General features: G+C 35.4%; 1 protein-coding gene and 1 pseudogene across 2 annotated transcripts; both read left to right on the top strand.

Annotated features, from left to right (window-relative positions):
* The first annotated feature begins 35759 nt into the window (after positions 1-35759).
* Positions 35760-136520, top strand: GLRB (glycine receptor beta). Of its 2 annotated transcripts, XM_032332694.1 has the most exons (10): positions 35760-36047; positions 37736-37885; positions 74224-74330; positions 76033-76100; positions 94423-94652; positions 94777-94859; positions 96440-96580; positions 101667-101819; positions 115179-115471; positions 134295-136519. In XM_032332694.1, the coding sequence occupies exons 2-10, from the start codon at positions 37764-37766 to the stop codon at positions 134589-134591; spliced, it is 1494 nt and encodes a 497-aa protein (XP_032188585.1). In that variant the 5' UTR covers positions 35760-36047; positions 37736-37763; the 3' UTR covers positions 134592-136519. The 2 variants fall into 2 exon arrangements, with proteins under 2 accessions (XP_032188585.1, XP_032188586.1); XM_032332695.1 differs by lacking the exons at positions 35760-36047; positions 37736-37885; positions 74224-74330; positions 76033-76100 and adding an exon at positions 94261-94264 and having other exon boundaries at positions 134295-136520.
* LOC116584401 lies at positions 83378-85641 on the top strand (annotated as a pseudogene).
* Positions 136521-144179: the final 7659 nt, after the last annotated feature.

Below are 144179 nucleotides of genomic sequence, written 5' to 3'. Positions count from 1 at the left end.
AATATAGAATTAAATTAAACATTTTTTAAAGCTTTTGCTAGTTAGAGCTGTTGTATCCTTTGCATGAAGAATTACAATGGCTAGTATAAATGAATTAGCTAAATGGGCATTAGAACACTGTGAAGATTCAATGGAATGGCTTTGGGTTTAAAGTCTTAGAGATTAGGGAAAATCTTTCACTCTGCCTTGGTGATCTATTCCCTGGAATCATGTCCAAATCTATCCTTGGAAGAGATGATTGTAGTACCAGTTCTTAACCTGTGTTTTGTTTATTCAAAAGGTAGATAGGGGACATCTTTTAGAATAGTCATGCCATGCACTAGTATCATTGAGCACATTCATTCTTTTGCTTATTTTTTCCAATGACAGTCTTTGATGTTGATCATTTTTGTTGGCTCATTAATTCAGTTTTCCTTTGTTCAATAAAATCTCCAAATGCTGATGTTGAATTGCCAGGAATAAAGATACTGATGATAGAAATGGCACCAGAGAAATCATTGCTATTCTTGGCCACAGATATTTCCAGTCTGAACAATAGCTGTTTTCTTCATAGCTTTCACCAATGTCATATTTTAGGCAGGGATTTTGTGAGCTCAACAAATGAATGGAAAAGCCTGCAAAATACATTGCAGAAATATCTCACAGGTAAGCAGGAAATTTGAAATAGATTATCAGAACAGAAAATATATAAAGAGATGTCTATGGCAAAAGACAAAGCAAAATTGCTGAAGTGTGCTTTAAAATGTGGTGTTACTTGGTCAGCAGCTTAACCACTGTTTTCCAAGCTAATTTTGAATCAGTTGTTATACGGAGAATAAAAAGAGGGAGGTCAGAAGATGAGACTATTTGAAGATTTAAAAACTATTAAGAATGTGAGTTTCACAAGAATAGAAGGATCTTAAGGTATTTCAAACTAAGTGTGATTAAGTTCATATCCTTTTTTAATGATGATTACCTAAATCAAAATTTTAAGATTGCAAATATCCAAAGAGAGTGTCACACCTAGAATTGATGGATATAATGATAATTAGGGACGATAGAGATAACATGCTTATATTATAGATTTTTTCCTTTCCTGGCTTTTCCAATCAAAGCATGAATGAGAGGTAACATATACAAAGAAACCTATATCTAATTGCAAAAAAAAAAATGCAGGATAATAAGGAGTTTACTAACAATTACCTAAGATCAAGGGAAATTTCCCAAGTTTATTCAAATCCTTACCTTTTACCTCTCCAGAGACTCTCAAAAGTGATGGCTTCCCCTTCCACAGTCTCTTCCAATCCTTAAAGCCTTCCTTTTGTGATATTGTTTCCTCTTCACTCCTTAGTCATCTCTATATCATTTGAATCAAGATAATCCTTCCTGGGCTCTTTCCTTTGGATCACCATTACTATTCCTAGCAATCAAAAGTACAATTAAAAATCGTCATTATTGGATAATAATAGTGGTGGTTGGTGTGGGGGAAGTAGAAAGACAGACCGTACTTTCTTTTTTGTCTTAATATATAAACAAAAACTTCCTGAACTAACATCTCTATTTCTCAAGGCTCTTAAAAAATAGACCAGATTGAAATATGTCCCTTGTTTTGTCACCTGCCTGAGGGACAAAATAATTAGTGTTCCTCCTCTTCAATTTATTATGACACATTTCCTTACACATGGTAAACATTAAACAAATATGCACTGAAATGAATTTCACACTGAGACAAATATACTAAGGCTGGATATAAAATTTGTGTTTAAAATTCATCTGAATGAAATATCAATGGCATATATGGTATGGGATTCACTGATATAACATATCAGTGAATTATACACTTTTGAAATTATAAAATGTGATCTAAAACTCATGTGTTCTTATGATTTTATACCTTTTTTCTTTGTGCTATGCAAACTAAATCTTCTACTTTGAATGTAACTACTAATAGATTTGATGATACAGAGGATAGTTGGAGTCACTTTTCTACCAAAAACTTTTTGAGAACCAAAGAAATAGAAAATGTAAATATGCTAAGATACATGATATATGACGTAACTGTGTATTTTTATACTGCTGGAGTAAATAAAAATGTTTTTAGTATAAAATATAAAAACCAATTTAATAAATGTATTGATTAGTGAAGGCTCTTCTCTGAATCTTATGTACAGCCTTTTCCTTGGGGAAAACAAAGTCACATAGACCCTACAGATCCTGCAGCATAAATCTATCCTCAACGCATTGCCTCCTTGTCGTAGGCAGTCGTGTGCTGGAGCCCCCCTCTGCCCCCTGCCAAATGTTAAATAGCGTTAGATACTCAGTGAGCCAGTTGTTAAGCATAGACATGAGCAAATATTAATTTATATAAGCTTACAGTTAAATAAATTACATTAAAATTTTAAAGGCAATAAGTAATTGAAAGTCATCACTTTTTAATTACATTACCACTCATCACAATTCCTCTTTCACTCTTCTTTCGAGGTGATTTATGTCTGCTCTGTCTGGTGGAAATACCATAGAATTTGGTGATATTGTACATCTCTTTCCAACTGCATAATTAAGGATGTCATCACATCAGACGCAGAGTGGGAATATTTTATGGGACTCAGCTAATGTTATAAATCAGGGATTGTTTCTTCCCTTACAGAGCTGGTTGTTAAACATTTACTAGCACACCACTCACTCCAGGGCACCATTTCTGTCAGGTGTGTATAAGGACATGACAAAAGTGATCTGTGTAGAATAAATTGCATCCTCCCCAACCCAGAAATTATTCCTTAAGGCCACAGTTAGGAAAATATTATCATTCAGAAGGCTATCTAATTACAATGAAAGAATGGAAATTTCAATGTCCCCTATTGATGATGGCTGGGAGCTTTTGCTCCTTGCCGCAGCACGGCATTGACTTCAAATTCTAGTTCATTGTTATTTTCATGTTGAGGTTTCTGCCACATGAGAATCTTCTCACTGAGAAAACTTGATCTTCCACTGGCAGAGCATGTGAACTTCCTAACAGAAATATACCAAGCCCAAGTCTTGGACAAGTCTCTTGAATATTTAGTACTGATCTTAAATCTTCTCAAATATATCTAAGTGTCAATATCTTAGAACTGACTTTCAGTTGGATCGTTAACAGATTTTGTCATACTTTTTAAATGTCCCCATTAATTGTATACCTTTCTTGTCCCTCTCATCTTTTTGTTTCCTAGAAGGCAAAGTGAGAAATTCTCTGCATATTTTATTAAAGAAATCAAGGCCCACTTAGAGAAAGTACCCTACAAGCATCACATTTATGATACTTTCTAACAGAGAGTGAAATTATATCATTTAGTGAGTGATCTGGAGGCCTGTTAAATTAATTGATTCAAATTCAGGTACGGATTATAATGATATATATTTTAGATGTGTTTCCCAATCTTTTCTACATATTGTCTCTCCAAAGAGAAAAATAAATAAATGTAAGCTCTTCCTAAGAAAAGAAATGAGATACTAAGAAATAATATTTGTCAGGGAAATTTGGACTTTGGGGGCCACTAACCATTGCCATACATAAATGCTATCTTTGCACCCCCATCCTCCCACCCCAGAACCAATTTTCATCCTGTTGGGGGCAATTCTCACCAGGGAGTGAGAATACCCATGTACTTCATTCTGAGAGTGTTCTTCAGAATGTCCATTTGTTTTCAAGTTTAGAATATCTGCCTTTTATTAGAGAAGCCAATTATACAGAAACATCACGTATGTGTTTATCAAATTGGCTTCTCTCAGTTTTCAGATACCAAGTTAGACATCCGGGGATACTATATGAACTCTAAGGCAATCTAGAGGAGCAGCATTCACTGAGAAAGTCATGGACGTATGGGGTAACTTATAGTTAAATTAACTAAAATTAAAAAATTCAGTTTTACTTGTCACATTCTGGGTGCTTACTTGCCTTTTATGTCTTGTGTCTTTTATAACGGCAAGCACAGATGATAGAATATTTTCTTCATTGCAGAAAGTTGTATCGGTAACTCTCCTCTAGAGTTTCCCTCTCAAAGTGTATTGCACGCACCGGGCACTGCTGTCCGGTTTATTAGAAATGCAGATTCTTGGGCTCCATCCCAGACCTACTGAATCACAATTTGCGCCTTTCACAAGACACCCAGGGTTTCATATGAGGACACACCAGTGTCTCCAAGAGGTCAGGTTTTTTGGTCTGCTTTTAAATTTTAAACTTCCTTGCAAATACATCATATTAAAATGTGCTTAATTTTTGAGATGTACACTATTTTTTTAAAATTCAACACCCAAACAACCATTAAGTCATTATAAATTTATTTTATAGATAAAGATAATTATGACATGTTTATAATTTTCCAAGTTGTCTTGTTTAATTAAACAAGTTAATCATTCGTGATAGTTGTTTGAATTCATATATTGTTTAAATTCAGAAACCTTCTTTATTTTACTGAGAACCTCTTTTTTTTTTTTTAAGATTTTATTTGTTTATTTGACAGAGAAAGACACAGCTAGAGGGGAAACACAAGCAGAGGGAGTGGGAGAAGGAAAAGCGGGCTCCCCGCCAAGCAAGGAACCTGATGCAGAGCTTGATCCCAGGACCCCGAGATCATGACCAGAGGCCAAGGCAGATGCTTAATGACTGAGCCACCCAGGCACCTCTATTGGGACTTTCTGGGGAAAAAAAAGAAAAAAAAAAAAAAAAAGGAATGCAACAAAAGAAAATTACAGGCAAAGTGCTGCTCATCATGATGTGTCTCTTTTTCGAATCATGAAAATACTTTGGTCAACATAAGAGGACAAAACCTTAATAAAGGCAGCTCTCCAGGAGTGCAACTAGATATCCACACATTGTAATTGCAGATTGTGATGGGGTTAATCCAATTTTAAAAATAAAGATAAAAATTAATCTGGCCATTACTGTATATGCCAACCCAAAGATATTTAATATTATTATGAAATTTAAAAAAATAGTTTAGTTCTCAAGTTTTCAGAACCACTCACTGTGGCCTCCTATGAAACTGAGAAAAATCTCACTCCATACATATCGTGTATTTCACCACCTTTTACATTAATAGTAAATTGTTTTATGACAGTGAAATGTATTAACATGTCAAATATAAGAATTATCACTGTGAGTCTTAGGTAGATCATTTGAATATAATTATGTTCTACATATTTGTTCTTGAAGATGAGTATTCATTTCTTTACAAAATGCCAAGATTCTAAGATAAACAGTTCTTGTAAAGATGTATAGGGCTTGGTTCAGGCTCTGAAGATAATTAGAAAGTTTCACAAATGGGCTGGTCCTGAATTCCAACTCTTGAGATAAACCAGGGATCCAAATAAAATAAGCTAATCTGGCTCAAGTCTTATAAAATCATGCCAAAATTCCATCTTTAACTGGTTAAAAATACAATATACTTTGTGGTGGCCAAATAAAAAATAATCACATTATTTTGTGATGAAGACTACGGTCCATGTCTTTCTTTGAAGTGAGATTAAATTTATTTTTCTTCTGGCTCAGCTTCCTCAGTTCCAAGATCGCAATTTGTATACCTGAATTATTAAAGAAATCATTTAAAGTGAAAGAAAGAATTTTAAACTTTTAAGCTTGTAGACCTTCAAGGAGACCTTTCCTCTCACTCACTTACTCTCACAGAGATATTTTCCTTGCTATATTTGATACTAGGTTCTAAAGCTGAAAGATAGGATATTAAAAAGCATATGTATATATGATAAGAACTAAATCACCCCCTCCCCACACTGGTTCCCAGTTGGCAAGCTGCATTAACTAAAATTTCACCATTAGAAACCTATGACTTTATCCTAAATCATATCGTCTCCAAACATCAGTTTTTGTGTTGCAAAGTCCTGGGGGGTAGTTTTCATTTACATTCTACCCTATGAATTCGTTTATCAGATGGCTTACCTCCAGCTGTGACAGGTTACTTGAGTTTTAAGGACTGTGACTGGGAATATATGGGACAGAAGGATCATACTAGAGCCTAGAGCTCTATCTGTGAGTGACAGGCTTGGCCAGGGTACAAAGGGGACAATCTGAGCTGCCCGGTACACTGGGGTGATTTCAATGAAGAACAATGTATTAGAAAGAGAAGGTGAGGAAATAGGTTCAAATTTTACTTACGTCCCATTTTACCCAGAACTATATATAAAGAGACTAGTAGCTGAACTAGAGCTTCCTAATTCAGTCAGGAACCCTGCATCTAAAGTCTGTTGCTTGGGGAGCCTAGGTAGCTCGGTCAGTTACGCATCCAAATCTTAGTTTCATTTCAGGTCATGATCTCAGGGTTGTAAGATCAAGCCTGTTGGGATCCCGGCTCAGCAGAGAAGCTGCTTGATATTCTCTGCCTCTCCCTCCTTCTCTGGCCCTCTCCTAACTCATGTGTGTGTGCATGCTCTCCCTTTTTTAAATAAATAAAGAAAAAAAGAAAGAAAAATCTTTAATAAAGAATAAATGAAGTCTGAATCTTGGTGAATTTTAAAGACTAAGCTTATTAATTAAGCAGATGGAGTTTCAATTCAAAGATTATGCCAAGCAAAGTATACAAAACAGCAAAGAGTTTTCAAATACCAATAGAGATGATTCAAATAAACACTCTTTTTTTTTTATTTAAATTTTGGGTATTTGTGAGAAAATATATTTTGGTCTGAACAATCTGCTGGTGTGCTTGCTTTGACAGCACATATACTAAAATTGAACAATCTGCTGGTAATTCTTTCAAATATCCACTTCACTTTCACACAGCTAATGGTCCAAGACAGTAGCTGTATTATGATTCACATACTTCTGGAATACAATAGAATAGTCAATGCTGTCTTACCAGTGAAAGTATCAGAGTAAAACACTTTAATAAAAAAAATAATAAATAAAAGAGAAGAATACATTTTAGTAATTGAAAATTATAAATTTATACTGTTATAATTTTCCAACTTGTTTTGTACAATTAAACAAGTTAGCCATTTGCCGTAATTGTTTATGCTGTTAGGGAAAATAGTTTTTCTAAAATGGTATGAAATAAAATGCATAAATAAGTGCATGGAGAATAACATAATCAAATAAATGTATGGAGAGCAGAAATGACAGTGATATAAATTCTAAGAGAACATAAAATTGCCTATAAAAATTATCAACAAAACTACATTTCCAGGAATCCCAAAAATTCACCTGGATAAAAATGAACTATATTAAAAAAACTAATCATTATACTTAAGATTATATAAAAAGATTCCTACCTGTAAAAACTTGCTTTTAAAAAATCTAACATCCTTTGTATAATCTTTATGATACTATGCATCAGTGCGATGAGAACCACCTTTAGCAAAAAGTTAAAAACAACCGTTTTGAAAACATGAAGATTTTTATAAGTATTTCCAGAGTAATATTATATTCTGTTTATAAATTAACAAAAAATTATAAACATTTATTTTATTCATTCTAGTTACTAAGTCTTCTTAGGAATTCTTAAAAAATACATGTTCTTAAAAAAACAGGAGGTAAATTAAATCATTTTTAATTAGCAGAAGTACTTCTATGCTTATATAAGCGTTTTTTTAAATTTAATTTAATTTTATTTTATTTTTTAAAGATTTTTATTTATTTATTTGACAGAGAGAGATCACAAGTAGGCAGAGAGGCAGGCAGAGAGAGAGGAAGGGAAGCAGGCTCCCTGCTGAGCAGAGAGCCCGACGGGGCTCGGTCCCAGGACCCTGAGATCATGACCTGAGCCGAAGGCAGCGGCTTAACCCACTGAGCCACCCAGGCGCCCCATATAAGCGTTTTTAAATAGTCATATTTATAGACAACTAAAACTTGGCTAGCTAACTTACACTTCTTGAATTCCAAAACTATATTCTAGGAAACATAACAACATTTTAATTTTACATCCCCTCACAATTCCACAAATATCTGACTTAGTTGCACTGCTTTAACATAAACTATAAATATTCAACAGTAAATTTTTAAAAACAAAAGTAGTCATTTATATTTTCCATTGAGTTCTTACAAAAATATACTGTGCATTTTATACACATTTTGTATAAATATTTTAAAGGTAGTACTTTACACAAGGCTATGTGTGATATACTCATGAACCATTAAGGGATTTTCAAGGATATTCTGATTGAACCATATTTCTGTTTTGCACATTGGCTTTAAAGTCTAATTCTGGCACAAGATCTGTTATTTTCCGTTATTAGTTATTTAGGTGACATTTATTTCTTCCAAGGAAGGTAGACATTTAGACATTAAGTCTTCCAATTTTCTCTGTCTCTTACTAACTCTGATAAAATGATAGAGAATTCTGAATTTAAAAGTACAAAATTCCCAATAATACTGATAAACAGATGTCAAGTCTTCTCGATGTGGATAACCTTATGTGTCAGGCGTCAAAAGTTTTCAAACACGAGGATTTAATACAGAGATTTTGCCACTCATGTGTAGTGGGCTTTTAGGAGCAAAGGGAACCAACAAGGGTTAGAGCAGAAAGTAGCTACCACCTTGGGGTTGGGTTGTAAAGGGAAGAGCAGCGAAACTGGAAGCTGGAGGCAGACCCTTGGGCAGCATGTGCTCCCTGATGGCCGCTGAGCCCTCGAAGCCTGAAGAGAGAAGCAGAAGAGGCTGAATGTTGAAACCACCTGCAACTTCCTGGCGTGATGGTGACAGGCACTGAAAACAGTAATGATGAAATCCCTCCTCCCTTCTCCCATCTTCCACAGTTTTCAGAATTGTGTGGTGATATGCTATAGAAGTGACTTCACATAAATTAATGGGGTTATAAAACTATGAAGAAATTATTTGATCCACATATTTGCTTTCAAATACGTAGATGCCTTGGCATATAAAATGAAAAGAAAATATTCTCTTTAGTTATAGCACTTTGTTGAAAGAAGTATAATAGAAATGGGTCTTTGTTTTCTATAAAATTGTTGCATCATTGTTAAAGTTGGAGAGAATGCAATCAGATATGCCCAGAATCAGAAAGACATTGTTAGTTATTGTCTAAATTTTGCTTTTCTTCATAAATGTCATGATACAGGGAGGAGTACAAAGTAGTTACTTTAAAAGTCAATAAATAGAAATTCCTAAATAATCAATCTAGCATACATAAAGGAGCTGAGATGTGGAATAACTTAGCATTTAGAAATCTTGCCATTTTGCTGAAATGTCAAAATAAGAATCAAAGTGACATTAGCAAAAATATTGGTTTCTAAAGCACAATAAAATTCAGTAGAAATTTAAAAAAAAATGGAAAGGACCAACCAGACAAAAATATAAAAGAAAAACCTGGAGTCTTGATGCTGAACCCAAGCTATTATGATTCTGGAATTTATTAAAAGGAATAATTCATGGGACATTTGGAAGTAATCTTTCTGCTATATTATGCATTCATGAGCTCTTTATTAGGATATTGTGGCTACTTTTTGGTCACTGCACTTTTTAAAAGACATGGACAAACTGGAACAGATCAGTGAAGAATGAGGAAAATGAATAAAGGGATAGAAAATAGTAACCTGAGGAAAGGTTTAAAGAATTGTGTCGCTTATAATAGGGAAGAAAAGCCCACAGGGCAGTCTGATTATTGTAATTAGATACGTGAGGTATTTTCACAAGATTATAACTAATTATTTTTTCTTCATGTGAATGTTAGCTAGAACAAAAGAAAGGTATGTCATCAAAGAGCATTTTATTGTATACATATATCCCCCAAATTAAACTTATATTTGTTTGTTTTTCCATTCCTTTGATCTAGTGAGAGAAGTACAAGAAAGTTCCCTCGGTAATCCTTAAGAAGACAAATTTCCTTTGAGATCTGAAAATAGATCCCTCTTTCTTTCTAAGCAAACAGAGTAGCCTCCTTTGTCTAGGAAATGGGCTACCTAGGCATCTTGTGTTTTAGGTGGTGTTGGCCCAGGACATTTAGTCTAACAATTATTAAAAAAGCAGGTAGATAAACTCAGAAGAAAAGGCATCTGGGATCCTTTGAGTTTTGAGAAGTTTAAAGGCAAGGCTCTGGGGATGTTCAAAACTGCAGAAAAATTTCCTGAAAAAAATTTGAAACAGCACTCCCACAGTCTGAGTAATGGCTGAGTATGGCTGAGAAAGATAAGCACAAGTGCCTTGACTATATCAATCAAAACCGTGTAGATCCTTGTTCCATAAAATTCTCAAGAGAATGGAGTAGAATGCTTTGGAGGTTTATGGACTTCATCACCTGGCTGATTGTGGAGGACCAGTTGTCAACGGAGACACCATGTGGCAGGGAGAAGCAATGGCAGTAAAAGAATAATGAAACTCAACATTCCCACTCAAGTGGGAGGCACTGAAGTTCAATGAAGAGAACTGGATTTTCCTTCTAATATGGGTATTTCAGACTGTAATAGAAATATGATTTTGTTTACAGCCCGTCCTGGAGAAGGAGCTATGTAGAAAAGCAGCTGTGTTAAGAGAATATTTTTAAAAGAAAAAATAAATAAATAAAAGATAGAAAGATAGTTGAAAACATTAAATTATTTCAAATATTGTTTCCTCAAGAAAAACTTTTTTAATCTAGCTGGATGAGATTTCCCATTACCAACTCTCATGGCACCATGAAACTCTACTCAGAAGTCATTAAAATTGAAATCCTGTATTTATTACTGTATTATAGACAAAAGTCGATATCCCTTTTTAGAATGTATATATTCTACAAGAGCATATCTCACCTTAGTATCTTCGGCACAGGCTCACTTTAGGCTCACAGAATTTCCACTGTATTGTCAACCTCTGTCACAATGGTGCATAACACATTCTATACATAACTTGACAGATAACATGCATTCAGTAAACAGGGACTGAATATCATTCTTTAAAAGTCTAGAAGTTAAAATTGAATACATTTTTAAAAGAAAAATTCTCGGGCGCCTGGGTGGCTCAGTGGGTTAAGCCGCTGCCTTCGGCTCAGGTCATGATCTCAGGGTCCTGGGATCGAGTCCCACATTGGGCTCTCTGCTCAGCAGGGAGCCTGCTTCCCTTCCTCTCTCTCTCTGCCTGCCTCTCCGTCTACTTGTGATTTCTCTCTGTCAAATAAATAAATAAAATCTTAAAAAAAAAAATTTAAAAAAAAAAGAAAAAAAAAAGAAAAATTCTCCTCACAGTAGAAATCCCAGACCCAGAAAATTTCACTGGTATATCCTTCCATTTATAGAAGTAATGAAAATAATAATGAATACCAGTCAGACATAAATTCTTCCAGGAAGTGGAAAAAGAAAAAAAAGACAGAAGAAGAGGGGAGGAATAATTCCTTATACAAATAGCATCTAACCTTTGATTCAAAACCCTGGCAAAGAAATTACAAGAAAGGAGCATTACAGACCAATTGTAAACGTGAGTGCAAAAATCTTTAACAAGGGGCACCTGGGTGGCTCAGTGGGCTGAACCTCTGCCTTTGGCTCCAGTCATCATCTCCGGTCCTGGGATCAATCCCCACATCGGGTTCTCTGCTCAGCAGGGACCCTGCTCACCCCGCCCCCCACCGCCTGCCTCTCTGCTTACTTGTGATCTCTCGCTGTCAAATAAATAAATAAAATCTTTTAAAAAATCTCTTTTTTAAAAGATTTTATTTATTTATTTGACACAGACAGTGAGAAATCACAAGTAGTCAGAAAGGCAGGCAGAGAGAGAGGGGGAAGCAGGCTCTCCGATGAGCAGAGAGCCCCATGTGGGACTCAATCCCAGGACCCTGAGATCATGACCTGAGCTGAAGGCAGTGGCTTAACCCACTGAGCCACCCAGGCACACTTTAAAAAAATCTTTAACAAAATATTAGCAATTAGAATTTAGTACAGTTGACCGTTGAACAACACAGGTTTGAGCAACACAGATTCACTTATATGCAGATTTTTTTTCAATTACTACAGTATAGTTTACTTTATTGTAAGAGTAGAATATATAATACATATACAAAATATGTGTTAATCAACTATTTATGTTATCTATAAAGCTCCCCATCAACAGTAGGCTATTAGTAGTTAAGTTTTGAGGGAGTCAAAAGTTATATGTAGATTTCTGACAGCAAAGGCCGGAGATAGGGGGTTGGGGGGGATGGTTGGGTAGTGGTGGTGCTGCTTTGCAAAACCACTACATTATTCCTGGGTCAACTGCATATATATGTATATATATATATATATATATATATATATATATATATATATATATCTCCCCCAATACCAAGTGGGTTTTGTCTATTTATAAATTTAGTTTAACATTTGATCAATCTTCTTAATTTACCACACTAAAAAAAAATAAATAGACAAGGAAAGGGAGAAAAATCACACAATTATTTTGATGGAGTTATAAAGATCATTTGACAGAATTTAACACTCATAATAGAAATTCCGAGAATACTAGGAATAGTAGGGAAATCTATAAGTAATCTATAAGTAATAATCTGTAAGTAATCTATAAGAATAAGTGCAAACATCTTATACAGTGCTGAAATATTGAAAAGATTTCCCTTGAAATTAGGAATGAGACAAGGATGTTCACTATCACTATTTCACTCACTGTTGCACTGGGAGTTCAGTCAGTAAATAGGGCAAGAAAAAGGGATATAATAACCTGAAAAGACGAAATGAAATGATCACTATCCATAGACCTAATAATTGTGTACCTAGGAAATATAAAAAGCTTACATTTAGAATTAATGACTGAATTGAGCCAGGGTATTGGATATGTGTCCAATCTATAAAAATTGTGTGAATTCTAGCTACAAGACTACAAGAAACTGAAACAAAAAAAAATGTGTCATTATAATAGCATCCACAAGCATCAAATGTCCAGGAATAAATGTATCAAAAGATATTCAAAGCCTTTACACTAAAAACTAAAATTCTTGGGAGGAGGGGTAGTTTGTTTATCGGAAGCCACAGTATTGTAAAGATATCAATTTTCCCCCAAGTATGTATAGATTCTATGCGATTGCAACCAAAATCCCAGCAGGTTTTTTTTTTTTAAGTCAAAAGTGATAAGCTTATTTTAAAATGTATATGAAAAGAACTAACAATAGCAATATCAAAGGAAAAAAAAAAAGATGCTGGGCGCTACCAACTACCAAGACCTATTTTAAAGCTACTGTAATTATTAAAACATGACATTTGTGCAAGGATGGAAAAGTTGAATAAAGGAATTGAATAGAGAGCATGGGAACAGTCCCTATATATTGTCCTCTTATGGTGATGGGTACTCTGATGTGCAGTTGGTATTTTCTTTAATAAATGAAGGACTTCTTATTTCAGTAGCTGGTAAGGTTGCTGAAAGATTGTTCTGCCCTTTATGGGGTTGTCTTGGCTAAAGGAAACTGTCTCATTGGAGGCTGCATTTATGTCAAGGTTAGCCAGCTTCCAGTGACTGACCAGCACAGAGACACAAAGGTCCAACACCCTTTTCCCATATCAAGACAACTCTGCGAGACCATTCTAGCTCCAGGACTTTCTGTGGAATCGAGAGGCTCTTGTTGGGACAGCATTATGGAACAACTTCTCTCTTTGTCCAGTCTTCTCTCCTTTCTATCTCATTTACATTTCTGGGTTCCCAAGAGCACGCCTTAATACATGTCTGGCAAGCTAATCTTCATCTCAGAGACTGTTTAACAGAGGAGCCAAATTGCAGCACTTAGTGCCAGGAATGTTCAAAAAAGCAGATGCTGATACGCGATTTCAGAGCTGGATCATCTGTTGCCTGACTGGAGGGTGACTGGACTGCCACAGAGTCAACCAGGTAGGAGCCCAAATTGTAGCTGCTGGGCCAGATGTGGTTGTCTTTCTAGCGTGGAATAAGAGGAGCATGGTATGTCGCCGTTGACTTAATGAATGTGTTCTTTCCCATTCTTACCAGAAAAGAGGATTATAAACAGTACTTACTTGGAGGAGAGGAGACATTTATAGACATTTGGAGCTTTGTACCAGGGGTATGTTAACTCTCTTACACTGTACCATGATATAGTCCAAGGGGATCTGTACCTATGAACATCCCACAGAACATCATTGGTCTACTGTATCGATGCCATTATGCTGATTGGATGGAATGAGCCACAAGGGGCTAGTGGATCGAAGGCCTCAAGAAGACCCATGTGGGAAAAATGAAGAAAGACAAAACCAGAGAGGGAGACAAACCATAAGAGACTTTTAATCTCAGGAAACAAACTGAAAGTTGCTGGAGGGGAGGGGGATCGGGGGATGGAATGGCTGGGTGATAGACATTGGGGAGGGTATGTGTTGTGCTGAGTAGTGTGTATTGTGTAAGATTGATGAATCACAGATCTGTATCCCCGAAACAAATAATACATTATATGTTAATAATAAAAATTAAACATATATATATATCCGTGTGTGTGTGTATATATGTATATATATCCATGTATATGTGTGTATATTTGTGTGTGTGTGTGTGTGTGTGTGTGTGTGTACATATCCATGTGTTCCAAAGGGTGGGAAATAAAACCTGCAAAGATTCAGGGACCCATTGCATCAGTAAAAATTTTAGGGGTCCAGTGATCTTTTACTCTCCAAAGTAAAGGGTAGAATACTGTGTTTTGTATCACTAAATAAAAAGGACTGTGTTATGCAGGCTCATTCATGTTATGGAGGCATCATGTGGCATGTCTAGGAATTTTTGCTGATTTCTGTATCAAGTAACACAAGAGTTGGTCACCTTTGAGTAGGGCACTGAGCAGAAAAGGGCTTCAGAGTCTGGTCTCTAGATAAACTCTAGAGTATTAAAACTGACAGACCCTACAGTATTTAATGTATCAGTAATAAAAGATGCCATGAGAAATTTTTGGAAAGTCTCAATGAAAAAATTATAACAGACCCTTAGGGTTTCTAGCAAGACCATGTTCTTTTCAGTGGATAATTACATGCTTTTTGAAAAGAATCCTCCTGGCTGAAATCACTGAATTAAGGTTAAAATGATTAATGAAACAGCATAGAGAGTCCAGAAACAGTTTCATAGATCCAAATTAGCATGGAAAAGATGGACTAAACTTTGAATAATCAACTAAATGTTCAGGTAAAAAAAAAATTTAAGTAAGACTACTTTTTTTCACACTAGCACCAAAGTTAACTCCATATGGATTAAGACCTAACTGTTAAGATAATAACCTTTGGGCCCCCAAACTTCTTGAGGATTTCATTGACTTTACAGATTAATTTGGAAAGTGTCATCATCTTTATAGTATTGAAAAATTCCCATTTAGGAGTATGGTCTGATACTTCATTTATTTTCATCTTTCTTTACATTCTTCAGTAGGGTTTTAAAGTTTTCTTGATGTACAAGTTACTTATTTGTTTTTTGGGGTTTTATTCCTAAGTTTTTTGTTTTTCTTACTACTCTTATAAATTAAATCTTTATAAAATTACATTTTTATAATTTCTTTTTAAAGATTTCACTTATTTATTTGACACAGAGAGAGAGAGAGAGAGAGAGAGAGATCATAAGTAGGCAGAGAGACAGGCAGAGAGAGGGGGAGAAGCAGGGTCCCCACTGAGCAAAGAACCCAATGTGGGCTCAATCCCAGGATGCTGAGATCATGACCTGAGCTGAAAGAAGAGGCTTAACCCACTGAGCCACCCAGGCACCCCTACATTTTTCTCATTTTATATGTACTGAAAATGTTCTGTCTTTTAGAATAGTTTTGTATGCTGTATTTACAATATGTATTATTTGTCACTACAGGTTTAAAAAAAACCTTGTTGGTATCTTGAGTTTCTCTTCCCAAATGTCACCATTCCTCTTTCCCCAGGTTCTACATAAACACAGAAATTAAAGAGATGGGAAATGGAGGCCAAAATGAAAATGCTAAGCCAAAAATCTCTAAGCTAGAGAATGTAACTTGATGGGAGAGCCAAACAGGCTTACCGACTCAATCCCACAATTTGGCCAATGTAACCCACCTAGTTACAAGCCCTGATAAACTGTCTGCAATTGATTCTGAACAATAATGGCTTACTCCTACCCTTCCCTGTTTATATCACATGTAAGTTTCTGTTGTTCGCTGTTTCTGTTGTTTGTGGGCTCTAACCCATGCCAGAAGTAGATTTTGGAAAATATAATCCAGGCTACTCCTCTGAAATATAGAGGGACCTGAAGAAAGAGTAGCAATGATTTGAGTTGACATTAGACAGGGGACCTAGGGGCTATTCCATCCTGCCACATGCTTTTTTCAAACACAGCCACTCACAGGAATTTTCTGTAACTACTTTCATGCTGCAATGGCAGAGTTGAGTATTTGCAACAGAGAGTCTTGCTGGCAAAGTCTCAAAAGTTAATTATTTGGCCCTGTGGAGGAAAAAGTTGGTCAACCTTTGCAATAGAAAATCTGGTATGCTTTTCAGTATATTCTGTGGGTATCGGTCTTTGTGTTTTCTATGTCTTCTTGAGTCAATTTTGGTTACATATCTCCTTGAATACCAGCTATGACATCTACATTTATCCTGTATCTTTTTAATTTCTCATAGTAATATGTAATATGTTTCTAATATCTCTTGTTTTGGGACAAAATAAGACTTTGCCAGAAGTTATTTCACTTAGTTGATATAATCTGTTATTTATTTTAATGAATTTTTGCTTTTGTTTTTATATTTTCTTTTATATTTAAAGGAAGTAAGCTTGTTCTTTTTATATAACTTCTTGGATCGAATGTCTAACTCATTTTTTTCAAGTGTTCTTGTGTTCTAATAAATACACTTACAAATTTTTGTCTTGGTACTGCTTTGGTCTAAACCCATTACTTCTGAAATACAGAGATTCATGATTAATTTTGAAAGATTATATTTTTAGTTTTGATTTTCTCTTTTACTCAAGTTGTATATTGAAATGTGTTTTTAATTTTGGAAATTAAGGGCTTTATGTGTGTGTGTATGTTTCTAGTCATTTATAGTTAATTTCTAGTTTATGGCATTGTAGCTTGAAAATGAAGGCTGTGTAGATTTTTTCCCCTCTGAAATTAGTTGAGTTATTTACTATGGCCTTATAAAGAGTCATTATCTACTATTGCAGATGCAAAGAATTTGGGTTTGCATAAGATTAGATATAAATTTTAAAAATGTGGTTTTTTTCTTTTATTAGTTATAAAATTCTCTCTGTATTAAATCAGTCCTGTGAATTGTGCCATTCAAATTTTATCTTCACATCATGTGGTTCTAAACCAGACAGAGCTGGGAAAGGGGAAGGGAAGGGAAGCGAAAATTGACAGCAGGAAGACGAAATTTAGGGTGGTTTCAGTTACTCTATATTTCAGTCACCACAGACCAATTCAGGTGTAAATAGGATCATGTATCTTATAAATAAAAAAAACAGAAGAAACAAAATACTGAACAAACAAACTCTATATCTTTCAGGTTTTTTTGTCCATATGATCTGACAATTTTTGAAAGAGGTATGTCAAAAATCTTCCATTATGTTTGTAGAATCGTGTACTTCTCCTTTTAGAAAATACTATTATAAAGTGTTTATTTGGGGTCTTAGAATTGCAATTTGAGATCACAGATTCAGGAAACAACCCAAATTGTGTTCTCGTAGGGAATAAAATTTAGGGGTTTTTAAAGACAAAAGGGAATGCCGCATTATGTTGTTTACAAATAATTGTGATTGATGTTGGTGGCAGAAATCTATTCTTGGCTAAACAGAATTGGTTGCTAAGGCTGTCACTGAGTAAAAGTCCATCACTGCAGCAAGTTGCAGGTGTTCCTGCAGAGCCCCGGGAATATTTGTGGTTTGGCCTTGCTCAGAAGGTTATGGTCCGCCTTAAAGACTTAACCAAAAAACTACTAGAACTGATAAATGAATTCAGAAAGGGCTCAGGATACAAGAAATCTGTTGCATTTCTATACACTAATAATGAACCAGCAGAAAGAATAAATAAGAAAAACAGTCCCATTTATAATTGCACCCAAGATGATAAAATACCTAGGAATAAACAAAGAAATGAAAGACCTGTACTCTGAAAACTGTAAAACACTGATGAGGGGCACCTGGGTGGCTCAGTGGGTTGAAGCTCTGCCTTCAGCTCAAGTCATGATTCCAGGGTTCTGGGATCGAGCCCCACATTGGGCTCTCTGCTCAGCAGGGAGCCTGCTTCCCTTCCTCTCTCTCTGCCTGCCTCTCTGCCTACTTGTGATCTCTGTCTGTCAAATAAATTAATTAATTAAAAAAAAAGACGCTGATGAAAGGAATTCAGAACAATGCAAAAAATGAAAAAAAAAGGTATTTCCATGTTTATGGGTTGGAAGAACAAATAGTGTTGAAATGTGTATACTACCTGAAGCAATCTACAGACTTAATGCAATCTCTATTAAAATGCAAGCAGTATTTTTCACAGAACTAGAACAAAGCATCCAATGACCTCAAATTGCCAAAGCAATCTTAACAAAGAAAAACAAACCTGGAGGTATCACAATTCCAGGCTTCAAGCTCTATTACAAAGCTGTAGTGACCAAAACTGGCACAAAAATAGACACAGAGTTCAGTGGAACAGAGCAGAAACCCGACAAATAAACCTGGAATTATATGGTCAGTTAGTCTTCTCTCTCTCTCTTTTTTTTATTAGCATAAATTTTTGTTATAAATGTCTTAACTATAGAATGTGATGAAGGAAAGTTTATGATTGTTCTCATTCTATAGGTAAGTTGTGTCTAGTTTTCTAATGAGGTCCTCAGAAGTGTTCCTCATTTCTGATATACTTATCTTTTTTTACTTTGTTTCATTTTTTTTCTTTTTTTTTGTAGTGTAGTTAATACACAATGTTACATTGGTTTTCGGGAAACAACATAATAATTTGAGGAGTCGGCTTCTTATGCTATGCTCGCCACGCGAGTGGCTACCATCTGTCACCATACAATGCTACTGCAATACCACTGACTGTGTTGCCTACATTGTACCTTTCACCCCTGTGACTTATTCCCTGACTGGAAGCCTGTACCTCCCGCTCTCCTTCACCCATTTTGCCCATCCCCTCAGAGAGAATTTTCATCTGTCTGTCTGCATTACCCCTCTATTCTTGCACGTTACTGCTTTTCCCATTAGAACCCTTACCATATCCATCATAGCTATTTTAAATTCCCTGTTGGATAATTCCAACACCTGTATCCTATCTGAGTCTGGTTTCTGATGCTTACTTTGTCTCGTTTGATTGTTTTGTTCTTGTTTTATATTGTGCTTTGTGGTTTTTTCATGAAGGCTGTACACGTTTTATTGGGTAATAGCAACGGAGGTAAATGGTCTTTAGTATGAAATTTTATGTTAATCTGGTTAACAGTTGGGCTTTACTTACTGTTGACTTAGTAGTTATAGATGCCAAAAACTTCCAAAATTGTTCCTGTGTTCCTATTGTTGTCTCCTTTTCTGACCTTGGGCTTTTAAATGTACTTTTCAGGGAAAGTCTGTTTCTCTCAGCTTTAACACACCATTATCATTCAGGAGACCTTAAAGTGTGACAGGAATGGGGGCGCCTGGGTGGCTCAGTGGGTTAAAGCCTCTGCCTTCGGCTCAGGTCATGATCCCAGGGTCCTGGGATCGAGCTCCACATCGGGCTCTCTGCTCAGTGGGGAGCCTGCTTTCCCCTCTCTCTGTCTCTGCCTGCCTCTCTGCCTACTTGTGATCTCTGTCTGTGAAATAAATAAATAAAATCTTTTAAAAAAAAAAAAGTGTGACGGGAATGGATGAGGGAGAGCATTTTATAATCTCCCAATTAAATCTCAGTCTTCCACTGGGGCCTGTGTATCTGGCCCATGACCTTCACAGGTGTTTCTTCTTGTACAGCTTTCCCCATAGGTGGACAGGAAGGCTGCAGAGAGCAGAACAGCCTCTCCCACTGCTCTAGGACAAGGCTCCCATCAAGCCTTTGTCCCTGGAGAGTAGATCTTTGTTACAGAGAAGGCTCCGGGTGTCCATCACTAGCGTTACTCCTCCTTCCCCACTCTCTCCAGTCTTCACTGTGACAACTTCTGGGGACTCTTCAAGGTAAAATCCATGAAATGTGGAACTCTCTAGGATGTCCGCCCCCAGGAGTATCTCACTCTCATGTTAGTCCACACTCAGCCTCCAGTAATTTCTCAAAATTACCATTAAAGCGTTCTACCAGCATATGTCTCCAGGAGTTTCTGTTCCATGGGAGCAGATTTCCTGTGAGAATCTGGATTTTCCTGTCTCTCCGAACTGCAGGGTGGAGATTAGCAGTACAAACTTAGTTCTCTGAAAGGCCTAAGAAAAATCATTGATTTCCAGTGTATCCAGTTTCCTCTTGTAAGGATAGGATTGGCAACTTCCAAATTCTTTACATCTGAAATTGGAAACCCTTAATCTAGTCTTTAACGTTATAAATATGCTTGTTTGGAGCCTCATTTAATGCTTTTAGCTTTATATCTTACTCTACCTGATTTTTAAAGTATCATTTGTTTAGGACATTCTTAGTCATGTCATTAATGTTAGCCTTTCTATGTAATTTTATTTTGTGCCTCATAAAGAGCACATAGTTGGATTACTTCCTTAATCTAACCTGACATTTATCTATTAATAAGGTAATTCAACGCATTACTCTTGTACTATCATTGCTTTGTGCTGTAAGGATTCTGACATTTGATTTTCCAAATTGATGATTTGTTTTTAACAGTCTATTTTTAAATTTCCTTTATTAACCTTTTTTATACAAAAAAATCACGTTATTGTTTTTAACATTGTAAAGCCTCTTTTTTCTTCCCTTCTAATTTCTTTGAAATGTTTTCTTATATTATCTTAAGGATTCATTTTTATTTCCTTATGCTTTTCTGGGCGAATGTCTTAGCCAGGTGCTAAGAATTTAAAAATGAATTCTGTCACAAGTTGGCTAAGAACCCAGGGACTGGCAAGCAGTCCTACCCAGGTTGAGAGCTTTGGAAGCCTCTAGGTTGCTAAGCTCTTATGGAATGAGAAGCAAGATGCATTTTTCTTCTGACTTCCCATTTCCCTGGCATAGTCCTTTCCTTTAGTGGGATACAATAGGCAAGTGCATTACACTTTTCCCTGTACAGTGATCACCATGCAGTTCCTCTGTGAAAGCCAGGGCATGGGATGGCATCACTCCAATTTCCTCATGCAGGTTCTCCTTTCAGACTACATGGTCTTGCATGATAGAAATTGCTCCTTACAGTCTCCTTATAAAAGAAAACTGTTTTGAGATTGATTCCCATGTTGGGGCACCTGGGTGGCTCAGTCGGTTATGCATCTGCCTTCAGTTCAAGTCATGATCCTTGGATCCTGGGTGGAGTTCTGCATGGGGTCCCTGCTCAGTGGGGAGCCTGCTTCTCTCTCTGCCCTCCCTACTCCGCTTGTGCTTGCTCTCTCTCTCATGCTCCCCCACAAAATAAATAAAGTCTTAAAAAAAATACTGATCCCCATGTGAGGTGGATGGGGAGAGGGTGTAACTGGGTGATGGACATTAAAGAGGGCACTTGATATAATGAGCACTGGGTGTTGTATGCAACTGATGAATCACTAAATTCTATCCCTGAAACTAATAATTCACTATATGTTAACTAAATTGAATTTAAGTTAAAAAAAAAAAAAGAGAGAGAGAGAGAGATTGATCTCTATTGACCCCTATGCTTCTCCTTAAGGTATATCCCATGGCCCAATCCCCCAAGACATTTTCTCAACACACACACGCACACACACACACACACTCACACACTATTACCAAAGAGGTAATTTTTAAAAGAAATTATTTACTAGTACCCTAAGAAGCCCTATTTATAGAATCTCTTTAGTCATTATTAACTCTTTCCATCTTCTTGAATAATAATATTAGATAAATTACCTTTCATATTGGAGTCTGTTTAAATACAACAATGTATGGCTGAGGAAGACTGAAGAGTTTTTATATTTTGTTATTTGTAAAGAAAAGAGAGCCTTACATGTGAACTAGCCAGAGTAAAGAAATATATCTGTATCTATGTAGTTAGAAAAATGCTTCAATTTTTATATGTATCTAGCCAAGCTAAAACCCTCACATCACTCATGCCCTACTTATCCTCAAAATACTACCCTGATAAATAGTGAAAATGAAGAGACCTATTTCTTGAAATGTATTTATGTCTACTTGTCAATGTGGAGATAATAAAGTATATCACTTCAAAAACAATGGAAAAATATTAAATTTACCAAGCTTTATTCACATGTTAACATTCCAGTTTCTTTTGACCTTCTTAAATTTTGGCATACTTCTTCCTTCTCTGCTTTTCTCATCTTCTTCAAGATCAATTCCATTTGGAGCTACAAATTTGTTCAAAGCAACATTTAAGTGTTCGTAATGGGATCAGTGAAACTGCACTAAATGCCATCTATTGTGAATTTTAAAATATATTCTTTCACTAACCTAATAAAATCTCTATTGCTTTTAGCTATTCCATCAGTAACGCTGAACCTGATTTGGCATCTGTTTGAGGTAACTTCTGTCTTGGTTTTCAAAAGGAAGGAATTAGCTCAATCAATTGTTCATAGTTTCCCTAGAAATTATACCAGCTAAAATAGAATGACAATATATGAAGAATTATTTTATATATTCCTATATTTCTTCTGATAACACACTAAAACACAAACAAGAACGACAAAATCCCCAAAATTTTCTAAGAGGCACAGACACAGGTCTCAATTATCATATTTACCTCTTTTATATTTGTTTTCTTAAATATGTCTCATTTTGTTCTATGTTAGACAATATTTGATAAATATTTTATCCTTAGGAAAGTCAATTTTGTGATTCATCTGGGAATTTTCCTTGATCCATGGACAGAGATTTATGTTAAATAAGTAAGAATTCGGAACTCATTTTTTTATAGATTTCTTAAAAAATTAGGCAGATGAAATCTTGGCCTCAAATCTAATGGAAAAGATTTCCTAGGGATGCTCTAAATCCTAAGTCTCAGAATGAATGACTCTCTTCCTCTTCTTTACATATTTCCTGTAAAAGTCTGTCTATTGCATGCAAATATGTAACCTTCCTTTTGTGCATCTGCCTTTTGTTTTGGCCTCAGTTTTTCGTGGCTCAGAGATTCCATAGGTTACTGGCACAGCAGTCAAGGTGGACATTTCTTGAATAACACTGATCTCTGTTAGAGCGGCCGTTCTTGCCAATAAAATTTTTATTTTTAATTTTAAGATAGAAATTGTTTTGTAAATGGCATTGGGATAGAACCAGTTATCAATGAAGAATACAGGTTGACTGACTGACACCAAAGTTTTGTACGTAATTCACTAGTGGAGACATTTACATTCTTAAAAAATTCCATAAATAACCCCGTAAATCAGCTTTCCAGCTATTTAACAAAAATTCCAGAAAGGAATTAATATGCCACAAAAATCGAAACCACAATGTTATGCTATTTTGAAATCACAATGTTACATCAAAGCGGTTTTCTTTCAGTGCAAATTCACCAGATCATTTGCTTAAACTACTTTATTGAAACCCTTTAATATTTGGAAACAATTCAAAATCAACACCTCATATTTCATCTCCTACTTAAGGTTTTAACTCGTTAGCCTCAACGTTCTTCGTTTCCTGATCTGGCTTACCTCTCTAGTTTTATCTCCTTCCACTTCCCTGTTTCAGCCATCCTGTAGTTCTGAGTACCTGTTGGGCTCCCACTCAGTTCCAATGTCCATATACATCCTGCTCTGTATGTTTAGAAAAAAATCTCTGCACCAGAAGGTCTTTCATCCAGCAAACTTCTAATTATTTTACAAGGCTCATTGCAATCACCTCTTTTGGGAAACCTTCAGGATTCCTCCCGTATGAGCTATGTGTTGCCATTATGCTCTGTATTTACCTGTATAACAACTCTTAAGTACACTGTTTGACAAATGTCTGTTTCCCCACTTTGGATCACTTACAGGTACCTATCATTTCTTACCAGTTTTCATATTTAAGTTGCCTATAGATGTTTAGCATATGGTAAATATCCCAAACATGTTTTTATTCAAGTAAAAATGAATTAAAATGAGCTATATAATATTCCTTCAGTGATTATTAGTAATTTTCTTACTTAGAAAGTACTGTTTAGAGTGTCTGGGTGAGTCAGTCAGTTAAGTATCTGCTTTAGGCTGAGGTCATGATTTCAGGGTCCCGGATTTGAGCCTGAGTCAGGTGATTAAATTAAAAGGAGATGGTTTGGAAGAAGCCGTAATCCAATAAGACTAGTGTTCTTAGAGGAAGAGGGAGGGGGGCAAAAGGGCGGGGTGGGGGGGCTTGCCCCACAGATCAGTTGGTAGAGCATGTGACTCTTGATCTCTGTCTGGGCTGTGGGTTTGAGCCCCATGTTTGGTATAGAGACTACTTAAAAATAAAAATCTAAGAAGAGGAAGGAGGAGGAGGAGGAGGAGGAGGAGGAGGAGGAGGAGGGACACCAGGGACATGTGTGCATACATTGGGATGACCATATGACCATATGAAGAGGCAGCAAGTGGGCCAAAAAAAGAAAGTTTAAATGAAACCAACTCTGCTGGCACCTTGATCTTGGACTTCCAGCCCCCAGAACTCCGAGAAAATTAATTTCTGTTGTTATTTTGTTATGATGGTCCTAGAAAAGTAATATGATTTTGAACTTGGGTCAAATACTTTCCAGTCAGTAGGGATTCTAATGTTCTTCCTCTACATAGTAAAGTTGATCATGGAAAGGGAGAGAAAGAAAGTTCTAGCCAAAGAAGAAAGCAAAACTGTAGATGCAGAGCTTCAGAGTCAGAATGCTTTTTACCCACTGCTTTATTTTTATTTGATATTGACATTTATTGTGGATTACTTAGCCTTTCTGAAGAAGGTTTCTGTTTTTAAACATCTGAAGGCCTTGGTAGGTTTAACGATCGAGTTAGTAGAGAAAGGGAAGGTGAAAGTAAAGAGAGAGGAGAATTGATGTGTTATACTTCCTGCATGTCACACAGGTGATGAAATTCGATCGATTCGATTCGAAATTTGATCTTGGCGAGGACAAGAAGCATAGAAGAAGAAATGTTTTATCTAACTGAATGGAAGGGAAAAGAAAAGTTCTTATCCTAAGCAGGTTTGTTGAATAAACCCTGAGGAATATCCATTCTCATGCTTCCAACTTCTCATGGATTGAGAATAGGGAGGAAGTGGGATGCATGGAGGTTTGAGGAAAATGGAAAATGCATGAAATAACTATGGAAAACAAGAGCAAACATAGTAATATTGTTGTGCTTTTAAAGGGCCAATCTAGTATAAATGTCATTTAAGCTATTGTTAAGTAATTAATCTGTTCACTCAGTTTTGGAGAATGCAGGTTGTTGGGTTTACCCAGGATTGGAATTTTATCAAAGGGATACAGCAGAAGAAGAAAGAAGCAGTGTAGCTCAGGATATTAATTAAAACGTTATTCCTGGGCGCCTGGGTGGCTCAGTGGGTTAAGCCGCTGCCTTCGGCTCAGGTCATGATCTCAGGGTCCTGGGATCGAGTCCCGCATCGGGCTCTCTGCTCAGCGGGGAGCCTGCTTCCCTCTCTCTCTCTCTCTGCCTGCCTCTCAGTGTACTTGTGATTTCTCTCTGTCAAATAAATAAATAAAATCTTAAAAAAAAGTTATTCCTTGAAACTGCCTAACAATAATTTATATTCCTGTTTCGTCCACTGAACTGAAATAAAACAAACAAAATACACAAAATAACTACACCATTATTCTTATGTTTTTGGTCAACCACATGTTTGGTTCTGCCATCTTCAACCTGTCGTGTTCCATTATGCATTTCTCAACATCTAATCATCACCTATCTTGGGAATTTTGCTTCATAGGTATCTCTTATAATTTCTGGTTTCTTTTATTTTCCAAGGTTTTCCTTATGTTTGGACCCATATTATCTTGTATGCTCTTACAACCTCCTCAGTGGTCTTCTTGTTCCTTGTTTTGTCTCTTATCATTGTCTCTAAATGGCTTCAAGTAATTATTTTACAAGACAAATCTGATCCTGTAATTCCCTTTTCTTAAGACACTTTGCTGCTAATTAAGGAGGGCACATGATGTGATGAGCACTGGGTGTTATATGCAACTGATAAATTATTGAGAACTACATCTGAAACTAATGATGTACTACATGTTGGCTAATTGAATTTAAATAATAAAAATAGGGGCGCCTGGATGGCTCAGTGGGTTAAAGCCTCTGCCTTCGGCTCAGGTCATGATCCCGGGGTGCCGGGATCAAGCCCCACATTGGGCTCTCCATTCAGCGGGGAGCCTGCTTCCTCCTTTCTCTCTGCCTGCCTCTCTGTCTACTTGTGATCTCTGTCAAATAAATAAATAAAATCTTTAAAAAATAATAAAAATAATGTAAATATAGCCTAGGAAATGAATATCGTTGTATATTTGGACTTCCATAATCTGGCCCATCCTAATTTCTCTAGCTTTGTTTTCTGTCCCTCTCTCTTTTACTCATGTCATTAACTCTTTATATCCCAGCAAAATAAAACTATAGAAATATGGATATATCATGTAATCTACATCTATGTCTCACACATGTTTTTCTACTTGTTTTGAATTCCCTTTTCCCTTTGGTCAGTCCGGCATATTGATTTTATAAAACCAAACTCAGGCATCATGTTCATGAAAAACAGCAATCCTTCCCTTATAGCCTTGAGCCAGTTAATAACTCACTCTCAGGAGGCCATGAATGCCTGGTACATGAGTTTTTTTAATTGTAATGATAATACTCTTAAGTTACACTCTTGGGAAGTGATGCATTTAAAAGAGGGGGTAGTATTGTGTTTGACTCATTTTACTATTGATTGATGGACATGATATTCTTTGGTGTGACCACTGTGGACCTGCACCCCATCTTGTTCATTTTTAGTGAAAACTCTAACTTTCCTTTTCTAAGGCTAAAGTCTTGGAATCATTGTGGAATTTTTCTTCCCTTCTATCTGTTACTAAGTTCTCATTTTTCTCTTTGCTAGCAATGCTGCCCTCTATTCTTGCTCTTGGCAAAGACCCTACACCTGACTGAAGATTTTTTGCTAGTTATTATTGACTATCCACTTCATTTACTATTAGCACCACCAAGGTTTAATGCTAGATGTTGAACTCTCTCATGTTGCTTGTAGTTTTTCAAATCTATGTTTGCTATGGCTCTCACAGAGGGATAACCCATTAAGGAAATTACTATGTTTTATACTTTCTAGAACTATTTGTATAAACTATTGCATAAACTTTCTGAGTTAAGAGTTCTCCATTGTCTCTCCAGAATATCTACAAGATTTCATCATTTCTGCTTACTTTCATGGACTTCATTTCATCTAGTCCTTCACCTGAGGCCATGATCACTCTAAAATCCTTTTAGACAGGCACTGTGCCACTGGTCTCTTATTTTAGCTAATATTCTATTCTGATATAAACACAAAACCCATTATTTTCAACATCCCTCTTCTCTATCAGGAGCCTATTCTTATACTGCTTGTTTTGTATTATTTGTTTTTGTTTTTTATGGAGCAACCTTTTCTGAATACTATTTCTTGGAACACTAGGTCTATAGAAATTTAAACTTGTGGCATTATAAAAAAAGAAAAAAATCTTGGACAAACATGTTAAGAGATATTGGGTTAAATGACATTAATATGTTTCTTTATGACATAGAAAAACATGGAATATGTTAAAAGAATATAAATCTGAGTAGGTACAATAGACAAAAATTTCCAAGTTTGTTTATCCATTGACTATTTCTATTTTCTTATGAAGCATACTGAAGCCTAATGTTGCACAGAATATATTTTAGGAAATGCCAATTGATAGATTTTATCCACTTTATTATTATTATTTTTTAAGATTTTATTTATTATTTATTTGACAGACAGAGATCACAAGTAGGCAGAGAGAGGAAGGGAAACAGGCTCCCCGCAGAGCAGAGAGCCGATGTGGGGCTCGATTCCAGGGCCCTGGGATCATGACCTGAGCCCAAGGCAGAGGCTTTAACTCACTGAGCCACCCAGGTGCCCCATATCCATTTTATTCTGATCCCATTTTCCCTAAGTCAACCCAATGCTTTATTGACTATCCTTTTGGCTTCTCTCTCCCAATCAAGCCAGTCTCAGAACCGGGTCTTTATCCCTAACCCCTTCTGTGGACGCTGCTGCCTAAGAACAAATGTTTTTCTCCTACACCAGTGCTATATATAAATTCTATTGATAAAATAAGTTTTAAACCTTGGGTTAGAGAGACATAAACCTTACAATCCACAGCAAACTTTAGTGAATAATAACGTGAACTTAATTTCCTCGGTGAGCCTGATTTTAATATTTTACTTTAAACCATAATAATTTGATAAATACCATGGTTTTCTTTATATAACTTACCTTTAGTAGTCATAGGATCATTATGCATTTACTTGCTTATTCTTAAAAGAAACCTTCTAAAATAGAATGTTTATTCTTATTCATTTATCTCTTATGCCATATACATAAATTATAAATGGGGTTTACTGGTGTGGTAAATATGAAACATTTGCCACAAAGGTGTAGATTTAGAATCTATGATTTGCATGCTTTTAACTTTCAGTTGCTGTAGCTTGATATTAGAAAAACTAGAGAAATAAATTTTTAATATTAATCATACACAGTACTTCCATATTAATTGTTCAACTATGTCTTTAAAAAAAGAGAGACAATAACAAAAAGTCAAACCTGACATTGTTTCAGGTTTTGAAAAAAGAGATTCTTGGATTGCTTTTTAAACTGATGTGACATATTTGCTTTGGATACTGGAGAAGAGGCTAAGTCGTCATAAATATTTAAGAGTTGAATTCCTGGTTGCTGGAGGAAAGCGTGACCTCTCAGATCTGCAGCAATTCTGATAGGCAGATTCAAAGCTTGTCAAAAGAGGCAACTCTAACTTTTCTCAGACTTGGTTAAAACTGCATCTGACTGGAAGATCTGTGGGTCTCTTAGTAGTCACATTCTTAGTAGTCACATTCTTCTGCCATAATAATTGTTACTATTGCTCCAGAAGAAGGTATGACTTTGAGTAGTCCTGAATGAGCCAACCTATCACATGCTAACTATAAAATAACTTTGGATGACGGTCGTTCCATAGTATCTACCTGGATGCAAAGAGCTTTGGCTAAAATCAATAATTTTGATATAACTGTTATTGGACTAGCCTTAATGACACTAAATAATAGACTTATTTGTTTTTTCCTAAAGCACATTCTTAAAGTACAGGAACAGTATCATGTTATTTCCATAGAGGTCAGTAATTTTTTGCCTTTTTTTCCCTAAGACCAGGGATCATATATCTGATTTATCTAAAAACTATATCATATCATGTAGGCATTTTTGCAGTAAATATTCTGACAGAACATTAAAATCTTGATCTATTTTTAGTCCCTGCACAACCATCTGCGGATTGTTTCTCCTCCATGTGAGTAAGGGCTGATGATGGATTGATAGATGGTACAGGGGACCTTTAATTGTTCAGAACTGTTCCTCAATTAGATGAAATGGTACAATGCTCAAATTCATAAACAGGAAGATCTTACTCATAGTTCTTATTTTATCTTCTCAAAACTACATTACAATTAATGTAGTGTTTTGGTTGCATATAAATGTTATTATAGGTCTCATGGGATATGATTGAATATATAATTTGCAGTCACACACCCACACAAATATTTTAAGGGCCAGTTTCCAGAATTAGACATACTTAATCACATAGTTCTTGCAATCAGTTATTAGCAAAGTTATAGCAAAATCTGTAAGAGCTGTATCATGCCTCTGAATCTCCATCTATAAATTGTAGTAAAAATAGTACTGACCACATAAAGTTGTTGAGAAGATAATGAAGGTAACATGCTTTGTGTATATCTGAGAAATAGCACACCTCAATCAATAATGATAATTAGCATTATTGCCATTATGTCAAACAAACAAAAAAAAAAAAAAAAGGGAAAAGTGATTCTCAAGTTAGTTCATATTTAGGCCTAACCTGGGCCTGGAAGTAAGAGCCTGAATCTATACAACAGTCTCCTTGACTCCAGCTTCCTAGTCTATAGTCAGAGTTCTGTATAAGCCATGTCTATGTCTAAAAACCAAGCTGCTCTAAATCACCTATATGCAATCAGAATCAGTCTTTTAGTTTGCTTGTTTTTTTGGTTTGTTTGTTTTTGTTTTTGTTTCAAAGATTTTATTTATTTATTTGACAGAGAGAGTCAGAGAGAGAAGGAACACAAGCAGGGGGAATGGGAAAGGGAGAAGGAGGCTTCCTGCAGAGCAGGGAGCCCATTGCGGGGCTGGATAGGGGAACCCTGGGATCATGACCTGAGCCAGAGGCAGAAGCTTAAAGACTGAACCACCCAGTTGCCTCTCAGAATCAGTCTTAATATTTTACAGGACGTTAAAGATGGAATAATCCCATCTCCGCACCTTCCAACTCTATTATACTATATAAGTGGATTTATCTTTGAAGCCTTTGGTTTCTCATCAAAAATACAAATATGAAAATAACTTGCCAAGATATCTTGAAGTTTTTAAAGCATAATTCAATGACATTTCTTGCAATTAATCAATAAGAAGTGGCTATCATTTAAAAGTTAGTTTTAAAATAATTAGGAGATTGGAGAACATTTTAAGGATAATACACTATTTAAAAAAACATGGAAGTGATCTTGGGCTATCAAGTACTGTTTTTGTTATTCCAGTATGTTAAAATTGACTGCTCATTGAAATTTCTAATACAAATTTTATTCTCTTCTGAAATCATGAATGTACTTAACAGATTCTGAATAACTGACACATTATCTACTTATTCTCTGTTGTAATCTTCCCTTTATATTTTAGTCCCATTATCTATTTTTGAATCATTTTTAAAGATTATGAATTGGGGAAAAACACATCTAAAGTATCTGGACATGGGGGTGCCTGGCTAGCTCAGTGGGTAGAGCCTGCTACTCTTGACCTCAGAGTTGTGAGTTCAAGCCCCACATTGGGTGTGGAGCCTACTTAAATTGATTAAAAAACAAATAAAATAGCTGGACATAGTGGAAGAACTGGATAAAGGCATCAAAGGGTACAAACTTTCAGTTTTAAGGTAAATAAGTTCTGGGGATAGAAAGCACAACATGATGTCTATAGTTAATATAGTATATTGTATATTTAAAAGTTAAAAGTTCTCCTCACAAGAAAAAAATGTGTGAAGTATGTGTGGTGATGGATATAGTAATAATCATTTTGCAATATATACAGATATCAAATTATTATGTTATACACCTATAACTTATACAATATTGTAGGTCAATTGTATCTCAATAAAATGGAGAAAAATAAAGGAGCTGGATATGCTTCTCTTAAAAATCTGTGGTGGTAATAATAGAATTTGGACTGAAGTTATGATGAAAAATCTTATTATGACTTACAATTTGGACTAATGTTAATAAATCAGCATGACTCGCATAGAGAAAAAATAAAAAGGGAATAAATATACGTATTCCAGACTAATGTTTTAAAGCTACTTAAGGCCATAGCAAGAGTGTTAAGTGCTTATGTCATATAAACAAATAATATGGCAAGAAACTTGTCTTCTCTTCTAATGTTTGGCTACTCAGTCTAACACAAGATATTTAAGACAGCATTTACATTTGATTTTCAAGTAAAATAGGTATTATAGGCCACATAAAGCTGGATACATAAAAAATAGGGTTCTTATTGGATATGTTGAGCTCGGTTTCCTAAAATGATTCCAGGTAGATGTAAGTAAAGGAACAAACAAGCAGAAAGAAATGTAAAACAGGATCTTATTAATAGAATAAAAAATGTATCATTCTGTTAAGCAAATAAAATTCTGTTTAGTTCTTAGAACAATCTGAAACTTATGTACTCTTCTTTTCATTTTACTGGTAAGAAAACACAACATTTAAAGAGATTAAGCAACTAGGTCAAGATTTACTCATTTACTCAACCTTGTTTTAGGTGCTTGGGCAATATCAATTGACAAAAACAGCACAAACCTCTCCCTTCATTGAGCTTACATTTTAGTGTAGAAAGAGAAGCAACATATACATTAATAAGTCATGTAATATATTAAAAGGCAATAAGTACTATGAAAAAGAAAAAGAAAAGCAGGAAAAGCGGGATCAGAAATCCTTGGAGATGGGACAGTTTTCACTTTAAAAAAAATATTAGATAAATGTCCTTGAGAGGGTTACATCTCAGAAACAACTGAAGAAATTAGGGAACTAGACATGATTGTCTGGAGGAAGAGCATTTTCATTTATTTACTTGCTTATTTTCAGTGTAACAGAATTTGGAGGAAGAGCATTTTAAGCAAAGAGAACAGCTGTAGCCAACAAGGTAAGGTGGGCTCTGTGTGGCATTGGTAAGTTGGAGAAGTAGCAAGATCAGTATGGATGGAACCAAGGGATTAAGGGGAAGAGGGAGAGAAGACAGTATTTGGAGAGGGTACATGACATTAGGAACCTTGTAAACTATTGTGAACCCTTTGGTTTAGAATCCAAATAAAATGAGGAGCCATTGCTGGGTTCTGGGTTGAGGAATGACATCATCTGACATATGACTTGTTTTAACCGTTTCTGGTTGCTGTGCTGAGAATATTAGAGGATAGGGGAGACCTAATGGTAGAGGCAAGGAGAGCAGACAGGAAGCTATTACAATAATCCAACTTAGAGATGAAGGTGACTCAGTCCGTGTTTGTTATAGTAAAAGTAATGAGACACAGTTTCCTCATTGTTTGGATGTGAGGAAGGAGACTAAGAAAGGAATCAAGAACAACTTTTAAGAATTTTTGACCTCAGCAACTGGAAGGAAGTGGTTATCATCAATTAAGAAGAAGACTCAGTTGGAGCAGATTTGGGGGAGAAGAACATTAGCTCCATTTTAGACGTGTTGAGTACAAAGTGTTTATTAAATATGCAAGTTGAGACATTGAGAAGGCAATTGGATATTTGAGTCTAGAGTTCTGGAAAGAAGTCTAGTTTGGAGAAATAAATTTGGGAGTCATCAACAATGATACTGAAAGCTACATACCTGGATGAAATTACTAAAACAGTGAAGGAAGATTTAAAGAAAAATAGAGAAAGTAGACCAACTCTTGGTAGGATTGGGGAAAATCAGACTATTTCATGACATTATTGGGAAGGTTTACCTTTAACAACATAATACAAAAAAAAAAAAAGCTATGTAAATTCAGCTGACTTGATCATCTTCATAGAAAATATTAAAAATTCTGAACTTCATGGCTTCACAAGCCTGGAAGAGGTCTTTCTAGGTCACCAACTATACTTTCTAAACTTTGGGCAAAAGAAAATGAACCCAAACATATCTAAACAGTTGGACATGCTTTTCTTATAAATAACTAATTCTCCAATAATACATCCATAAATGGCATAATTACAGAATAATACTAAGGGTGGTAAACCAGTTAATTTTAGGTATTTATACACATAAGCCCTTCTAAATGTGCTCCTAAGATTTTTGTAAGCAGAAGGTGGGTATATTTCATTACAGGAATCTGAATATCCTATTATTCCAAACTTTTAGTGATACCTTGATTATGAGAAAACAAAGTTTGTGGTTTTCTTTGACCTCTGAACTCCCTTGGTTGCATGAAACTTTTCGTTTATCCTTCTGTAGGGGATAAAAAATAATTTCCCTTTACCCTTCCAGGTTCTTGGCTAAGAACCACTTCCCCTTGTCCTCCCCCCTAATAAAAGATTAACAGGAGAAAAACAAACAGAAGTTTAATAACATGTGTACTTCTTATATACTTGGGAGGCATCCAGGAAAACTGAGTAACCCTCTAAAATGGCCCAAGCCATGGTCTTAAATACCATTTACTGCTAAAGACAAAAGAAGATATTGGAGGGGAAAAGGTTGTCAGGAAGGCCAGTTGTGGAGGTTACCAGGAATAGCACAGTAACTAAGGGTATGCTGTTATACAGATTTAAGTCAGTAACTTCTCCATCAACAAGAGTTTCTAGAGATTTAGTCACCCTCCTCCTCTCCCTGGTATAGAGAAAGAGAGAGAGGGAGAAAGAAAGAGAGAGAGTGAGACAGAGACAGAAACAGAGAAAGGGAAACACCTTTGCAAATGAAGACTTCCCTTATAAATGTGCGGGTTTTTTTTTTTTTTTTTTCACAAAAGGGTAACTTTTTTACCTAGTTTTCAGAGCTTCTCTTGTGTCTGCTGCTTTGTAAAAACAATCAGCTCAATGTAATCCTTATTCCAAAGACATATATCTTGAGGTAGCAAATTCTGTTCCCGTTCACTTTCTTACATGACTTGCTCGCCAAAACTTCTATCTTATTAAACTTATATGATCAATGAAATTCTCCTTTATACACTTGTAAAATCCAAGATCCTCTCCTGATCCAATTTGAAGACTCCAATAGGATAGCTCTTTATTTTATTTTTTTTAAAGGTTTCATTTACTTATTTGACAGACAGAGATCACAAGCAGGCAGAGAGAGACGGAGAAGCAGGCTCCCTGCTGAGCAGAGAGCCTGATACGGACTCGATCCCAGGACCCTGGGATCATGACCTGAGCCAAAGGCAGAGGTTTTAACCCACTGAGCCACCCAGGCTAGCTCTTTAAATAAAATAATGATCAAATGCTAACCTTAGGCAGCAGAACACCTTGTGAGCTTATAGAACATGGTTATACATAGGAAATATTCCCTTCCTGGCATAGATATGGGTTGAAGTATTTATTAGTGAATTCATGTGTAGGTCCAAATGTATGATGCAAAGTGATGCTCACCTGAGATGATGATTTTTTTTTTAAAGATTTATTTATTTGAGAGACAGAGAGCAACCACAGAAGGGGAGTAGCACAGGGGAAGAGTGAGGAGAGAGAATTTCAAGCAGACTCCCTGCTGAGCCCAAAGCCCAAAACAGGACTCCATCCCACCACCATGAGATCATGACCTGAGCTAAAATCAAGAGTCCCACAATTAACTGACTGAGCCACTCAAGTGCCCCTGAGACAATGCTTTCTTAAAAAAAAAAAAAAAAAAAAAAAAAAAAAAAAAAAAAAAAAAGTCAGTTAGCTCTAGCATTAAGAGGTAATGGGAAAGGTTTGCCACCCAAAGGTGTTTTGTCAAATGAAAGGCTTCTTAGAAAACGACCACAACCAACAGTTGGCTACCAGAAGGCCAAGGACATACCTGTCAATATCAGACTGAGTCTCTGGTAAATTCCATTCAAAATATGTAACACTAAATAATCCCTTAATGTATTTGAACTTCACTTTCTTCATCTGCAAAACGGGAATGACGACATAAAACTTGCCCAGGAATGAACCTTGTGAGGGCCAAAGGAGACAATGCAGGGCAAGGGTTTTGAAACTGTCAAGTGCAGGATTACATGATTTCAGTGATTTTGACTAATTTACGTTTGCTTAGAAAGGTCAGGCTTTTAGAAATTGTTGGTAAGACTCAGCGATTACGTTAGATGTCAGGAGTCCGATGACTGAATTTCAGAAACTACGCGTTGTCCGCCCTGGTCCAAGAAGGTCATCTGTTATTCTCCTGTTTCTGTTCCTAGTGATCCAAAGTTGACCCTAAATGAATTCCAGCCCCTTGAAAAGTCTCCCCCCAACCTCTGTATCAAAACGGTCCTCATGCCCCATTCCCCGCGCCCGTCTTTTCTAGTCCCTTGCAGGGGGACTACATTTCACAGAAACCCCTCCAGTGCCCGGAGGGGAAGGTGCTGTGACGTCCTTCCAGGCGCGCTCGGAACACCTTTTCCCTCGCCCGGCCCGCCGTCCCGCCGTCCCGCCGTCCCGCCAGCCCTCCTGGCTCCCGGCAGCGCGGCCCGCGGACCCGCAGCGGCCCGGAGCGCGGCTGCGGACGCCCGGCGGCGGGGCGCCACGGCGCAGGCTCCGCGGCCCGAGCAGGCGCGTCAGCCGAGCTCGGCGGTGGCGCGGGCGGCGGGGACGCAGCTGCCCCCGCTCTGCGCCCGCCGCACCCCCAGAAGCCACCGCCGTCTGGGCCCCGAGCCGCCGCGTCCTCGCCTGGCGGCTGCGGGCGGGGGCGCCTCGGGTAGGTGTCGGGGGCTCTTGGCTGGGGTGGGGGAGGAGGGCAGGAGAGGACCCGCAGAGGGAGGCGGCGGTGGTCTGGGGACGGGAAAAAACGCTCTGCGGAAGGACCGGGTCAAGCCTGGGGTGGTGGAGGCGCGGGGAGCACTGCGGCGTGCAGGGGGAGGAGGCGAGTGCTGCCCGGCGTGGGTAAAGGGGCGCGGGGCGCCGGGCAGCCGAGTCAGGGATGCAGCGATCCGGTGGCGTGCGCGGATACGCTCCGGATGGAAGGATGCTGAGAGCTGGGGGAAACTGGGAGAACGCAGGATTTGCGGGGAGGGCTCCTTGCGTTGTTTTGGGAAGCTCCTTCAGTCATTGCAGCTGTCCCCTTTGAAAGGTTGGAGGTGAAGACAGGGAGCATAGGGTTGGATTTCTCTGGCCCCTTCAAACCGTTGGGACGGCCCTCCTGTTTTCCTGGGGAAGAATGTGGAGGTGGGAGAAGTACCTGCTGCTGTGGGCAGAGGTGTGTGGAAGCCGATGCCACCGTGGGATGGGGGAAGGGAACGTCCAGTGGGAAGTTGCCAGAGGAGAACCTTCTGTTGTTGCTCTGGGTATGATAAGCCCTCTCTGTTGTCCTCGGAGAGGGGGCCTGGGAAGAAGCCCTCTGGCTTGCCATAGGGTGCTGTAAAGGATACATGGAAGAAAATAAGAATTCCTGGGAGAAAGGGAGGTGCAAAATATGACACAGGAGAAGCAAGATTATAAGGGTGAGAGGAATTAAGTGAATGGTGAGGAGTCTGATAGATCTCTTAGTCTGCAGAAAACAATGATGGAGAAACAATTTATGGTTTGGAAATGAAGGACTTCAATAAATATTCCAGTCTTACTAGACGCTTAAAGTTCTTCTTCGTCTTCTCCTTCTTCTTCTTCTTCTTTTTTTTTTTTTCCTTGATGCATCGGACCGGCAAGAATATAATTATAATTTGAGCATAGAAAGTGTTATTAAAATAGGTCTAAGAAGATTATTTTAAAGAGTCTGACCATACTTGATAGTTTTTTTTCCATATTATGTTACCTAGAATGTAGAGTCAAAAATCATCTTCGATCAATCTTAATATCATGAAAGTGGGAAAGCCAACAAAATACCTTAAGTCAATATGCACCCTTTTTGGGTAAAAGGTAACTTGCAAATTTAATGTGTATAAATAAAAACACCGAATTTAAATCTGAAATTTTGAGGCTAATATTTTTCTTTTATCTCTGTCAATTCTTTAATCTTTGTGATTAGAATAGTTTTATTATTTTTGAAAAAATATACATGCAAAGTTCAAAAATATAGAAATTGAAAAAGGAAATAAAAAATCCAAATGTACAAGAAGAAGGAAACCATTTTAACACTGTGTTAAACATCCTTGCAGGTAGTTTTCTAAGCATATATTGAATATTGTGCAATTCAATGTCAATTTATGATCTCTAACATAAAATCAGAAATTTTGCATACTTATCTTTTATACCTCCTTGGGGTTGTATTTTCTAAGAACGGTTATTCCATTTAACATTTACTCACAAATATATAATGAAGGCCAACCACATAGGTTTGAGCAATGAGAATTTCATGTACAAATGTACTTGTCCTTTGGGTAGTAATGGTCATACTCTCTACAGTCGTATTGTTATCACGTTATGTAAACCTTTTCTTGTTCTTTCTTGTAGATTGATCTCCTGAAACTTAACTTTCAAGATGAAGTTTTTATTGGCGATTGCCTTTTTTATTTTAATTTCCTTATGGGTTGAAGAAGCTTATTCTAAAGAGAAGTCTTCAAAGAAAGGGAAGGGGAAAAAGAAGCAGTATCTATGCCCATCGTACGTCCTTCATGTCTTATATTATTATATGGAGAAATATTAGTGCATTTTTTATCAAAGTAAGGTGGTTTGTTAAAGCATATCAGCAGAACTTTTCATATCAGAATATGTACCCATTGGTTTCACAGGAGAGGTTTAGAATGTGATAACTAATACCTAGTGCTTAAGATAAAGTTTTATAAAGTTTTGTTCATGCTCTAGGATTATACAATTTATGTACATATTTTATAAAATTAGGAAAAAAATTACTATTTCTTTCTTACTCTAAATATGGAGCTATAATTGGATACTGAAATTCCATGTTTTGATCAACAGCAGTTCAAAAAGATGGTTTTAAAAATTCCTAAAAATGAATATCAGTTGGGCGCCTGGGTGGCTCAGTGGGTTAAGCCACTGCCTTCGGCTCAGGTCATGATCTCAGGGTCCTGGGATCGAGTCCCGCATCGGGCTCTCTGCTCAGCAGGAAGCCTGCTTCCATCTCTCTCTCTCTCTCCGTCTGCCTCTCCATCTACTTGTGATCTCTCTCTATCAAATAAATAAATAAAAAAATGAATATCAGTTTAAAAATTAGCTATAGTATGATTTTTAAGGTATATTTCATTTATGTTGATGCATGGAAGAAGAAAATTCACATGGTAGATCAGTTTTCTATTTCAATATTTTTCTGCAAAGGGCTTAGATTGGAAAATTATTTTTTTCAAAATTGGATATTTTTCAAAAAAGGATATTTTTCCTTTTCAAAAAAGGAATATTTTTTCAAATATTTCAAATATTTTTCAGAAAAGGATATTTTTCAAAAAATATGTCACGAAATTTGAAGTTACTTGTAAAAACAAAATCTAAATCTGAAACACCAACTCCTTTTGTGGTTTGGACTTTTTTTTTAATAGGAATGGTTAATATTACTGGTGAATAACAGCATATTTTTTATAATACCTAATGGTTAGAGCAATTGAAGAGTTTGTAAGTAAATAACTTTCATAAATATAAGGGATCTTTAGGTAATAAGATCACATATGCTGTGATCTGGAATAAAAATTAATTTGCTGTTATAGGTCATTTTTTAATTAAGATGTTTTAAATGTCATATTGATCATGGGTGACATCTCAGAATCAACATTATTCAAAGATAGACCATGATAGCTTTGTAGATATTCCGTATGAGATAGGAACATTTTGGGAAGTTTATTTTGTTAAGAAAGGATATTAAAATTGGTATTTTGGGATGGATATCTGTCTGACCATGTGAGACTGGAAGTCTGGAGTCAGTATCATGTACATATAGGTTAGCATTAAATAAAGTTCCTGATTTAGAAGTATCTCTTGGTTTTCAAGTTTATTAGTCCTACTTATTTCAGTGCTGCAGAGTCTGATGTCAGGGCCAGATTTCTGTGTGTATTACGGGATGGCCCTGAGTTACATTCACGTGTCCCTCCTTAGCTGTCTGCCCAGTTGGATATGAAGTATCTGGTGGGGTAGGTTTAGGAATAATCACCATCTGCAATTATTACTGTTCTTCAGTGTTCAGAGTTTTGGTGTCACAATCAGGAGATAAGCCTGTTAGCAAAATGGACATTGTCAGGCCTTACTCCTCCCAGGGAAAGGACACATTCTCATGTTTTAGCTCTTTTTGTATTTTTTACTTGATGAATGTTGGCATATTGATACAAACTGTTGCATACATGTTACAGTCATGGTGACTCTATGTGTGGGTTAGGCCAGCTTCAATCAGTCAGGTTTCTCTATATGTGGAAGCTGATAGAACTCTCTTCCACTACCTCTTGCCTGTCCCTCACCCTCTGCCCCCAATCAAATGTCATGAATCAAAGAGTTCAGAAGCTGGCAACAGCAAGTCTTTGAACTACTATGTATCTTTTTTTTTTTAAATATTTTAAATATTTTAAGATTTTATTTATTCATTTAACAGAGAGAGAGAGAGATCACAAGTAGGCAGAGAAGCAGACAGAGAGAAAGGGGGAAGCAGGATCCCTGCTGAGCAGAGAGCATGATGAGCTCGATGAGAATGAGAGCTTGGTCCCAGGACCCTGAGATCATGACCTGAGCCGAAGGCAGATGCTTAACCCACTGAGCCACCCAGGTGCCCCCCATTTTTTTGAAGATTTACTTATTTTGGGGGTACAGAGAGAGCAAATCTTCAGGCAGACTACCCATTGATTGTGGGGCCCAACATGGGGCTCAGTCTCATGACCCATGAGATTACAACCTGAACAGAAACCAAGAGTCCAGTGCTTAACCAATGGAGGCACCCAGATACCCGTCACTACCATATATCTTACAATAGTCCTTTAGAAGACATTTTGTCCCTTTTCAGAATTATGCTATTAAATTGTCTTATATATAAACTGGCTATATGTTTACAATGTCTATAGTTATTTAAGACAGATTTTTAAAGTTAAATCTAGTAGGTTAAGAATGAAACAATAAGGTTCTCTTGCTGAACATTTAAATTGACAAATAGAAGGCCCAACATAGACTTGGTAAGCCCATATCATGGTATTTTAAATACATTGTGTAATTAATTGAAATTTTATTTTTGAAATTTTCTACCATGAAATTTAAAATTTTATTTTATTTATTTTATCTTATTATGAGACTAGATAAAACTTTATTAACAGTTGCCATGGTGATGCTGCCAAAAATCTGACTTATTTAAAAAAAAGGCGTGCCTTGGAGAATAAGATTTATGTATTTTTTTTGTTTGAGCATTTTATAAGAATTTTGATTTATTGACACTAAATTATAAACTTCAGAAGACAATAGTGTTTTCTCTGGCTGTTTTTGGATCCATTATACATAATTCCTTGGAATATCCAGATTAAGAATCTCAGCTATTATAATGTGCTGTGAAAGAATATGCAGATCCTTTGTATCTTGGAGAATGATCCAGTTAGCCCATCTTGTATGAGTTGATAAAGTATAAAAACATTGTGACTAAGAGGAATATTTGAGATTATGAAAGTTAGGTACAGACCACCATAATGTTTTTCAATATGGTAAGATCTCCCTCCGTGGTATTTTTATTTATTTACATTTTTTTTCTTTTTGAATAGAATTGAGAAAGCAATGAGGTTGTATACACACATGCAGTTAATGTGTGAGTATTGCAAACATGAACAAAGATTTCCCATTTTACTATTGTAACAATATTCTGTCCCCCAACCAAGACTTAAAAAGGGTTTAAAATGAAGAAATAGAAAATTCAGGGTTCTTAAAATTCTAGGGCTTAATTTTGATGTTGAGCTTGAATTATATCATAAACTTTTACTGGCTCTTTTACTATATATATTTTTAACTTACTTTGTTTTGAGATGCTATAACATAAATTTATGCTATTGTTTTTGATGTTTATAAGTGAAGCAGTAGTACCACACTGACAAGGTTTCTGATAAATTTCCTTTCAAAAACTTCAGAAATTTAAAACACATTGAGATATAAGAAATAAACTATAAACGAGGAAAAAAAATTGATTAAGTCCTTGGATACAGTAAGCTTTTTATTTACAGCTTGAATTTAATGTTAACCTTCATTTATTGGTCTCTCCTCTTTCTATAGAGTCAGCCTGAGTGATTCCATCCAAATCTATGGCTGTAACTACCATGTATTCACTGTTAGCTCCTAAGGCTCTATGTCCATCTCAGACTTCTTTGAAGAATGCCATATCCATACATCCAATATTTTCTACCTGGCTATCCTATTTTGACCTCAAACTCAACTTCAAATGATAACACTTGAGTTCAGAAATCCTCCCCATCACTCCTGATACAGGAGTAATGCATTCCTTATCTAGGAAATGCATTATCTAGGAAATGATACCACTACCTCTTTTACCAACCTAAATGCTGGGCATCTCCTTAGACCTTCTCTTTCTACTGAAGCATCTCAAATTCAGTAGTGTCCAAGACTTCTCAATTCCATCTTTCTCACCTCCAGAATATGTCCTTCATTTTCACTTCCCTGTGGGCACTGCGTTAATTACTTCTCTCCACCCATTTTCATGAACTCTTTATTAGTCTCCCTTCTTCTTGTCTTCCTCCATCAATTCATATTGGACACTGACCCTAGAGGATGTGTTCTAAATCTTTAATCTAGGCAAGTAATTCTAATGCTTAGAACCCTTCAAGCACCTCCATAGCTTTCTGTGGCTTCATAGAAAAAGCTCTTGATGAACTGGCCTCTGGCTCATTTCTTGGCTGCACATTTCTTGGCTCCACACACACAGCTCTTGCTGAACTGGCCTCTGACTCCTGCATCTGTGTCTTTTTATCCTCCCACCCAACACATATGAGTCAGGTCTCATATACACTTGATCTTTCATACTTCTTGGAAGTATGCTTTCCTTTACCTGAAATGCCAATGCTTTCTTTTTATCTTTAGTTAATTCCTGCCCCAGTGGTCTTGTCTAAATCTGTGGCTATAAATATCATCTTTCACTGTTGACTCTTCTTAGAAAACAATATTCAGCTGAGTAAACTGGAAGATCTAATTGGCTTTATGAAGAAATTCAAGAATTGGGCAGTATTCCATCTAGCAAGTAGAGAGATGCTCTGAAGAGTTATACAAAATGGAAGGTTTTTATGGGAAGGACAATGTGGTAAGAAGTTATTAGCAAAAGAAAGGATTGCTTCAGGCAAGCTACCTTCCCTTAAGGGGAAGGGCAAGGGGTTTTATTGGGTAGATTACCTCATCTTTTGGGGGATGGAGAGGGCACATGTGACAGATTCCTCATTGATGCTGGTCAGGAAATTCCTGACTAACCAGTTAACACTACATTTTTAGGGTAGGTTGAAATGTAGTCGGGTAAGGTATTAGGTCCATATTTGGTGACTTGACTGAAGTGACACCATTTTGAGCCAGTGGTTTTCTTTTTAAGGCACCTAAATCTGTATGCCTGGCCCAGACCTCTCTCTGAAGAGCACCACACCCATATAACCAGATTTTAATCTGACTGACCCACAGTGACCTCAAACTCAAACCTTGCTATCTCCTTTGGGAAATCTTTCCTAATCTGATAATTTGATTTAGATAATTACACTCTATACTTCCATATATCCCTAATTGCCTATCATGTTTATAATACTATGGCAATCATCAATTAGAATTTTTGCTTTCCCCACCTGATTGTAAGCTTCTTGGGAGTAGCATCTACTACTCAATCACCAGAGATGATATCAATTTAGTGCGTGACACAAATTATACATACAATAAAAATTTGTTTAAAGAGTGAATAAAAATCCAAAGATTTTTGGCTCTTATAAATCTTATATTTAGATTTTGTTAAGGAACTTGAATATAACTTATATAGTCCCTATGGACTATATTTAGAAGTATGGTCTCAGTATAGGGATAACTAGATAAGTTAACAACTGGGTAATTAGTTAAACTTTTCCAACCTGGATGATGTTTCCTGATGAAATTTTGGCCTTATCGTGTTTAACATTTTATCAATGACTAAAATAAGACTGTATGGAGGAGATACTTATCCAAACTGAGAATCATGTGACTTAGGGACATATAATGAATATCTGAGACAGAATTAGTATCCACTATGATCTTGAAGGGTCAAAGTAATAGACTGAAACTAAAAAAGGTAGATGGAAGTATAAATTGCACTTTTGCCCAGAAATCATCTGTGCAAGTATAGGATGGGGGAAACACAGTATGGTAGAGATCATTTGAGGGAAAAAAATAGATAATACAGTAATGATTTATATACATATATATGTATTACATGTAAACAATATATATGATACAAATGAGTATATATACTTACTTAAATTAATATTTTTATTTTACCAATTTTATGTTTACTGTATTACTTAATTTAAAGCAAGACTTACAGAGATTTCTGCATTGTGCTAGTCGTATTTTCAGGGGAGAGAAATAAGAACAATTGAGATGATTAAAATCATTATCATATTAGGGAGACTGAAAGAAACTGAGATACTTAAAGTTGTTTTCAAATTGTTGAAAAACTGTGATGTAGATGAGAAAGTAGACTTGGCAGTTGGCACCAATAATGAAAACCAGGACTAATGAGCTGAAGCTATGGGTAGGATATTTTTAGCTCTCAGGAAGAACTTTCTGATAAGAGTTCTGCCTAAATATAATTGACTGGGAAGGGAAGTAGTAGAGTTCTATATGACTGGTGTCACTTGGCATTGAGGGGTAATTATTTGGCAGACATTTTATAGAAAGTTTGAACATTGGTTGGGTGGTTAGACCAGATGGTGATACTTAAGGTCATTTCAATTTGTCAGATTTTTAAGATTCTTTGATTCTAATATATTATATTTGATTATGGCCTTACTATTGTCCAATAGAATGAGATAGAATAATTTGAAAATTTTATCTCAATACATGTTTAGACAGATCTGCCTTTATTTTTGGTGCATTGCCTTGGGATGCTCTACCATATAAAATAAATATTATCTTGGTCCTGTATTAATAATAAGGTTTTAAAAACCTTCAGTAGTAGAATTTAATCTTGGAATTTCATGAATAATCATATTTTTAAAGTATCTCTTTCAAACCCAGAAAATACTTCTCTTTTCTGATCTAAACCAATAGGCAGAAATATGTCTTACATAGTGATTGGGGGATGACAGACATAAGTGATCCAATTAATGCTTACCATAATTTATAAGAAGGTGTAGGTTTGCAAACCTATATGTGTATTATATATGAAACCAGAACATGTTAAAATATACTTTCAGTGTTGCCTGAGTGGCTCAGTCAGTTAAGCATCTACTTTCCGCTCAGGTCATTATTCTGGGGTCCTGGGATGAAGCCACACATCAGGCTCCCTGCTCAATGGGGAGTCTGCTTCTCCTTCTGCTGCTCTCTCTCTCTGTCAAATAAATAAATAAAACCTTTCAAAAAATAAAATACACTTGCAGAATTTTTGTTTGAATAAACAAAAATAAAACAAGACAGAATTATCTCAGTAAAAACATTACTTGTCCTTTCTATTTGTGCTCCCAGCAGATATAATAACACTTCTAAATACTGAATTTAGGGGCACCTGGGCCTCTCAATTGGTGACCCATTCACTCTTGATTTTGGCTCAGGTCGTGATCTCAAGGTTGTGAGATCCAGCGCCATATTGGGCTCTGTGCTCTGCTGGAAGTCTGCTTGAGATTCTTCCTCTCCCTCTACCCTCCCCACACTCACATGTGCTCTCTCCCATGCTCTTCTCTCAAGTAAATAAATAAATCTTTAAAATTCATACATACATACATACCGAGTTTGACGAGGCTGTAACCTCTTAGCACGTGCTGCCATAGTTTACTATCATTGAGCTTAGGGAACCTCCACTATTTGTTGAGGACTGTTTGAATTTCAAGTGTCTGATAGCTTATAGTAAGTGCACTAATATGTTTACAAGTTAAATTTAAAATCTCTTTTCTCCTACTTGGCCCAAACTTTTATCTTAGGTATGGAGAAGCTTAATAATAAGCCCTAAATTAGTACTAGGTGAGGGCTGCTATTACTTACATTAGTGTGTGGTCATGTTAGTGTGAATTTATCCTGTCTTCTTCATGATATTTCCTCCAGACCATTGGTACTCTACCTTTAAAATCACGACAAGGAAATTTTTACTGTGATTCTGTGTGCACTAATGGAAAAATTGTGATTTCTTTATATTAGTTTGTTCATATACTAAAAAAAAAAAAAAATGTGAGTTAAAGTGTTACTCTCTGTTATGAGAAAGTTTTTTGTTTCCTTTAGAGATATACTGTACCACTTGATAATAACATTTGTACACATCAGTTTTATGTGGTAGAAGGGTAGGAATACTGAATAATCAAAAAGCTACTACGTGTTGTGTAAGTATACTATTAGCCATTTTCTTCCTATTCTAATTTACTTACCTACTATTGATTTATAGAATAGGTTGATTTTAGTTTAGTTCTAGTTTCTTCCTAGTGGAAATGTTGATGATAACTGCATTGGCCAAAAGATGAAAGGCAATTGCAAAAGGGTATGGGTAATCTTGGTAATGAATACGATTGAAAATTGCCTACATTATTCTTACTATAACATATTTAGGTTGAATAGTTCACTGATGTTTAGTTATACATTTTCTTGCTACCTGTTGAACAGTCCCAGCTGAGTGGCATGCTTTTCTTTTGCCATCAGCTGAATTAATGATCTTCCCTTTCCAAATAATTTCCCAGGTTTTAAAACTGGCATCCTCATTATTCTAGCTACTCAGGCATGAAATTTAAATGGAACCTGTCTTTCTATCTCTTAGAATTATTTCCTATATCTGTCAGGTTCATTGCATCTCCACTTACCATCATTTTGAACAGTTTTCATCAATATTTTTCTAATTATTTACCCTATTTTTTCTGTTAATTATCATTCATTTTGCATATGGTTTCCATTTTCATCTTGTTAATATTATATTCAAGACCCACAGTGTCTTCTTATTGCCTGATGGGTCCCAGTGCAGACTCTTTACTTTGACTTTCAAGGGCCTCTGTAATTTGCATCCCAAACTTTATGTGAAACTACCCTATTTTATTTTATTTTTCCTTTGGTAGATTTTTTTCTCATCTTTTTTTTTTTTAAATTTAAGTTTTTTCAGTGTTCCAAAATTCATTATGTACCACACCCAGTGCTCCATGCAATACGTGCCCTCCTTAATACCCATCGTCAGGCTCACCCAACCCCCTACCCCTGTCCACTCCAAAACCCTCAGCGTGTTTCTCAGAGTCCACAGTCTCTCATGGTTTCTCTCCCCGTCCAATTTCTCCCAACTCACTTATTTTAGAAAGGCTTATCTGTTTTCACTCCTAAACTTCTTTTGCCATTGCTTATGCTTAGACTTGTTTATGTGTAGAATGACAACTTCCTGCATAGTCCTTCAGGACTCATCTCAAGTAGTACCTTGTCTTATGAAAGTTTTAAAATAATTAGAAGTTTCAGTTGAGAATAAGGTTAATATAAAAAAAATTAATAGCATGTGATGGCTATTTAATACTTTTGTCTTGGACACTGATAGAAATACTATGTTTAGAAAGGAAAAAAAAAAAGTTAATATGGTGGGTATAAATTCTGGTTGCTATCATGTGTGGTGGTTAGAATTACATCAGAGTTTGTCCAGGGAATCATGATCAGGGTTTGAAGGAACATGACAATTTGTTGTTTGATCAATTGCACTGTGGGTTGTTTTTCTTGAAGAATAGAAGAATAATTACTTGCTGCTTGCGGAATTACCACATGAGGTAAACTCGACTTCTTTTGTATGATGTCAAGTTATAGAACCAAGACCAAAGAGAAACATTGAGGAAGACAAGTTCAATTTTAAAGGATATGATAGAACTGTCCAAAAAAAATGAATTTCTTTGGGTGGTTCTTTGTTGCTACAGTGATTAAACATAGTTTGGGTAGGGATATTACCCAAGTCAAGCATCACTGGAAAGTTATAGAATGTGAAAGTTCTTTTTTGTCCTCAAAATTTCATGAGTTTATGATGAGAACTTATGTTCACTCCCTCTTCTTTTTATTTAAAAAAATTTTTTTTTTAAATTATTTATTTATTTACTTGACAGACAGAGATCACAAGTAGAGAGGCAGGCAGGGAGAGAGAGGAGGAAGTAGGCTCTCTGCAGAGCAGAGAGCCTGACTCGGGGCTGGATCCCGGGACCCTGGGATCACGACCTGAGCCGAAGGCAGAGGCTTTAACCCACTGAGCCACCCAGGTGCCCCTTCACTTCCTCTTCTTGATCTTTTTGAATCTCTTTTGTCCATGCTGTTTTTTTTTTTTTAAAAGATTTTATTTATTGATTTGACAGAGAGAGACACGGCGAGAAAGGGAACACAAGCAGGGGGATTGGGAGGAGAAGCAGGCTTCTAGCCAAGCAGATATCCCGGTATGGGGCTTGATCCCACGACCCTGGGATCATGACCTGAGCTGAAGGCAGACACTTAATGACTGAGCCACCCAGGCTACCCATACTGTATGTTTTGACATTTGATTTTATTTAATACAAATACTCTTTATATGATATCTTTTATTATCTAGTTGAACTATATTTTGTATGTATTAACTCTAATACATGTATATATGCACATCTTATTTAATATATATATGTGTGTATATATACATACACATCCATCTCATCTCAAATATTTACAATTTATTTAGATTGTTAACACAATGTATTAACTCTAACCATATATAACAAGTGTGTTCATACACACTTATTATGTAGCATACATAAATGAGACTCTTATGCAAAGAATCTTGAAGTGGGCAAAATATAAAAGTGTGTGCATATGTATATATATTCACGCATGTATGTTTAACCTATATGTGAAAGTGTGTGTGTGTGTGTGTGTGTGTGTGTGTGTACACAGACACATACACAGTTTTATATTCTGCTTACTTCAAAATTCTTTCCTTAAGAGCCTCACTTATGCTTGCTAAATCAAGCAGAATAAAATGGGTCACTGACGCTACAGAAAAAACCAAGTCTTTTGATTGGTCAGTAGCTCGCTGGAACTGTGATTAAAGGTAGCACTTCTAAACCTGTATTGTTTAAAGTTCCCTTTGTATGTCTGCTAACTCATGATGACATGGTAGTATAGGCGAAAGAACACTGCTGTATCTCAATTAGAGCTGTTGTTGAGTGGCTTTATGACTTTCAGTAATTCACTAATTTTAGGGGGCATCTCATTTGTATAAGGAGGTTTGATCCCAGTGGTCTCCTAATTTCACTCATTCATTCATTTATGACAGCTGTATCTTGTAAGACTTTACCAAGTTTTATTCATGATTCTTTTGGTACCTTTGTTAACTATTTGGTACCTTTGTTAACTATTTTTGTTTTTGTCACTGTTTTGCTTTCAGATTCAAAACCAGTCAAGCCAAACCAGCAGAAAAATACACAAAACTCTGTTTCTTGACCAAGTTAATTACAAAGAGATCTAAATTTTGAACTTGGTTTATCAAAATGTAAGCATTTAACTGAATCCCAAAGTAGAATAATGTATGCGGAAGGTGAACTGTTTGCTTTCTTAGCTTACCAATTTTTCACAAATTAAGGAGTTTAACTTATAAAAATGTACTTTTTTTCCCTTTGGAGATGAATAATACAATAATACAGTAAAGTCTTTTCAGAATATATTTGCAGAACTCTTCTCTATTCTCTTTGTGCTACTACCTAAAAGAGGCACATCGCTTCTGTGTTCCAGAAAGCAGAGAACCTTTTTAAATGAGTTCCTTAACCATAGATATTTCATGGAAATTTACACTTAGAATTCATGAAGCAAATTATTCAAATTTATGTACATACAAATAGCTCCTCTGAGAGATGATGTAAATACAAAATAATATTTCTAGAGCTCTGATTGGAATAACAGCAAAACACTGATTAAATCACTAATAGAATATGTTGGGTAACTTGAAACATCTGACCTTTATTAGTCCTCTTGTGAGAGAACAATAGTATGAATTTGTGATATTCAGGGAAGGTTACTATTCTGATTTCTGAGAATAACCTAATAAAAAGGCCAACTTATTAATGACTGGATGTGTAGTGAGTATTCTTCTCCACCGATAGTTTTCTTTCTGTTATACCATGGGGGTGGCTAACAAAACGATCCAGGGGTCTAACTGTAGCACTCTTTAATATCATCCAGAAGTTTCGTACTCATTTGATTATAATATTTTTGGCTTAATTCTACAGATGTAGATGTTTTCAGTTATTAAGAATCTGTATTGATTTATTTTGTGTGGTGATCTAGTCTTGGCTGGGTCCTCACTATGTTTCCAATAATCCTTGTACTTGGCCCTTAGTGCTCTATTTTTCTCTCTGTCTCTCTAATAATTGTTTCATCCTTTATCCTGAATCTTAGCATGCACTCTTAGCTTTTGCTTCAAAAAAAAAAAAAAAAAATAGAAGCCATTGGGCAGGAACTCACCCAGTGTCTCCCTGTCTTCACGCTAAAGCTACCTATAACATCATCCTTTCTTTTCTCCTTTGCTTCTGACCTAAGAGGAAGTGACTTCTTTTGTTCAGTCCCTGTCCCATCTTTTCCACCCTTTTCTGACACCTACCTCTATTATCTTACCTTTGCTGTCCCAACTTTTCAATATGCTTTTTTTCTTTGGCTCTTTTTTTTTCCCTCTGAGGGCTTACAAAGTTACAGAAGGGTCTCTCAGTTGAGAAAAAAAGAACGTTTTTATAGTCCTGTTGCATTAACTTTGTTTTGTTTTCCCTGTGTTCACTGCCATATGTCTTAAACTAATCGACTACAATGGTCTATACTTTCTCAGGGATATTCATTACTTATTTTTCCCTTCCCTTCCCTTCTCTTCCCTTTCCTTTCCTTTCCTTGAATTTCTTTAAATTATGAAAGCCATACACTATTGGGGTAGCACATGAAACAATATGTACCACTTAGTATTCTGAATACGTACTCTCCTGTTGACATTAACTGCTGCTTCATTGTACTTTTTGGTAAAGATACTTTATTCCTTTTAACCAAATCTACTGACTTTCCTTTGAGTCCTTCTATTACTTGGTAAAAACTAATGATTGTAATGAGAACTAATGAGTTTCTTGCTCATCAATTTTCCCCTGAGTAATTTCTGCTTTATCTGTAGCTCTTTCCACATCTTTACCTCTAGGAGTAATTACCCACGTGAGTTCCCGATAATTATTTTCAGTATTCTACTGGACCCCAGAGTTAATGTATGGAACCAGCCCTTCCGTCTGCATTTCCCAGCTTTGTATTCAGCCATTTGTGAGAAATAGCTGAAGCAACTTTCTTCCATGAGATGTCTCCCTGATTATCTCATCAGTTACTTTTCCTGTTGATTCTTGTTTAGAAATGACTCTTGCATCTGCTGTTTCTCCCCATCCCCACTAGTATGGTCTTTGCCAGGCTCTCATAATTTCACCTGGAATCTCTTCTTGCAGTTACTTACCTGGAAGCCTGAATTCTGTCCTATCTTCTCCACTTTAGTTCACACTGCATGGTAGTGGCTCTCAAATTGTTGGTCTGGGCACCCCTTTATAATCTGAAACATTATTGAGGACATAAAGAGCTTCAGTTTATGTGCGCTATAGCTACTAATACAGCCTTATTATAAATTGAGACAAATTTTTAAAAAATTTATTAAATCACTTAAAATAAGCCTACTCATTACACGTTAACATAAACAACTTAATTCTTGTGAAAATAACTATATTTTCAAAAATAAAAATAGTAGGGAGAGTAACCATTGTTTAATATTGTTGCATATCTCTTTCAGGCTGGCTTAAGGGAAGACAGCCAGATTCTCATATTGGTCTTGTGATTTATTGCTTTGATAGAAATAGGTAAAGAAAATATGACCTCAGACATGTAATTAGAAATGGGAAGAGTATTTTAATAGCCTTTTCATAACTGAATATTCTTCTTTAATGCCATGTCAAAATTTAACAAGTGATAGTTGCAGTGTAAATTTTGAAATCAGATTAGTGAACACTCTATTTTCTGTTGCAAGTGTAAAACTCGTTTTACACTTTTTCTTAGAGTTTAATTTTATTACTGTTCACATTTTTTTGATGTCTTAATTATTTTTGAACAATTTAATTTCCGCTTTTTTCCAGTTTTATTGAGATGTACTTGACCTGTAACAATGTATTCGTCTAAGGTGTACAACATAGTTATTTGAGATATGTAAATATGGTGAATGGATTATAATTAAGTTTAGTTAATATCCATTAAACCTCACAAAGTTACACATTTTTTTTCTTGTGATGAGAACTTTTAAGATTCACTCTCTCAGCAATTTTCAAATATACAGTATAGTCTTATTAACTGTAGTTACAGTGAATGGCTATTCTGCCCAAACTTGATTTTATAACATCCTGCATTGGTCATTAGGAAAATATAGGTATGCTGGGCTTTGCAAATGTTGACACATTTCCTTATAGAATATCAAAAAGTCACATCCATTTACTGTCACTTCTGATCTCACTGGAAAGTCTATTAAGTATTGAAAAGCTGTCAGGGTCATGGTGATGAATATTGTTTCCCAAAATTCCACATTTTGTGTGAAAATTTACATTATTTTATTGGCAACAAATGCTATGCTCTTTTTAGTTTTTGTTGAAGTTGTAAGCTGTCTTGATTTGCTGTTGAAAAGTTATTCATTAGATATCTTAAAACTACATTGGGGAGGGTATGTGCTTTGGTGAGTGCTGTGAAGTGTGTAAACCTGGTGATTCACAGACCTGTACCCCTGGGGATAAAAATATATGTTTATAAAAAATAAAAAATTAATTTAAAAAACAAACAAACAAACAAACAAAAAACAAACTAAATGACCATAGCCTTTCTGTGGTGTTCCATGAAAATGGTGTTCCATAAAATACCACTGCTAGAACATCATTCACCCGAGTGCTTTACATAGGAACAGTTAACATAGTTTCGTATGCAGCAGAAGTGCTGCATGGATACTTCCCATTTTTTTTCATACAGAATATTAAGACAATGTGGACTTAAATTTTAAAATTCAATAAACTTAGAATTTTTAATTTCTTCTTCAAGAACATCACTTATTAACACTGTTTTTAAATTATTTATTTATTTAATTACTGCTAGCATGCAGTAGTAAAGAATACAATGACTATTAGTGCCTATTAATATTATTTTCTTGATTTGTGCAGTGGCAGTTTTATTCACTATCGCTTTTGCACCATCAGTGCAAATGTCAGTATTGTGAAACAAAGTAAATAGTATTTTAAAATAATAATTATTATTATGAAAATAGTTTTGACTCTGTGGACCACTAGAAAAGGTCTTGGGTACCTTTAGATCCTTGTGGACTACACTTTGAAAACCTATTTCATAGAGCTTCTCTGAAGGTATAATTTGAAATTTATGTGAACGTATTTTCTGAACTGTAAAAGTTTTACGAAGTGGACTACCTATGGTAGTATATTATGGAACCGTTTTTTAGGGATTCAAAGGAATTTTGCATATTTTATATTGTTCTTGATCTCATTTTTCTATTATTAGGCTAATTTTCATAGGCAGAAAAACTAATCATGGAGGAAATATCTGGGTAGCTTGATTAGACATAGATTTTCATAGATTCAGTACTAGGACTGGTTGAATACATTTGTGGTGCACTCTTTCAATGCAAGGGTGGGCGCCATATGCTTGACATATGGCCCCATTTGATACAGTGAATCTAGCAGGCAACATCATTCACCTTTATATATGAAAAGTTTGTATTGTGGAGCACATTTATGTAGCTTTTTTAAGGTCATAAGGTTAATAGTATTCTAGATATCTAATCCAGATGGGTATTTTAGACTAATTTTTTCCTCATATAACATATCATAACCCATCCTGTTTATTTGGAAGGTAATAAAACCAAGGTCAAATAGCTTTCTTAAGGCATACCACTGGCTAGGAACTGGGAGTAAAACTTAGGTCTTTTGATTCTCAGTCTGAGGTTTTTTTTTTTTTTTTTTTTTTTTAATTAGCTTTCTTTCCAGTTTGTATTTATTTAATTGTTACTTTCACCAATAAGAACTCATTTTTCTTTTTCTTGATTTCACATATCCTTTTTATATTTTTGTCATTTTCAAATAACATAACGGGTTTACTTGCGGTCTTTTACTGAGATTGAAAACTCACTGAAGTTCTATCTAAATAACAGAATGTCAGTTTCTGAGTGGACAGCCTTACAGTCTTCCTGTTCATTGATGTGTGTTCCACCACATAAAAACTTGTCATTAGTTTGATTAATGGTATTCAATTTGAATGTTAGTTACCAAGAGAGTTGTGTAAATAAGTCATTCTGAGCTACTATTGTCACGAAACAGTATATGATGCATTCTTCAAACTGCATATATTCATACTGTAAGATCTACAAAGGCGTAACTACAAAGGAAATTAAGTGTAAAACACACAGTTCTCTTTGGCTATGTTTTTAAGAGATAAAAAGCAATAGTCCAATTCTTCAGAGATAAGAAAGGGAATTATCATTTAGTGACCATAATAAATTTGAAGTGAATGCATTTACTCCCTTTCATATAGGATATTAGAGAATTTTAGTTTTGACCAGTAATTCTAGTATCATCTTTTTGTTGCTTTGTACAGTCAATCTGTCTTTCTTTTCGTGTGTATATATGCAGATGTTTGTGTCTGTCCATGTAGGTGTACACACACATACAGTTAAACACAAAAGTTGTTTTTGTGTGTATTGTTTTAAACATTCTGAAGCCTAATATGCATACAGAAAAATGCACTAATCATAAGTATACAGCTTAAGTTCACATTTAACCGTGTAACCAGCACTTGAGACCTAGAGATAGCACCTTACTCAAAAGCTTAGAAGCCACTTCATGTCCTCTTCCAATTACTCATTGCCTTCTTGAAGATTACCATACAGTGTATTAAAACTTGCCTTTCAACTACATATAAATGGAATAATCCAGTAAATATCTTTAATGAGTACCTTATTTTGTTCATTTTATCTATGAGATTCATCTGCAATGTTCAGTAGCTCATTACTGCATAGGATTCTATGAACCACTACACTTTATTTTTCTAGTCTACTTTGGAGACTTTGGGTTGTTTCCAAATACATGGACATACACAAAAATAAAGACTTTTATTGAAGACATATGAAAAACTAGACATTATTGAGAAAAAGGCAACCTAATAGAAAATGACTAAAAGTCTATAGACAAAAGGCCATAAGCATCTTCACTAGTGATTAAGGAAATGTGAATTAAAATCACAATGGGATACTATTACACATCCACCAGAGTGGCTAAAATAAAAAAAAGGGGGGGGGTGGATATCAAGAGTGTTAGCCAGAATGTGAACTATAGCTCTTATACACTGCTGGTGAAAGTTCAGACTGGCATTACACTAGGTAAATTGACAGCATCTAAAAACCCCTGAAAATTCACATTCCTTATCATTCAACCACCATTCTGTTTCTATGTGTATATACTCAGTGGCAATGTGTACATGTTTACTCAAAGATATGTACAAGAATGTTCATAGAAACACTATATGTAATTACCAAAATATGATTCATTTTTTTAAAGTTTGAGCGTGGTTTTTTTGATTCAAAAAATACAAATTTTTAGACTAAAATAATATTTGGCATTGCATCAAGAATTAGACCTTTGGTAGTACTAATATAGATTAAGTTGTCTAGAATGAGAATTATATGAAAAAGGTGAAATAGCCATTTGGAGGTGTAGTTAAAATATTCAAGATAAAGATGGACTCCTGTAAGTTATTTCTGGAAATGTGCATCTTCTTGCTTATCAAAATTAGGTGGGTATAGTCAATGCTGGCTTATCATTGGAATGGAAGAGAGTAGTCCTATAGGTAGCTTTAAATGAAAGGCTCAAGGGCCTCTGGGTAGCACAGTCAGTTAAGCAACTGACTCTTGGTTTCAGCTCAGGTGCTGACTTCAGGTTGTGAGATCAAGCCCTGTGTTAGGCTCCATGCTAGGCCAGGAGTCTGCTTGGGATTCTCTCTACTTGTGCTTTCTCTCTCTCTCAAGTGAATCTTTAAAAACAAACAAATAAACAAATGGCAAAATTACTCTTTTACTCATTACTCATTATAATTGGGTAATTACTCAATGAGTAATTACTCATTACTCTTTTGAATGCATTTATATTATTTCATAATTTTTTTTAAAGATTTTATTTATTTATTTGACACTCAGAGATCACAAGTAGACAGAGAGGCACTGTTAACCCACTGAGCCACTCAGGCGCCCCTTATTTCACAATTCTTAATGAAAAATTTTAACTTAGAATAAACAATCTCTTTCTGACCCTTAATGAACATACTGTCTACTTCTCATTTCATGTCTTAAAAATTAATCACTTATTCACTTACTCTTTATTGAGCATTTAGTTTGTGCCAGGCCCTGACCCAGGTGCTTGGGATATAGCTGAGACCAAAACAAAGTTCTTTGCCCTCAGGAAGTTTGATTCTAGTAAGAGACAGAACATGAACATGTAAACATGAATATTTTAAAAATTAAATTTATTTTTTTCAGTGTTCTAAAATTTATTGTTTCTGCACCATACCCAGTGCTCCATCCAATGCATGCCCTCTACAATACCAGCAATCAGTGTTGTGGGGAAAAAGAGAGCAGGATAAGGAGAATCGGGGGTGTAAGTGAGTTGCTATTTTATGCATGTTAGTTAAAAATATCTTTCTGATTAGGTAAGATTTGAATAGAGAGCTAAAAGAGGTAAAGAAGAAAGCCATGGCAATCTCTAGAGGAACATTGATTAAGGGAAAGAGACACCCAATACCAAAGTCCTGAAGCAGGCTTTATGTGTTCAAACAATAGTCTGGAGTCCAAGAACAGAGTGATGATGGAAGAGTCAGAAAGCTTGTAGGTCACTGAAAGGGTGATTCCCATGCTTTGTGTCTGAGCAACAGAAAACATGAAGTTTTTTCATTTACTGAGAGGTCTATCAAAGATTACATTAAGAGTAGATAGATAGGAAGTGAGGGAAAAATCAAGAGTTTGGTCTTGGTGCAATCATTTGGGGGTCTCTATTAGACTTTAAAGAGGAAATGTCTCCTCAGCTGTTGAATATGGATCAGAAATTTCGGGGAATGGTGCAGTTTGGAGGTATAATTTGCAAGTTTTAAATTAATGATGTGGATGAGGTCATGTAGAAAGTGTCTTAGGAAAGTAAAAACATCTGAGAAATGACTGGAGATGACGTTGAAGAAATGAAGAACAGCAGGCAAAGGTGAATGGGAAGGAGCAGCTAGCGAAAGAAAGACTGGATTTGAAGGGCACATCTTTTACTTGAACTGAAGTCAAATTAAGAAAATCTTTTAAGAAGGTGGGTAGGGAATAACAATGTCAGATACTGCTGTTAGCTGGAGAGAGGTGAACATTGAGAATAGGTCATTACATTTGACAACATCATTGACCTTGATAAGACTTTTTTCTATAGATGGTTACAAAATCTCGCTATATTGGATTTGATAGACATTAGTGAAGAAATGGGGGCTGAAAATATTAAAATTCTTCTGAGGAATTTTGATGTAAAAAGAAACAGAGTAGTAATGAGCTATAGTCAGAAAGAACTTAGGGTCAAGAGGAAAGTTTTTACAGATGGGGGATAATAAAGGATATTTACAAGGTGGTGAGAAGGTTCTGGTAAAGAGAGAAAGCTCGTAATGCAGGAGAGCAGGGACAGTTGCTGGAGTGATTCCACAATGGCAGAAACTCACAAAGAAGTAGAAAATGTAACCTTCAGTAGCATTTTTATTTTTTTTTTTCCAGCTTGTCTACGAGGTTCACAATGATAGAAGAAAAGTAGACAAACAATTGTTTTGTTTAAGAATCCTATTACATGGGAAACATAAAAAGGGATTTCATCTGGTAACAGTATATTGCACTTACTATCCTTGCCACTTATTCTGGGCTAGAACACAGATGCCAAAACAAAATTTTCTGATATACACCAGGGCATCAACTATGTTTCTCTCAAGTCTCCGTTACATAACCATGCAGGATCTGTACAACCCAAACAGGTTTTAACTGACTGATACTTCTATACCATACAGTAGATAACTGGTTATAGTTCATTGGTCTGTCTCTGTGGGCTCCAGAAGATTAGTTTACAGAGCTGCAGATTGTTATTTTTTCCATATACTTGTTTGTCTTTGGAGTCCCGTTTCTAAGCCATATTGCACAAATTGCCTTTCAACAGTGCGTGAAATTTTAGGAAAAACCCCCCTTGAACAGGAATATTAATTAAGACTTTTTTTTTTCCCCAATTCTTTTGTTTTATTTCTTTCAGTGTTCCAGAATTCATTTTATGCACCACATCCAGTGCTCCATGCAATATATGCCCTCCATACTATCCACCATAAGGTTCATCCAACTCCTCACCCTCTCCCCTCTAAAACCCTCAGTTTGTTTCTCAGAGTCCACAGTCTCTCATGATTTGTCTCCTCCTCCGATTTTCCCCAACTCACTTCTCCTCTCCATCTCCCAGTGTCCTCCGTGTTATTCCTTATGCTCCACAAAATAAGTGAAACTATATGATAATTGACTCTCTCTGCTTGACTAATTTCACGCAGTGTAATCTCTTCCAGTCCCATCCATGTTGATACAAAAGTTGTATCCTTTCTGATGGAGGCATAATATTCCGTTGTATATATGGACCATATCTTCTTTATCCATTCATCCATTGAAGGGCATCTTGGTTCTTTCCACAGTTTGGTGACTGGGGCCACTGCTGCTATGAACATTGGAGTACAGATGGTCCTTCTTTTCATTATGTCAGTATTTTGGGGGTAAATACCCAGTTGTGTAATTGCAGGGTCATAGGAAAGCTCTATTTTTAATTTTTAAAGGAATCTCCACACTGTTTTCCAAAGTGGTTGCACCAACTTGCATTCCCACCAACAGTGTAAGAGGGTTCCCCTTTCTCCACATCCTCTCCAACACATATTGTTTACTGTCTTGTTAATTTTGGCCATTCTAACTGGTGTAAGGTGGTATCTCAATGTGGTTTTGATTTGAATCTCTCTGATTGCTAGTGATGATGAACATTTTTTCATGTGTCTGTTAGCCATTTGTATGTCTTTGGAGAAGTGTCTGTTCATGTCTTTTGCCCATTTTTTGATGTGATTATCTGTTTTGTGTATGTTGAGTTTGAGGAGTTCTTTATAGATCTTGGATATCAGACTTTTGTCTGTAGTGTAATTTGTGAATACCTTCTCCCATTCTGTGGGTTGCCTCTTTGTTTTGTTGACTGTTTCCTTTGCTGTACAGAAACTTTTGAATGTTTCCTTTGCTGTACAGAAACTTTTGAACTTGATGAAGTCCCAAAAGTTCATTTTCACTTTTGTTTCATTTGCCTTTGGAGACATGTCTTGAAAGAAGTTGCTATGGCTGATGTCAAAGAGGTTACTGCCTTTATTCTCTAGAATTTATAATTAAGACTTTCTTTGGATAGCAGTGATCTTGTAGAGGAAGAAATAGAATTTATAAGACATGAACAACTGCTTATTTTTACATATTAATCTAAACTTTTCATATTAAAATAAAATAGAAGTGGCATTTTTGAAATAGAGGTTTTTTTGAGCTCTTCCTGTAGAAATGACTGATTTTTTATTATTAGGACAAAGCACTTTTATTTAAATAGAGAGGCAAGTTATTAAAATTCTAATTTGTAATTTCATAATTTTTTAATCTTAGTTCATGAAAATTCTTAAATCTCTACTTTAGTAAGTCTGCCTGTTTCAATTCATAATCACCTTCTGTATTTGAAAGTCTTTTATGCCTATGTGATGTCCTGCCAGAATCCAAATTATAGAAATCATGATTGATTATTTGGTATTAAGGAGAATCTTGCTACTTTAAACTTCAAAAATGTAATTACTTGTATTTAATTTTAAGTAAATATTAACATTTACTTTATTAATCAAATAGTCTATAATTACTTACCTAAGGACCACTAAGAGCAGTTAAAATTTAACTTAGTTTATCAGGAAGTTGAAGTAGGATTCTTTCTGACTCAGTCTTGGATGAAGTGCCAAAGGCCACAAACAAAATGATAGGTGCCTTGATGGCCTTACTGGGTTAAGACCGAGACCAAGTAGGAGAAATTGTTTGGAGAAATTTGCTCAAGCCCAGTGGCATTTTCCATACCCTTTGCCACTGGAGATGGGAGGGAAATGTATTTCCTCCTTCTCAAATCCTAGTGAGAGGCAGAACCATGTTTGTCCCCTTTTGTTTGGGGGGCTCATAGTAGACTGGTTTCTGACACACATCAGAGAAGTCAAAGCCATGGCTGTGACCATGGGTTAGCGGAGATACCAAAGAGAAGAGGGCTACCACAACATGGAGATTCACTTTCTGTTTGTCAGGAAAAAGAATACTTGAGTAGTCGCTTGACTCTATCATAGAGACCAAGAGATGTAGACAGTGACAGTGAGAGTAAAGTGAGCAAGAACATGCCTGCTTGATGTTTAAAACCAAGGAACTTTGCTCCAAAGGGCCTAGGAGTGTGTTGGAACCCAGTAGTGTGCCTGTGAGGTGTGGACTGCAGAATACCTGGAGTGAAGTTTAGAATCAGGAGTTGTCGGCTGAAGAAAAGCCATGGCCATTTCATGGTCATTGAAATGAGAGGTTCTCAAAGAGAGGATTTTGAGAAACCCACAAAGATGCTGTAAACTAACAAGGCAGGAGAACAGAACAAAAACTAGTCTGGCCCACAGCACCTTTCTGAGGAAGACTTGTCTAGGGGAGAGAGGGCATATCATTTTTGAATCAAGCTGAAAATTTTTATTATTACCAGGGACTGGGCAACTGAATTATAAAAGTGACAGTTCTGGAGGGACTTAAGTGCCATGGAGACCTCTTATTATCTGAGAGTGACTGTAAATATTATGAGATCTGCGGGAGATTTCATGCAAGTACTAGCTCACAAAGTGAATTTGGATGGGTGTAGAGGGAAAAGCAGAATATGTTTGTGTGTATATATATATATATATATATATATATATATATAGAGAGAGAGAGAGAGAGAGAGAGAGAGTGTCTTCTAGAGTCTAGCTCATTCAATAAAAAGTTACATTGGTTTCCAAACAGTGGCTGATAAGAACAACAACAACAAAAGGCTTATCTTTCATTATCCAGATGCCACCATGTACTGCAAGGAAGCAGTTCATCTCACTGAATGACATTCATACTTGTTGCCTTTGTATCTTTTAGTGGGATGTTTGTCTGAGACACTTATCATTGTTCAGACATGTGTGACTGTGGATGTTTTAATGAAGATATCATTCAAAAGAGAGAGTTTTCTGATCTCTATCTCACAAATAATCTTATACCTTAGAAATGCTGCAAAGAGAAGCTACAAAGAGCAGTTACAGCAGAAACAGGGTCAATAGTGACAGCTTTTCCCCGGCTCACTCAGTTCACTCCTGAGCAGAAGAAGCCCCTTTATCCAAAAGCTCGGCAGTATCTCTTGGAGCTCTTTACTCTAAAGGGCTGTGAGGCTTAAATTATTTGTTTCAGTTCCCAATTTCTGCTCTGGCCTCTCAATAGCTTGTTTTTAAGTTTTGTTTTGTATTAACAAAAAAACTACTTCCTTTTATTAGCTCAGTACCATAATTTTCTAGAAAGCAGTAGAACTAGAGTATTGCTTTGGAAAATGCACTATTTTACATATTTGCTTAACCAAACCACATAATTGATAAGTTTCAACTGGTTTAGACTCCACTTTTTTTTTTTCACCCCGACTGGTTTATCTTATTTTGTAACTGATTTCTCTTCCTTTGCCTATGACACAAAATAGGTTACTGGGAAGTGATATGTAACACAAAGAATATAAATAGACCTTGTTCGAAGGTCTTTATTTAAATTGTCTAACCCTGAAAACAGATCTTTTATGAAGAAATGGTTTTCCAGGATTATTAGCTTCTGTGCATCAGTTAGCTCATCTGTAAACAGGGTTAATAACCTTGGAAAATCACTTTACTCAACATCATCATATTTGCAAGATTTCATCCATGTTGTGGGTATAGCAATAGTACTTTCCTCCTCATTGCTGTGTTGTATTCAATTATCTTGAATATACTATCTTTGTATATTTGTCTGCTTTACACGTCAAATGAAAAATACATCTGAACATAGGTAGAAGTTCGATTTGAAAGGATTATTCCAATAGACTGAATGCTCTGACTTTAAGTTCTGTAAGCATCTCAAAGGTCAGGCAGAAGGGGCTTCTCTTTTATAGGACTAATTGAGGCTGGAAGGAACCAGGTGTTGGGGAGTGCAGTGAGCAGTGGCAAAGTTGGACAATTTTTCTTTGCCACAAGCCAGTTCTTGGGGAAGTCCATTAAGGAGGGTTTGTTCTGCTCTCCAAGTGACTGCTTAATCTCAGGGACATGAGAAAATTGAGGATCCTGTGGGGAGAAGAGAAGCCTAACCCAAGTTTCTTCAAGTGAAGTGGCCAGGCATCTTGTTCAGGTTGGTTAGTGGGGACAAACAGTTCAGGTACTCCTTTATGAGACAAAAAAGGGGAGTTTAGGGGATTTCTGGTCTTGTCAGAGGCAAGCAAGGGGTTAACCACGAGTCTTACGAGGTTATCTGGGGACAGGATCTTTGCAGTAAGATGCTTCCCAGAATGCTAAAGGGCAAGGATATTTCTTAATGTCCCAGTGTTTTGGGAATTCAAGTGAAGTTTGAATATTACTGTTATTACTCTTGATGAATATTCATAATGCTTCCAGTTTGGGGTCATTATTATTGGGGTATATTAAAGGTGTTATAAACATTTTTATACACGTGTTTTGGTGGACATAAGCATATACCTAAGAGTGAAATTTCTGTATCAGAGGCTATGTGTATACTGAACTTTGGAAGATATGGACAGTTTTCCACTTAGACTTCATCATTAATATATGAGAGTTCCAACTGCTCCATGCTCATATCCAAAGTTGATATTATTAGCATTAACTTGAATTTTAGCCATTTGGTGTAGGTACAATGATATTGCAATGTGATTTTAATTTGTATTTCTCCAGTGATTACTATCGTTCGAGCATCTTTTCATGCAAATATTGGACTTTTAGCTGTCTTCTTTTGCAAAGTGCTATTTCAAGTGTTTGCTCAATTAAGTGTTTGTTTGTTTTCCTGATTGGTATGTGGAAATTCTTCATACATCCTAGACAGGATTCCTTGTCACAAGCATGTACTGCAAATCTCTTCTCCATCCTTTGATTCAACTTCTTAATGGTAACTTTTGATGAGTTGAAGTATCTATTTTGAATGAGTTCTTATTTATTAGTTATTGTTAATGCTTTTGTGGGGTTTTTTTTACATCTTTCTTTGTTCCAAGGTCATGTAGATAGTCTGTTTTTGTTTTTGTTTTTGTTTCCCTGAGAGCCTTATTGTTTTATATTTCACATTTAGTTGTGTAATCTACTTCAGTTCACTTCTCATATATGATGTGGGATAGCTCAAGACTCATTTCTAAAATAGGCGTATTGGTTAACACAGCACATTTTTTGAAGAGGCTACCCTTTCCCCGATTTCCAAGTAATAGCTGTACAAATAGTTCAATAATCAGCCATTCGATTCAGTTAAAAAAAAAAAGCAAACTTATTTTTGACTTTTTTCTTATACTTAATTGAGCAATAACTCATTCAAAACTTATTATATGTATACATACAGTATAGATTTTCTTTTGGGGGGGTTGTCACTCGAAATTGTGTTTTTTAAATTTTTTCCATCTTATTATGGTAAGAACACTTAAATAACATGTAGCCCTCTTAACAGATTTTTGTGTGTAATATGGTATTATTAGGTATAGACAGTGTTAAACAGCAGACCTGTAGAGCTTTCTCATTTTGCATAACTGAATTTTACCTTTTGATTAGCCACTGCTCTTTTCTTCTCACTGCCAATCATTATTTTCTTCTTTGCTTCTCTGAGTGTGACTACTCTAGATACTTTATATGAGTGGAATCCTTCATGCGGTGTTTATGCTTCTATGGCTTATTTCACTTCGCATAATAACCTTAAGATTCATTCCTGTTCCGTGTTGCAGGATGTCCTTCTCTTTAACGGCTGGGTAGGGGAATGCCTGGGTGGCTCAGTGGGTTAAGTGTCTGCATTTGGTCAGGTTATTATCCGAGGAGTCCCTGCATTGGGCTCCTTGCTCTGCATTCTCCCTCTGCCTGCGGCTTTCCCTGCTTGTACTCTCTATCTCTCTATCTGACAAATAAATAAAATCTTAAAAAAATGAAGACTGGATAGTAGTTGATTGTATGTATATGCAGGACTTTTTATCTATTCCTCTGTCAGTGGACATTTAGTTGTTTCTGTATTGTGGCTACTGTGGTGCCCTGACTCCGGTGGTGCAGACACAGGGAAGAGCTGTGTTTCTAGCCCAGTCACAGTGCAGCAAGGTGGTGGGGGTGGAGCTGTGGTGAGTGCTGCTTGTTGGCACAGCTGTTCTGTTCTCTGTCATCCCCAGGGACTAGCATTTGTGCTGGGTCCCCTCAGTGCCCCAGATGAGATAGGAGCTGGTCCCTAGGGTAGCACCTGGCAAAGCTGGTGTATTAGATATGAAGTCTGAGGCTTTCCCTCTTCAGGGAGTAACTGCAAGCTGAGGACACATTTGGATGGGATTACACCGTGCTGTGCTGTGCTGTGCTGTGCTAGGGTGGGGATTAGGGTAAGAGGGTGTTTCCATTTTTCCTACTAATTTCATTGCACCTGCTTGGGTGTAGAAGCCTGTCAACTAGCTTTTGGATTTCTGACAAGAGAATTCATCTGTGTGGTGCTGTTGAGTTGGTATGCCCACAAACGGAAGGAGTGTCGATTTCCTTCCCTGCCCCTCAGTACTATGCCCACTCCAGTCTGGCTTCTGTCTCTCTCACCTGAAAAACAGCTCTCCTTTTGCTAAATCCCATGGGTGAGATTTCATTCTTCACCTTAACCTCTCAGTGGCATTTGGTCCCATTAACCAACCCTTTCATAAAATATTCTTTCTCCTTAACTCTTTTGCCACCACATGCTTCTGGATTTCATCTTCTCTTGCAGTTTATTCTTTGTCTTAATTGTTGGCTTATCATCCTCCATCTGCTCATTAAACGTTGGACTTCTCAGTTTTTAATTCCATATTCTTTCACTGTAAACTCTCTTTTCTAACAAGTGATTCATTAGACTGTTAGAATCATCTGAGGAGCTTTCTAAAATCCTGATGCTTGGACTTCATCCCAAACTAATTAAAGCTGGGGTGGGACTAGGCCTTAGTTGTTTGCAGAGCTTCTCAGGTGAATTTAGTGCATAGCAAAGCTGAGAATCACTAGACAAATCCATCTGAACCCACAATCTTTAAATACTACTTTTTCATCAGAATAACCAACACTCGTGTTTGATTCGTAAATACATGATATCTTGCATGACATATAGAAAATGCTCAAAAACTTTGTTAAATGAATTCAAGGAATTACTAATTCAGGAAAATATTTGGTGTATAGATAATTGAGTGATAGTAACATTTTTGTTGTTTGTTAAGGAATTGTATTATTTAGTTGATGTTGTGGGTTGAGTTGTCTCTAAGATGGTCTTTGAGATAAAGATTTCCACGCAGAAAAAGCTTGCTTTTGGAACAAATAATGGGAATGAGGAAGTAGGTTCAAACACAGGAAAGGTGCAGTTGCACCTGTGGCATGGGTTCGATGCTACAGGGAGTGCTGAAGCTGGGATGGTCCTTCAAAGTTATCTCAATCAGTAAGAAGAGACTTGAACGCTTTTGTGTCCCCATGTTGAAGCCTTTGGGTTTGAGTTGCCTCCAGAGCAGGACACCTTCCTTCAGCTGAAGGCTATTCCAAAAGGGACCCAGCTCAGAGCCTTAAGCAGCCAGCATTCCTTGCAGAAGCCTCGGATCCGAAGGGGTGATGGGGAGGATCCAGCACCACGGCATCTGCTACAAGTAGAACCAGATTAGCAGCCAAATGGGATCTTACTGATCATCTTATTTAGACCTTTGATTTTAAAGGTGACTTTACTGGGCGCCTGGGTGGCTCAGTGGGTTAAGCCTCTGCCTTTGGCTCGGGTCATGATCCTGGGATCCTGGGATTGAGCCCCGCATCGGGCTCTCTGCTCAGCAGGGAGCCTGCTTCCCTTCCTCTCTCTCTGCCTGCCTCTCTGCCTACTTGTGATCTCTGTCTGTCAAATAAATAAATAAAAATCTTTAAAGGTGACTTTACTGAGGCTCAGAGAGGGATTTGCCCCATATTATGTAGTAACCTTAGAGTCTGTCGGGGTCTAGAATGCTAGTCCCCTTACTCTTAGACAAGTGTTTCTTCAGTTGTACCCACTGTGTGTGAGTGAGTGTGGGATTTATCCTATCACCATTTCTGTTGGGCCAGAAAGGAAACATTTTATATTTATCTCTGCAGGGAAATAGAAAATTGAGAAAAGGTAATTACAGTTGTAGCAGCAGTTAGAAGCAGAGTTAGAGGTATTACTCTGGATTTGCCTTTGCTTGATGAGCAGGTAGTACTCTTTCTGCAGAGCATGGAATGTAATTGCTGAGTGAATGTTTTGAGGTTTATGTGTGTGTCCTTTGGTTATGAGGTTTATATCAACTTAGTAAACCAATAAGAAGTAGCGAGAATGTATAATGTTTTACACTGAGAAACATACCCTGTCAGTAGGCGACCCTTGCAGTATTCATATGATGAGGAATCTCACATGTGATCGGAGGTTAAAAGAGACCACAGCCTCTGATGAGACTGGGAAGTTGCTGGTCTCCAGAATCCAGCATCTCTGCAGATAGATGTTTCTACTCTGTGAAAAATGTTTTTCTTTGAGCCACGGATGATGTAACTGCATAACTAAAGGTAGACAAGATCTGGAAGTATTTCCACAGGACCCAACAGTTCCTGAGCCCAGTTGAGAGATAAACAGAAGGATTGCTGTGAAACTCTGTTCTTAATTATGATTCTTGGCCTGTGATGACACAGTAGACGTTGCCACACACAGGCACACATACCCATAAACACATTCTTTTCAAGTAAATATAAACTAATTAAACTAAATCAATCATGTAAAAGGTATCACTCACTGTACTCATAAACCTTCTGTTCATAGTTTAATCCAGAAACAACAGAAAATAAATATAGAAGCTGTCAAGAGAGGTAATAATAAGTTTTACTGTAATTAGGAAAATACAAAACAAACAGAACTCCTCTATAATAACCTTGCAGTTCCCTGGATTCATACATAACTACCGACTCAATTTATTACCTGAATATATAAGGTGTTTCTCTGTCTTTGTATGTCTATCTGTCTGGTTATCTAGGAGAGTATTTTCACTGCTCTAAAAATCCTCTATGCTCTGCCTATCGATCCCCCACTCACCCCAGTCCCTGGCAACCCTTTTTACTCTCTCCATAGTTTTGCCTTTTTCCACAATGTCATATAGTTGGAATCATCACATAGTAGCCTTTACATAATACGTATTTCTGGATGCTCTATGTCTGTTCATGGCTTAACAGATCATTTGTTTTTAGTGCTAAATAATATTCCATTGTCTGGATGTACCACAATTTACTTATCCATTCATGTACTAAAAAACATCTTGGTTGCTTCCAGATTTAGCAATTATGAATAAAACTGCTATAAATATTTGTGTGCAGATTTGTTCATGTAGATCTTAGGTTTTTATATCCTTTGGGTAAATACCAAGGAGTGAGATCGCTAAATCGTCTTGTAACAGTTATGTTTAGTTTTGTAAGAAATTGTCACCCTGTCTTTCAAAGTGGCTGCACCATTTTGCATTCCCATCAGAAATGTATCAGAGTTTCCATTGTTCCATATCTTTGTTTGCTTTTGGTGGTATCAGTGTTATAGATTCTGACCATTGTAATAGGTATAATGGTGTCTCATTGTTCTTTTAATTTGCATTTCCCTGATACCATATGATGTGGAGCCTCTTTCCATAGACTTATTTGCCATCTGTATATCTTCTTTGGTGAGGTATCCATTAAGGTCTTTGGCACTCTGCTCTTTTTTCCCCCTCAAATAAATTTTATTTTAGAACAACTTTAGATTTACAGAAAATTTGCTAAATACAGAGTTCACAAATACTCTGCTCCTAGTTTTTCCTATTATTAGCCTTTTGCATTTGTATGATACATTTTTTTTTATAATTAAAGAACCACTGTTGTTACACTGTTATTAAATAAAATCCATTCTTTACTCAAGTTTCCTTAGTTTTTACCCAATGTCCTTTTTCCGGTCCAGAATGCCATTCAGTACATTACATCTAGTATTCATGTTTCCTTAGGCTTCTGTTGGCTGTGAAAGTTTCTCAGACCTTCCTTTTTATACATGACCATGATGGTTTTGAGGAGTACTAGTCTGGTATTTTGTAAAATGTCACTCTACTGGGATTGGTCTATGTTTTTCTCAGGATTAGACTGGAGGTATGTAGTTTTAAGAGGAAGGTCACAGGATACAATGCCGTTCTCATCACATTTTATTAATGGTATGTAAAATCAACATGACTCAACACTATTGAGGTTAACCTTGATCATCTGGCTAAGGTAGTATGTGTCAGGTTGCTTTGCTGTAAAGTCACTTTTTTCCCCTTCCCATTTTATATTCTTTGAAAGAAAGTTACTCTGCAAGCACATGCTCAGGAGTTATGCCCCACCAGTTGAGAATAGAGAGTATACTTGAAATTCCAGTTATTTGGAATTCTGCTTGGGAAGATTGACTATCCTCCTTCATTTATTTATTGAATCATTTATTTGTATCCATATGGACTCATGGATTTTTACTTTATACTTTGGAATATAACCCGATATGACTTTATTTAATTGCTCACATCATTTAGATTTGAGCATTTGGGAAATCTTTTCATTGGATTCTGTGTCCCTTTGACACACTCTGATTATCTTTTCTTTCTTTCTTTTTTTTGAGTTTACTTTCAGTTGCTATGAGATCTGATCTTTTCTTTATTTCTTTTTTTTTTTAATGTTTTTCTTTTCCTCTCATTTTAGATGAGGATACCAGCATTTGTTTCCACAAAAGAAAGTTTCTACAACCTTAAGTGTTCAGGTCCAGGATCCCTCAGCATTGTAAATTTTGTGTGAATTTTTCAGGGAAGAACATAGATTTTGCCAGATTTTTAGTGTTGTCCATAACCTAAAAAGAGGTAAAGAATCACTGCTCCAGTGTAAAGAGGAGAAATAACACACCCTACACATTTTACATACCTTGCTCTTTCCTAACTGCTTTGTGCTTGCCTCAGTTCATGTCCAGCTGGAAGCTTTATAGCTCCCACACCCAGATTCCTCCTCCAGCATATGCCAGACTGCTTTCAGGTCCAAAAAGAACTTTGACCATTGTTGTTACAGTTATAACTCTGTAAAAACATAAGCATCCCTTTGGACTCAGACTCTTAACTGGAGGGAAGATATTCAGTTAATATGCTCATACACACCAGTTTTGATATTGAATTATGCAGTATGGTCAGTAAAGGGTCATGTAAAAATAAGAGTGTTCTACAGTTGATGGAAAACTGAGTTTCCCCTTTGGAAAGAAATTTCTGGATTTGTCCTTTAGTTCTGGAAAACATTACATCATCCAACTATACAGCCTGATACATTCCTTGCATAACTTCACATATTAGTAATGACATTGGTTCAAGTTTAGGCAAGTGAACAAAAGAAGACTGGTTGTAAAAAGGCTTTTGATATAAAACATTATTTTCTCTAGTCATTTGATCACTTTGCTTGAGTAAAGTAAGTTATTTTCTTAAATTAATATCATATTTCTGTGGAATAAATACTGTTTTGTCATAATAACAGAATTATTGATAGATTTCTTGAAATAAAACAAAATGGCATAGTCAAAATGGATAAAATATTGGACTGAGTTGCAGAATATAATGACTAACAATGAAACATGTAGTGTGTGACCTATTTAAATGCATTTAACTCTTCTTATTCTTGCTTGTTTTGTGTAAATAGTAGTAGTCACTTTCCCGTATTACAGGGTTTATATACTAAAGTGCAGAGAAAAATTGCAGATTATTTCAGCTCTTTGGCAGAAAGTGCTGTAGCTTCTAGACTCTTAAAATGTATCTTAACATGTAGAGATGACTTTAATGTTGTTTTAGTATTGAGTGAGCTAAACAAAAGATTTCTGTTGTTTTCAGGTAGGAAAAACCCCTGAATTCATGCATGTGAATATGAACTACATGGGATTCACTTAAATTTTAAAATATCTTTGAATTTCTAGTATAAGGAAAGGTGACCTATCAACTGAATATTCATATAAGATTAACTACAACAGACATGAGAATATATATTTATACAAATAAGAATAAAAGAAAGGAGCTATAATGTATTTGATATATTCCTTTTTTATTAATTTGAAGAGATTTTTCTTAGCTGACGTTGATTTTTTTATTGTTGTTAATAAACAAGAATTTTTGTTGTTTTGTTTTTTGTTTTTGTTTGTTTTTAGCTGTGGAAAGAAAGAAAAACATTTGGGGATGTCTGGATGGAAGAGTGACTCTGATAAGTTATAGAAAGAGCAGATTCAGATTTTCCAGGACTAATGATAAGTAAGGCTAATAGAAACTAAGAATTTATCTCTCTCTCTCTCTCTCTCTCTCTCACACACACACACACACACACACATCTATACATACACATTTATATAATATATCCTAAAGAAATATATGGGTGGATGGTGATAAGATGAATACTATTTCACTCCCATTTTGGCAGGTTTATTGTGAAATGACAAGTAGGAATCAGGATTACCAGATTTCATAACTCTCCCACCTTAGGATACCTTCTTAGCCTTGCTGTCTTAGTTCCTGTGGTTACATCCTCTGTTGCTCCATTAACTCAACCTAGTGTGTACTCTTTTACTGGTCAGGGTTTTTCTCCTTCACTGAAGAACAGCTCTCTGGGTGGTTAATTATCTCTCCTGTTTCTCAAGGGAATGTTTGTGATTATCAAATCAAAGAATGTAATAGACATGATAGTTGATTTCTTAGTGTTTCATTCTGGACTATTGCTCTGAGCCAATCATGGTCGTTTTTTTCTCCTTGACAGTGATTGGTTCAGCAATGGCCAATGCTGGAAAACTTCTGAAGAAAACAAAAGAACAAAAGTAACCCTGATTCTGAAAAGACACCTCAGGAGGAAATGCTCTTTACCTGCATGTGATGTGTGGAAATGCCCTTGCTTTAGTGCACGCAGGCTTCCTGAGGCTGCAGTTAGCTTAGAGGTCTGGCAAATAGGAGATGCCTGGGTGGCTGAGCATTTGACTTTTGATTTTTGACTCAGGTCTAGATTTCAGGGTGGTGAGTTAGAGCCCTGCTCTTGGGCTTAGTGCTGAGGATGGAGCCTGCTTGAGATGCTCTCTCCCTCTCCCTGTGCAAATCCCCACCCCTGCTCGCTCTCTCTCTCTGAAATAGATAAATCTTTAAAAAAAAAAAAAAAAGAGCTGGCAGATGGAAAGTGCTTGAGAGAGTATGTATTTCATATTATACAGAAAGTATATGGAATTACAAAAATATAGAAGCCATGATTCCCTCAAGAATCATACTGTCTGGATTCAGTCTAGTTGGTAATAAATACACAGATATGAAAAAAAAGCTATAATATAATTGCCAAACAGTCTGTTTATGTTTGTGTTTGTTAGAGTAAGATGGGATGATTGAAACAAGATTTTAGGAGAGCAGTCTTAAAGGACAGGTTGGGGTTAGAGTAGTACAATGAGAAGTGGAAGTTACAATATTCCAGGAAGGGAGGAAGGACAAAATTTGGCAGTGAGTTCCAAGGACCAGAAAGTAAGTTTGATTGATACAACTTATAGTGGTAAGGGAGGAAAGATTTTTTTCCTTCTATCCTCAATAGCTAGGTCTATGAAATAAATGACCACAGGCATATTAACAGGAGAAAAGGTATACAAATTATTAATCTTTAATATCACATTCATGGGGGCATCAGAGCTAAAAAAAAATAGTGAATACCCACAGAGTGGTGAGATTTGAGAGCTTATATTATGCCTTCATAGAGAAAGGGGAGGAGGATATGTTCCTTTTAGGGGAAAATATCAGATTTTTAGGAAAGATGAATGAGCCTTTAGAAGAACAGTTGGGAGGTATGATCTAATATGACAAAGTTTGTTTCTGTGTCCTGTCCTGTGATAAGAGTCCATCTTATTTAGTTGATGAAACTCCAACGGAGGGGATTTATGACGGTAAATTCTTTTGGGGGAATCTGTCTGTAGGCAGATAGGAGTTCAGAGTAAGCCTCCCCTGCATTTGCTCTTTTTCAAGGACTTTAGCTCAAATAATCCGTATGCCAAAGAGACATCTTCCACAGCTGGAAGAAAAAAATCAGGCTGGAAAGTTCTCATTATTAAAATTAGTGTTAATTTTTTTTAATGTTGTCTGGTCATTTCATTGGTTAAAAGGGATGTACTTGTAAAGGATTTTACGTCAAGAGACACAATAATGAAGTCCTTAATTGAGCCAATACAAGTATATTTTGTAATCAGTCAGTTCTGTTTTCCTCCCCTGAATGGAAACCTTGTAGATGGGTTTGAACACTAATTTGCATCCAAATATCCAACTTTCCTACATATCTTCACTCTCTTCAGAGTTTTCAATCTTTTGATAAGGGATGACACTTGGTTCTAGGGAGGTTACAATTTCACCTGCAATGAAATGGGAAATCTCATTACTAACCCCCAAGTCCCTGCAGCCACAGTATTGGCACTGATAAGGCCACGGGAAGCAATTTAAAAAATCTACATCATCTCCTGAACCTTTAGGTGGTTTAACTAACTGATTAGCATGTTTTTCTTTAATATTTTGGACTCTGGTATCTACTTGAAGAGATTGTCTGTATCAGTTTGTAGTGTTTTTTGAGTTTTATAAACTTATTTTCCATCCCATCCCACCTCTAGGGGTTACATCTTATCAGCCGACTGTATGTAATTAACTCAGAACAGAAGTGCCTGATACATGAGAGGCTGGATTTCAAAACAAAACCATGCCCCTTCCTCCTAAGTTTGCTTTGTATAAATTAATATCATTTTTCGAAATCGAAACTTTCACCCTATCAATACAGAATACACTAGATAGGGGCAGATACTCCAAGTATAATTTTAAACTTCCTTGTGATTGTCATGGATTTTTTTCCTTTTTTGTATTGAGACAATGATAATATAAGACTTTATGTGTAAAAATATGTATTGTTTTACTTTATGTTAAACAAACCAACAAACAGTAAACAACAAAGCATTTTTTAATTAATTTATTTATTTTCAGAAAAACAGTATTCATTATTTTTTCACCACACCCAGTGCTCCATGCAATCTGTGCCCTCTATAATACCCACCACCTGGTACCCCAACTTCCCACCCCCCCGCCACTTCAAACCCCTCAGATTGTTTTTCAGAGTCCATAGTCTCTCATGATTCACCTCCCCTTCCAATTTACCCCAACTCCCTTCTTCTCTCTAACACCCCTTGTCCTCCATGATATCTGTACCCCAATGTTTATAGCAACACCAAAGCATTTTTCATTGGATTCCAAAAAAGTGGATTTTTTGTTTGTGTGGGTTTTTTTTAAGATTTTATTTATTTATTTGGCAGACGGAGATCACAAGTCGGCAGAGAGGCAGGCAGAGAGAGAGGACGAGGCAGGCTCCCTGCTGAGCAGAGAGCCTGATGTGGGGCTTGATCCCAGGATCCTGGAATCATGACCTGAGCCGAAGGCAGAGGCTTTAACCCACTGAGCCACCCAGGTGCCCCTGTTTGTGTTTTATAGTGCTTTCAAATGATACCAATTTGGTCAAAATTCATTGTTCAAGGTTAATTAAAAGAGAAAAATGTGCCAGGTTTTTCTCATTTTCTTTCTTTTTAGGATTTTATTTATTTATTTGACAGACAGAGATCACAAGTAGGCAGAGAGGCAGGGGGAGGGGGAAGCGGGCTCCCCACTGAGCAGACAGCCCGATGCGGGGCTCGATCCCAGGATCATGACCTGAGCCGAAGGCAGAGGCTTTAACCCACTGAGCCACCCAGGCGCCCCGGTTTTTCTCATTTTGATAGCTAACAAGCAAACATACATAGAAAACAGATAGCTGTAACTTGTAGCTCAGTATTTTCCTTGTTTAATTGATCTGGTAATAGAGAAACTTCTTTTACCACTTCCCCACATCCCCCACCATTCTCCCCAACATATTGAACTCAGTGAGGACGTTCATCGGTGATTTCTTGGGGAATACCATTTTATAAATGTCAGCGTGATAGTTTTCTGAATTGTTAGACTCTCTCTGGCCATATCCTCTTAGGGTATGTACATACTCCTTTGTTTAGGCAGAAGGTTAATATACATTATTAAATTATTTTTTGCTCTTTTCTTTTATCTCATTGTCTGTACTCCCTTTGTGCATCTCTAGATTTTGATTGCAGATTGCTTCTGAACTAGTAATATATCTACTTAATTTTTTTTAAAAGAAAACAACATTGAGTACTTGGGGCAGTGTTGCATGAATTTAGAAAATTAAGTGCTAAAATACTTTCTTCATCTTTTATTTCTCATGACAACTATCTTTTGGGCATTTGACAATGCCTACTATTTTTATTTACTTCTATTTGGAAAAGCCATGCTGTAGTGGTGAATATGTCTCAAAAAGCATCTCTTCTCCATGGAGAATTACACATTTCTATTGCCGGCTATGTCTAAATGCTTACCAGAGTTTTGTTTTGTTTTCTTCTCCTATAGCCAGCAGTCAGCAGAGGACCTTGCCCGAGTACCTGCCAACTCCACTAGCAATATCTTGAATAGGCTATTGGTCAGTTATGATCCCAGGATAAGACCAAATTTTAAAGGTTTGTTTCTTACCCCCTCCAAAACCTTCAATCTGTGCAGTTTAAAAGTTAATTTTATGTGTTTAATCATTCAGTTGTGATATTCAAAACAATAAGGTTTCAAATTGGCATGTTACTGTCCTGTGATGTTGCGTAGGTTTTGAGCAATTTAGTGACAAAAATATTCAAAGACAAGCAGAATACTAGTTCTGTTGTTTCATATGGTTCCCAGTTAAAAGAACAAAATAAGTATATTGTGGATTAGACTAACCTCCATCATGGATTTGCTAAGCACTTAGTATTCCAAAGCTTCGTGATTTAAATTTCAAGCTCTGGACACAGATCTTCCTTTCATTCACAGACACCAAAGTTATAATTTGTAGAATAGCCTACACTTGTTAGGGATAGACAATAGTTCTGATACGTTTTTAGATTCTTTTAAAATTTTTGCTAGCATTTCACATTGATAAAAATATCCCTCTACTCTTTTGCTGAAAAAAAAAAAAAAAGATGGCCATATGGTTTTTAAAAACATGCTAACTTTGTGAATAAAAGCAACTGTGTTTTCTACAACAGATTGTTTCTACTCCAACAGAATATTACTATTTATCACACCTTTCAAGAACTGAAACCATACTTGCAATAAAAGTCACGAGAAGATTGTATAGTTGTGCAAACTTTCTTTCTTTCTTTTCTTATTTTCTTTTTTTGTCCTCTTGACGAGCTGGGAAAAGCTATCTGAAAAAAAATATCCTCTGGAAAACTATAATCCTTATTGCTGGCTAAGGACAGGTATTAATGTAGATCAGATTAACATTATAAGGCTTGATATTTTTTTCTTCTTCCTTTACAGAAAAAAAAAAAAAGTCTGCAGCTGTTTCTAGTCAACTGAAGTTATACAACTATGTTGTAAAAACAGGGTTTTTTGTTCATTACCAGAACCTATTCAGTTACTTTCAACAACAGCCTTGGTCTGGGTTGTCACATGTCTACCATATATTGATTCACCACCTGTTTTCCATCAGTCAGTGGTTATGTGGCTAAAAGGCTAAATTCACATTTTTCCCTTTGTTAACCCAACCAGCAGCCCACAATGAATAAAAAGAAAAAAGAAAAAAAAAAAAAAAAAAAGCAAGCAAGCAAGAAATTTGCAACATTATACCTTAATTCTCACTCCATGAACTTTCAAATTATTTTCCAACAGGTCAGGCAAAAATCTTTATAATGATTCTGTTATATGTCTGATTAACTTTGTATATTTATGAATTAAAAATCAAAATACAGTCATTATAGGTAATAGGTATTGAACACTGCTTTACTAATGAAAGTAAGACTTGAAATGATTATAAAAATGCAAAAAACTAAAACATTAAAAAATGTTTTTTTAAAGAATGTTTTACGGTTTCTTAAGGTAAGTGCATTAGCTCAATTAAAAACTTCTTTAAAAGTTAACATATTTACTCAGTCTTAACAATTTAAGAAATAAATATTTCTGAATAATAACATGAGTTAATACAACTTATTTTTTAATTTTTATTATTATGCCTTACTTAGAAAAAAAGTAATAGCAATTTTGAACATGGAATACTAAGACCATAGTTTTAAAGTTTTGTATCTCAAGTGGATTGGAAAAAATATAAAATCAAGTACATAAACCATAAAAATATGATAATCTAACCAAATTCTTACAGTTACTGAGTATGTTCTTAATTTTTATTTGTAGGCATTCCTGTTGATGTAGTAGTCAACATTTTTATCAACAGTTTTGGATCTATTCAAGAGACAACAATGGTAAGATTACAGGCAATTTAATACTTTTAATTATAAAAATTTTAACTAGAAGATAGTGAAAGATATAGTAAAACTGAAAATAAGGAGTAACTCTATGGGAAAATGCATGCTTTCTTCTAGTATGAAATATCCAAATTCCAAGGTGTGTTACATCAGTGATTTCAGTGCCTATATAATTTTGCAATTCAAATGTGGCCTTAATGCTAATTAAAACTTACAGACTTGAAAGAATTAATTTACTCACTCTGAGCTACTAATTGGATACCACCTGGGAAAAGCATTTATGAATATTCTGGAGCAATGTTTATTTCCTAGTATACATGTATGTATGAACATTAAAAAATACTTAAGTGTTCACAGTTTATTTTTCTTTCTTTTCTTAAATTTATTTTAAGTTTTGTAATCGTTTATTTTTCTCCTAGTTTCCTGAGGAGAATCTTTGTTTCCTCTGTAGTGCTAATATTGTGGTGCTTGGATCAGAGAATTGTAAAAAGCAAAGAGGAAAATTAATTTTTATAAGATAAGGCAACAGAGCTCCGTGAAAAAATTATATAATAAGAGGAAAGATCAAGGAAGGGCAAAAGAGGAGCAAGAAAGAGGTGACGGGCAGGCTCCTGTTTTGAAAGGAATGGACAAGAAGGGTTTGAAGGCGTGGCTGCTATCCATGACGAGTTGGACTACAGGGACAAAGGCTTCTATAAAGTAGTAGTTTTGTTAGTAGGTTACTAATTAGTAGATTACATTAGCAGATTTTCTGAATGATGTGTGATATAATTACTCCTGCTTCTTAAAATGCATTCAATAAAGTCCACTTGCTCTTTGATGTTTTAGAATATTAGGTTTTCTGCCTTTTTGAAAAACGATGTGCTGAAACGATACTTCAAGTGGGAGAAAGAAGGCCCAAGTTTTTTGTATTTTTTTGAGATCCTTATATTTTATTAGTAATATACACTGTGGATCGAAAGGCCAGTAATGGATAGGGCACAGTACAATTTTTCAGGGACTCTCCCAGGCTAGAGAAAGAATGATTTAAAATATTTATTCCTTTATTCCTCATGGCAGCATAATGTGTTATCAAAGCAACTATTTATTGCATTTAATTTATGACACCCATTTTTGTATCTAATTGAAATAAGAATGTTATTTATTTTTTTGTAGAAGCATGTATTTAGCCCCTGAATAATTGGTTATTTTCTTAGTGTGTAAATATTTTTAGAGAATTATTCAAAAGTAGATTTTGGAATCAAATTCATTTATTTCCGGTGACTTTTTAGTTTACCTAAATGACAGAAATAGAGTATAGATCACCAGAAGACAGCTACAGAATAAGATAGAGTGAGTGCCGTATAGCACTCAGGAGACAAGTGTAGCACTTGTTTACCGAAAATGTGGTTAGTCTAGCTAAGCACTTCACTTTGTAAGAATAAGAGATGTCCTTTTTTCAAGGTGAAACTTTAAAGGAATCCATTTTGTCTGGATACTCTTCTCTGTGCCCTCTTTTATTTCTTGGCATCACTAAACTAATACGAAATCATCTCTGGAAGATGTTCTGGTCTGTTGGAAACACTCCTGCTCTGTCTTGCATTTTGGGACAGTTAATGCAAGGATATTTTTTCTCATTTGCATAAAAGCCACACATGTGTCCAGCTCAGTAGATATCATTAATGTATCTCTACTTCAGTCATCATTGAATGCCTTCCAAATGTTAGACACTTCAACTTCTCCAGGCCCCGTCTGTAGTTACTTGATGGTATCCGGCTGAAAACACTGGGGGAAAGGTATGCTAGAAAAAGGAGAGGAACTTTCCTACAGATTATTTGAGGATTATAATAAAATATTACATATTTATAACATATTCTCATATTGTCCTCCTCCAGGGATTCAATATAGTAGCTAACCCAGGGAACTTATTTCTGGGACCAGATTCAGCCTATTCTCATTAGAGTCTTTGTCCCTGCTTTTTAACCCTGATTTCCATTTCTTCTAATTCTTCTTTTCGGGCTGCTCTGACTCACTTTGTGCCTTCTTTTCAATCCAGGTCTTTCATCTCTATCACTTGTTACTTAAATCTGATAGCTTTATTTTTCTCTCTCTCTCTCTTTCTTATTTATTTATTTTGCTAATAGCCCAAGAGCATATTTCTTAAAAACAAACCAAACAAAAAAGTCCCCCAAAACAAGAGGTTGGGAAAACAGAGGGTATTAGATTTGTGTAAATAAAGGATATATGTTCAGGGAAACAATATGGTGACCAGTGTGTAAGTTGCAATATTAGACTGGCTTGTGCTTGAATCTGTTGTGTAAATTACAAAAATAAAGAAGCAGTAGCTTTCAGTGATGGTGATTCTTGGGTTGTTATGCATTCTCAAATTCATTTCGTATTTCACAATAGAATTTCAATCGAAAGAAAATGCTAAAGAAAATGAACCATTTATAAGTTTGTTAGTAGCACCATTATACAGTTGGGATTTTGTTTATTAATAGCCCACTAGAAATTTCCCTTACAAAGTTCTGCTAAAAATAAAGGAACTCATAAAATCTGGGAAGCTTTGATACTGCCCCAAACTTTTCTCTCCCATTCAGACCTTTCTATCTCAACTGGAAGTTGCTTATTCCAGAATGCAGAACACAGAACTTGGGGGTGACTGTGACTTCAGTAGCTGCAAGTCAGGTGGTGGACAGATGTAGGGCAGCTTCTGAAAGGGGAGGACGACCATTCCATTTTTCCAAAAGATAACACTGATTATCAAAGAAGCAATCAGGTTTATAGGCATTCACATTGTTGTTAGGAAATTTGAACCAATTCCATTTGGAAACCATTTCTTTGTGCTAATTTTTCTTTTTCTTAATTCAGATGCTAACTATTGGCGACTAAATTAAAAGTAATCTCACACTTATTCAGAAGCAATAATTGTGTAGTGAAGGAGAAATTATAGCCTTATTAGTATTCCTTAAGATCTTCTATACTTCCATGGTTATAGGCCCCTTCAGCTTGTTTTATTATATCATTTTATAAGCATTATAATTCCTTTTTCTCATATCTGTGTTTATTTACATTCCACTAACTTATATTTTTGTAAGGTATCATTATAAATACTATACATGGTATTTACTGACATTAAGAGTAACATCACCAAAATTATCTAATAAGTATAGTCATCCTATTTCAAGTTCTAATTTTATCAGTTTGCATGCTACTGCCTGTGGCAACTGAAATGAGTATTCAGAACACTGAGAAGAATGGTTTTTTAGAGGTCAGGGGCATCTGCTCTGTGGTTAATGATTGTAATATATGTTGATTTTTCAATTTGGTTTTTATCTTTGGCTTAAATCACTGGGATTTTCATAAATGAAAATGTGAACTATTGTACTTGTGAGGAAAAATTAGGTAGTATGTTTTACTACTAGTCAATGCATAGACTTCATCAGGAACACCTAAGAGCTATTTCATGGAAATAGGAGCCTGTTTGTATAATCCATGTTCTTTCTTTGGTTGAGGATGCTTCATGATTATACTGAATTATGATTACACTGCAATTCATGGTCCCATCAGACTTTCAAAGCCTTTCTGCTGCATGACTTATTATGTGTCTCAGTAGACTTCAACTCTTTTTGAGCAACCCAGTGTGCCTGTCAGGAAAAAAAAAAAAAAAAAAGAAGTCACATTTTGGAACTGTTAAAGAGCTGAATTATGGTTCTTGGCAATTATTTATCTTTGTTGTTTTAGAAACAATTTTATATATTTCCCTTTATATAAACTTACGTTTCTTTCCTTAAAACTTGTCTTAGCTTACTATTCTTTTTATCTTGTTGCTTTTATTATTAACTTTCCAGGATTATTTCACTGTAGAATAATATTAGACATATTTTCCCCATTTTTCTCTATTTTCCATCTTAGATAGACAAAGTTTTAAAAGGTTTTTATATTTATTTTTTCTCATATGATCAATATTCAGGTCTGTCCCCTGTGGTAGTCTAAATAATGTTCCCTCAAACCGTCCATGTCTTAATCTCAGAACCTGTGAATAAGGTATTTTACATGATAAAAGAGACTGTGTGTTTATAATTAAAGTAAGGATCTTGAGTTGGGGAGATTATTCTAGTTATCCAAGTGGGCCCACTATCATCACAGGGTCCTTCTAAGCAGGAGGCAGGAAGATCAGAGTCAATAGTGGTAGATGTGATCAAGATAGTGTGAACGTGGAGTGACGCAAGGAAGTGATGTATCAGTCAAGGAATGTAGGCAGCCTCTAGACACTAAAAATGCAAAAAAGTGGAGTCTCTCTTCAGCTCCTCAAGAAGGAGTAAGCCTTACAGATACTGTGACTTTAGTCCCATGAAACTAATTGTGATGTTTCAAATTCCAGAACTTTAATAATTTATGATGTTTTAAATCACTAAATTTTGATAATTTTGTTACAGCAGCAATGGGAAACTCATACATGTGCTGATGAACACTTTGTTGATGCATTTTTTTCCTCCCAAATTCTATTGGAAGATTATCTAATTGCATATAACTTCATCCTATATGCTACTAGAGATATCTGATTATGTATATAACTTTTTCATATATGTATATGGGAAAATAATCAATGGTTTTAATTCAGTGATTACTAAATACTCTCACTTGTTAATTGTAATAAGGACATAATTTGAAAGAGAATATATTTTTAGTTGTTAAAAATGTATTTCATTCTCTTTTTTTGTCAAAGTTACTTTTTTAGTATCTGCCTTAAAATGAAGAATAACATGATTTGTTGTGGATACTTTTCTCTACCCTTTTTTCTCCTAGCTGTATTATTTAGAAGTATTGGTGATTAAACATCATATTAGGCAATAAGGAAGGATGAGAAATGCTCAAGTTTTACTTTCTTCTTCCAGTAATTAGTCATTGTTATCAACTGATATAGGAGAAATTAAATTAATGGTATTAATAATACTAGACAAATATCCTAACCTGTCAAAATGTGACAGTAATATGTATTAAATAGAATCGTGTTGCGTACTTTTTATTCAGCCCAACATACTGCCACTCTTATGGAGTTCATAGTTCAGGGAGGCACCACAGTACCACCTAGCAGGCACTCCTAATACACATGGAATATTGGAATAGGTCTGGAATTTTTAAATATTCATAAGGTGTTACTAAATAATATTTAACTATTTTTTAAATAAAATGACATGTTGGGAATAATTACTAAAATATAACCTAGAAAATTTTAGTGGCATTTTGCTAACTCATAATTCTTACATGAAATACCTAACCTCACTAATGACTAAATTTAAATCTTTTCAAACCAGGCTTATAACAGCTCTTTGACAGAACTTTAATTATAATGCTGCCAGATGCTATGAGAGCTGATCTCCTTCATTGCCTTGAATGCTAACATTTTTATTATAAGGTAAAGACTACAGATGAGTTATGGATTCCCTGTGTGAGAGGCAGGTAAAAATTATAACTAACCAGAATAGCTATCCTAACAACAATAGAAAGTATAAACATTTTTTAAATATTAAAATATCAATAAAATAATATTTAATATTTAAATATTAAATATCAGTTTTAATGTCTTGTTGTGAAATGTTTTATTGCATTGAAGAAATAGTTGAATTTGGGTCTTAATTGGGACTGAAAATTTTGGAGAACATCCATTTTCCAGATAATGACTAATAGTGTACTCTTTGGAATGAACAATGAGTAGTATTTGTCACCAAGTTCTTTAAAAACAATTAAGTAATTTCCCACTGATAAAAGAAGTCTGTTTCTGATGGGAATTTGTTCATTGCAAAATAAACTATAAAGCTATAATTACTGTGATTGACTAATTGAAAATGAAAATAAATAGGTTTCAAAGATACTTATCTTAATATAGAACATTTGAAATGCCAATAACTAGTAATTATTTAGAAATGCTCATAAAACATTAACCAAAGCAACTAATGAGCTTTTATCTTTTAATGAATGTTAAACTCAAACTATTAATTTAAACTGTAAAATTTTAAAACACTCTTAAAAGATATATAAACTTGCTACAACTTGGATTGAATCATAATGATATGTGACTACACAGCTAATAGAAAAGCATCTTTGAAGTACTTTTATAAGGAAATAATAGGATATAATGGCCAAGACTGATACAATGAAATAAGCAATTTCCAGATTTTTGGTGATGCTCATTATAATACAACTCTGGAGTTCTACTAAAAAATTAAGAAAAGGATTACAGTGGAGATTTGAAGATATGTGGTGTGTTAAGCTTACAGTGGAGCAGTTGAAAGCATGAAGAAATAATTCAGGAGATGCTCAGAAGCAGATTTTTGCACTGTGTCAAGATTTGTGACTTTGAAGTAGATTACTGTTAAGAATAATTGTTGGTTGGGAGCACTGGGTGCCTCAGTTGGTTAAGCATCTACCTTCAGCTCAGGTCATGATCTCGGGGTCCTGGCATCAAGCCCTGCATTGGACTTCCTGTTGAGCAGGGAGCCTGATTCTCCCTCTGCCCTTCCTACTCATGCTTTCTTTCTTTCTCCATCTTCTCTCAAATAAATAATACAATCTTTAAGATAAACAAATGAAAAAATAATTGGTTGATCAACACAGTACAGAACAAACTAAATGAGTTACACTAGATGCAGAATTGTTTTGAAGCAAAAAAAAAAGAAAACAAAAAACTTATTAAACTGTGTTACCAACATTATAGAAGGATAACAGCAGCATAAAAGGTATATCCTAATAAGGCAGTATACTTGTCTAGCTTTTAATATGGCCAAGTCCAGTTCATATACTTTGTATACTATCTCATTTAATCTCTATAAAAACCCTATCTTTGTGGGTAAGTTATTACTATCCCCATATTATAGATAGGAATTTTGTCCTTTGTTCACTTCTTAATCCTCCATAATCTTGCTTTTAATATGCCACTCTACCAAAAATGCTTTTGCTAAAATTTTCAGTGGCTTTCTCATTTGCTGAGAGTATTCAGTATGACTCTGCTTGACACTGTATGACACCTGCTGCTGTTGACCTTCTCAAAACTTTGGACTATTTGGTTTGGTGAAATCACATTTTCAGGGTTTTCTTTTTTCCTCAGTCTTCTAGCCTGCCCTTTGAATGCATGTCCTTCCCAGGGTTATTTATTTATCTATTTTTTTGCTTTGGATTCCTACTCTAACTAATACTTATGGACAAACTCTTAATTAATCATCTTCTTCTTTTTTTTTTTTTCCCCCTTTGGTTATGTTTTCAAGATTCATTTATATCATAACAGGTATCAGAATTTCATTCTTTTTTTATAGCCAAATAATATTCCTTAGGGTGTATGCATATACAGGCATACCTTATTTTATTGTGCTTTGTAGATACTGTTTTTTTTTTTTTTTTACAGATTGGAGATTTTTGGCATCCTGCAATGAGCAAGTTTATTTGTGTCATTTTTCCAATAGCATTTGCTTACTTGCTGTCTCCTTGTCACATTTGGTAATTCACACAATATTTCAAACTCTATTATTAATATTATATTTGTTATGATGATCTGTGATCTGTGATCTTTGATGTTAGTCTTATGATTGTTTTAGGGCATCAGGAACCAAGGTCATATAAGATGGCAAACTTAATTGATAAATGTTGTGTGTGTTCTGACTATTCTGCCAACCAGCCATTTCCTGTTTCTTTCCCTGTCTATGGGTCTCCCTCCCCTGAGATACATAATACCAAAATTAGGCCAGTTAATAACAAGACAATGGAATCTAAGTGTTCAAGTGAAAGGAAGAATCATATACCTCACTTTAAATCAAAGGCAGAAATGATCAAGCTTAGTAAGGAAGGCGTGTCAAAAGCCAAGATAGGCCAAAGGCTAGGTCTCTTGCACCAAACAGCCGCATTGTGGATGCAAAGGAAAAGTTCTGGAAGAAAATTAAAAAATGCTATGCCAGTGAACACATGAATGATAAGAAAGCAAAGCAGCCTTGTTTAGTGGTCTGGATAGAAGGTCAAACCAGCTACAACATTCCCGTAAGCCAGAGCCTAATCCAAAGCAAGGCTCTAAGTCTTTTCAGTTTTATGAAGGCTAAGAGAGGTGAGGAAGCTACAGAAGAAAAGATTCAAGCTAACAAAGGTTGGTTCATGAAGCTTAAGGAAAGAAGCCGTCTCCATAACATCGATGTGCAAAGTGAAGCAGCACGTGCTGTTAGAGAAGCTGCAGCAAGTTCTCCAAAAGATCCACCTGAGGGCATTCATGAATTTGGCTACACTGAACAACGGATTTTCACTGTACACAAAACAGCCTTCTATTGGAAGAAGAAGCCATCAAGGACTTTCATAGCACGAGAGGAGAAGCCAGTGCCTGGTTTCAAAGCTTCAAAAGACAGACTGACTCTCTTGTTGGGGACTAGTGCAGCTGACAACTTGAAATGGAAGCCAGTGTTCATTTACCATTCTGAAAACCCCAGGCCCTTAAGAAGTATGCTAAATCTATTCTGTGCTTTGTCAGTGGCACAGCAAAGCTGGCATCACAGCCCTCTGTTTACATCATGGTTTACTGAATATTTTAGGCCCACTGCCGAGACCTAGTGCTCTAAAAAATGATTCCTTTAAAAGTATAGCTTCTTCACAATACTTTTGGTCATCCAACCATTTTGATGGAGATGGGCAACAATATTAATGTTGTCTCCATACCTGCTAATACAGCATCCATTCTGCAGCCCAGAGATTAAGAAGTAATTTTGAACTTCAAGTCTTATTATTTAAGAAAAGCATTCTGCAAGGCTATCGTTGTCATAGATAGTTATTCCTCTGATGGATCTGGGCAATGTAAATTGAAAGCTTTTGGAAGGGATACAGCATTTTAGATACTATTAAGAACATTTGTAATTTGTGGGAAGTAGTCAAAATACCAACATGAACAGGAGTTTGGAAGCTGATTCCAAACCTCATGGATGATTTTGAGGGGTTCAAGACTACAGTGGAGGAGGTTGCTGAAGATACAGTGGAAATAGTGAGAGAACTAGAATTAGTTGTAGAGCCTGAGGATGTGACTGAACTGCTGCAAGTTCATGATCAAACGCGAATGGATGAGGAATTGTTTCTTTTCAATGAGCAAAGAAAGTGTTTTCTTGAGATGCAATCCACACCATGAAGACATTGTATAGATGGTTGAAATGACAACAAAGGATTCAGAACATGACGTAAACTTGGTTGATAAAGCAGCAGCAGGGTTTGAGAGGACAGACTCCAGTTTTGAAAGAAGTTTTACTGTGGATAAAATGCTCTCAAACAGCATCACATGCTACAGAGAAATTGTTCATGAAAGGAAGAATCAATGGGTGTGGCAAACTTCACTGTTGTCTTCTTGTAAGAAATTGCCAAACACTTTGATCTTCAGCAGCCACCAGCCTGGTCAGTCAGCAGCCATCAGCATTGAGGCCAGACCCTCCACCAGTAAAAAAATACTATGACTCATTGAAAGATTAGGTGAGTGTTAGTATTTTTTTAAATAATAAAGTATTTTTTAATTAAGTCAGGTACATTTTTTAGACATAGTGCTATCACACATTAATAGATTATATATAGTACAATGTAAATATAACTTTTATATGCACTAGAAAATCAGACAATTCATTTGATTTGCTTCATTGCAATATTCACTTTATTGCAGTGATCTGGAACTGAACCCACAGTTTCTCCAAGGTATGCCTGTATACCCCATTTCATTTATCCATTTACCTCTTGATGGATGCTTGGGTTGCTTCCACCTTTTGGCTCTTGTGAATAATGCTGCAATGAGCATGGTGTGGAAGTATTTGTTGGAGTCTCTGGTTTCAGTTCTTTTGGATTTATACCTAGGAGTGGAATTGCTGGATCATATGGTATTTCTATTACATTTTTGAGGACAAAGTATAATTACTTAAAAGTGAAAAATGTACATTTAGTGAGGAAGTATGGACATGTTAGTGATTTATTTAACTCATTAGTGAGGGACCCAGCGGGATACTAAAGCTGCTTCAGTGGAAAATTCAGGAGCTTGAAGTGAAAGAATGAATGCTGAAATTAGATTGCTAAATTAGACACAGGCTTGTTAATGTCTCACAGGGCAATAAAGGTGTAATCTTTGGGGATATCTTTTCTCCCTGACATAGAACCTTTGCATTTGTACCGGGCAGATACCATTTGCAATTCATGAATCTTCTGTATCTTATCTGCTTTTGCAGAATTTAGGCCCTAACTAATAGAAGATGGCAAGTCAGACAAAGATACACTTTCCTAGAGAACCCCACAACCCTTAGGTGGGCTTGTTATGAATTGTTTCATCAGGATATTGAAAGGTTGAATAATAATATTTTTTCCTTATTTCCAAATTTTGATTTTTCTTACCTTCTTTGTCTATTCCCTTTCATTTTGTTTATACTATATTTTACATCCACTCTTTGTAACTTTTGTACATATCTTTCTTAGAATGTATTACTTTGTTGAAATGTATTTACTTTTCTTTACATTTTGATACATATTGCCTAATAACTGTCCAGGTTAGCTTATACTCCGGGAAAGTTTATGCATTTATGTTGCTATTGTTGGTGTATGAATGTGCCAACTCTCTCTGCCTTACCAGTGATAAGTAGGATTACTCATCATCATTTCTAACTTCATGGGCAAAGGGAAAAATAAAATCTTGTTTTTCATTGTTTTTCTTTTGTAGTGGGGCAGAACATATCTTCATGTTTATTGGTTCTTCATAGCAAATTTTGCTATAGAGATTTCCATGAGAGTGCTTTCTTAAAAGAAATGTACAGTACCCCCTCTGTTTTTGAGAGAACTATCAGATTGTTTTATATAAATCATGTTCATATTTTTAATGTTAAATATCATTCTTTCATATGAAAATAACACATTTTACTAATCTGTCCTTTCTGATGGATTTTAGATTGTTTCTGGGTTTTTGTTTGTTTGTTTTTTTGTTTGTTTGTTTTGGTTTGGTTTTGGCTATTACATAGTTGTATGCAGTAGACATCTTTGAAATGTATTTATGTACCAAGTACCTTACTTTTAAAGATCATTTTTTTAAAAAGATTTTTATTTATTTATTTGACAGATCAGAAGTACCAAGTACCTTACTTTTAAAACTGGACCTTTTTTTTTTTTTTTTTTTTTTTGAGAGCAGTTTTATCTTCACAGCAAAATGGAGCAGAAAATATGGAGAGTTCTCATATACTCCCTACGCCCCCTACCTACAACCTCCCCCACTATCAACCTTTGCACCAAAGGGGTGTATTTGTTGCAATCAGTGAACCTACAATAGCACATCATCAACCAGTCTGTAGATTACATTAGGGTTTGCTCTTGTTGTTCATTTTATGAGTTTTGACAAATGTTTGAACATATGTATCCAGTTATAATTTCATATAGAAGAATTTCAGTACCCTAAAAGTCCTCTGTGTTCTGCCTGTTCATCTCTCCTTCCCCTATAATCCTTGGCAACCACTGATTGATTGATTGATTGATTGATTTTTACTGTATCCAAGTTTTGCCTTTTCCAGAATGTCATGTAATTGGAATTATGTAGCATATAGCCTTTTCAGATTGGCTTCTTTTACTTACTGGCATGTATTTAAGGTTCCTGCATATATTTTTATCGCTTGATAGCTCATTTCTTTTTCTTGCTGACTAATATTCTTTTGTCTGCATGTACCACAGTTTAACTATTCACCCACTGAAGGACATCTTGGTTGCTTCCAAATTTAGGCAATTATGAATACAACTGCTATAAAAATGGACGTGCAGGTTTTTGTGTAAGATTTTAGTTCCTTTGGGTAAAAACCAAGGAGTACAGTGTTGTAAGAAAATATTTAGTTTTGTAAGAAACTTCCAAACTCTCTTCGAAAGTGGATGTGCCATTTTCATTTCCACCATCAGTGAGTGAGAGTGCCTTTTGCTCCATATCCTCATTTGCATTTGGTGTTGTCAGTGTGATGGATTTGGCCCTATCTGATCATTGTGTAATTGGTATCATTGTTTTAATTGTTTAATTTGAATCTCTCTAACGACATATGAAGTGGAACGTCTTTTGATAGGTTTATTTGTCATCAGTATATCTTCTTTGGTGAAGTGTCTGTTAAGATCTTTGGCCCATTGTTTTTTTAATGGGGTTGTTTGTATTCTTATTTTTACATTTTAAGATGTATTTTGTGTATTTCTTCTTGGTCTTGACTTTAACTAGCATCTTTCTCCTGGCCACTCCCAAACCTCTGTCTCATGCTCTGGCCTCCTTTTAGTACTGATCTTGATTATTTCTGCTACTTTATGTTTCTTGGTATTTAGTGATTCTTTTGTATTGCTGACAAAACTCTTGAGAAACAGTGACTTTTGCCTGCTACTTTAGTCCTGCCCTTTCTTAATATCACCACCTGTTAAAATTCTGCCAACTCTTAGAGAACTCCCCAGACTCACTATCTGCAGGCTTTCCTGACCTGTGTCTGTAGTGATCATTTATTCTCTCAGTAAGTGCTGTCACCCCTAGAATCCTTACCATTTATTCCCTTACTTGTTTAATCATCACTTCCTGTTTGACTTATCATATGGTTTCACTTATTTGTGGAACATAAGGAATAGCATGGTGGACACTAAGAGGAAGGAAAAATGAAGGGGGAGAAATCGGAGTAGGAGAAAAACCATGAGAGACTATGAGCTCCAGGAAACAAACCGAGAATTTTAGAAGGGAGGGTGGGTAGGAGGATGAGTGAGCCTGGTGATAGGTATTAAGGAGGGCATGGATTTCCTGGAACCCTGGGTGTTATACACAAACGATGAATCATGGAACACCACATCAAAAACTAATGATGTACTATATGGTGACTAACATAACACAATTAAAAAAAAATCTCTTCCTGAGGGTATGGCCCTCAAATTTTTATCTCTCTCAGACTGGTAACTCAGACCTTCAAACATAGAAAGCTCTTAATGAATTATTATTTAATGAATGAAAAAATGAAGGAAGAAATGAATGTTTAACCTAGCAAAGTAAAACTGATTGTTAACTCAGTCTCTTTTGTAACCATTGAATTTAGTCTTGAACATAAAAACCATAGATGTTTTATTTTGTTAGTCCACAAAACAAACCTACCATTGTTAGTAGATGTATCTTAAGTCTTTGAAATCTGAATAATATTAGGTTGATCAGATACTAATAATTCATATTAATAATCAGAAATTGCCTTGTTTTCTAGTACTGTATTATATTCATCTTTTTATAACCAGCTACTAACATAGTCTTCACATCTGTTACCCAAAAAACATTTTTTAAAATCTTTTAAAGAATAGAATTAAAGTCAGTTTTGATGTTCAATAACCAATTGAAACTTTCAGGTGGCATCTTTGTAACTATAGAAAAGGAATGCTGTCAATGGTAGTTGTGAAACATTTCAAAGTGGTGATAATAACTATAATGGTAATAGAGTTAATAATACATATAATAAATTAGTTAACTTTTGAGTACCCTCTTTGTTCCAGGTTTCATGCTTTAGGTACGACCTTTCATTTGATTCTTGTGAATAACTGAGGATTAATTTTATTGATGAATTTAAGCTCAGAGAAGTTAAGTGACTAGCCTTAGGACACATAATAGGACATAATTCAGACCCACATTTGTCTAATTGTCCTGTCTTCAAGTCTCAGTGTAGGTGTCAGTTCACTTTGTTACTTTTAACTAACTAATCCTGAGTCTACATGCCCCATAGCAATCTATTTCCATTTTCAGAGTCTTTTTCAAATTGTTTTATATTTGACTGATTGTCAATGTAACTGACAATTATTTCTTTGAAGTCTGAGAGTACTCACAGTGTGTCCTTAGTACCTAGAGCATGGAAAGTAATATATGGTTAATAAATAATTTTTGAATTGAATGAGTGAGCCAACCCATCACCTAGAGATTTAGGAGGAATTTAAATAAACATCTTTGGGAAATAAATGATATATTCTGTAGCTAGATTCTCAAGGATGTTTAATGGAAAGGAAACTGATATTTATATAGTGGTCACTATATTAATCTTTTATATTGAGCATTTTATTGAATTATCACATTAGGAATTAAGATTCTTATTTTTTAATGTTAAAAATTGAGCTCAGACAGTTTAAGAAACTTGCTCAGAGTCAAAGCTATAAGATTCAGAGCTGAAACTTGAGTGAGAAACTTTGTATTTCCAAGTCTATGTTGACTCCGTTATATTAGACTCTATAATTTGATTAATATAACTACAAAAAATTACTTGTGATGATAGATAGAATTTTAAAAGGGATGGCATTAAAACATTCTTATATAATTTGTAATTTTGTAATTTTTTCCACAGATAGGTTTTGTTTTGTCAAAACCTTTGATATTATGTAGGGCCACACGCTGGGCTTTAATCAGCTTTTGGCTGGTTAAAATGTTTTGAACTTAAGAACTGATATAAAGATATAAGCATTATAAAGTCATTCTTGGATTGATGGAAGCACTGATTAGACTTCAAGAAGGATTTAGAAGAATGAACTTCACATGGGGAAGCACCATTCGAATTACTTTAAAGTTTTAAAAGAAAAATAACTTTGCTGTATAATTTTAGATGAGTTACCCATACAATTTTTGGAGATAGAATTGTGGAATATAGAAGAGTGTTCCCCCAAAGAATGTGTGTATGTATGGAGATTTTAAGGAGAACTCAGTAGTAATTCTGGGGTAATTTTTAAATTTCTACCCAAGACATTGCAAGGTGGCTTATTTTTAATTATGCAAAATATGCCCAAGTTAAAGCTTAGAATTGCTTTAACTCCTGTCAGATATCTTGAGTATTGTTATAAAATATCGATATGTCATTGGAAATTAATTACCATGATGTAAACTAACATACATTCCAAATTTCATCTAAAGAATACCAATAGGTCTTAATATCTGTATCTCTAAACATAGAGCTAACATTCTATTAAAATATGAAAACCTCATTTTAGACTAAAATAAAGCATCCTGATTTTAAAAGCCACATTGGCAGTTTCTGGGAAGTGGCATACAAACAATGTTGACAGAATCTTGTCAAGAATATGACAATCCAGGGTGCCTGGGTGGCTCAGTCGATTAAGGGTCTGTCTTTGGCTCAGGTCATGATCCCAGGGTCCTGGGATACACTCCCGCATCAGGCACCTTGCTTGGTGCAGAGCCTGCTTCTCCCTCTCCCTCTCCCTGCTACTCCTCCTGCTTGTGCGCACTCTCTCTCTCTTTCTCTCTGTGTCAAATAAATAAATATTCTTTAAAAAAAAAAAGACAATACCTAAATTGTTATTTGACTTTTGATTCATCTCTATTTCTGTCAAATGTTTTAGGTGTATCATAATACCAAAAATATGCAAGGTAATAATTGAAATAGGACTAAATATGCAAGAACCACACAGTGATAGTCATACAAGGATATGGGAGAGAAATTATTAATTCAACTGGCTATAGAATTTAGTCTTTTGTGCCGTAGCTGCCAGGTGAAAAGAAAAATATGATACGAGGGGCGCCTGGGTGGCTCAGTGGGTTAAAGCTCAGGTCATGATCTCAGGGTCCTGGTATCAAGCCCCATATCAGGCTCTCTGCTCAGCAGGGAACCTGCTCCCTCCTCTCTCTCTCTGCCTGCCTCTCTGCCTACTTGTGATCTCTGTCAAATGAATAAATAAAATCTTTAAAAAAAATGATACGATAGTTCAGTCTTGCTTTCCTGTAATAGGAAGCATATAAGAGAATCAGGAAAGTATTTTTAGTATAAACTCTGAGGAATATATTTCTTTTTGCAAAGCCTTAGACTAAATATGCCTAGCACATAGTAAATACCTAAATAGTTGTATTATAGTTATATATGTATAAACAAATGAGAAATTACATATAGAAGAACTTACCTTGTATATTTTCATGTAATGACCAAAGTAAGGAGTCATGGCTTTAATAATGTGTTTACAGATACATAGCAAAGTCATCTGGTTATTTTTCATACTAATCCTTGCAAACAGGTTAAGGATGTATATTTTACCATGACATTGTGAATGCACATTTTAAATATGGAAGATTAAAGATGTAGTTTTTGATGATATACCTTTTGATAAGACACAGTACATAGAGAAGGTAATAAAATAGCTTTAGTTTACCTAATTTTAGAATGCTGATAATTTAAGCAGGTCATTCCAAGGAAGCTTTTTAGCAAATAATTTAAAGTTGAATACTGTTAAGTGTTCAAAGTAATGTCAAGTGTATGTCAACCATGTGCTTTAGCTAAGGTAATGTAACTGATATCTTATTAGAAAATCAAACCCCAGGGCACCTAGGTGGCCCATTGGGTTCAGTGTTGGAGGTTTGGTTTTGGCTCAGGTCATGATCTCAGGGTCGTGGGATGGAGCCCCACATCGGGCTCTATGCTCAGCAGGGAGTCTACTTGAGATTCTCTCTCTTCTTCCCCCTACCCCTCTTTGTGTGCTCTCTCTCTGTCTCTCAAATCTTTTTTCGAAAAAAGAAAATAATTGAACCTAATGTGTATTCTTTTTAAAGGGGAGGGCCATGCATGTTTGCCTGGAATGGAAAAAAGCTTGCATCAGGAAGCAAGATGAGGTCTTCTGGAAGTCTCACCATGTGATGTAGATAAGCCTTTGTCTTGGATGCATCTGAGTTAGTTCTTTTTGTCATAATCACTGTCAGATGTGAAGCAATTAAGTCCCATTATGAGTTTTAAGATAGTTGTATATTTTGACAGTTCATACAGTTGTACAATGCAGCTCTTTATTTTCCAGAGTTCTAAGCCTCCTTTATTCCCTCCTTAATTCCATGTTCATTTGATTAGAAAGATACTATCTTTTTTTTAATCAGTGCTGCATATATGTTCATTGCCAGCTTATATAATCTTTAATTTATTTGACTTTGGTCCTCTAGCATCATCTGCATACGATTTTTAAGAATCAATTTGTATTATACATGTTGAATTTTTTAAATAAATCTTAAGTTTAGAGTAGCTATGAGATGTAGGTAGTTTAAATTTTATTTAACTATCTATACTTCATTATGTGGATGTCATTACTACGTACCTTACCCTTCTACAGTTATTATGTAGAGTCTGAAGATCATGTGAGAAAGTAAATTTTCCAAGCTTTTTTACTGGGACAGTTACTACTCCTTGATTATGTTTTATTTTATATGTTATACATACATAAAACATGTACACTTAGGTTTCATAGAAATCTATTCTTATTACTAAATAAAAGATGATCTATAATGTCTTCCTTCCTAGTTGCTTTTTTGGATTTTGATTCATTTTCATCATGTTGAAAGGTTATAGATAGACAGCATTTTGTGAATTTTGAATGACTGAAAGAAAGGAAGCTGAATCCCAAAACAATTTTTACCTTGAGCACTTCTGTGCATGTTCTGAGTGCAGTATGTAAAATTAAAATCAAAAGTCCTGAGCACCATGCTCAGTGCTAAGTACGTACATGCTAACGATCTGATTTGTGGCAGACCCCCATTTCACTGACGATATAAAATGTATTAACTACTAAACATGTTTCTAGGTTCTCATATTCTTAATATCTATGTCTTGACATAATTCAATTTTTACAAAGTTTTAAAATGAGTATTTTTGAAGATAGACAAAAAACTGAAGTAAAATGGCCAGCTTTTTAGTGGATTTCAAAACATTTTTCTTCTTATTTAAATAAACGTAACTCAAATTTTGATATGCTTAATCTGTTTTGCACGATGCAAGTCTCATTTGACTTTATCACATTCTCTCTACAATCATATACACATGAGTAGTCAAGAATAGTTTATCTTTTCCTTATTACATATATGTAGATAAGTATATGTGTTATAGACATATATACATGTTATATATTGTTTTTATAGCTTGCTACTTAGTAAAAGGCAAGTAGAAATATTTTCCCTTGGCTGCTTATCTATTTTTAATTAAATTTTATTCTACTTTTTTGGAGGAAGAATGACAATATTTAGTAATCTCATGTTTTTTTTTATTTAAATTTTTTATTTTTTATGATAATATCACTTAACCAACTGGCATAACTGGTATTTGTAAAAAGGTGAAGCAATTATTGGTAAAGTTATATTTTGATATCGGAGCTAGCAAGTGCTAAGGAAATTTCTGTAAAGTTATTACATAGACACAATGGTGTCTTTATATTTAGTGACCAAGCAGTTTTGATCCTGTTTGGTCGGGGGAGAATAAAAATATCTGTGCTGCTTATCACTGAAACTCTTTTCATTCTGGTGCTGAATATATTCTTTCAAATAGCAGTAAACACACGCATGCACACAATTTTTTTCCAGGACTATAGAGTTAACATCTTCTTGAGACAGAAGTGGAATGATCCCAGGCTGAAGCTCCCTAGTGATTTTCGGGGCTCGGATGCACTGACGGTGGATCCCACAATGTACAAATGTCTATGGAAACCTGACTTATTTTTCGCAAATGAAAAAAGTGCCAATTTTCATGATGTGACCCAGGAAAATATCCTTCTTTTTATTTTTCGTGATGGAGATGTTCTTGTCAGCATGAGGTACTCTTTAATAATATTTGTACAGCCCTACGTGTGTGTGTGTGTGTGTGTGTGTGTGTGTAAATTCAGATTATCACAGACAAACACATTAAGTGACATCTAAGACCTCTGTTTCTACTTTCAGGTTATCTATTACTCTTTCATGCCCTTTGGACTTGACCTTGTTTCCCATGGATACACAACGTTGCAAGATGCAACTGGAGAGCTGTATGTAAATGAGACCCTAAGTGACTATAGGAATACAAATTCTTAAAATCTCTAACCAGTACATTCTGCTAATCTCTTAGATAACAATGGTCAAACTAATGCTTTTTATTACAAATAGTAGAATAATTTATTTAGGATAATTGTTATTCTTTTACTGTAGTAATTACTAAGATAGACACATCTTTTGGGTGCTAGGTTTTGCTTTCAGTTTATGTAGGTGTACACTGCTAAATTGTTCCAACTGCCATCATCATTTGAATTGATAATATAAATAAAGGAGAAAATCATAATTGTTCTACTGTTAAAGCCACATGTTCAGATCATAAAATTTGAAAATATTAAAAAACAGCACCTAAATCCTACCAAGTAGTCATTTCTGTGGATTGTCTAAAAAGTTTTTTTTTTTTTTGCAAAATTGGGATTTTTGTGTTTCTATGATCATATGTTTTTCACTTTCATGAAAGATATACCACATTAAGGCATAAAGTATATTAACTGAAATAATTATTGAAATAATTGTCTTTAAAATATACCAATTAATTTGCTAATCATGCTTATCCTTTGAAAATAAAAGTAGGACATAAAACTTGAAAAACTAACACTAAAATAAGGAAGTCTTAGCCTGAAGACCTATATTCAATGAACTCTCTCAGCAAAAAAATAAAGAATAGCCTTGTAAAATATGTATATACTTGCTAGATGATATGCTTTAAAGTTACTTTGTGGTTATCTGCTGTTTAAAAAAAAATTTACTGAAGCTGGAACCTAAATCTGAACAATCTTAAGTGCTTTCTAACTATAAATTGAGATTTTGCAGATGTAAGTGTATGTATGTATGTAGGTTTTTGTGTGTTGTATCCATTTATGCCTGTGTTATTATGTATTTGTGTAGGAAATTCCAAGTGGGTATTTATATTCAAATCTATTGTCAGATGCACTGAAGTATTGCTTTGAAAAATCCAAGTACTTATAGTTGAATGGTAGGCTATGATATGCTGTAAAACCCCATAGGATCCTTGGGTTGTAGCCATATTACCTAAACCCAAAATATGTGCTTTCACATTTAATAATGATGTCCACTTGAGAGACTGTTTTCCTGCTTTCCTGTGCAATGCAACTCCCTTAGGGAAGTTTGTAGTTATTTCTTCAAAAATATAAGTGATTTGTGCTTAAGGTTTTTTTTTTTTTTTAATTTTCAGGTAGCATATTGTATAATTGTGAATGAGTTTATTCTGAATATATTCAGAAAGCTAGTATGACCTATTTACTTTTTATTGATGACAGCTCTGAAATCTGACATAGCAAAGTATGCTACTATATAGGAGGCAGTGAGATTGTAACTGTGTACCATATGCTCATTGTTTTGGTTTGTTCTTTCTTTAAGCCAATTATCTGTAAATTTGTGCTACTGTTTTCATTGATAGCCATAGATTTTATCTCTGCATTTTTAACAAGAGTTTCAAAGAAGAATGACCTGTTATTTTACCATTTATGTGTGTAATAATTGGATTCTTAAAATATTAAGAAAATATTAATTACCTTTCAAACTAATATTTTTATTTATTTACTTTTGTTTATAGTTGGCTATACAACTGATGATTTACGATTTATCTGGCAGTCAGGGGATCCTGTTCAGTTAGAAAAAATCGCCTTGCCTCAGTTTGATATTAAAAAGGAAGATATAGAATATGGCAACTGTACAAAATACTATAAAGGCACTGGTAAGTAATATTCTTTGAATTAAACAAAACTAAGTCCTGTTTCAAAGGTTTGTTTCAATTTTAACATATATCAGGAACAGAATAGAAGGAAATTATTTAAATAGTGAGTTCAGTATTTATAAGTAGTTTATCTTTACCTTCATATATTTAAATCTTTCATAAAATGACATTCACTAAAGTTCTTAAAAATGTTTATTACTACATAGTTTTGCTTTTATGTAACTACATAACAAGAGGTTTTCAATTTTTTATTTTAGTAATATGAACTCTCCCAGGCAATAGTTTTCTTAGGTGTTGCCAAGAAACTCTTTTTCTGGCAAGTTTCAGTTTGGGACCAAACATCATGGATTTGATGAATGTAGTCCATACACACTTGTCTCCTGTCTTTTAGGCAGGTTTAGATGTTGGTTGACCCATATTCTTAGTTACAGAAAGCACTGATCTTTATGCTACGCAGGAAGTGGAAAGTGCGGAGAATAACTGGGCATCAGTTAATATTGCCTGTATAATATTGTTGGCCTAGGTTATGGAATGCTAATTGTGAAAAGCACAACAAATTAACCTCATTCACTACATTACTTCAAGCTTTGCAGAAATGAAAATATACCCACTAATCAATACTTTAATAATATGATTCATATACAACATTTGAGTCACAACTGACCGTTATAGTTATTGAGGGTTTCAGTTATTAAATATAATGGCTTTTCCTATAGTAATATACATAAAAGGCTGATTGAATTTTGCTCATTATTTTCAAACTAATCATTTCAATTTTGAATTATGAAATTCTAATTTTCTATGAGGAAGTAAACAAAGATATGACAAAGGTGTTCAGAAATAGATATAATTAGGAGCATCTGGGTGGTTCAGTTGGTTAAGTGCCCAACAGTTGATTTTGGCTAGAATCCTGAGATCAAGGTGGTGTAGAACTCTGTACTCAGGAGGGAGTCACCTTGAGACTATCTCTGCCCACCCCCCACAACCCACGGCTGCTCTTTCACTCTCAATCTCTCTTAAATAAATAAATAAATCTTAAAAAGTGAGATAGAGAAATAGATATAATTTAATGTATTGTAACATTTATGTTGACTTGCAAAAATAAAAATGTATACTGTAATTGTGTAGGATTCGGGGAGATCAGATGTTTGAGTTTATAATGCTGCCATCATGGCATCATCAAAGACAAAATATAATACGAAAAAAGGCAGAGTGAACTTTGACACATTTACAGGGCTACAGTAAAAGCAACACTTAGGCAACTTGGAGATAAAGTTAGTTTGAGCATCTGTTGTCATTGACACTCACATAATTTAATGGATTATATAGCATTTATATATAAATAGCTCCTTCTGTTATAGAGTTTATAGTATATTAGAACAAGAGAGATAAAAAACAAATACACTGCTAAAAGAAATTATAAAGTTTTTTAAAAAGGAAAACCTGAGAACTCTTAAAAAATTTGACCATCAAAACACTCATGTATGATTTGGATACATGGGCTTTTAGTGATCTTATTGACAGTTCTGAACCAGTTCCTTTATTTAACACAGAAAATAACTGAGGAGCACAGTGATTGAGGGACTTGTGGAAAGTTGCAGGCAAATCAATGTCAGCTGCTGCATGAAGAACTGTACTCCTTTTCTCTGTACTCACTCAAATTAAGGGAAATGCACTACCGTGTTTAGAAACTTTGACAGGTCACCTAGTAATGGAAAAAAAAAAAAAAAGGCTTGAAAGCCAAGGACAATCCTTTTCAGATTGTTGTGTAGAAACACATATTTGGTAGATAGCTTTTGGATTTCTTGCTGTTTGTTGGGCATTATTTTAAGTGCTCTGCAGGAACTCTATTTTAATTCTCACAACCACCCTATGCATTCAGTACTTTTATTTTCCCTTTTTTACATGTTAGGATAATAGACCAAAGACACTTACCCAAGTCATATAGTTACTGAGTGATGACTGGAATAGTGAGTCTGACATTGCTATACTACCTGTGAAGTCAGTCCTCCTACACTTTGCAAATAGTTATCCACATCTAGATTATATGGTTAATATTTCAAAATGAATAGGCTCAAAATTGTTTTGAGAAATTCGAAATGACCTTATTGAAGTTTTAAGCTTTGTCTAAAGATGAAAATAAAGCTAGTAATTTTATTTCTGATTTTATGTAATAGCATAAAATTATGAGATAGCATTGAAAATCCTGGGTGTTTTTTTTTTTAACTTATTTTTTTTACCTTTAAGTCCTACATCTAAAAACCTTCATTGGGGATGCAACAAGGAATAAAGGAGATATCTCTGTCTTTTTATAGATCTATATTCTAATATGGTACACACATAAAATAAATAAGATCCTTTTGTGCTTGAGAGGTTACTCAAGATTATAAACACGAAAGTTTTTTGTGGTCCTTTTTGAGCTGTTTTAAGTAAGTCGCTGATCTCTCATTAGCTACACAAAATAACGATAAAAGAACTTATGTCTAACATAATGATAATTGTCATTTACTGTGTTTCAGTAAGCATGTTATCAGTGTTTACATGAGTCATCATATGAATATAAGTAAAACATTTTAATATTTGGATAATATTTAGATATGTATTTATAAATATGGAAACTTATAAATATATGAATGCCTAATATGTAAAATAGTGAAAAAGATATAGACAGAAACATTTATAAAATGATGGACAGTATTTTCTTTAACTAGTACAGAAATAATCAGAAATGATGATTTGGCTTTAACTTTATTAAAAATTACAGTTATTTTATAATTATAGATGTTACAGAGGTGGAGAGACGGATAGGAAAACAAGTATACAGAAATACTTAAATTGAAAGCCTAAGTGAATAATAGTGAAATAAAACCTCACAGGAAATAGAAAGTAAATTGAATTTGCCAATGAACATTTATATCAATTAGCTGCCCACCTGCCTCTCATAAATGTAACAGTACTAGGAAAAGATCAAAAAAGATCAAGAAATGTTTCTCATAAAAGTTTATGGAGCAAATCACTATTATATCCAAGCATATATTTTATTGTCGAATTCATCCCAGTCCTGGGAAGCTCCCCTAGTGGGTGCCTTCATAAAAGAAGGGGGTGGAAACCAGCTTCAGACTATAGGAGTCCTGTTATTTAGGCTGTTATTTAAACGTGGTGGGATGGAATGCAAAATTCATTTTAGAGTGAGCAACCCTAGAGTAAGTTGTTGTAATATTTGTGACAATTTAGGGTACCTAAAAATATGCAGTAAACACATACATGTTGTTCTCTATCTCACAGGCACTAGGTACACATAAAATGAACTTGAGTAAGTGATACTATTGCAAAGCCAGGTACTTCAGAACCACTTTTAGGAGGTACCGTGACTCTCTTAACTGCGGAAAACTGGAATTATGAAAGATTCTATTTTGGAAATTTTGCACATGATTTTTAGTTAGAAACATGTTCTTATTTTTGCAGGCAGGAAGTTAAGATGAGTGGTGGGAAGACACAAGGGAGGGAGTTTTCATTGTTTGACCTCTTGTATCTTTTAAAAACCTGTGAATAATTTAAATTGATTTTCTACTTTTAATGTACTTAAAAAAGAAGACAAACATGCTGTTTTTGTTTGTTTGTTTGTTTTGTTTTGTTTTATATAATTTGGAAACATTTGGCATAATTAGAATTTACTTAAGTTCCAGTCAGTTCTTAATTTTTGTTACATTAGCCCCAATATTCTAATCTCTCAGAGTTAGCAATGATTATAATTCTCATGGGGAAAAGGATAAATTTCTGGTCTAAGCTACTTAATAAGAGGATGTGAATAGCTGTTCTTTTATTTAACATTTTTTAAGATCCTATTGTGTGCCAGTATCACCATAGGTATCATTAATGAATGAATTTGAAGATTGTTCTAGTGCTAGAAGTGTGTATATTCTTCCTAACTAGGAAGATTAAGTAAATGTTACTTTTAAAATATAAAATAGCAAAAAAAAAATATTGTCCTTTCCCCATAATTATTATATTTATTTATTCATTTATTTATTTTAGCATTTTGAAATACTGGTGTTTAAGGTAAACACAATTGGAGACATATTAACTTTCTGTTATTTGCACATAGCCTTGCTTTTTTCTGAATGGTAAATGAGATTTTTATCAAAATTAAGCACTTCAAGCATTAACTATTGTATTTAAATTGCTAACTGAAAGGACTAAAGCATTTTTTTAAAAAAAGTCTCAAACATCTAGAAGTCTCTTTTCTATTCCAGTGCTAGAAGAATATCTTGTCACTTATTTTGTTTCTCAAGTCAGCAAAGGCTCTGATGAGGCTGCCCATAATTTGTGATTAATTTGGGGGACTAGTTGGTATCATGGCATCCCTAGAATTATGTTGTAAGGCAATTTCTGCATTTGTCTCAGCTTCTGACAATGAAGTCCTTTCCCTCATAAAGCACGTTTGAGCGCCTGGAGTGACAGATGGGACAGAATTGAGAGGAATATCAGATAACTACCCTGTATAATATTTTATCTCTATAGCCTGAAAACATGTATTTCTTATCCTTGCTAAGATTTACTTACAATATGCTTAATTTTTTAAGGTTTAAGTATGCATAGGAGTTATTGTAGACTGCTATGCTTTCTAGATAAGAAGTGGTACATGTAGCCGAAAAATTATACTGACAATACATAGTCGTGGAATGTTTCTTTTTAGACTTGTTCCACTTTGATTTACTGCTCCCTATATGACTCCTTCAGATCAGTTGCTCTGACAGTGCCCATGGGTAATGAAAAGTTTAAGTTCATTGCCAATTCCCTGAACAAAGACTTAAAAGCTGTGACCCTGACATAGTGGAACAGCATGTGGTATCTATTTCTCAACATCATAATAAGGTTGTGAAAGGTCAGGTGAGACGGGTCCTATCATGTCAACCTTTACACCAAATAAATTATATATTTATAAGAGAAAACTCTCTTTGTGGAATTTACTTTGTGAAACTGTCTCAAATGGAAGTGACTTATAATTTACAGGTACATTATTGGTTTTTGCTGTTGTAGGTAGGTGGGCCCCTCTGATTTCTAACATAAAGTTTGTTTCCAAAAGGGTACTACACCTGTGTGGAAGTCATCTTCACCCTGAGGAGACAGGTCGGCTTTTACATGATGGGTGTTTATGCCCCAACCTTGCTGATAGTGGTTCTCTCCTGGCTGTCCTTCTGGATCAACCCAGATGCAAGTGCTGCCCGAGTGCCCCTGGGTAAAGTATTCTGTGCTTTTCTCTCGTGTCAGGAATGAGTTATGTCCTTACATAACTCACTATATACTCAACACTTTTAAAATAGACTTTTAGAATTGAAGGCAACCTTATTCTCATCTGTTTTTAGACTTCCCTCAAAACTTGACCTTGAGGGTACCTGGGTGGCTGAGTGGGTTAAGCCTCTGCCTTCAGCTCAGGTCATGGTCTCAGGGTCCTGGGAGCAAGCCCCACATTGGGCTCTCTGCTTAGCAGGGAGCTTGCTTCCCCTCCCCTCTCTCTGCCTGCCTCTCTGCCTACTTGTGATCTATCTCTCTGTCAAATAAAATAAATAAATCTTAAAAAAAAAAACAAACTTGACCTTTAACTAGAATTTCTCAATGTTTATGAACTCCATAATTAAACCAAGTTTTTTTTTTCTTTTCATATATTTGGATATTTTAAACAGTTAATCTATCCTACTTTGACTTTCATGCAATAATTATTAAGTAATTTTCACAGATAACTAAAATCTAAACTCCCCAAGAGTGCCAAACTAAACATAAAACTATTTTGATGGGACTCTTTCTAAATTATATTGTATACCATCTCATACTCTTCAACCGGGAATATGTGATACAGTGTATTTTTTTAAACATGACTTCATGTCATTTTCTTAAACATCAGTTATTGTGTGCTCTATCATCAGGACTGGCTAGGGAGAAGAAGAGCTGGTTATCCCTGCTCCTCCATTTGTTATTTTTAATGCTCTGCCACACAGAAACAGCATCAGCCAGTCTTGAAAACTGTGTCTATATAGGGGTGAAAAAGTCTTTGCTTCATGAAATAATCAAGAGATCTTCTAATGGATGAATTGATTAAACTTAAAAATAAGAACATTGTTATAACAAATTTTGATTGTTTATAATGTTTTAAGATGTTTCATTACTGTGTGTGTATGTGTGTGTGTGTGTGTGTTTTCTGAATATCACCTGGAACTTATATAGGTAAGACTGTGGTATATCTGGCCTCTTAGGGACTGGTTGCAGCACTTTTTTTTCCATTGAAAAGAGCTTGTGCAAATCTCCCTCCTGACAGAGTAGGGGAATTAAATGAAATACAGATTTTAAAGAGTAGGCAACCAGGAAAGAAGCAATGAAAGTGACGGTTTTACCTGGGTAAGAAATGTGATGGTTTGTCTTTAATAAGAGCCACAGAGACCAAATCTATATCTTAATAACCAGAAATGTGGGAAATTTCATCCTACTGGTTATGTATCTGGAATAAAGACAGAGACAACCAGGATTAACTCTTTTAGGGGATGAGAATGAACTATGTAGTATACTGTACTGAGAATAAAACTCCTAAAAAACTAGATTTGTGTCAGACTTGTCAAAAATATCATGCATTTCCCCCAAATAGTTAATTTTTTGCTTATTAGGAATATCATGCAGGGATATAAATTGAAATGTCAGGCTTCCAAGAATACTCTGGAGACATTTCAATCCCTGACATATTCTTGAAGGATTTTTCTCTGTAAATCCCCATCTATTACAAGACTTCTGTCATGAAGTCCCTTAACTTTCCAGTTAATATCCAGTGGAACTGTTGTATGAAGTAAACATGCTTAATGGTTGAAAGTCAGTCTCTTCCGTTAAATCTGGATTTGAATTCCTGCTCTCTGCTTACTAGCTATGAAGGTTTGGACAACAAGCAGATCTAATCTCTGTAAGCCTACTCTGTTAAAATGTTGATAGGGATGAAAAACTACTCAAAGGGTTAATTGGAAGATTGAAAATATGAGTGGAAGGTGCTTATTACCCATTCAGGAGTTAATAATATGCCTCATTTATTCATAACAGTTTATAAAGCACTTTTACACAATAGATTCATTTAGCAAGTATTTATTGTGCACCAACTATGTACTAAGCAATGTTCAAGAAGATGGGCATATAGTTAAAGTAAATAGAAAATAGATAAAATAGATAAAACAAAAGAAAAACACTGAGCCTCAATGAGTGTACTTTTTCTTGGAAAGAAAGAGACATCAAATAAGCACAATATGTAATCTCTAAGATGATGATATATAACTTCCAGTTATAGAACAAATAAGTCCTAGAGATAAGAAGTACAGCATAGGGAATATAATCCATAATACTATAATAACAAGGTATGATGGCAGAATACATTTAATCATGGTGAGCATTGAACACTCAATAGAATTGTCAAATCACTTTATTGTACACCTAAAACTAATATAGCATTGTATGTCAACTCTACTTCAATTTAAGAGAGTTCAGGGACAGCAGCCTGCTTGTCAGGAAATTCTCAGAAGGAAGTGATATTGGATAAAAATGTGACAGAGGTGAAGAAATGAATCACTGTGTGTATCTAGGAAAGAATAAGCTGGGATTGTGATGATCAAGTCCAGCATTCCTGAGGCAGGAGCATGCTTGGAATATTTTTGGGAATGCCAAGGCCAATGTGGCTGGAGCAGAATGAGTGAAAGTGTGATTAGTAGATGAGGTCAGAAAGACAGCAGTGTTGAGGAGACCATGTAACATCTCCTAAGGCATTCTGATGATTTTGACTGAAATGGGAAGACCTTGAGGGCTTTTACATGTGATCTGCTTTAAATTTTAATAGATTCTCTTTGTCTACTTTGTGTAGAACCCATTAAAAGGGGGTTTGGGTGGGAGCAGGGAAGGCAGTTATTAGGAAGCTCTAGTAATCCAGGTGAAACAATCACAGTATTGCTAGGGGGTAGAGACGCGTATAAATAGATGATGGTTATGGTAGACATAATGAGATTTGCAGATGTGTTGTATGTCAGATTTAAGAAAGCAGATCCAAGGCTAACTTCAAGGGTTTTTCTGGCTGAAAAGCCAGGAGGATGAAGCTGCCACTAAATTAAATGGGAAAATCTGTGGGCAAAGTATGTTTGAGAAGTTGGGCAGACCAGGAGCTTCTTTTTGGACATGTTAAGTCCGAGATATCTTTTAGGTAGAGTTATCAGGTATTCAATTGGATATACAAGACTGGGGTTTCTAGGAAAGATTAAGGCTGGTGGTAAGAACTTCAGATTTATCAGCATATAGATGATCTTTAAAGGGAGACTGGATTATGGGTAGAGAAGACGTCTCAGAACTCAACCCCTGAGACTGAGAAGATGAGTGACAACCAACATGATGTAGCTTCCTGGGAGCCAAATGGAGAAAGCATTTCTAGGTGAAGGGAGTGATCAGTTAAGCTGCTTGTAAACCAAGTAAGTTTGGGGCTAAATATTGTCATTGGATTCAGCAGCCTGAGGAAGTCACTAGTGTCCATGATAAGGACAGTTTCCGTAGAGTTACAAGAGGAAAGCTTGGTTGGAGTGACTTCAAGTGAGAATAGGAGGGGAGGAACTATTGGCATCCAGTATAAACAACCCATTGGAGATTGTTAACTGTGAAAAGAAAAAGAGAATAGGGAAATAGCTGGGGTGGGAATAGGAGTTGACAGGTTTTGGGGTTTTGTTTTTAAGGTGGACAAAATCATATTATGTTTATTTTTGGTGGAAAACAAGCATTAACAAAGGAAAAAATGAGAGCTGGAAGAAGTGTAGGAGCAGAATCCTTGAGAAGTGAGAGGGAATGAGATCTGGTGGACAGACTGGACTTTACTAGGACAAAGTGGATTTGTTCCAGGGATCAGCAAACTCCTGTAAAAGGCCTGATAGTAAATATTCCATGTTTTAGTTTCAGGTGTACAATGTAGTGATTCAGCCCTTATATACATTACTCAGTGCTCATCATAAGTGTACTCTTAATCTCCTTCACCCTCTTTTACCCATCCCCAATCCTTGTCGCCTCTAGTAACCATCACTTTGTTCTCTATAGTTAAGAGTCTGTTTTTTAATTTGTCTCTCTCTGTGTTTTTTTTAATTTTGTTTTTTTTCTTAAATTTCTTAAATTCCACATGTGAATAGTATATATATATATATGTATAGCATTTGTCCTTCTCTGACTTATTTTGCTTAACATTAGAATTTCTAGCTCAATCCATGTTGTTGTAAATGACAATTTCATAATTTTTATGTCTGAATAATATTTCATGGTATGTTTACATGTGTGTATGTATGGGTATATATGTGGTATATGCAAACACATACATACCACATTTTCTTTATTCATCTATGGATGGATATTTGGGCTGCTTCCATAATTTGGTTATCGCAAATAATGCTGTAATAAACATGAGGAACATATATCCCTTTGGAATAGTGTTTCTGTATTTTTATGGTAAATACCTGGTACTGTAATTACTGGATGTAATTCTGGGTAGTTCTATTTTTAATTTTTTGAGGAACCTCCTTACTGTTTTCCACAGTGGTTGCACCAGTTTGCATTCCCACCAACAGTATACAAGAGCTCTTTTTTTCCACATCCTCACCACAACCTCACTTGTTGTTTCTTGTGTTTTTGATTTTAGCCATTCTGACAGGTGTGAGATGATATCAAAATATGTTTTACTTTTATGAAATACTACTATAGAGTTTATCAAAAAGATGGTACCATTTGCTTCACATACTCCCTAACATTTACCAGTTACTTCACATACTCCCTAACATTTAATTTTCTCACCTTATTGTAGTTCTGTAGTGTAATGTTGAATAGAATTGTTGATACAGGGGATATTCCTGTTTCTGGGTAGAAATAACTGAGCCACTCATTATTGGGTGTGGTAGTAGCTGTAGATTTTTTGTAGCTGTCTTAATTGGGTTGCATAGATTCCATTTTCTCTCTAGTTGGCTCAGAGTTGTTTTTTTTTTAACATGTATGATAAAATTTGAGTGAATTTGGATTGAGTTTAAATTTGATTGAATTTTGCCAAATACGTTTTATGCATATTTTTAAGTATTTAGATGGGTTTTCATATTTATTTTGGTGAATTATATTGATGGATTTCTTGATGTTACATGAGTTGCAAAAATTATTAGCACAAAAATATGTTGATAATATTTCTTTATCCCTTTAATGTCTGGCTGTAGTGGTATTCCAGATTTTGTTCCTGATATTGTTAAATTGTAAATTCTCTTTATTCTTAATCATTCTAGCTAAAGGCTTGCCCATTTCTTGACATTTTCTTTTTCTTTTTTTTTTTTTAAAGATTTTATTTATTTGACACTCAGAGATCACAAGTAGACAGAGAGGCAGGCAGAGAGAGAGGAGGAAGCAGGCTCCCCGCTGAGCAGAGAGCACGATGTGGGGCTTGATCCCAGGACCCTGGGATCTTGTCCTGAGCCGAAGGCAGAGGCCTCAACCCACTGAGCCACTCAGGCGCCCCTCTTGACATTTTCAAAATCTCAAATTTCATTTCATTTATCTCTTCTATTTTCCTTTTTGTTGATTTTTAGCTCTTTATTAAATTTTTTTTAATTAGTTTGCATTTAATTGGATATTTTTGATGCTGAAAGTGGGAACTCAGATCATTTTTAGATTTTTTTCCCTAGTATGAGCATTTAAAGTTATTAATATCCCTATAAGCACTACTTCAGCTACTATTCACAAAATTTGATATATATTTTTTCATCTTCTTTCCGTTAAAAATATTTTCTGTTTTTTTTTTTGTGATTTCTTCTTGGCTTATGGATTTTGTTTGATTTCCAAATATTTAGAGTTTTAGTAAGTACTGGAACATGATTTTAATTTTATTTTAATGCTTTCTGATTTTGTCAGAATATGATTTCAAACATTTGTTTATCAGAACTGTTTTTTATGGCCCAGACCAGTATATGTCTCCTGGTAACTATACCATGTTCACTTGCAAAGTATATTTGTCATCATTGGGTGTAGTGTTCTGTAAATATCAATGGAGTCAAGTTGATTGATAGTACTATTGAAGTCTTTTATGTCTTTTGTCTAGTTATTTTTATAGCTATTGGTGAGAGAGTTATTAAATATCTTACACTATAAAAATTATGCTTCATGTATTTGGAAGCTCTGTTATTAAACCATTACATATTTGTGATTTTATCTAAAAAGGAAATCTTATTACTTTAATGTATGATTTAATGTATCATGGTACTTTAATAAAAAGATATTCCATTCAAATGGAAACAAAACTGGAGTAGCTATACTTACATTAACAAAATAGATTTTTTTTAAAGATTTTATTTATTTATTTCACATACAGAGATCACAAGGAGGCAGAGAGGCAGGCAGAGAGAGAGGAGGAAGCAGGATCCCCACTGAGCAGAGAGCCCGATGTGGGGCTCGATCCACAGGACCCTGGGATCATGACCTGAGCTGAAGGCAGAGGCTTTAACCCACTGAGACACCCAGGTGCCCTAACAAAATAGATTTTTAAATACAGACTGTAGGGGCACCTGGGTGGCTCAGTCGGTTAAGTGTCCACCTTTGGCTCAGGTCATGATCCCAGAGTCCTAGGATCAAGCACTGCATCAGGTCCCCTGTTCAGTGGGGAGTCTGCTTCTCCCTCTGCCTCTCATCCCACTCATGCTCTCTCTCACTATCTCTCCAATAAATAAATTCTTTTTTAAAAAAAAGGAGACTATAATGAGACAAAGAAGGGCATTACATAATGACAAAGAGGCCAATCCAACAAGAGAACATAATATTTGTAAATATTTATGCACCCAGCATAGGAGCACATAAATATATAAAGCAAATATTCACAGACTTAAAGGGAGAAATAGACAGCAATACATAATAGAAGGAGACTCTAATGCCCCATTTATACCAATGGATAGACCATCCAGACAGAAGATCAATAAACATCAGCCTTAAGCAGCATGTTAGAACATATGGACTTAACAGATACAGAATATTGCATCTCAGAGCAACAGAATACATATTCTCAAGTGTACATAGAGCATTTTCCAAGATAGATCATATGTTAGGCTGAAAAACAAGCTTTAATAAATTTAAGAGGATCGAAGTCACATCAAGCAGTTTTTCAAACCACAATGGTATTACACCAGAAATTACAAAGATTTCTTTATTTGAAAGAGAGAGTGCATGTGCATGTGAGTGGAGGGAAGGGGCAGAGGGAGACGGGGAGAGAGAATCTCAAGCATATTCTCTACTGAGCACAGAGCCTGACACAGGGCTCAGTCTCATGGCTGTGGTCATGACCTGAGCCCAAACCAAGTGTTGGAAGTTTAAGCAACTGAGCACCCCAGGTGTCCCTGAAATTAGAAATTAATTACACAAAGAAAACTTCAAAATTGACACATTTCTGGATATTAGACAGCATGCAACTGAACAACCAATGGGTCAAAAAATCAAAAGAGAAATTAAAAATACCTTGAGACAAATGAAAATGAAAGGTAACATACCAAAATTTATAGATGTAACAAATGTAGTTTTAAGAGGGAAGTTCATAGTGATAAATGTTTACTTCAAGAAACAAGAGAAATTACATATAAACAACCCAACTGTATGCCTGTAGGAACTATAAAGAAGAAGAACAAATTAAGTCAGAAGTAAGTAGATGGAAGGAAATAAAGATGATAGTAGAAATAAATGGAGATGAAAAGGACAAGAAAAAAGATCAATGAAACTAAAAGCTGTCTCTTTGAAAACAAACAAATTTAGCTAGATTCACATAGAAAGAAAGAGAAAATGCTCAGATCACTAAAATCAGGAAAAAAGAGATGTTACAACTGTTATCAACAAAAATGAAGGGTCACAAGAGACTATTAGGAACAATTATACACCAATAAACAGATAGCCTAGAGGAAATGGATAAACATACAACCTACCAATCCCAATCATAATAAAATAGCAAATTCAAACAGATGGATTACCAGCAAGGAGATTGAATCAATAATCATAAACCTCCCCAAAAGCAAAAGTCCTAGACTGGACAGCATCACTGGCGAGTTTTTTCAAACATTTAACATTTTTTCTCAAACTCTTCCAAAAAATAGAAAACAGAAGAATTCTTCCAAACATTTAACAAGGTCAGCATTACTTTGGTACCAAAAACAGACAAAAATGCCACACACTAAAAAGATTACAGGCCAATATTCGTGGTGAATACACATGCAAAAATTCTCAACAAAATATGATTTAAGAGTACATTAAAATGATCATACACCATGATCAAGTGAAATTCTTTCCAGAGATGCAAGAATGATTCAACATCTGTACATTGGTCAGTGTGATACACCACATTAACAAAATGAATGATAAAACCCCTATGATCTGTAGATACAGAAAAAGCATTTGATACATTTAACATTCTTTTATGATTTAAAAATATACTCTCAAGAAAGTAGATATAGAGAGACTGTACCTCAACATAATAAAATCTATATGTAACAAGACCACAGTCAACATATTATACTCAACAATGTAAAGCTGAAAGCTTTTTATCTAAGATCAGGAATAAGACAAGGTTATCCACTCTTGCTATTTTTATTTAACATAGTATTGGAAGTCCTAGACAGAGCAATTAGGCAAGATAAAGAAATAAAAAACATCTAAATTGGAAAGGAAGAATTAAACTGTCACTATTTGCAGATGACATATTATATACAGAAAACCCTGAACACTGCATCAAAAAATGGCTAGAATTAATAAATGAATTCAGTATAGTTGCAAGGTACAAATTCAACACATAAAAATCTGTTGTGTTTCTTTATGCTAATTATGAACTATAAAAGAGATTTAGAAAATCCTATTTGCAATTGCATTAAAAAGTATAAAATATTTAGGAATAAATTTAACAAAGGATATAAATGAGCTATATACTGAAAACTACATGTTATTAAATAAATTGAAGACAGTGCAAAAAAATGGAAAGATATTCCATACCCATGGATTAGAAGATTAATATTGTTAAAATGTCTATATTACTCCAAGCAGTATACAAATTCAGTGGAATCTTTATCAAAATTCCAATAGCATTTTTCTCAGAAATAGAATAATCCTAAAAATTGTATGTAGTTACAAAAAAATCCTGAATAGCCAGACCAGTCTTGACAAAGAAAAGCAAAACTGAAAGTATCCACACTCCCTGATTTCAAACTATACTACAAAGCTATAGCAGTTAAAACAATATGGTATTGACATGAAAAATAGACACACAGATTAATTAAACAAAATAGAGAGCCTAGAAAAAACCCATGCATATAGAGTCAATTAATTTACGATGGCAGAGCCAAAAATATACAGCTGGGGAAGGACAGTCTCCTCAGTAGTTCCGGGAAAATTGGACAGTCACCAGCAAACTGGACCACTGTCTTATACATGTGCAAAAATTAATGCCAAATGGATTAAAGACTAAGTATTAGACCTGAAACCATAATCTTTTAACAGAAAACAGCTTATTAGGATAAGCTCCCTGACATAGGGCTTGGTGATGATTTTTTGAGTCTGACATCAAGAGCATAAATAAACAAATGGGACTGTATCAAACTAAAAAGCTTCTGCACAGCAAAGGAAACCATCAATTAAAATGAAAAAACAACCTACTGAATTGGAGAAAATAATTGCAAATCATATATCTGATATGTTATCATATGATATGATATGTTATCATATGATATGATATGCTAATATCCAAAATATACAAAGACTTATACAACTCAATAGCAAACAAAACAAAACAAAACAAAATAAAAGTCCAGTTAAAAAATGGGCAGAAGACTTGAATAAATGTTTTTCCAAGAGATTTACAGAGGGCCAGTAAACACATGAAAAGACACTGGATATTCTCCCAATCTTGTTTTGATTTACCTTTAACATTGTTAACAAACATGAAAGCTCCCTCTATGAATTTTAGGTGAAGACTTTTGTCCTTAGTTACTTCTTTAAGTAGGGGAATAACTATGCAAACAACTATAGAACTAACTGTTATAAATTATACAGAACATTCCCTTTCTCTGGTACATAAAACACTTGAACTGCTGCTAAAAAGGAATTTTTTTAACAAATAACTTCCAGTCAAAAAGATTTGATAATTTAGGTTACAACTCAGACCTCTAGCAGACCACACATACATACATTTCGTTCTTATACTCTTTTCATCTGGAGCAGGACCTCTTTCAGAAATGTCAAAAAGTCTTTTTGGATTTTAGTTTGGACATGATATTAATAATGGTTTTCCTTCAGTATCCTTTGATTAAGGCATTCTGAAATGATAACATCCCAATATAATTCAGTAGTACTTCTAAATGAATTTTCATTTTATCAATCACAATTCCACATCTATGAATTTGATAAATAGTTTATCACTTAATGGTATAAAAATTATTTGGAGTTTAGACAGATATGTGAACACTTGAAGTTACTTCTTGACCGGTTCATGGCATTTGTTATTACATTAGCATTTGATTCTACTCTCTGGCTCCATCCTTATTGCCGCAAATGGCAAGATCTCATTTTTTTATGGCTGAATAATATTACACTGTACACACACACACACACACACACACACACCCCACATCTCCACATTTTCTTTATCCATTCATCTATCATTGGGCACTTGGTTGCTTTCATATCTTGCTATTGTAAATAATCCTGCAGTAAACTTAAGGATACATATATCTTTTCAAATTAGAGATTTCATTTGCTTTGAGTAGATACCCAGCAGTGGAATTTCCTTTGATTGGCTTATGATTTATTAAAATGCAGATAAAAATTCACTATGCATTACTTAATAATGAAGTAATTTTATTTGAAGAATGTATTAAGATAATGTCACAATGTTTGTCTAAAGGAATATTATTTGCTCAGATTTTCTTTTTAAAAAAGATTTTATTTATTTGTTGAGAGAGAGAGAGAGAGAGAATATATGAGTGGCGGTTGGGATGGAGGGAGAGAGAGAGAGAGAGAAATCTGAAGCAGACTCTGTGCTGAGGGCAGAGCCTGAGGCAGGGCTCAGTTTCACACCGCAAGATCATGACCTGAGCTGAAATCAAGAGTTGGCCACTTTGCTGACTGAGCCAGCCAGGTGCCCCATGATTTGCTATTTTAGGATTACAAAAACAAGATATTTCCTGTTTTAATATGATTTCCTAAAGAGAAGGCATGCAATGATATTCACATTCTCCTCCTCCAGAGCTCATCTCCATTTCTATTCTTTTGCCTTTGAAATGATAAAAATTCTAATAGAATTGACTATCATGGTTTCTAACTTAATACCTGGAATTATAAATACCTCCTTTCTCCCCCCACCCCACATCTATTAATGTCATACCATTCCTTTTAAAAGACAGTCCCTTCTCTCTTTCTTTGGTTTCCTTTCTCTGAAATTCCAGCATCTTTTCCTCACAAAGCTTTCTGCATTTTCAGCATGACCTCCATCTTCGTATTGGCTGATCTTTCTTTCCTTTTACAAAACTCTCACGTGCTTTGTGCTCTGTCATGGTCATCAGTTTCTTGGCCTTTATCTAACCTAACTCAGTATTTTCATTACCAAAGTCATTATCTCTTCTAAGTCTCTTCTTCCCATCTTTCATGGGTACTTTTCTAGTTATTCTGTTTTTCAGATAATTTTCTCAATCTTTTCCTTCTTCCTTCAATCAATAGCCAAGTCTTTTAAAATGTTCTCTTCAAAATCCTTTTGATATTAGTCCTATTCTTCTTTTCTCATGCTTTCTTTCTAAAACTGCTGTTTTTTTCCTTTCTTAGTCTGTTTTGTATATCCTTACCAGAGTAATGTTTCTGACATTCTTTTGATAATGTCATTTCTCTTCCCTCAGCTTACAGTTTCTTAATATTTTCTACCAAATATGGTAAATTCATTATAGGGCTTTTAAGACCCACTATAATCTGACATTATTCTCCACTTTCTCATGGAGTTTCTAATATATCAAAAAATATTCAGGTATACTACTAAGTTTGATATATTCTCTGTTATTGATGAACATGAAATGCTATGGAAACATGGAGAATAGTGTGTCAATATATTCTATCTCAAGGAATTAAGTAAAGCTTATTTTTGATTGATAGGTTGACAGATAACATTTGATTAAGAATAGAAAAATTGACTTGGAAATATCATTTGCCAAATTAATGCCCATAGGCATAACTCACTGTAGTTTCAAGAAATAAGTGATAGGACCTTGGATTTGTATGTTATTTTCTACTTCAGGTTGGTAACATTAGGACCTATATTAACTTTTAAAATATAGTCCTATTAATTAGTTCTTAGTTTTCCTCAGGACTAAGGATAATTAGTTTAATAGCATATAGGATGTTTATCAAGTCTTTATATTCTAAGTAATATTGTTTCCATCCACTAGAAACCTTTCTTTCTAATAGAGACTATTTAAACTCTTGCATACTTACAAAAAAACAAACCAACAAACTCTGTAACTTTCAAGAGCCTCAGAATTCAACTGATCGAATATATTTTTCAATGTTTTAACTGATTATTAATACTAATATAGTACTTACCATATTTTCAAAGCAAGAGAAAAGAGAGCCAAGTACATCTTTATTAGGATAACATATCATTAACTCTCAGGGGTGGTCAAATCTAAGAATTAAAATGTGTAATTTGCCCATAAGTGAAATGGACTCACAGAGTCAAGGCAAACCTATTTCCTACATGGCTGAAAGTGAGTCTCCCTTAACATCATATGAGATTTTTTCTGATCCAGTGTATTATTGGTAGTTAGTGCCAGTGGGTCATATTTGCCCATCCCTTCTTCTGAAAATATGAAGGAAGGGAAAGAAAGACTAAAGGGAAAGGCTGGGAATATGGCAAGTGGAAAGAAAAGGAGAGATATAAATTAATGCAATTTTCCTTTAGGATCTTAAAATTATTTGACTGAAATTGAAATATAACCAGTTAGCTTTCCATAAGTGGTTAATATTACATAGCAGAATATTAGTCTTTCCTTGAAAAGCTGAAATCATTTGTTTCCCTGAAATAATCAGGAATACTCTATCTTTATCTTTTCTATTAGATTTTGTTTTTTAATTGTGAACCTTATCAGAAAATTGTTTTGTATGTTCTATTCTTGCTCAGGTTTAGTTCTTCATAGGGTAAAATTCAGTTCTATAACTGTCTAAAATAAAGTGGAAAAATTAAATAACTAATTAGAGAGCTTTGTGGCTTTCTTTGAGATACTATAAAATAGTTTTTAGACATCTACAGTATTTAAACCCGGTCTAAATTGTGTTTTTACACGTTGGTTTAAATTTCTGTTTACTTTTAAATATTAAATATTTATAAAAATATCCAACTACATTCACAAATCATAAGATAAAAAGTATGTTATTATTGTTTTTTCTACTCTTTGAGCTTGAAAGAGACCTGAGGAGCATTGCAACTTACTGGAGAGGGATATTTTCCAAAAGTAATGTTTGCAGAACGTTTCACAGGGGTAAAAAACAACTTTAACTCCCATTTCTATTTCTGTAGGTATCTTCTCGGTACTCAGCTTGGCCTCTGAGTGTACAACCCTTGCTGCCGAACTTCCCAAAGTATCCTACGTGAAAGCTCTTGATGTATGGCTCATTGCTTGTCTTCTCTTTGGGTTTGCTTCCCTGGTGGAGTATGCTGTCGTCCAGGTGATGTTGAATAACCCCAAAAGAGTTGAAGCAGAAAAAGCCAGAATTGCTAAGGCTGAGCAAGCAGATGGAAAAGGTGGAAATGCTGCTAAAAAGAATACTGTCAATGGTACAGGCACTCCTGTTCACATTAGCACTTTGCAGGTAAGATTGAAACTGTCCAGGGAAATTCTCTCCCCCATCCTCTCTGAAGTATCAGGAGAAAGATACTTTTCTGTGGGTGTGAAGGTTTGATAGAATTGGTGTTCACTCATTTTCTTTCACAGAAAAAAAGGAACTGTACACAGCATACTTTTTGGAAAAAAATAAAAATAAAAAAACCCTTAGGTTAAATACTAATTAAGAAACAGGAATCCACACTGTATCAAATTTCCAGAACACTTTCCATGGAGTTTAATGGTACATTTCTGCTTTGATGGCTACCTTTGAATGTGGAGATCTTGCCAAAATATATACCTTCTGACTGTTTCTCACTATACCCATAGTTTAGTATCTGTCCAGCCTAGTGGGGAGTGCTTACAGAATTGGACATTGCCTTATCACTTGATCATAGATTTAAGAATAATAGACAATGCCTTTAGATTCTGATAAATTCTGGAGCAGTAGGCTATTTCATGGATTAAATATAGCTATCCACTGGGGGAGGGGCCGGCTCCCGGCAAGCAGCGGAGCAACGGCACACAAAATCAGGACTTTTAAAAGTCTGTTCCGCTGAGGGACATCGCTCCAGCGGCTAAACCGGGACGAAGCCCACGCGGGGTCAGCGTGGCCTCAGGTCCCGCAGGGTCACAGAAGGATCGGGGGTGTCTGAGTGTCGCAGAGCTTGCGGGTATTGGAACGGGAAAGCCGGCTACAGAGACAGAGCCGACAGTAAGCTCACAGCTCGGTGTTACCTTGAACTGGTCGCAGGCTCGGTGAGCTCGGAGCGCGGCCGGAGGTCAGGCAGACGGGAGTAACTGGGCGCTGTTCTCTGAGGGCACACTGAGGAGTGGGGCCTTGGGCTCTCGGATCCTCCAGGCCAGAGACCAGGAGGCCGCATTTGTATTCCTGTCCTCCGGAACTCTACGGAAAGCGCTCAGGGAACAGGAGCTCCTGAAAGCAAACCCCCCCCCCCCCCCCCCCCCCCCCCGGATTACTCACCCCGGCCCCTGATAAGGGCGGTGCAATTCCACCTGGGGCAAAGACACTTGAGAATCACTACACCAGGCCCCTCCCCCAGAAGATCAACAAGAAATCCAGCCGAGACCAAGTTCACCTACCAAGGAGTGCGGTTTCAATACCAAGGAGAGCAGCAGAATTCCAGAGGAGGAGAAAGCAAAGCACGGACTCATGGCTTTTTCCCTGTGATTTTTTTTAGTCTTGCAGTTAATTTAATTTTTTTCTTTTTCATTTTTTGTTTTTTTTCTCGCCTTCTGGTTAATTTTTTTTTAACTTTTACCTTTTTCTTTTTTAACGTTTTTTAACTAGTTTATCTAATATATATATTTTTTCTTTTTTATATTTTTCTTATTTTTTTTTAATTCTTTTCTTTTCTTTTTTTTTCTTTTTTCTTTTTTTTTTTTCTTTCTTCCTTTTTGAACCTCTTTTTATCCCCTTTGTCCCCCCCTCACGATTTGGGATCTCTTCTAATTTGGTTAAAGCATATTTTCCTGGGGTTGTTGCCACCCTTTTAGTATTTTACTTGCTCATTAATATACTCTTATCTGGACAAAATGACAAGATGGAAAAATTCAACACAAAAAAAAGAACAAGAGGCAGTACCAAAGGCTAGGGACCTAATCAATAAAAACATTGGTAATATGTCAGATCTAGAGTTCAGAATGACAATTCTCAAGGTTCTAGCCGGGCTCGAAAAAGGCATGGAAGATATTAGAGAAACCCTCTCGAGAGATATAAAAGCCCTTTCTGGAGAAATAAAAGAACTAAAATCTAACCAAGTTGAAATCAAAAAAGCTATTAATGAGGTGCAATAAAAAATGGAGGCTCTCACTGCTAGGATGAATGAGGCAGAAGAAAGAATTAGTGATATAGAAGACCAAATGATAGAGAATAAAGAAGCTGAGCAAAAGAGGGACAAACAGCTACTGGACCACGAGGGGAGAATTCGAGAGATAAGTGACACCATAAGACGAAACAACATTAGAATAATTGGGATTCCAGAAGAAGAAGAAAGAGAGAGGGGAGCAGAAGGTATACTGGAGAGAATTGTTGGGGAGAATTTCCCCAATATGGCAAAGGGAACGAGCATCAAAATTCAGGAGGTTCAGAGAATGCCCCTCAAAATCAATAAGAATAGGCCCACACCCCGTCACCTAATAGTAAAATTTACAAGTCTCAGTGACAAAGAGAAAATTCTGAAAGCAGCCCGGGACAAGAAGTCTGTAACATACAATGGTAAAAATATTAGATTGGCAGCTGACTTATCCACAGAGACCTGGCAGGCCAGAAAGAGCTGGCATGATATTTTCAGAGCACTAAACGAGAAAAACATGCAGCCAAGAATACTATATCCAGCTAGGCTATCATTGAAAATAGAAGGAGAGATGAAAAGCTTCCAGGACAAACAAAAACTGAAAGAATTTGCAAACACCAAACCAGCTCTACAGGAAATATTGAAAGGGTCCTCTAAGCAAAGAGAGAGCCTACAAGTGGTAGATCAGAAAGGAACAGAGACCATATACAGTAACAGTCACCTTACAGGCAATACAATGGCACTAAATTCATATCTCTCAATAGTTACCCTGAATGTTAATGGGCTAAATGCCCCTTTCAAAAGACACAGGGTATCAGAATGGATAAAAAAAACAAAACCCATCTATATGTTGCCTCCAGGAAACTCATTTTAAGCCCAAAGACCCCTCCAGATTTAAAGTGAGGGGGTGGAAAAGAATTTACCATGCTAATGGACATCAGAAGAAAGCAGGAGTGGCAATCCTTATATCAGATCAATTAGATTTTAAGCCAAAGACTATAATAAGAGATGAGGAAGGACACTATATAATACTCAAAGGGTCTGTCCAACAAGAAGATTTAACAATTTTAAATATCTATGCCCCCAACGTGGGAGCAGCCAACTATATAAACCAATTAATAACAAAATCAAAGAAACACATCAACAATAATACAATAATAGTAGAGTACTTTAACACTGCCTTCACTGAAATGGACAGATCATCCAAGCAAAAGATGGGCAAGGAAATAAAGGCCTTAAACGACACACTGGACCAGATGGACATCACAGATATATTCAGAACATTTCATCCCAAAGCAACAGAATACACATTCTTCTCTAGTGCACATGGAACATTCTCCAGAATAGATCACATCCTCGGTCCTAAATCAGGACTCAACCGGTATCAAAAGATTGGGATCATTCCCTGCATATTTTCAGACCACAATGCTCTAAAGCTAGAACTCAACCACAAAAGGAAGTTTGGAAAGAACCCAAATACATGGAGACTAAACAGCATCCTTCTAAAGAATGAATGGGTCAACCGGGAAATTAAAGAAGAATTGAAAAAAATCATGGAAACAAATGATAATGAAAATACAACGGTTCAAAATCTGTGGGACACAACAAAGGCAGTCCTGAGAGGAAAATATATAGCGGTACAAGCCTTTCTCAAGAAACAAGAAAGGTCTCAGGTACACAACCTAACCCTACACCTAAAGGAGCTGGAGAAAGAACAAGAAAGAAACCCTAAGCCCAGCAGGAGAAGAGAAATCATAAAGATAAGAGCAGAAATCAATGAAATAGAAACCAAAAACTCAATAGAACAAATCAACGAAACTAGGAGCTGGTTCTTTGAAAGAAATAATAAAATTGATAAACCCCTGGCCCGACTTATCAAAAAGAAAAGAGAAAGGACCCAAGTAAATAAAATCATGAATGAAAGAGGAGAGATCACAACTAACACCAAAGAAATACAAACTATTATAAGAACATACTATGAGCAACTCTACACCAATAAATTTGACAATCTGGAAGAAATGGATGCATTCCTAGAAACATATAAACTACCACAACTGAACCAGGAAGAAATAGAAAGCCTGAACAGAGCCATAACCAGTAAGGAGATTGAAACAGTCATTAAAAATCTCCAAACAAACAAAAGCCCAGGGCCAGACGGCTTCCCGGGGGAATTCTACCAAACATTTAAAGAAGAAATCATTCCTATTCTCCTGAAACTGTTCCAAAAAATAGAAATGGAAGGAAAACTTCCAAACTCTTTCTATGAGGCCAGCATCACCTTGATCCCAAAACCAGACAAGGATCCCATCAAAAAAGAGAGCTATAGACCAATATCCTTGATGAACACAGATGCGAAAATACTCAACAAAATACTAGCCAATAGGATTCAACAGTACATTAAAAGGATTATTCACCACGACCAAGTGGGATTTATTCCAGGGCTGCAAGGTTGGTTCAACATCTGCAAATCAGTCAATGTGATACAACACATCAATAAAAGAAAGAACAAGAACCATATGATACTCTCAATAGATGCTGAAAAAGCCTTTGACAAAGTACAGCATCCCTTCCTGATCAAAACTCTTCAAAGTGTAGGGATAGAGGGCACATACCTCAATATCATCAAAGCCATCTATGAAAAACCCACCGCAAATATCATTCTCAATGGAGAAAAACTGAAAGCTTTTCTGCTAAGGTCAGGAACACGGCAGGGATGTCCATTATCACCACTGCTATTCAACATAGTACTAGAGGTCCTAGCCTCAGCAATGAGACAACAAAAGGAAATTAAAGGCATCCAAATCGGCAAAGAAGAAGTCAAATTATCACTTTTCGCAGATGATATGATACTATATGTGGAAAACCCAAAAGACTCCACTCCAAAACTGCTAGAACTTATACAGGAATTCAGTAAAGTGTCAGGATATAAAATCAACGCAGAGAAATAAGTTGCATTTCTCTACACCAACAGCAAGACAGAAGAAAGAGAAATTAAGGAGTCAATCCCATTTACAATAGCACCCAAAACTATAAGATACCTAGAATAAACCTAACCAAAGAGGCACAGAATGTATACTCAGAGAACTATAAAGTACTTATGAAAGAAATTGAGGAAGACACAAAGAAATGGAAAAATGTTCCATGCTCCTGGATTGGAAGAATAAATATTGTGAAAATGTCTGTGCTACCTAAAGCAATCTACACATTTAATGCAATTCCTATCAAAGTACCATCCATCTTTTTCAAAATGGAACAAATAATTCTAAAATTTATATGGAACCAGAAAAGACCTCAAATAGCCAAAGGGATATTGAAAAAGAAAGCCAACATTGGTGGCATCACAATTCCGGACTTCAAGCTCTATTACAAAGCTGTCATCATCAAGACAGCATGGTACTGGCACAGAAACAGACACATAGATCAATGGAACAGAATAGAGAGCCCAGAAATAGACCCTCAACTCTACAGTCAACTAATCTTCAACAAAGCAGGAAAGAATGTCCAATGGAAAAAAGAAAGCCTCTTCAATAAATGGTGCTGGGAAAATTGGACAGCCACATGCAGAAAAATGAAATTGGACCATTTCCTTACACCACACACAAAAATAGACTCAAAATGGATGAAGGACCTCAATGTGCGAAAGGAATCCATCAAAATCCTTGAGGAGAACACAGGCAGCAACCTCTTCGACCTCAGCCACAGCAACATCTTCCTAGGAACAACGCCAAAGGCAAAGGAAGCAAGGGCAAAAATGAACTATTGGGATTTCATCAAGATCAAAAGCTTTTGCACAGTAAAGGAAAGAGTTAACAAAATCAAAAGACAACTGACAGAATGGGAGAAGATATTTGCAAACGACATATCAGATAAAGGACTAGTGTCCTAAATCTATAAAGAACTTAGCAAACTCAACACCCAAAGAACAAATAATCCAATCAAGAAATGGGCAGAGGACATGAACAGACATTTCTGCAAAGAAGACATCCAGATGGCCAACAGACACATGAAAAAGTGCTCCATATCACTCGGCATCAGGGAAATACAAATCAAAACCACAATGAGATATCACCTCACACTAGTCAGAATGGCTAAAACCAACAAGTCAGGAAATGACAGATGCTGGCGAGGATGCGGAGAAAGGGGAACCCTCCTACACTGTTGGTGGGAATGCAAGCTGGTGCAGCCACTCTGGAAAACAGCATGGAGGTTCCTCAAAATGTTGAAAATAGAACTGCCCTATGACCCAGCAATTGCACTATTGGGCATTTACCCTAAAGATACAAACGTAGTGATCCAAAGGGGCATGTGCACCCGAATGTTTATAGCAGCAATGTCCACAATAGCCAAACTATGGAAAGAACCTAGATGTCCATCAACAGATGAATGGATCAAGAAGATGTGATATATATACAGAATGGAATACTATGCAGCCATCAAAAGAAATGAAATCTTGCCATTTGCGACAACATGGATGGAACTAGAGCGTATCATGCTTAGCGAAATAAGTCAAGCAGAGAAAGACAACTATCATATGATCTCCCTGATATGAGGAAGTTGTGATGCAACATGGGGGCTTAAGTGGGTAGGAGAAGAATAAATGAAACGAGATGGGATTGGGAGGGAAACAAACCATAAGTGACCCTTAATCTCACAAAACAAACTGAGGGTTGCTGGGGGGAGGGGGTTTGGGAGAAGGGGGTGGGATTATGGACATTGGGGAGGGTATGTGCTTTGGTGTGTGCTGTGAAGTGTGTAAACCTGGTGATTCACAGACCTGTACCCCTGGGGATAAAAATATATGTTTATAAAAAATAAAAAATTAAAAAAAATATATAGCTATCCACTTACCCCACTGTACCTGATTGATGTCTTCTGTATGGGATGAGTAGTAAACCAGGAGACTATGTCCATTGAGCTTTGCATGATAAATTCCATAAGAGATAATAGGTTCATACTGTCCTACAACCTTGAAAACCTTACCTCTTCCTGCTATATTATAGCTCCATTAACATGGGCCATTAGTCTATTAGTTTGTTAATTACAGCCATATCCCTTACCTAGAATGTTAGGCAGGTATGCTACAGACTCTTTTCTAAGTACAAAAGGAGACAAACTCTTTCTATGTGGTGTTGCCTGAAGCTAGAATTTTTAGGAAAATTAAAAAAAAATTCTAGTTAAGTTTTTAAACTCTCTTTATGAAGAATATGAAGAATAAGTATACTATTTTCATTACTGCAGAGTCGTCATGACCTTAGAGAGGTCATGTTTGACATGTCTTTTCAAGCCTTTTCCATCCAGCATGTCTGTATCACTGTATTTGAAGTAAGCTTTTTGCAGACAACATATATTGTTGATTTATGGCTTTTAATCTGCTCCACCACTCTCATGTTTTGATTGGTATATTTAGATGATTTAAATTTAATGTAAGTATTGATATGTTAGGATTTCATTCTATTGTTTCATGTTTTCTTTTATTTTTCATGTTTTTTTAATCTCCCTCTTTTCTGTTTCTTGTTTCATGAAGGTTACTTTAACATTTTTTAGAATGACATTTTGAGTTTTCTATTTTGTTTTTAAGTATATTTCTTTGTCTATCTTATTTATTGGTTGTTCTAGATACTAATTACATGTACATAACTTGTTACAGTCTACTAGTGTCATTATTTTGCCAGTTTATGTGATGTTACATTCTTTAACATCCCTTTAACTTTCTGTTTATGATAGAATTGTAAATATTTCTTAGAACCTATTAGAAAGTGTTAACATTTTTGTTTCGTTATCAAACATAGTTTAGAAAAACTGAGAGGGAGATGGAAAGCTTATTATATTTATATATCTTTTTGCTTACCATGTTCTTTTTTTCTGACATCTTTCATTGTTTACTTTTAAAGAATTTCCTTTATCCATTATTTTGGATAATGCTATTGATAACAAATTGTTCTAGTTTTCCTCCATCTGAGGAAGTCTTGATTTCCACTTCATTTCTGAAGGATATTTTCACTAGTTATAGGATTCTGGGTTGACAGTTCTTTTAACACATAAAAAATAGTTGTGCTACTTCCTTCTGACCTCTGTGTCTTCTGATGAGAACTCCACTTCATTTCTATTGTTTTTCCCTCTGAGGGTAAACTTTCGTTTTTCTCTGGCCACCTTTAAGACTTCTTTTGGTCTTTATTATTCAGAAGTTAAATTCTATGTTTTGGTGTGGATTTCTTTGCATTTGTTCAGCTCCTGCTGAGAAAGGAGGCTGACGTGGGACTTGATCACATGACCATGGGATTATGATTGGGCCAAAGTCAGACATTCAACCCACTGAGCCATTCATGCTTTCCTCAGCTATTATTTTCTTAAGTATCTTTTCAGATCTGCTATCTTTCTCCCAACTTTCTGAATCTCTAATGACACAACTGTTAGATCTTTTATTATAGTCCCACAGATCCCTGAGGCTTTTCATTTTTTTCTAGTTGACTTTCTCTGTTTTATTGGGATGGGATAATTTCTTCGGTTATATCTTCTAATCCAGTGATTTTTTTCCTCTGCCCCTTCCATTTTTCTGTTGAGTTCATATGCTGAAATTTACATTTTGCTTAATATATTTTATAGTAATAAAATCTCCATTTGGTCTTTCTTTCATTCTTTCTTTGCTTAGATTTTGTATTTCTTTGCTCAGGCTCTCTATTTTTCAAAAGATTTCAAACAATTGTTCACCACACCTAATTGAAGCATTTTTATCATTCATGTTTTAAAACCTTTCTCAGTGGGCGCCTGGGTGGCTCAGTGGGTTAAGCCGCTGCCTTCGGCTCAGGTCATGATCTCAGAGTCCTGGGATCGAGTCCCGCATCAGGCTCCCTGCTCAGCAGGGAGCCTGCTTCCCTCTCTCTCTCTCTGCCTGCCTCTCCATCTACTTGTGATTTCTCTCTGTCAAATAAATAAATAAAAAATCTTTAAAAAAAAACATTTAAAAAAAATAAAACCTTTCTCAGATAATTCTAATACATTTTTCATCTTGGTGTTGGTATCTGCGGATCATATTTTTTTAAAAAAATTCAATTTGAGATCTTCTTTGGTTCTTCATATGATGAGTGATTTCTGTTGAAACCAGAACATTTTCATATTATTTTAAGAGACTCTGAATCTTGTTTAAACTTGCCTTGTTTTGTGGGCTTTCTCTTACTGTGTCCTTCCAGGAGAAGGAAGGATGTTGCATCAGAACTTCCAGAAGTAGAAGTTCAGATCCTCACACTGTGTGGGTCTCTTCATTATTTCAGGGTGGTATTGGGAATTTTTAATACCCCATGTGGTCTCCCCTGATACGACAGGGGGAATGCCCTTGTTACCACTCTGTGGTAATAGAAGTCCTGCCTCTCTGCTCGGCCTCCTGTGATATCATCCTCAGTGTAAAAGAGGGGAAGCAGTTTGCTTCTGCTGGGTGGGGGTGAAGGTCCTTGTTGCTTACACAGTCTCCACTGATACAGTGGGAGAAGCAGACCCTTGTTAGTGGTCTATGGAGATGGAAGTCTAGAAGTCCCAGCTTCTTGTCTGGCCTTCTCCAATACCACTGCAGTGAGAGTATTGGGTGCCTTGTTACATCCTCTTACAGGTGGAAGGCTCAGTTCTCCACTCAGACTTTGCTGCATGAATGGAGACGGGGTTACACTTTTTTTGTGTGTGGTGTTTGGCTCAAGTAGAGAGATTATTAGCCAAAAGGGTTTTTGTCTTGCTAAGCTGCTTTTTGCTTTGTTCTGTGACTAGAGGAAGCAGGATTTTATTGGGGCTATTTTTTTAAAATATTTTTATTTATTTGTTAGAGAGAGATACAGGCAGACAGAGCACAGGCAGACAGAGTGGTAGGCTAGAGGCAGAGGGAGAAGCAGGCTCCCCGCCGAACAAGGAGCCCTATGTGGGACTCGATCCCAGGACGCTGGGATCATGACCTGAGCCGAAGGCAGCCGCTTAACCAACTGAGCCACCCAGGCGTCCCAATTGGGGCTATTTTTATCTGTGCCCATTGGCATATCAATTTCAGCTCCTTCAGCTTCAAATCTGGTATATATAAGGCAAAAAGGACACACAAGAACTCACCACCAAGTGAAGGTGCCCAGCTGATCTCCATTTATAACTCCCAGTCTTTTATCAGTTTCTCCTTTTTCCAACCTACTAATCCCTCTACTCACTAACTTGAACCCTGGCTAGTGATCTCAAGACAGAAAGCAAGGAAGTTCTACAGAATAGATGCTGTTTATTTTATAGATGGAGGAGATTTTCAGAGTACCATAGAATATATCAAGATTTTTATGACAATAGATATAAAGGATAAATAAGATCTAGAACATTAGACTGAATTATGTTATTTTCTATTGAAGAGTAATTATACACAATATTATATTAGTTTCAGATGGAAAACATAGTTATTTGATATTTATATACATTGGGAAATAATCAGCACAGTAAGACAAGTCACAATCTGTCACCATACAAAATTGTTGCAAAATTATTGACTATATTCCCTATGCTGTAATTTATATCCTATAACTTTACTTATTTTATTAATGGAAGATTTTACTTTTAATTCCTTTAATTTATTTTTATTCATCTCCTACCCCCTCCCCTGAAACAACCATCAGTTTGTTCTCTGTATCTGTGAGTCTTGTTTGTTTTGTTTTTGATTCCACGTATAAGGCAAATAATACAGTATTTATCTTTCTCTGACTTTTCTCACTTAACATAATACTCTGTAGGTCTACCCCTCTTGTCACAAATGACAAGATTTCATTCTCTCTTGTGGTTGAGTAATATTCCATTATATGTATTTACCACATCTTCTTTATTCATTCAATTATAAGTGGATACTTAGATTGCTTTTGTATCTCACCTATTGTAAATAAAGCTGCAGCAAAAATTGGGATACCTGTGTCTTTTTGAATTAGTGTTTTCATTTTTATCAGATAAATACACAGAAGCAGAATTGCTGGGTCAAATGGTAACTCTATTTTTAATTTTTTGAGGAAACTTCATTCTGTTTTCCAGAGTGGCTGTACCAGTTTACATTCCTGCCAACAGTGCACAACGGTGGCCTTCTGTCTGCATCTTCACCAACACTTGTCATTTCTTTTGATATTAGCCATTCTGATTGGTGTGATGCGATATCTCAGTGTGGTTTTGATTTGCATTTTCCTGATGGTTAAGATGTGGAACATCTTTCCATATGCCTGTTGATCATCTATATATACTTTGGCAAAATGTCTTTTCAGGTCTTCTGCTCAGTTTTTTTTTTTTTTTTAAGATTTTATTTATTCATCTGAGAGAGAAAGATAGAGAGAGCACAGGCAAGGGGAGAGGCAGAGGGAGAGGGAGAAGCACACTCCCTGAGCTGCTGAACTGGTAGCCTGACATGAGGCTGGATCCCAGGACCTGGAGATCATGACCTGAACTGAAGGCATACACTTATTTAACCATCTGAGCCACCCAGGTGCCCTTTCTGCCCAGTTTTTAACTGGACTGTGTTTTTTTATATTGAGTGGTATGAGTTATAATGTGAATATTAGTATACTTAATGTTGTCCCAAAGTCCCTTAAACTACCCAGTTTTAAAATTATTTTTCTCTTTGCTGTTTGGTTTGGGTTATTTTCACTATTCTGACTTCCAGATTGCGGATCCATTTTTCTGTATCAACTAATCTGCCTTTTCTTCCCTCTGGCGTATTTAACATTTTATTATTGCATTCTTCAGCTCTGGCTGGTGCTTTCTTATATTTTCTATCTCTTTGCTGAAATTCTCACTGTTTTCATCCATTTGTCTCCTGATTTTGGTGAGCATTTTTATAACCTTTACTATGAACTCTTTATCAGGTAGATTGTTTACTCCATTTCATTTAGTTCTTTTACCAAGATTTTGTCTTGTTCATTCATTTAGAACATATTCTTCCATCTCTTCATTTGCCCGACTCTCCGTGTGTGTTACTAAGTATTAAGTAGTCCAGCTCTTTTTCCTGGTCTGGAAGGAGTGGCCTCATGTAAGTGTTGTCTTGTGGGGCCCAGAAGTGCACATATTCCTGGCCACAGGAGCCAGGTGTTCCAGGAGCATCCCCTGTGTAGGCTGTGTGTACCCTCCTGTTGTGGTGGATACATGACTGTTGTGGGCATGTGATAGGTGGGAGTGGCCTCTGGCCCAGCTGGCTGGGATACCTGGCTGTGACTGCTGCAGGGGTATGGTGGATGGGGTTATTGTCTTGTCAACTGCAAGGCCTGACCAAGGCATAGGGTTGTTTGATGCCCTTTATGGAGCATGCCCTCTGACATTAGCAGTCTAGAGGAAGGATTCTAAAATGGCACTCACCAGTGCCAGGATCAGCATGGAAGAACAAGGTGGTAAAACTGGCTACATCCACTGTCTAAGTTCTTGGGGGAAAAGAGGCTCAGCTGCCTCCTGTTCTTGCACTGGTTTCCATGTCAAGTGAGTCAGCACCTGAGCCTTTTAAAAGTGGGTTTTTCAGTTACTATGGTTCTGTACTTTTCCTGGACATATTCCTTATCAGTTTTCAGAGTTAGGTATTTTGAGGACTCATGTCTCCTGTGCAGAATCTAAGGGTTAAGTTGCATGACCTGGAGCTCACATCTTTTGCTCCTCAGGGTAAAGCTGTGTAACTTTGAGATCCCTCCTAAACATGGAGTGCTGTGCCTGAGGTGTGTTTTTTTTTTCCCCCTTAATGAGACTGTATCTCTGCCTCTTCTACACATTCTGTTGATGTCCCTTAGTACAGAGGCTCTGTTCATCCACATTCTTGATCCCCTTCAGAGGGAATTTTTCCATATATGGTTGTAGATTGGTTAGGTCTATGGAAGGGATGAGATCAGGTTCTCCCTGTGCCATCTTGAATTCTCTACAGAATTGTGTTATTTTAAAATTTAGCTTTCAGACATTAAAATAATTACCCAATGAAGGAAAGTTGAACATATTTAAGAACATCTATATTTTAATTCTTTGTGTTTGAGCTTACTAATAGAAAAACATGTGTTTGGATTCTGAAACTGTTACATTTTGCTACAAAAGTCATAGAGTGATACTTATGGAGTTTAAAAGTTGACCAGAAAATTTAGTCTACAGAAATAAATATGAGTTATTTTTATTGCTTACAGGCCAAATGCAACTTCTAAAATGAACATTGTACCCATGTAACATTTGTATCCTAATATAGACTTCAAAATGAGAATGAGTAAAAAAAAACTAACATTTTTAATATATATGTCAAACTTAGAGAAAATATGTAAGCTTGATAAATTCATAAGACTGTTACACATTGACATAAAAAATATAAAAAAAAGAAATTAAATTTTGTTGTCTTTTTAATTTAGTGGTTTTGCTATGGAAAACATACTTTCTAGTTTCAAAATGCATTTGTTCCAGTATACTTTGCTTTCAAAACACTAACTTTTGCAAAGTAATTTCTATGAAATTGTTATTGAAACCCAAGTTTGGCTGCTTGCCACTCTAAAGACAATACTGAAGAGACAAATGTTGGTTAGAAAGGAAAGAGTGCTTTGTTTAGGAGGCTGGCAACCTGGGAAGATGGTAGATTGGTGTCCAAGGACCATCTCTGAGGTTCCAGGTGAAGAAGTGGGGTTTTTAAAGGGGAAATTCAGGGTAGGAGATTACATACATATTGATGAAAAGGGCAGAGAAACTTATGACTATTCATGAGGAAAGATGGACCACACATATTGAGCAAACATATATGTAACATAAATCTCATTTCACTTTGGGGTAGGGACTTAACACCAGAAAGAGGAAAAATTCAGCCCCTCACATCAGGAGGTTATATTAGGAGAGGGAGAAGGGGCTGTGGGCATACCCAGAGCTGGTATAAACTGGAATGGGGTCTTAGTCTTGTTATCTCTGTGAAAGAATGCAGGACCTTGATTGTTCATAGGCTGGCACCATGTCAGTTGACCTTGAGTTCAGTCTTCTACAGAAACAGCTAGTGGATTTGTTAGTAGGGTCTGAAAACACACAATAGCTGATTAGGGAGAAAGGATTCTCTGAAAAACAAGCTTTCAACATTCTGCTAGTTTCAGCCTCATGAACCCTGTGGTGCACAGTTTCAAAAGGATATGTCATTTATTTTTAGACAGAATAACAATAGTTATTAATGAAAGCACAATGAAATTTGAATTATAGGGAATTTTTGATGCTGATTTTTAAAATAATGCTGTTTGCTAAGGAAAGGGATAATTTTAAAAAGTGTAATAAGAAACAGCAATGATAATGTAATCTAGCTTTTAGCATGTTTTAAAATTTTGCCTGCATACATAAATCTGTCATCATACACGCATAATTATCTGGGTTATTTCCCCCTTAAATTTAGTTGAGGACGTACTGTTGTTAATATCATCCTGTCCCCAATGCCTGGCGTGTACTGTGTGCTATTCATAAGAAAGATGCTGTGAATAAAAGACAAAATAGTGTCTTTGCCTTATGATTTGAACAATTAAAAACATAAAACCTGTTGTTTAAGTATGAATGAGATAGTTGTTTCCTATAGTAATGATGGGTTTTTAAAAATAAGGAATGACTTAAATTGGGTAAATTATATAGAGATTATTCTCTTTTTTATTTTTATTTATTTTTTTTTATTTTTTTTTAAAGATTTTATTTATTTATTTGACAGAGAGAAATCACAAGTAGATGGAGAGGCAGGCAAAGAGAGAGAGAGGGAAGCAGGCTCTCCGCTGAGCAGAGAGCCCGATGCGGGACTCGATCCCAGGACCCTGAGATCATGACCTGAGCCAAAGGCAGTGGCTTAACCCACTGAGCCACCCAGGCGCCCGAGATTATTTTCTTTTGAACATATTTTTATTAACTGCAAAAGATACTATTATCCACGTGAAATCATATGTAAGTTTTCTGGTCAAGAAATATCGCATATGGTGATTTCCTTTTAAATGTGTGACTCAAACTGAAAACCACACACACACTCACACACACATACACCCACACAATCTAAAGGTTGTAATTTGAAGCATTAGGAAGTTCTTATCTGCGTCATTTTTTATTCTTGACAGTTTCATTACCATACTAGCTCATTTTTGCTACCAGTAATTTTCAGGAATGACAAGTTTATATGATGAAAGTAAATGAGACACATATTTATATGAGGAAAAATTGAGAAATAATAAATTGGAGATTAATATAACCAAGATCACTTTTAAGAATATGTTACATAGGACTACTCTCTTATTAATAAGGAGTATATTAAATCCCTCTTGATGTGATATTATAATTGCTTTCTATAATATTACATTGTAAATAATTTTGTACTTTTAAGTACATATTTGATATGATAACTATGTGTGGAGAGTATTGTTATGTTAGTGTAAAAAAAGTTATGTTTGTGTAAAATCTCCAATGAATGCTAAGAGGTGAGCCCAGCCAACTAGTTAATGAATCATGGCCTATTTAACGAAGCTGAGGACTTCTTATTTCTTATTTAGTTATGTCACATAATTAAAATATATTTCCATAATAGAGGTTCTCTCCTTCAGTACACACACACACACACACACACACACACACAACTCTTTTCAAATAAGAGAACCTTCAGATACATTTCTAGAAGAGGTTTTAATAAATTAAATGAGTGAAGATTTAGTACAACCAAACTGAAGCTCTTTGGAGTACTTTTCTGTTATTACTTTAACATTGAAGAAATTATTCTTCTTTTACTGACATATATACTATATTTAAATAATCTCTCTGACTAAATATAACATCCTATGTCTACTTTTTGATTAAACTGTGTGGATGAAATTCTAAAATTATTGAAATGGCTAGCAAGAATATGTTTTTGTAAATAAAACAGATTAGAAAATTTCAAGTATTGGGACGCCTGGGTGGCTCAGTTGGTTAAGCAGCTACCTTCGGCTCAGGCCATGATCCCAGCGTCTTGGGATCGAGTCTCACATCGGGCTCCTTGCTCGGCAGGGAGCCTGCTTCTCCCTCTGCCTCTGCCTGCCGCTCTGTCTGCCTGTGCTCACTCTCTCTGTCAAATAAATAAATAAAATCTTTAAAAAAAAAAAAAGAAAAAGAAAATTTCAAGTATTTATGTGTGACTTAGGTTATAATATCATATAAATTTGATTACTTATTTAGTTATTTATAGATACTAAAACTATACCTAGAGTTGTGTACAAAATATGATTTAAATGCATTTCTGTAGTAAATATGCATGGCTTTCTTTGTGAGAAAGTAAAGTAAATGATAAGCATTGAGTCTATTGGCAGAAGCTAAAATATCCCTTTGTTTTGATAAGTGGATTCTAAAGCACAGTTAGTAAATAAAACTTTTGGAGTAGAGAATTCTAAAGGGAGAAAGCAAGATGGGATATCCACAGAGTCCCAGATTTTGATGACTGCTCTGAGAGTCTGGGGATAATACAAAGATATGATATGTAGAGACTGTTCTCAACCTCTGTTCCAAACAAGGCAGCAATTTCACTCTTCACAAAAGTTCACTGATAATGCTAAGACTTACTCCTCAAATAGTACTGGAAAATTAGAGCTTCAAATGTGGTCTTCTTTCTGGTACACTTAAGGAAGTGTGTAGGAGTATGAATGTGAGTCTTTGTGTGCATGTGTGTGGTGGTGGAGTTTAAATCACAGAATGCTTGCTGAAAATGGCCTTTTAAAATTTTAAATTGGGGAATTTAAATGGAAGGTATGAGTAAGTTTTATATATATAAAATATATTTTCTATTATATAATCATAATTTACAATATTCACATAATATTTGTGTTTATGTTCATATATTTATAATATATATATTCATAATTGTATATATGTGATTTCCCAAAGTCATATTTAAATAATTTCAATTTTAGTTGCTGCCTTTGTTCTCATTCCACTGACCAGTCCCTATTTTTTGCCAGATATTTTCCTAGACCCACTGCATAAAATGATATGGACTAGACCCTGACTTGTGATTGCTCAATCAAAAATAGCCAATCAAGCCATACTCTTTTAAAGTCAGTTGAGTTCTCACAATTGGTAAATCGTAACTACACATTAGGAAAGGGTAGGGAGAATCCTCTTAAGGTTTGCCTCTGTTAGCTAAAACAAAGTTCCATCAAAGCAGTATGGAACTATGTTTCCACTTGGGCTATTTTACATCCCAAACCTTCTCTAAATATGTTAATATATTGGTGTTTCACATCTTTTTTTTTTTTCTTAGTATGAAACACTAAGAAGGGTGAAATTCCCCCCCAAAAAACATATAATAAATAGGTAAAATTCCAGCTCCACAATTCCCATTCCTACTTATCAGTAGCTTCTTGTGTATTTTTATATAGCTATATTTATATAAACATATTTTTAACAATTCTTACTCAGCAGAATTTTACACATATCTATGTGGTATAAAGTATATACGATTAAAGCCAACACTTATATACCAGCTTAAAAAATAACATTACCAGGACATGTTCATAATTGAGGAAAAAATGGAAGTAATCTACATGTATAATGATAGGAGATACACAAACGCATCTTAACTTGTTTTGTTTTGTTTTGTTTTCACCCACTATATCTTAATTATATGTGCTGTATTCCTCTAAACACTGCAATCTGGCTCTTGACCAGAAGATATGACTCAGTGTTTGTCCAGATAAAGGCTAGGGTCCTGCTACCTGAAGTACTGCTGGGAAATAATTTGTGTTAATTCTTATATTAAGCATGAGTTTTACCCAGCCATAATCTGGTAAAGGTGAATGGAATCTATATAACTAGTCATTGTATTACAAAAAATGCAAAAACTAGAGTAGCTATAGTGTACTAAGAGTATATAATGACAGGTTTCCTTTTTCAGTAAAAGCAGTAAATATCAATAATGGAGATTCCCAAGGCAAACTGTGGAACTCAGGATTAAGAACAGTAGGAAATTAAGCAGTAGAGTCAAGAGTTAACCCTTCTGTGGCCTTTTGTAATATCAGTGTTTTTTTAAGATGTTGGGGTTGGCATCTATTTTTTTTCTTTTAAAAAATATTTTATTTATTTATTTGGCAGAGAGAGATCACAAGTAGTCAGAGAGGCAGTCAGAGAGAGAGGGGGAAGCAGGCTCCCCACTGAGCAGAGAGCCCGATGCGGGACTCAATCCCAGGACCTTGAGACCATGACCTGAGCCAAAGGCAGAGGCTTAATACACTGAGCCACCCAGACACCCCAGAATCTATTTTTTCTGAGAGCATTTCTGATTGCTAGAGAGAGTTCAATGTGAAATAATTATTCTGTATCTTATAGGGAATGTTATAAATTTAATAGTTTAGAGATTATCAACTGAATAATCACTATGACATCTGATCTGGCTGAAATATACATAATTTCTTTGGATTCTCTGAGTGTGGTTGGCTAATTCACTTTAGTCACAAATTAGGAATGATTGCCTTTCACCAGTTTGTCTTTGGTTCATGATCACTATGACCCTTTTTTAGTTTCTAGTTGTGAATGCAGTTTACAGACAGAGTCTGTCTCATTAAAGAGATAAATGGCCTCAGTCATTTAAAAACCACCATCTCCAGAAATAGAATCCATGGGGAAGTCAAAGATTAGAAGTACCAGAAGATTTCTCTTATCCATGTATTGTAGTAATATGGTCTGTATAATGGTTAAATATTGGATTGTATTGTATTGGTATTTCAAATGAGAACACTGACAAGCACTGACTTAGGGAGTACCTAAGATAAATGTTGATTTGCACTTTGATTCCCTTGACATAAAATAACCTATCAAAAATTCATTCCATGACATAAGCCTTGTCATATGGGCAACATTTTAGAACCCTAAATATTCAGGTAGTCTGATGGCCTCATCAGTTACTATTGGATCTTTTGTGAAACCGAGATAATAGTCAAATGACTAAACCAGCAGATTTTTAAAATATCCTTTTGAAGAGATGTTTTATGAATAGAACAATTCTAAATGTACTCTGTCCTCAACTTTTATTCTCAGGTAGGAGAGACGAGATGCAAAAAAGTGTGCACTTCCAAGTCTGACCTGAGGTCTAATGACTTCAGCATTGTTGGAAGCTTACCAAGAGATTTTGAATTATCCAATTATGACTGCTATGGAAAACCTATTGAAGTCAACAATGGGCTTGGGAAATCTCAGGCGAAGAACAACAAGAAGCCGCCACCTGCCAAACCTGTGATTCCAACAGCAGCAAAGCGAATTGATCTTTATGCGAGAGCGTTGTTTCCTTTCTGCTTCTTGTTCTTCAATGTTATATATTGGTCTATATATTTATGATAAATCTTTCTGATTTGTGTAAAATAAAATGCCATTTCATTGTGACCGGCCTCACTCATAAATGCCAATCTGAGAAATTTTGCATTTTCATAGCAATATATTGCATTTTGGATGCCATTTGATTGTAATAAAAATGTGGCACCTTACTTTTGAATGGCAGCATGATCTTGTTACTTCTGTGCTCTACTAATGATGTATATATGTATAACGAACACATTGCTTTAAGAATAAATGAAGGATAAGCATACTACATAAAATAAAATCCAAACAATTATCTTCAGTAAGTGTAAATTGCAGATACTTCAGATGATTCTCATAATAAAATGATGTGCACGCTGGATCCTGTTATGGTCACCATTCTAATGTATGTAGAATTTCAAATTTCCTTCCTTGTAACTTTCAGAGAAAACCATCTTAATCTTGTATAATTTTAGATGATATTATCACAGATTAAGCAAAATTATATTACATATTGTTTAAACTTTGTAAGTAGAAACATATCAACTATAATTATGTGGGCTCTGTGGAGAAATAAAGTTCAAAAAATTACTAATTTGCAAAATCAGCTCATTTTAAAGTGTGCCTGTGTTGTCAAAATGCCAGTTTATGAAACACAGAGAGTATTTTTGAAACAAAGGGAAATCTAGATTTATGTAAATTCATACTGAATTCTGACTTCTGAGAAAAATAAAGGATAGATACATTGATTAAATATTTCTGGCAAAAGAAAGTCTATTTAATCCACGTTAAAGCCTAAATATATTTTCATGGATTTCATTTTGTTGATACGGATTATACAAAATCATTGTGCCTTAAAGAGTCATAAATATTTTAAATTGAAATATAATAATGGATATGTGATTTCACATAATTTTTAAGAAATGAAGAGGAAAGTACACTATTACTGGAAATAACTTGAGTTTGGGGGGAAAATCATGGGAGGATTTTAATTTCTTTATTAAAATGCTTACATATTTTTTAAGTAAAATTGACTTTTTTTCTGAATTCATTTCTTTTTTTATTTGAATACTTTTTGGATTTGCTATAAAACATTTAAAGATTAAGTATGTAATATCTTTGTTTAAGTTAGGTCTTACTGCTAGTTGTATTTTCTTTCTTGTCAGAAGTCTAGACTTTTTAGATTTAATTACATTGATCTTGTTTGAACCTGAAAATAGGCACTTGATGATCTATAAGTCTCCCATTTCCTAGTGTTATCAATCCAGTGTAACTTTTTTATTTCTCCATAGCAGAAATTGGAATTATCCATAATTCATATAACACAAGCATAAGACCAAGTAAGTATATTTACATTATTTAGAGAGTTTTGTTGGAGCTGAGAGTTTATATGGTTAATTCAATGATAAAATGTGTTTAAATATTGTTTATGCAAATTGATATATGTAATTCAATGCTATTTCATTAAAGACTTTAATTTTTTAAAGATTTTCACGGATTACCAAATTTTTAAAAAATAAGATGTAATCTAATCCTCTGTAGTCCTTCAGCACCCCCTAGCTGCAAAATTTAGCCATCTGAATAGTTATAAAATGCCACAAGTAACCCCACCAATGGACTTGAATATCCTGTGGGGACCCAGGGCAGTAACACTTTAATGGAACTGTGATGGGGGAAAAAAAAAGCCTTGAGTAGAACTTAAACCATTTAAAATTTTTACTTATAAAAATTAGATTTGATTATAATACATTTTCTATGTTGCCTCAAATTTCATTCATATTCAGGAGTTTGATTTAGAAACAGAATTTTAAGTGAGAAATGTACCAAATGGAAGACAGGTTTTATCATGCAAGAATTTATTGGAAAAAAAATGTGAATGCATTCCTTTATGTAATATAGTATTGTCGCCTCTTAAGATCAATTTTAAAGATTTTATTTATTTATTTGACAGAGAGAGATCACAAGTAGGCAGAGAGGCAGACAGAGAGAGAGAGGAGGAAGCAGGCTCCCTGCCGAGCAGAGAGCCCGATGCGGGACTCGATCCCAGGACCCTGAGATCACGACCTGAGCCAAAGGCAGTGGCTTAACCCACTGAGCCACCCAGGCGCCCTTAAGGTCAATATTAATACCCAACTATAAATATGTCCTGTTCCAGGACTAAGTGTGTTATGGAACATCAAATGGAACATTAGACCGTGATCATAACAAAGAAGTACAATCTGTGTCCACTTGTAGTTGTTTTATAATTGTTACCTCAAAGATTTAGTTGCTTAACCCCACGGTAGTTCTGGTCTATGTCTCTAAATATTATGTCTTTCTGGGAGACTTAAAGTATATCTACCTGGATATCAGTATCTTAGATTCAGTGTCTCCAAAATAAAAATTATCTTCTCTTCACAAATCAGTAGGTTTCCTTATTTTCTGTTCTTGTTAACGTGTTAAAGATGTCGCTATTGTAGTCAGCCATATTAAATCTTCCTTCCTTCTCTTGTTTTTCACCCTTTCAAGAGGCATAGAGATTTTCCCTCTCACCCTTACCACGCCTCCTCTCCATTTCTGCTGATACCACCTTAATTTAGTTGCCTTTCCCATTCTTTTTCAGACTGCGACAGCAGTTTTTAATCTCTCTCCACTCTATCTCAGCTGATTATTACTATCATTATCATTATTATTATTATTTTGATTAAGTACTTTCCATACCTAATGTGGGGCTTGAACTCATGACCTTGAAATGAAGCATTGTGTCCTGCTCAGATTGAGCCAACCAGGTGCCCCAACTCAGCTTAGTTTGAACTAACTGTGAGATACTAGTTTTTTAAATTATCCAAGTAAGATATGAATACCTGATATATTAGAAAGCAAGATGTATTTAGAGTGAGCACTAAACATTGGTGTCATGGCCATCTTTCTTCAAGCTCTTCTCTCTTCTTCCCAGAGGTTATCACCTTACTCTAGGTAAATTTACAACTCTATCCAGGTTTAAGTATAAAAGATAATTTAATTCAATGGGATTTAACATAAAGGGGATTTTACCATATGCATAGTTTTGCAACTTCTTTATTTTTCATTTACTGTTTTAAGTTTTGGAGATCTTTCTGTGTGAGGACATATTGGACATTTATAAATCTATCCTCTGTCTCCCGATTATTCTAAAGCATGAATGTGCTTGAATGTAGCTGCTTCTTAAGCAGAAGTTTTGATTGGTTTACTTTTCTAATCAAAATAGTATTGCACTAAGTATCTTTGTGCACACATGAGTATACTTCCATGAGACGTATGTCAGAAATGGAGTGCTGAGTTTAAAGATGTGTACGTTTTAAATTTGAGGGTCTTCTCCCAGATTTCCCTCCAAAAAGTTACTAATGTTGATTTTCATCATGATATATCCAACTCTCACAACCTAGTCATCTCTAAACCTACTTTATGTCACTGACACACTACTTTTCTTTTTAAAAGCTTTCTTGAGATTGTTTCAGACTTTTAGAAAGCTTGCAAAAATATTCCAAAGAATTCCTGTTTACCACTTATATAGATTCCCCAAATGTTAATATGTCATCATACTTACTTATTTCCCTCCTACTGTGTGTGTGTGTGTGTGTGTGTGTGTGTGTGTGTGTGTGTGTACTTGAGACTTTTTTTTCTGAAACATTTAAAATAAATTTGCAGATATGATGTCTCTTTACCTCTATACACTTTAGTGTATGTTTCCTAAACAAGGAGAGGGTACCACAGTACTACCAGTTATCCATATCAAGAAATAAACATTAATACAAGGCTATAATCTAGAGACCTTATTCAAATTTACCATTTCCCCCACTTTTTTTTTTGTTTGTTTCAAGATTCAATCCAGTATCACAAATTTCACTTAATTATCATGAAATTAAATTCTTCAAAATAAAGCTTGATCATGGCATTCTGCTCAAAAGTCTTTGGTGTGTCTTGTGCTGCCCAGTGAACTAAGTAAAAAGTCCTCTCTCTGACATGAAATTTTCTCCTATTAAATGTTTAGCTTATCTCTGCAGCTATTTCCCATACCACCCCTCTTCTCACATCTTAAACTCCAACCAAACTGATTTTGACCTTTATGTGTCCTGTTTAGCAATGATTAGAGTGCTAAGTTCCTGTTTATGTGTCCTGTTTAGCAATGATTAGAGTGCTAAGTTCAGCTAGCTAACTTACCTTTTAGGGAAATGGTTTATTTCATGTTTCACTATTTCTTTTAAGTATCCCACTCTTGGATGTCATGTCTTTACTCATTTTAACTAAAATGTTTTCCTCCAATATTGTTTATTAGCCATATGGTTGCATCTCTATTGAAAAATGAAGTTAAAATATTTCCTATTACATATTCAGTGTTCAAATTAAGGTGCTCTAAAAACAACTCAATTTATCATCCCTATTTACTGAAAGTTTGTTTACATAAATAATTGAATATAAAATTTTAAAGTACCAAGCCTAAGATGAGAAATGGTTTGAAGTATTTTTTATAACTTTTAATTGACTTTTTTAAAGATTTTATTTATTTGACAGAGAGAGAGAGAGTATAAGCAGGGGGAGCGGCAGGGTGAGGGAGAAGCAGGCTCCCTACCAAGCAGGGAGCCTGATGTGGGCCTAGGTAGGTCCCAGGCCCCTGAGACTACAGACCAGAGCCAAAGGCAGGCAGTTAACCAACTGAGCCACCCAAGCTCCCTAAAGCCTTTCTTGTTAGACTATTATTGCTGTGCTATGCTTTAGAATAGCAGATTTTTTCCAATTTTATTTTCAAATTAAATGCATATGTTTACACAGCATATCAATAATTTAGCATTCACTACCTCCCCCCTTATTTACTAAACAGACTTTCTTGTGATTAATATTTATGGAGAATATGGATGCCATATTCACGATTGGTTACTCCTTTGTGTGTATATATACATATAGGCATAAACTTTATATTTTATATTTAATACCTTTTATATTTTCTCTATATTTTTACACCTATATTATTATACATGCTCATATATTATTATATTTTGTCCTTATCCAAGAAGAACAATGAGAAAATTGAAATTTCTATATTCTAAACAATAAATTCATTTACGTTTCCACAAATACTTTAAGATTTCTCAAATTTCACATATCACTCCCAAACCATTCTCTCTAAACCCTCTTAGAATAAAATACTGAAAAAAAAAATTGTACATCAGTAAATGCTTATTGGGTACTTTATATGCTAAAGGTATTGTGTTAACCAAAAACTGTAAAGACCAGGACTCCCTTCTTAAATGAGAGTCAATAGTGTGAGAAGGAAATAGATATGCTAAATACACAGATCACTATTATACAAACCAGAATGCATTATGCACATTACCAAAGCACGAGAAGGAACCACCTCATTTGTCTAAAAGTAAAAGACCTGTTTTCAAGAAAAGTAAGAAATAGTTTAATATAGCTAGGTAACCTCTATTTTACCATAGATTGTAGCATTTTGAAGCTAGATATTAACTAAAAAGTGATGATATATAAAGTGTAGAAACATTGCAATTAAAAATGTTAAAGTGCTATTTGTATTTTATTTCCTAGTTAACATTGCTGAGGAAATAATGAACAGTAAAGGAAAGTTCCCTTAGTTGATGATGTAATGCACTTTACCTAATGTTTGCCTCTTAACTAAAACTCCCATCTGATCTTAATCCTATAACTTGAAACATTTTTCAGTAAATCCCAATTTGCAGCCTGAGGCAATTGCAGTTCAATTAATATCATTCACAGTAAAGTGGTCAAAAGGAATCAGAGCCCTCCGCCCCCGTTTAGCAAGAATGCAGTCAAACTACAGGTCCTTTCCCAATTACCTCATCAAATAGGGATTTTATTAGTCAATTAGCATTGCCTCACCCTATGCCATTGATGACACATAACAGAAACCCCATTTTGTGAAATGGTAAACAAGATGAAGAGGCGAATGATTTTAATTTTTGAAAAAACTCAGTTTATTGTAGGTTCCCATGGGATGTTCTTTCAAGTGTTTATTAGAGTTGGAAGTGTAGCAGGAGGAAAATGGCATTTAACAATAATAAACACCCCGTCCACTTCTCTTTAAGGACTACAACCTACGCCATATAGCTTTTAGGGATCTTCTCCTCAGACACGAAGTTAGCACACAATTGCATCTGCCTACTTTACCAGCCAATCATATGCATTTTTAATAAATCCAAGTCAGAATCTTCAGGCTCCTCGGCTACAAAGATGATATTTAACTTATTAACTGTAAGAATTATATGGAACTCATTAAGAGGGAATACCTAATAAATTCTGCCTTGGACTATTATAAAGCCTCATTCTAAACACAGCTGCACTTGTCTGGTTCATTCATTTGTATACTCAAAAGCCCTTTCATTCAAAAATCACTGGAGTTTCCAATCAGTCCATTGGCATCTTAGAAGCGTTCAAATTTCTAGATGAATGAATTTAAATGTCTAAATGAAATGTGACATCTGCTGAAGACTACGTGTGGGACATGCATGATATGAAAGTAATCTCAGGGTCCTAACTAAGACAAAAACCAGCATCGTATGGAAACTTACATGGAGGCAGGGATGGGTAGTAGAAAGACCGTTTGGAATGGAAGTAATAGGACCCGGATTTGCCATATACAGCCCTGCAAACCTGGTCTAAGAATTTTTTCTTAAGTACTCTATTTTTAAAGAAGGAATAAAAATAATGTAAGAATGAGCAATTATGACGTGTAAGTCTGCCTTATATAGCCCATTATAGGCAAGGATTTGGAAACACATAATCTATGCTAGGATTCTATTTACTAGTGTATATCCGGCAAGTTATTCAACATTTGTGAGCCTCAGTTTCCCTATTTCTAAAACATGGGTAACAATAACAATCTCACAATATTATTGTGATGATTTAATGTATTATTATATGTAAAGTGCTCAGCAGAGTTTCCAGCACATAGTACATGCAATAAAAATTGTGGTTATTTTTATCTGATTTTACCTCTAACTACTATGACTACAGTATTTCTAGCACTATACCTATCTCTAAGGAAGTTGCCCTTTTTCAAAATTTCCTAATTAAAATAATGAGTGTTTGGCTAAAATATACACTGACATTTTGATAAGAGGCACATATGACTTCTGCATGTTAGGTGTTTTAACATCTATAATCATTGAGATTGATTTTGAATATAAAATAAATGTAATTTAAGGATAGAAACAACAGCAGGAACTACAACTTGTATATTAAAGTATTGGTAAGTATGAAAAGAATCTTTGGACTATTTACTTGGAATCCATAATTTAAACATTAGTTTGTGAGCAACAGAGTACAATAATGCCAAAAATTCAGAATCCACATATTTAAGGGTCATACTCTACATTTATCCTATAAAAATAGATAAATGAGAATATTTCAGAATTTTTTAAAAAGAATACAGGATTTCCTAGATACGTTACCCATATTGTTCAAATTGGACTCAATCTCTTGTAACTTGTGCATATATAGTAATAAAAGATAATTAAAGGTTTAATAAAAGATAATTAATGCTCATAATGATTTTCCTGGAGAACTGCATGATTCTGAAATTCTTTCTGAAACTTAGAGGGAATACTAAATAACATTCACTAGAATTTTGTGTTAATATATTTTATTGTACTTTAATTCTTTGAAAACCAGTAATTCAAATATGTACTGACCATAATGGCTAGTCTCAATCAAAATATCCAATTAACTCACTTCTGTATAAATGATAATGTGTTGCATTCTGAATTCATGTTAAAAATGTATGAGGTCAACCTCTCAGTAACAACATTATATTTAAATCTTCTTAAGGCAACATATTATATTTTATAGCCATAATATTTATGCATTTATGAAAAAAATACTTGTTAAACACTTTACACCTGACAAGTATAATGCTGGAAAGATACTAGAGTAAAAAATGTGTCTGTGTGTGTGTGTGTATGTGTGTGTATAGGTGTATGTGAATACACACACACATACACACACACACAGTGTAATAACAATTGGTTGGTGTTTAATTTGCAATTAAGACATACTATATTTTGCCCATTTGGAAGTACTAAAGGGTACTTATTTTATATATATATATATATATATATATATATATATATATATATATATATGGAACAGTTTCACATTACGGTTACATTAGGAGTTCTTTGAGAGAATGTCTATTTAAGGATCAAATAAAACAAGTGTGTGCTAATTGATATGAACCAGATGGCCCAGAGAGAAAAAGTTCGTCTCAACAGATTGTTCCATTTATTTGTTTGTATGCTATTCATTGAACAAAACACTCCCATCCTTGTGTATACCCCAGGTTCATTCTGCCCCACCTCATAAAAGCAACTGTATATGCTTCCCCACCCCATCACTGAATACTTCAAGAAAAACTCCTGTTTTCTGTGTACAAAATGGTTCAGGAAGGGAACACACCCAGCTTCCTCCCTATTCACTTCGTCCAATTCTTTTGGGTTTACTCATAATTCAGGCTGACTCTAACTCCGTGCACATAGGCTAGGTCAGTCCTGTCCTCCAGGGGGTTTTGGCACTTGCAGAGTATCTTATCTTACTTCGTGGGAGACCCTTTCTTGGGATCTCCTCATGAGCCATCATCGTTCACTCCGTCTCAAATCCCAGCTCTTCTCTCAATCCTCCACCTCCTCCAGTTCCCGCCTTTCCACAGGTTTCCACAGGTTCCCTCTGTGCCCCTGGGATGCCCATGCCATTATCAATGAGCCCTGAACATCCTTAACCTTTCTTTTATTCCTTCCCCTACCTTGCCTGTACTTAATCAGAGATCTTCAGAGAAGTGTTTAAGTTCAATACCAAACTGTGAAATAGCTGTCGGACTCTGTCTGTTTCAGGTGGGCCCTGTTTATTTTCTCTCACCGTATATGGGGTATGAGACTTGAATAAGCATCTTTCTTGCTCTCTAATAATTTCGCAGATTCCTTCTCCACCTATGTGTCTTCGTCTGTTGAAGCTAGTATAGGAAATCACCATTGACTCAGTGACTTTAACAACAAACATTTATCTCTCACAATTCTCAAGTCTGATTTTGAGATTAGGGGGCCAGCATGTCTGTTCTTGGTTCAGCGGGGGTCATCTCCCTGTGGTGCCTTCACAGGGCGAACAGAGCTAGTGAATATTCTGGCCTCTTGCTGTCAGAGCAACAGTTCCGTTCTTGAGGGCTCCACCTTCATGATCTAATTAACTTCCCCAAAGCCTAGTCTCCATCACACTGGGATTAGGATTTCAACATTCAACATGAATTTGGAGGTGTACAAACATTCACAGTATTGCACACCACTACACTGTGCAAAACTCCTTTTTTTTTAACTTCATTCTTTTGAAACTTGAACTTTTTTATGATTTTAAACGTGTGTATGTGTGTGTGGGTATCAATGAATGAGAGAGACTGAGAGTGAGAAGTATCAGTGGGAATAGAAAAAATCAGAAAAATGGAAAAGGAAATATAATAATTACCTATATTCCAACACTAAGAATTAAATCGCTTTAACTTTCTAGCATATTTGATTTGAATTCTTTTATTCATTTTATTGGTAAGTAACATAAGAATACTTTGTCTTATTTGTTCTTTTAATTAGAATTATG

This window comes from Mustela erminea, chromosome 2 (assembly GCF_009829155.1).
Source record: "Mustela erminea isolate mMusErm1 chromosome 2, mMusErm1.Pri, whole genome shotgun sequence".
Classification (NCBI taxonomy): domain Eukaryota; kingdom Metazoa; phylum Chordata; class Mammalia; order Carnivora; family Mustelidae; genus Mustela; species Mustela erminea.
This window is presented reverse-complemented; position numbering and strand designations above follow the sequence as displayed.

Excerpts from the sequence above, each read along its gene's own strand:
- GLRB (XM_032332694.1), top strand. The coding sequence starts at position 37,764 with ATGAAGTTTTTATTGGCGATTGCCTTTTTTATTTTAATTTCCTTATGG. Across the intron at positions 74,331-76,032 it reads GATAAGACCAAATTTTAAAG|GCATTCCTGTTGATGTAGTA; the intron begins GTTTGTTTCTTA and ends TTTTATTTGTAG. Across the intron at positions 96,581-101,666 it reads AAAATACTATAAAGGCACTG|GGTACTACACCTGTGTGGAA; the intron begins GTAAGTAATATT and ends TGTTTCCAAAAG.